Consider the following 144,179-nt stretch of genomic DNA (forward strand, 5'->3'; position numbering starts at 1 on the left):
CAAGGCCTGTAACTGCAATAAAGATTTACCAACAATGTCATGGCGACTATTAAACTGTGTGTATGAAACAGTGTGATGTGCAACTGAGTACTTTGGCTGAAGCACTTTCAGAGTATTCGCAAATGTGTTCGTAGTGTGTGGAGCGTATTACTATGGGCCGTCCTTCAATACCGTACCATGAAATTGTGGGTGCTCTGCGGGCGTAGCTTGGCGTGTAGGCGAACTGTAAATCAACGCAAAGGCGATTCACTTTAACGAACTGTAATGGAGTGACGTCCTCACTCTCTCGAAATTATGTAGGTCCAAACAGTTTATTTGTGTGGAACCCTGTCAGAGGTTTAGAAACACGGTTCACCTGCGAAAAAAGATTTACTATTATTTTTTCGTCTAGGATAGTGATTCCCTATCTGAGGTGTAAAAACTAAATGATTCGATCTATTTCAGTCACGAAACTAAATTATTTTCAAAACATCATTACTGTTAACAGAATTTTGTAAGAATGTAATACAGGTTATATTAGTTACCAAAGATTAATTTTTCTCAATTAGTAACATTAATGCTGTGGGGCAGGGTCCTCACATAGTCCACCAACTACACACATATGTTGTGCTTTTTCCCGTACACCACCGGTGACAAAAGTCAGACCTATGCGTAACACACGCTGAACATATCAAGAAAAGTTGTAGATAGTACTTGCAGTAGCCCAGAAATTTCTTCATTAGCCGCTTCGAAACAGGTAAATGAATTAATTGACAGCATGACACAGCAGTAACTACATAAGGGCCACTATTGTGCTGTAAACAGTATTATTATTATTATTATACAAATTTGGCCGTTAAAGACCGTGAAAACAGTTATTTCTTGCGCTTCTGGGAAGTCTTCTTTCTCTCAGTCCACACTTCTTTCATTCTTGCGCTGAAGGCGGCTTTTCTCTCTTCAGACCATTTAGTTCCACAAGTCTTCTTAATTTTCACACCGAAACCCGTGAATGAATTCAGTTTTTTTCTAAAAAGGTTTCTGTTAAATATTGTTTCCTGATCTATGTCCATTTCTTTTAGATCTCTTTCTGTGTTGATAAACCATAAATTTTTATTTTTTAGATTTGCGATGTACGAAAATATTTGTTTTGTAAGCCTATTCGGGTTCATCCTCATGATGTGAGGATAAAAGGAGCATCTTCTTTTTCTAATTTCGTCTGTAATTTTACTGCACTTCGTATACACTTCTTTGTTGCTTTTTAGTCTGTATACAGGCTTGCCTTGATCATCTGTTATTTTCCTGTGTCCAAGAATTGTCCTCACAATTCTTCTTTCACGATTTTCTATCTGTTCTGCGTATGTAAAATTTGCCAGTGTTTCTGATGCATATAATATCTGCGGTCTAATGACAGTCTGGTAGTGTCTGAGTTTAATGTTTTTGGATATACATTTTTTTGAATACATTTGTCTGCAGTAGTGAGTTGCTGTCTCTATAGTTTTCGTATTCTAGCCCTGCAGGCTGGATGACCTTTTGCCACAGGCTGAATTAGTTCACCAAGATATTTAAAATGTTTAGATACCTGTATTTTCCCGTATTTCGTAGTTATTTTCTTTGGTGGATTTTTGATATTTGTAATGATTTCTGTCTTTTCAAATGAAATTTGCAAGCCTGCTTTTTCAGCAGTTTCTTTAAGTAATTCTATTTGTTTTATTGTGTCTTTTTGTGTATAAGCTAAACAGGCGAGATCGTCAGCGAAGGCAAAACAGTTGGTTTCAATGGCTTTGTAGCACTTCCCTCCAATTTGGACTTTCTCAACTCCATGTTTTTGCGTGAGTTTTCTCCATTCCGCTATGACTTTATCCAGAACACAGTTGAAGAGTACCGGGGACAGCGCATCTCCTTGTCTGACGCCGGTTTTGACCTCGAAATGCCGTGAAATTTCTCCTTGGAATTTTACTTTTGATGTTGTATTTGTTAATGTTTCTTTGTGGTGATTGTTGTTTCATCTATTTCATATTCTCGAAGTGTTTTGGTGAGTGTGTCCCTATCGATTGAGTCATAAGCTTTTTTGAAATCAATGAATGTTATGAAATATTTCTTGCTCCTTGTAGATAAATAGTTCATTGTTGTTTTGAGGTTAAAAATTTGTTCGGCGCAGGATCTTCCTGGTCTGAAGCTAGCTTGATATTCTCCAAGTTTTCCGTCTATAGTTGGTGATACACGATTGAGCAGGGCTTTTGATAGAATTTTGTATGTGACTGGGAGAAGCGATATTCCACGATAGCTGTTAACATCCCTTTTGTCGCCTTTTTTAAACAAAGGGTGAATTAGGGCAGTTTTCCAGTGACTTGGGATTTTCTTGGTTTCCCATACTTGTGCAAGTTCTTTGTGTAGTGCTTCTACTGATGTTTCTCCCCCAAGCTTGAGCATTTCTGCTGTAATTGTGTCTTCTCCACATGCTTTCCTGTTTTTGAGATTTTTGATTATGTTTGTGATTTCCTCTCGTGTCGGAGGTGTTGAGTGTGTTGGTAATGTTTCTGGTTGCTTAAGACTGAGAGTCTGGATGGGTGTTTGGCAGTTTAGGAGTGTCTCAAAATATTCAGCCAGGATTTCACAGTTTTCTGTATTGTTGGTGGCGAGAGTCTTATTATTTCTCATAAGGTTTAGGCAAGGGGACTGGTATCCTCGGAGTTTGTGGTTGAATGTTTTGTACCAAGCTGCCGTGTTGCATTTCTTGAAATTCTCTTCGATTGACTACAGTTGTTGTTTTTCATATTGTCTCTTGGTGTTGCGAATAGTTTTCGAGGCATTCTTTCTGGCTTGCTTAAATTCATCAAAGTTGTTTTCAGTTTTATGTGAGTTCCACTTTTTCCAGGCTTTAAGTCTTTCATGCAGAACTTCATTACAGTTGCTGTCCCACCACGGGTGTCTCGGTTTGCTCTTTTTTGGAAAGGTTGTTTCTGTTGCCTCAATCTAGTTGTTCTGAAATTCTTGGAGGTTTTGTGAACGGGAGAATGTCTTTAGTTTTTTCTGAAAATCCTTGAGGTTAGAGTTGGGCTTAAGATTGTAATTTCTCAGGGTTGTAAGATCAAAATTTATTTTATTTCTGTTTTTATATTCACCGTTTCTGCTTTTCTGTTTGTTTTGTGGGATCAGTTTAGTTTTTATTTTCGTGAGATAGTGATCGGAGTCGAGGTTTAGAGATTGTAAACAGTATTATTATTATTACAACTATTATTATTAGTGGCTGTGATCAGACACAAAGCATGAACAGCATGAAGTCTTCCAATTTCTGCCAGTTCAGAAGTAAGGAGTGCAGTAATTGATTTACGAACAGTAAATATACTGAACACATTTTAATTTGGTTAATTTTAAATGGGGTACAGTGTGCAGGTCAAGAAAGTGCCGCAATGGAGAGGAGAAATGCTGAGGAAGTTTGTTTTGTAACAAGTGTCTACCCTCACTGTGGACAGTTAGACAGTTAGCTTCCTTATCAGAGAAGGAGTTGTGGGTAGCATTTGCGATGCAACACGAATTCCTTCGTGATTCATTCTAATACACGCACGCACACACACACACACACACACACACACACACACACACACACACAAACATACACGCACACACACACAGGATGCTAAATATCAGGCATCTTACATCATTTTGGCAACGGCTTTGCCACAATGGTAACACCGGTTCCCGTCAAATCATTGAAGTTGAGTGCTATCGGGCTTGGCCACCACTTAGATGGGTCCTCGTCCTTGTCTCTGCAGTGCTGCTGGCAAGTGAGGTGCACTCAAACCTTGTGAGACCTATTGAGGAGGTACCTAATTGGGAAGTAGCGTCACCGGTCAAGAAAACTGACAACGACTGGGAGAGCTGTGTGCTGACCACATGCCCCTCTGTATCCGCCTCCTGTCACGCCTAAGTGCTTAGGATGACACGGCGGACGGTCGGTATCACTAGGCCTACAAGGCCTGTTCGGACGGTGTTTGGTTTTTGTGTTTTCTGCATCGTTTTTTAAAAAAAAGGTGTTCCAAGAAAAGTCGTTTGTTCTACAGTTCTACAGTGCCTTGGGGGGGGGGGGGGGGGGGGGAGAAGCGCTTGTACTCAGGTGTAATGGTCTAAGAAAGGCTGAGAACCACTGGTCTAGGATAGTGTTGTCACGCGCTTGACGACCGAGACCACAGTGCTTTCCACCTACCTTCGCCGTCTAAAAACCCTGAAAACTATTTTTGCAGTCCGCCAGAAACCGGTGGAGAACACACTGACCATATTTTCTAGTCTGTAAGTCCACATTACTCTTTGTGCTCACTGAAAGAAAATGTTCCTACTTACAATTTACTCAGAGGGATGAGGAACTATGACTATAATTAAAAGTTTTGTTTTAACTCACTGATATATTCTGTAAGAATTCACACACACGAAATATTTCTTAATATTGTAACAAGAATCCCTATCGGAAACAGCACTATTAACAGTTTAGAGGCGCCTTCTATGGGAAGTTCTAGGTAAAATGGTGTACCACACTGACTTCTAATACCAAAAGCTATTTGCTCGCCTTAAAAGTGGGAAATAATCTCGCCACTAGCCACGCGGTTTTGTCAACATTTCGGGCGACACACACATACTTCAGTGAAATCGAAGCGATCCGGAACGATGTACAGTCCTCACGAGTTCACTGCTCAGATCTGACTTCATCCGAAGCACAGTGCAGGCAGCAGTTTCACTGGCGCAGACAGTTCTGTATCTCGGTGTGAAGCGTGTTTGTATAGGGGCAGAGCAGATCGTCAAACGGAACGTGTGCTATCAACCGCCCTAGGCACAGGTAGCGGTATCTTAATGGCCCCTTCTTCGGATACGTATTCATTAATAGCTCTATCGTTTGACAGTTTACAATCTTCTCAAATTTTATGTAAATATAGTTAAGTTTTCTTTAGTTACTGAAAACGTCTTAGCTCACTGCAGTGAAACATCGTCAGCTAGAATTTTTAGAGCGGAACCGACGCTAGAACATGATCCTGAATTGCCCCTTTAAGAATCCTTGTAACCATTGTTATTTACAATACAGTTTTGAAACTTGGTACAGCAGCATTATTCCATAGTTATAATCGAGTCCTGTAATTAGACCATTCTATTAAAAATTAAAATGGTAATTAATCTACTATAGATAAGGACGTTTTCGTTCCAAATTCGACTTTTAGTAAAGAACATGGAAACCCATAGAGATATTTTATTGGTGTCACATTTTTAATATATTTACATGAAATTGAGGCTACATACAAATTTTCACGCCGGCCGGGTTGGCCGAGCGGTTCTACGCGCTACAGTTTGGAACCGCGCGACCGCTACGGTCGCTGATTCGAATCCTGCCTCGGGCATGGATGTGTGTGGTGTCCTCAGATTAGTTAGGTTTGATTAGTTCTAAGTTCTAGGGGACTGATGACCTTAGAAGTTAAGTCCCATAGTGCTCAGAGCCATTTGAACCATTTGAAAAAATTTTCATCTTTCTGAGCCTAATATTTAGCGGCTCCAATTTTTCGTAAAAACGTCGATTTTATCCAAAATACAGCTCTGTTCAAGTTGAGACGTGTAACTTTTAATTGTAACATACTTTTGCGTATTCTCACCAATTTTTAGCTTTCTTGTTTTATTATTCTGTGCCACTTTTTTATGATCGTGTATTTTGCGTAAATATTCTTTTGGTCATTTTGAGACTTTATTGTGCTAACATTACTAAGCTTAAACAAACACTGACAGAGTTTGAAAAAGTTAATTTAATTTTTAATTTAACTCTAAAGCTATGGTGCAGTCGATTGTATGTTAAGCAACGGCACGTTATGATGTGGCGCTGGTGGTACGAACTGCGTACGCCCCGTCATACTCACTCGCCTCTGTGCTCCTTACAATGATATAGCACTTGTTTAGCCTCGTCACCCACTACTTATTTTTGTCAAGGAAATTTATTTTTGAATAAAATTAAATACTATGAAAAAGTGACGTTACTATAGGCAACCCCTTTCAAACAAAATTGAACTTGGCTAAGTTTTCCTTAACACTACACCCAAAAAATTATCGATGAATACGTAATATAGTAGATTTTTACAGGTCGCACACAAAAGTAACATAGAAATGTGAAGCAATATTTTCCATCATTGCAAAATTAATATTGTGATTTTGAATTTTCAGTCCTTATCTGAAAGGGAAACACACGAAAACATTGCACTCTTTTTCTTTGCTTTTCAGTACTCATTCATTTAATTGCAACTGTAAGCACTGTGGAGTGTGTCCTTACGAATCACTTTCACTAAAACATTTAAGGTAGAGGGTGGGAAGTCACTGTAGTGGGTCTCCTTGTCGACACAATTACAAAAAGGGGAACTGGAGGAGTCACTGTGGTTGGGTTCCTTCTCATTTCTTTCCCATACAGCTTGTAGGTTGCCTTTCATTAAGCATCCATATCCCGTGAAACACATAACATAGCCTAAGCTTCTGTCCTCAACATATAAGAGTAGACAAAACACATTCTGTACTCTACTTTCCTTCTATAACTTAAGCGTATAATTGAGAAACTATCTGAAAGAACTTATCTTTTTAAAAATTTATTATTTGGAAAACTATTACTAACTTTTTCAAAATGATTATGGGCAATACGCCACTTCACAAAATCTTGACGTTAATCTTACTAACTTTTACTAGCTACTCCATTACTAAGCCAGACTCACGAACTTTGCATTTTTTTAGTAAATCATAGCTATTATGCTCTGGAATTCCACATGGGCTTTTAAAATAGTCACATTTTGGGCTAGTTTGCAATTTACTTCATTAGTTTAGATTATCGAGTAACCGTTGTAGGCCCTATCTTCATATGGCTCTATTATAGTACGTATTATCATGCTAAAGAAGTTATAAGTTCGACAGCAGTTTGCTCTGTAACGCACATAACTGAAAATCTGTTTTTACTATAACATGCCAATATTCTACAATCTGCATTTCTTACCACATTCCTTTATCTGTATTGTTGTCTGTATGTGTCAATATTTATCTGTTAAATGAGCATCTGCCTTAAACAAGATTACACGTTTCTTAGCCGTTTTTATGAGACGTGAGGGAACTGCCCACCGGTTTTCCATGATTTTACCTTATATGTCAGCCTAATGACTTCATTAGCCCTGTTCCTTCCTATTTTAATTTATCCATATGTTTCACTTTCCTACGTATTTCGTCGCTTATTTCTGACTTTTAACTTTGTCAGCCTGCTGACCTCATTATTTACACATATTTTTGGGGTGATCCTCAACCACTTACACACATCTCCTTTGATTAAAATCTGAACGCTTTGGTCGATCTTAACTATCGACATTTCATATAGAAGCGCATTATTAAAATGGCAAATGTTGTAAACATGAACTCTGTAACTTCATTTATTTAAGAGCTATAGTAAATTTAAATTATCAGTATTTTCAGTTAAGCATTACATCATCATTTCCTCCACACAAGACGCATTGAAAAATGATAGCATGACACCTTGTTGAATCATTAGGTAGCAGAATATTTGTTTTGAAGTTTAGCGCATAACAGTTACTCTTGTTCTTTATTTATTTATCAGAAAGCACATTGGTACAAGGATACTGGCCGTGACATTCAAAGCTAAGAAGGAAATTGTATTGGTTTTATGTAAAAGAATTTAACGTTTATTAGTAGTGGATATTATTTTTACTTTATTTAGAATGTGAAGGTTGTCAAGCTTTGATTATTTAAATATGTTAAAATGTAAAATAATGTAGAATAAGCTGCAGCCAATCAGATAGAAGTCTTCAGGAAAGGGAACTGCTGTAGTCAGTTGAGCGAGGAGGTTCGGCGTGCGGGAAACGCGACCGGGGACGGGCAGAGGGACATTGCTGGTGGAGACACGAAAGCGAACGGTCTGTCTGTAGGTAGCTAGGAAGTGAAACGACTTAGAAAATTTCGCGTTGAGTGGTGTTGCGGGACTCTGAGCGGTGAATAGCCACGCACCTGGTGTGAACTCGTTTCGAGTAAATAACGAGGTGGAGTTCGAATGTTCGAATGTATGTGAATTTCTAAAGGACCAAACTGCTTAGGTCATCGGTCCCTAGACTTACACACTACTTAAACTAACTTATGTTAAGAAAAACACACACACCCACGCCCGAGAGAGGACTCGAACCTCCGGCAGAAGGGGCCGCGCAGTCAGTGACATGACGCCTCTATCTGCGCGGCCACTTCGCGCGGTCAGGTGGTGTATTGGACCTATATTTCGCGATGAGATTGTTAATGATCGAATTGTGTCAAATGGATATGCGTTCGAATGTAACAGTGTCTCTAAATAGGACCACTTTCGTTATTAGTTTGCTTTCTGAATAAACATTATTCTAACCAAATCGCAACTGTGTGGCCTACATCATTTTGAGTCCTTAATTTAGTTCCCTATATTATTATTACTGTTATTATATGTTATATTAACTTTGTATGTTTCATGCACTGTCGCAAACTTGCCATCAGCCAGATAATTTAACAAAAGGGTCACAAATGTCCAATTTAGGGCGTGTAATGCGACACATGCGGTTCAACCCCTAGACGAGTGTGAGCGAAGACATTTCGACGAAGAGGAACCGCATGTGAGCCCTAACATCTTTGGGATGTTAGCTCGCAACGTCCTCTACTTTCATTTGCTGCACATGAGGTGAACTACTCTCTGCCTCTGAGCAACTGCGTTCCTGCGTAACTTTCCTAACTATAATAATCTCATCTGCTTTTACAGTTTGTGGCAAGTCAGTAGAGCTAATACGTTCCCTGGTCTCGTTATTATTATTGCCCCCTTCATCTAAGGACTCCTCGTCCTCAAAACATTGAAAAATTGTCTCTACTGCCTAAATCGAAACTTAAGCCTTCAAATTGCAATCATGTCAATTTTCACGTCATCCTTACTGTGCAAGCTTTCAAATTAATAAAATGAAATGGTGTGATGACCCTCAACTATGTATCCTCTGACTCAGAGTTGAAATAATGAAAGTTTTGGCTGGTTTTGTTGTTTGGGGGCTGGGATACGTAGCTGTCGCACTAGGAACCAAATACTGCTAAGTCTACAGTATACAGTATGAATATACACAAGAATCGAATGGTCGAAGGTTCCTGTCACTTGGCAATTCCGAATTTTGAACGTAACATAAACATTTCTATATGAAAGATTACAATTAAATAAATTCTGAAGGTACTATTTTAACGACTTTTAATGACGAGTACGACAGCAGAAGTAGCTTTAAGAATGCCCTTTATTACTGTAAAATACTTATTGGTGTCGATGGTCCAGCAATTAAATAAAAGTTGAATAACAGGGAAACGATAGGTTCCTACTTCACGTAATTAGTTATGAACAACAACATAGCTCGTGAGATATTCAATTATAAACGCATACTACGTCTTCACTGCAGAAGCAAGGGAAATCTCACAAGTGCACGAGTCGGCACTACGAAATATTTCTATCTCCCGCGACCATGTGTCCAACGAGCTGTACTGTCCAGGACTCTCTCGTGTCCTCTCCCGTACTGCCCACAATTCTCTGTGTCCTGTGCGACTGTTCCTCCATTCACTTTGGTAGTCGCCTCCTTTAGTAACGAGCACTGTGATTGGTGATAGCGCTCCCGTCATGCCTCCAAGCCAACACACGCTCACAAACATTTTGAAACACATTCAAAATACTGGAATTACATTTAAATAACTTGAAATTAAATAAATATTCCTATGGCTTGACCATAAACACGCTGTAACACTATTAAATACATAAACAAATAAAATAAAAATATATTAGAGGAATAGAAACAAAAGGTAGGCCACCAGCCTAATCTCTCTGTGCTTTCTGAAACGCAGTAAATAATTGACCAATTTCTTCATGAATAGTATATATTGGATATAAACAAAGGCATAGATGAATAAATATATTTATAAGCGTGCTGCTACCGATTTTTCGTGTAACTCTTGAGTACTTATGACCCGACGCGATCGATAGTAATCGGCCAGTTTGACCTCCAATAACTCATGTACTATTCAGTTTACAAGCATGTAATTCATACCAATTTAGGCTTACACTAATAGCCGATAAAACTGGATGAACCGTTTAGATTTTGGGAATTCGTTGCTGGGTGTTACTTCTATAACAGTCAGATACTAAACGTTAAACTAATAAAGATATTGAAAATCTGATTAGACCATCAGAATCGTCGTGCAAATAATGCTAACGTACATGTTTCTTTTTGAGGTAGCCTATCTTGATTCCTCTGGCTACTATTAATTTCTATACGAATTGTGAAATGTCTGCCATTAAGGTTTCACAAAGTCCGCCATCTTTGGCACTGTCAGCATACAAATCTCTTTCATCGACACAGCGTCACCATGGAATTCCCAGTCACAGGGCCAATGGACCACGCGCTGGGGCTACCCCTTATGCTCAGGTAACATTCAGCACCACGTGGTTGCTGCCGGGCCGCGGCCTGCCGAGAGGCCCCCGTGCGGCCACGCCAACTCCGAACTTAGGATATTCCAGGGTGCCACAACTCGCCAGTTATCTCACAACTGGCAGATTCGATTGTTAATAGCCTGTTAGAAGCAACTAACAAATACTTTAAATATTATTGACTTAACTTAATTGATTGACCTTTCCGAGCTTTGCTGGTGCTTTGTACCAGCGAACATGATGCGACGCATTGCAACATAATGCAGGCAGCGGCAATAGCAGCTATAGCGATGAGGATAGCGGCGGATATTGCCTACTCAGGTAGCTCCAGGGGGTCGTGGACACCGGTAGGCGCGCGAACTAGCTTGCAGGAAACAAGCAGGTGCAGGCAGCTTCGCGATAAGGCATCATCTAGTTCTAACTTCAGCGCAGGTTGCAACGGCGATATAGTGTCGTCTTCTTACCTCCTTCCTTCACGTTTAAGGTTACCATGGCTAACATTCACAATTAAGTAACTATACTCACAAGCAAGAGTCTTAAATCGTCTATGCGTACTTTCAACCGACTTCCATCGTCTACAAAGCTTGATTACTATTTTTGTTGTAAGCCAGAAAGCGATGAAGAACATACTGACCATGACTACCGGACTGTAAGTCCACATTACTCTTTGTGTTCACTGAAAAAAATGTTACTACTTCCTATTTACTCAGCGTGGTCAGAACTATGACTATAAACAAAAGTTTTGTCTTAACTCATTGATCTATTCTATAAGAATTCAGATGCTCAAAAAGCCTTAGTATTGCAACTAATATCCATAACAGAAACAGCACTACTAACAGTTTAGAGGCGACCTTTATGGGAAGTTCCAAGTAAAATGGTCTATCGCCCTGACTTATAATATCAAAAGTTAATTTCTCGCCATTTGCCACGCAGTTTTGTCAACATTACCGGCAGCACATAACTACTTCCGTGAGATCTAAGGTATCCTGGACGGTGTACAGGCCTTGCGAGTTCACTTCCTGCTTTTACCGAAAACGCAATCAAGTCTGCTATGCTCTGACGTCAGCCGAGGCACAATACAGGCGGGCGTTTCACGGACGCGGACTGTTTGTTACCTCAGCGTAAAGTGTGTTTGTGTAGGGGCTCAGCGAACAGTCAAACGGAACATCTGCTATCAACTGTCCTAGCCACAGGTGTAACACCCCACCCGTCACTTATCTAGTTTTGGCGTGTGTTAACCCCAGCTAATTGACTAACAGATCAACAGAGAGTGCAAAACTGCAGCAATATCGGATAACGCAAAGAAAGTAATAAGGCTCTGTGACTCCTGATTGAACTACTGTGGCAGTGTTGACATTAAGTGATACTTTTAATTAAAAAGGGGTGCACACTAATGTTATATTCAGCTATTGAAGACCAGATGCAAATGTTTAAATTAATTAAAAAAGTGACTTGGGATTTCAACTACTTGAGTGAAAACAGATGCAGTCGATTAGTACAAATTTATTTAACTCACGACCTTCAATCATCACATTACATGACTCTCCTAACAGGCAGTGGGAATAAATTGCGTTTACGTGAAGTAAAGCATGATAAATCAAAATTAATTCCTATAGAGTGACCCAGGCATAATGCAAAGTGCGAGAAGAATTCTACAATACACAGCCCATGAAACCCTCGTGGAAACTTTGCCGGCGTGATCCAACAAATTAATCAGTGGCCTAACTCAAGCCGGAGCGGGCGCAATATCACCGAATTCAGCGTGGCGGGGCGGCGTCGTTGTGCTGTCGTCGGCCGACCTCATGGTGCTGTAAGGCTGCGCTCGTCTATTCACTCCTAGCTATCTTGCTCAGTACATAGCTGAACGGAAACTTTCTATCTCCAATCTCAATCGTTCCGTTTGCTACGTCCTAAACTGCAGAGATGTTCACTCTCTCTCAGGCAACCTGAGTAAAGAACACCACGTCCGCACTGTAGGCAAGCTGGAAACGGAAGAAAACCTCTATGGAGACTTCTGCCAGTCCGCTCTTTGCCTTGGTTTCCCCTCCAGCAAATTCACTTACGCCAATTGCAGCGCAAGTCGCGTTAATTATGCATCGCTTCCCAACGCCGACCAAGGCCTGCTCTGGGAAGTGAACAAATTATCACAAAATTTCCCTTCACCTCAACTTCTGTTATTTAGCTCATCCCAGGACACCCATCAAGATTATCATCTCATAAAATACCAGTTTTTCCGAAATTCTGACTCCCAAAAGATTACTTCAAATTCCTTGGTCCGATGTTCCCATCAGAGGTTGGCATATTTCACTCTGTCGCTCGTCACCTGATTTACTTCAGACTCCACAGACCGTGAATTCAGCGTGAAGTTGCTATCATCACGAACACACATATTTCGACCTCTGTTGACCGCTCCACCGTAGCTTTGCACGGCTTTCTCACAAGTTTCACTGAAAACGAGATGACGGACATTTATCAACAGGCATACAAGTTCTCCGTCTGCTTCCCAGTACACCAGCATGGGGTCAACCACACCCTCTCTGTCACTCATCTTAAGGCAGCTGGAGGCCATACCCCGTTACCGCTTTCTCAGAGTTTGAGCCGCCTTAAGCTGCCTATTGTCGCTTCTCTTCGCCGCTCCCCAGCCGCGCTCCGCCACCCGGCTCCTTTTTTTGGTCATCAGTCTACTGACTGATGCGGCCCGCCACCAATTCCTTTCCTGTGCTAAACTCTTCATCTCAGAGTAGCACTTGCTATCTACGTCCTCAATAATTTGCTTGACGTATTCCAATCTCTGTCTTCCTCTACAGTTTTTGCCCTCTACAGCTCCCTCTAATACCATGGAAGACATTCCCTCATGTCTTAGTAGATGTCCTATCATCCTGTTCCTTCTCCTTATCAGTGTTTTCCACGTATTCCTTTCCTCGCCGATTCTGCGTAGAACCTCCTCATTCCTTACCTTATCAGTGCACCTAATTTTCAACATTCGTCTATAACACCACATCTCAAATGCTTCGATTCTCTTCTGTTCCGGTTTTCCCACAGTCCATGTTTCTCTACCATACAATGCTGTACTCCAGACGTACATCCTCAGAAATTTCTTCCTCAAATTAAGGCCAGTATTTGATATTAGTAGACTTCTCTTGGCCAGAAATGCCTTTTTCTCCATAGCGAGTCTGCTTTTGATGTCCTCCTTGCTCCATCCGTCATTGGTTATTTTACTGCCTAAGTATCAGAGTTCCTTAACTTCATTGACTTCGTGACCATCAATCCTGAAGTTATGTTTCTCGCTGTTCTCATTTCTACTACTTCTCATTACCTTCGTCTTTCTCCGATTTACTCTCAAACCATACTGTGTACTCATTAGACTGTTCATTCCTTCAACAGATCATTTAATTCTTCTTCACTTTCACTCAGGATAGCAATGTCATCAGCGAATCGTATCATTGATATCCTTTCACCTTGTATTTTAATTCCACTCCTGAACCTTTATTTTATTCCCATCATTGCTTTCTCGATGTACAGATTGAAGAGTAGGGGCGAAAGGCTACAGCCTTGTCTTACACCCTTCTTAATACGAGCACTTCGTTCTTGATCGTCCACTCTTATTATTCCCTCTTGGTTGTTGTACATATTGTATATGACCCGTCTCTCACTATAGCTTACCCCTACTTTTTTCAGAATCTCGAACAGCTTGCACCATTTTATATTGTCGAACGCTTTTTCCAGGTCGACAAATCCTATGAAAGTGTCTTGATTTTTCTTTAGCCTTGCTTCCATTATTAGCCGTAACGTCAGAATTGCCTCTCTCGTCCCTTCACTTTTCCTAAAGCCAAACTGATCGTCACCTAGCGCATGTTCAATTTTCTTTTCCATTCTTCTGTATATTATTCTTGTAAGCAGCTTCGATGCATGAGCTGCTAAGCTGATTGTGCGATAATTCTCGCACTTGTCAGCTCTTGCCGTCTTCGGAATTGTGTGGATGATGCTTTTCCCAAAGTCAGATGGTATATCGCCAGACTCATATATTCTACACACCAACGTGAATAGTCGTTTTGCTGCCACTTCCCCCAATGATTGTAGAAATTCTGATGGAATGTTATCTATCCCTTCTGCCTTATTTGACCGTAAGTCCTCCAAAGCTCTTTTAAATTCCGATTCTAATACTGGATCCCCTATCTCTTCTAAATCGACTCCTGTTTCTTCTATCACATCAGACAAATCTTCACCCTCATAGAGGCTTTCAATGTATTCTTTCCACGTATCTGCTCTCTCCTCTGCATTTAACAGTGAAATTCCCGTTGCTTTTAATGTCACCAAAGGTTGTTTTGATTTCCTGTATGCTGAGTCTGTCCTTGCGACAATCGTATCTGTTTCGATGTCTTTACATTTTTCCTGCAGCCATTTCGTCTTAGCTTCCCTGCACTTCCTATTTATTTCATTCCTCGGCGACTTGTATTTCTGTATTCCTGATTTTCCCGGAATATGTTTCTACTTCCTCCTTTCATCAATCAACTGAAGTACTTCTTCTGTTACCCATGGTTTCTTCGCAACTACCTTCTTTGTACTTATGTTTTCCTTCCGAACTTCTGTGATGGCCCTTTTTAGAGATGTCAATTCCTCTTCAACTTTACTGCCTACTGCGCTATTCCTTATTGCTGTATCTATAGCGTTAGAGAACTTCAAACGTATCTCGTCATTTCTTAGTACTTCCGTATCCCACTTCTTTGCGAATTGATTCGCCCTGACTAATGTCTTGAACTTCAGTCTACTCTTCATCACTACTATATTGTGATCTGAGTCTATATCTGCTCCTGGGTACGCCTTACAATCCAGTATCTGATTTCGGAATCTCTGTCTGACCATGATGTAATCTAATTGAAATCTTCCCGTATCTCCCGGCCATTTCCAAGTATACCTCCTACTCTCGTGCATCTTGAACAGGGTATTCGCTATTACTAGCTGAAACTTCTTACAGAACTCAATTAGTCTTTCTCCTCTTTCATTCCTTGTCCCAAGTCCATATTCTCCTGTAACCTTTTCTTCTACTCCTTCCCCTACAACCGCATTCCAGTCGCCCATGACTATTAGATTTTCGTCCCCCTTTACATACTGCATTACCCTTTCAATATCCTCATACACTTTCTCTATCTGTTCATCTTCAGCTTGTGACGTCGGCATGTATACCTGAACTATCCTTGTCGGTGTTGGTCTGTTGTCGATTCTGATTAGAACAACCTGGTCACTGAACTGTTCCCAGTAACACACCCTCTGCCCTACCTTCTTATTCATAACGAATCCTACACCTGTTATACCATTTTCTGCTGCTGTTGATATTACCCGATACTCATCTGACCAGAAATCCTTGTCTTCCTTCCACTTCACTTCACTGACCCCTACTATATCTAGATTGAGCCTTTGCATTTCCCTTTTCAGATTTTCTAGTTTCCCTACCACGTTCAAGCTTCTGACATTCCACGCCCCGACTCGTAGAACGTTATTCTTTCGTTGATTATTCAATCTTTTTCTCATGGTAACCTCCCCCTTGGCAGTCCCCTCCCGGAGATCCGATTGGGGGACTATTCCGGAACCTTTGGCCAATGGAGAGATCATCATGACACTTCTTCGAATACAGGCCACATGTCCTGTGGATACACGTTACGTGTCTTTAATGCAGTGGTTTCCATTGCCTTCTGCATCCTCATGTCGTTGATCATTACTGATTCTTCCGCCTTTAGGGGCAATTTCCCACCCCTAGGACAAGAGAGTGCCCTGAACCTCTATCCGCTCCTCCGCTCTCTTTGACAAGGCCGTTGGCAGAATGAGGCTGACTTCTTATGCCGGAAGTCTTCGGCCGCCAATGCTGATTATTTATCATAATTTGGGCAGTGGCGGGGATCGAACCCGGGACCGAAGACGTTTTTGATTATGAATCAAAGACGGTACACCTAGACCTCCAGTAAATCGATGCGTTTCTGCAAAGCTTTCATGTTGCGTGAATTACTTTAAAACCATCACCAAACATTAATTATTCCAATATGTCCATACTATACCTTCTACAAGATGCATCGTGCCTTGTCAGTCATTTTTGTTCAGCCCTACTGTTCGCTCAACGTGAGTTCGGTGATCTTCAATGACTTCATGTAAGGGGCATAGTTCTTGCCATCTTACACAGGTAGCAGTATGTAAATGGTACCTTTTTCGTACACATATTTATAAATAGCACTGTAGTTTAACAGTGTACAGTATTGTTAAATTTTATGTAAATACAGAACAAACAATGTATTTACCTTAATAATGTTCAAAAGTCATCATATATATATCAGTTCATGACATCCAGTCTTACAAATTTCCTTTTTCTGGCCGACACACGTCCAGATCGTCCTCTCAAAATTCTGCCATCTCTCTCCCCACATCCACTACTGCTGGCGGCTCACCTCCAACTGCACAGTGCTATCCGCTGTTCACATCCAGTTGCCCAACACTACAATAGCAAATATTCCAACAATGCAAACCAGCCACAGACTGCACACAGCACAGTCAGTGATTTTCATACAGAGCGCTACGTGGCGTTACCAATATAAAAACCTAAACAGCCTACTTGCACCTAGTAACCACTGTTATTTACGGTACCGTTTTCAAACTTCGTAAAGCTTCGTAAGTCTTCTAATTAGAACTTTCTATTACAAATACAAACTATTCCGAATTTCTAGAGGTATCTTATTGATGTCACATTTTTAACGTTTTTACGTTACGCCTCCAAATACAAACTATTCCAAATTTCTAGAGGTATCTTATTGATGTCACATTTTTAACGTTTTTACGTGCAAGTTCTGCTCGAGTTGAGAAATGAAACTTTTAATTGTGAAGTACATTTGCATATACTAACCAATTTTTAGCTTTCTATTTTTATTATTCAGCGCCTTTTTTTTCTTAAGATCGTTTATTTTGCCTAAGATATTCATTTGATCATTCCGAGACTTTACAGCGTTAACATTAATATATGTAAACATACACTGACGAAGTGTGGAAAAGTAATTTTAAATTTTAAATTCACTTTTAAATTATGGTGCAATCCTTTGTACGTGGAGCACAGACGCATTATGATGATTTGGCTCTGGTGGCAGTGAACTGAGGTAAGCCCTGGCAAACTCGCTAACCTCTGTACCTCTTACAGCTATACAACGTTGGTTTCTTCTCAAGACAGAGAGAGAGAGAGAGAGAGAGAGAAATAAAGAGGGACGGATGACAATAGTAAATGAATAGGGAAGTAAACTGAAGTGAGTGTAAAACAACAATGTGAACATCTCAGTAAGATCTTAGTAATTAAGTACTCATTTCAAGCAGACAACTATGCAACAATTCTGTCCCTTCAACAATCTCGAAAACAATGTTGCTGTATCCTGCTATCTTAGGGAAAGGGCTACCATTGTTATACACAAGGTACCCGTAAGCGCAGTATCTTGTGGACGCATCTGTTTGTGTTGGTAGCCAGAGTCAGGTAGAGAGAAAAGCATTCGGTATTAGACTTAGAACATCGAAAGGATAACGTCTTTTACGGACGATTGTTCAAAGTCAGTCAGTCAGCTAGCCACACACATTCGGAACGTTTTTTCGCTGTTTTGGTCGGCAGGAGTCGTCCGGGCCGAGTCGTGAGGTGCTAGTAAGTATGCAGCTTTCATTACCATCTCATGGGGACACGCACAATGCATCTTCCAGTGGAAAAAGGTCGAACAGCAGTGACATGCGAACTGCTTCTCCAAGTAAAAATAAGCGCGACTCGTTATTATTTTCCACCTGCACAAATACTGCACCCACTAAGCAGCCCTCCTTCGAGAGAGAGTAGCAGAGGGCCAGTTGTTCTGGAGCATTGCCTCCATTGCTACTTTGATGTTTGCGTTACCGCTATTCAATTAACCAAGTCAAAGTGTAATCTTGTAATAATAACAAATGCAAGGAATCTTCCTGTCTCACTCACTCATTCGTCCGTAGCTCGTGGTCGTGCGGTAGCGTTCTCGCTTCCCACGCCAGGTTTTCCGGGTTCGATTCCCGGCGGGGTCAGGGATTTTCTCTGCCTCGTGATAACTGGGTGTTGTGTGATGTCCTTAGGTTAGTTTGGTTTAAGTAGTTCTAAGTTCTAGGGGACTGATGACCATAGATGTTAAGTCCCATAGTACTCAGAGCCATTTGAACCATCACTCATTCCTTTACGTATTTCTCCCTCCAGAAATTTTACACACTATTATATGTTATTTCTTTGCTGGACATGTATGATAAACCTGTTCAATTTTGAGGGGGTAGAGTTGATATTTGGTGTATGGCCTACTGTGACTTTAGTTCAGCCTGAAAATAAAGAACCGTCTTATATGCTTCTGAATTGGGTTTGATCAAGGTCTACGATACTGCTTAAGGACTTGTGACTTTTTCAGAGTGGGAGGAGTTTTCCAGCAGCCATTCAAATTCTTAGCAAGAAACAGCACTTTACAGAATATTACAACTAGTGGACAGAGCAAATGGGTGAAGAAAATGCGTAAATCCTCTTCTTAAGGCTGACTGTCTGAAAGCGCTAAATGTTAGCTGGTTTCGTGGAGCTGTTAGGGGCCTGATGTATTGAAGAATCAGCCGAAACCGATTTTGAGGTCAGGCGCAAAACTTGTGCTCCAAAATGATGGACTAATGTTTTAAAGTGGCTAAACTGTGACTTTTTGAAGTTGGAAGTCGGTGATCTTTTATTAATAGCAATTATTTACCAAATAAAGAAATAATACACGTATTGGGAGTGCTTTCCGTGTTCGGGTAGTCGGGCATGAAATTTCTTTTATTCTTTTATAGGGTTCTGTTGGGGAGTGGGGATGGGCGGGGGAAGGGGGCTTTGCAAAGTCGTAACGTCCCGTGGATAATTTTAACAGGATATCAGCACAAAGTTTTTATTTAACTAAATCACAAATATACAATACATCGGCAAACATATTTTTACATATCATCATGAAAACATTTACGAAATCAGCGGCAAAAATTAATATCTGCGATTTTAACATCATAGTACAACTTTCAGACAGCTGAGTTGATTGAAGACCTAAACCTGAAATATCAGTTAGATTATTAAACAATAAAACTGTAACTAGCTTTATCAATTAATCGCCCTTATTTCAGAACAATGGATGAAGTATAATTCTGGTTCACCAGCGTTGGTATAACTATCCGAATGTAGCTTTGGAGTGGTAATAACAAATGATAACAAATAATGAACTGCAATAAAAGACACAAAGATACAGAATTAAAACCAGCATTTAGACTATTAAAACCATCAATTTAGATACAAATAGAATTTGTACACTAAAATTACTGATAATGCATAAAGTCATTTGACTAAAACTTTAAAAGTGGCATAGCAACAAAGGCAGGTACGGTTGAATAGTGTTAACTATGTTCTGCTTTGGCATTTCCAAAATCAGCATAGCTTATGAACAACAAGCAACTGTTATATTAAGAAATTCCACAGCTGAGGTAGTAATAACTACAACAACAATAACAATAAAGAAATCCAATATTGAATTGTTATCATGCGACTCAGTGGAATGTTAATACGTGCAATCGCTCAAAATAAATTATACAAGTGGACAAAAATACAAATGACCACCATGGCTGACAGTGGTAAGTAAAAGTTCAATGCCACTCTCCAGCGAGATCTGAAAGGACAATGTTTAACATTAGGTTCTCACCAAAATAATTTTTCTCTGTGACCGTGTTGGAATAACGATTTCATAGCTGTCGGTGTCGTGTGCCAATATTAATACGCTCAGAATCACTTCCTCCTTAAAAAGCTTGTCGAAGTTAACAGCCAGGCTTGGAATGCAGGAAACACACCAGAAACAAAGGCCCCAAGCAGAAGCCTCCCGCTCAAACAAAGGCCCCAAGCAGAAGCCTCCCGCTCTTCCACAACATGGAGCGATACAGCCTAGTAGCACGCCTAATCCGTGAGTGGAGACATTGCCTGCATCTCCTCCATCAAACGGTTGTCTCCGTGTGCACGACAGTTCTGCTTAAGTTGACATTTCTGCTTCTGGGAATGAAATGTAAACACACACTCGTGAGGCTAGCAATATACAGTTCCGCCCGCTCTCACAGGTCACATCTCAACCCCTAAATGTAAAACATACGGAGGGGGAGGTGAATACTGGCTGGACCAAAGATCCCTTACCTGGCTCCAGTCTTCACCTCAGCATATTATACTTCGGCATGATCCATAGATGTATTTATACTGTGATTTTGACAGTTCACCATATTGACATTCAGATTTTGTTGAGGTTGTTCTTCAGCAAGGGCTGTTTTGGGGTGACATTATGTGGGGCCGACGTACACCGCTGGTGGTCATGGAAGACGCCGTAGCGGCTGTACTATATGTGAATCCCATCCTCCGATCGGAGGCTAGAGTTGATGCTTCCGAAGGCCCTATTCCGTACAAGATGCACGGAAATGGAGGAAGTAACTGTAGTAACAAATAATACTCTAATACCTCATGCACATACCACACAGAGCTAGTAGTACCGTAGTAGAAAAGTATATCGGCAGCATATTGGCGAGGCATTCGTCTTCATGGAAGACAATTCATGCCCCCATCTAGCACTTCTTGTGAACGACTTCCTTCAGGATAACGACATCGCTCGACTAGAGTGGCCAGCATGAACCCTATCGAATATGCCTGGAATAGGTTGGAAAGGGCTGTTTATGAGCGACGTGACCCACCAACCACTCCGTGGGATCTACCCCGAATAGCCGTTGAGGAATGGTATAAGACGTAGGGTGTGTGTCTGGACGTGGTCTTGCTACTTATATGTATCATGTGAAAATCGTGATGTTTCATCAGTGACGCTAGCTAAATTTATTGGGTCTCTTAAAACTTGCCCTATATCTTTGATTTCTGTCATCAGTCTTACGTGTGTTGAACGCCGCATTGTAATGTTACGTGTGCGGGTGTTTCATGTTCCCCAATATCACATATATCAGTCTGGCTAAGGCCGAAGCCATGCAGTTGTATACGGTAAGGGCTGTGGACCCTCAGAATGTGTCATACCCCGTCGTGGCTCAGGATGTCTAAGCCTCAACCATTACCGAATGTCCCGGAAGAAGGGGTGACTTGATGGCCCTTGCCAGATGTTTCCAACTTTTTTTGCCATGTCTCATCTTTCCAAAGGTTTCATTGAGGTTTTTCTGTAATATGCTCCCAAGTTACCTAATTTCCTTGTCCACTCTTCCCGTTTTGGGCAGTATGCTGGTGCTCTGTGTCTAACGGTTTCGTCAATGTGGTATGTTGCAAGTATACCGAATAATGCGTCCATGAACATGATGCCGAATGCCCCTCACCTTGTGAGCAATACACCTCTTTGTCCACACCTTACAATGGTTTCAAGTGTCTTAAGAGACTGTTGACATACCCGGACACTTTTTTCAAAGCACGTAATAGACTCAGAGAGGGCTGCATAATACACTCGTAGTGTCTAGGCTGTAAAAAGTTTGTCCAGTGCCGTCTGTTCCTTACTGGACGGCAAAAGGCCTCGGTAGGTATTGGAATTATGTTTAACTGGCTCACACTGCTGGCACTGTCCAACCAGTTGTCTGAAGTTAAAATTTAATCAGGGCCAACTAAAATGTTGCTTAATCTTCACAATAATTTTAAAGAAATGTAAGTGGCTGCGTACCACAAGAGGAAGACAACAAACAATAACAAACTGCAAGGGTTTTGGGGCAGACAGATCTTAAGGTCCCCATCACATTTATCGACTTGAGTTTATATTTTGGCCATCAGCCTGTTCGCCGTCTCCAGAAGACGCGTTGCTGAAGCCGTGTTGAAACATATAGAGGCAGTGTCTCTCCTGCCTCCTGAAGCTGGCGGCCGAGTTGATTCCCGAAATACAGACGCCTGTTGATAAACGCGATATGGAGCTTAAGATTTGTCTCCCAAAGGACCTGATCCGTGCAGTTTTCCGTTGTTTCTGTTCTTACCCTTTGTGGTGCCCATTTAGGGATCTTAAGACATTTGTGATAATTAAGTAACATTTCAGTTGGCAGTGTTTCAATTCTAACGTCAGGAAACTCGCTGGACAGTGTCAGCAGTGTAAGGCCACTAAATTCCCAATTCCGGTACCATCGAGTATTTTACAGTGCACTAGGGACGAGAGGCCAATGGTCAAACTCTTAACAGATTATGAGTTGATCGCCGAAATATCCAGTCATCCACATCTAAATCTACATCCATACTCGGCAAGTGTGGCGGAGGGTACTTTGATTGCCTCTATCGGTTCTTCCTTCTATTCCAGTCTCGTATTGTTCGTGGAAAGAAAGATCGTCGGTATGCCTCTGTGTGGGCTCTAATCTCTCTGATTTTATCCTCATGGTCTCTTCGCGAGATATACGAAGGAGGGAGCAATATACTGCTTGACTCCTCGGTGAAGGTATGTTCTCGAAACTTCAACAAAAGCCCGTACCGAGCTACTGAGCGTCCCTCTTGCAGATTCTTCCACTGGAGTTTATCATATCCGTAAAGCTTTCGCGTTTACTAAATGGTCCTGTAACGAAGCGCGCTGCTCTCCGTTGAATCTTCTTGATCTCTTCTATCAAACCTATCTGGTACTGATCCCACACTGCTAAGCAGTATTCAAGCAGTGGTCGAACAAGTGTACTTTAACCTACTTCCTTTGTTTTCGGATTGTATTTTACATTGTATTTATTGACACACAGTCAGCATGGATTCAGAAAATATCGTTCTTTCGAAACACAACTAGCTCTTTATACTCATGAAGTAGTGAGTGCTACCGACAGGGATGTCAGATTGATTTCTTATTTTTAGATCTCCAGAAGGCTTTCGACACCGTTCCTCATAAGCGTCTTCTAGTCAAACTGCGTGCCTATGGAATATCGCCTCAATTGTGCGACTGCATTCGTGATTTCCTGTCAGAAAGGTCACAGTTCGTAGTAATAGACGGAGAGTCATCGAGTGAAACAGAAGTAATGTCTGGCGTTCCCCTATAGGACTTCTATTGTTGTATACATGGAAGAATCCTGTAGATACTAGTAGGTATCAGATAGATTATATAATGGTAAGACAGAGATTTAGGAACCAGATTTTAAATTGTAAGACATTTAGAGGGGAGATGTGGACTCTAACCACAATCTATTGGTTGTGAACTGTAGATTATAACTGAAGCAACTGAAAAAAGGTGGGAATTTAAGGAGATGGGACCTGGATAAACTGAAAGAACCAGAGGTTGTAGAGAGTTTCAGGGAGAGCGTAAGGAAACAATTGACAGGAATGAGAGAAAGAAATACAGTAGAAGAAGAATGGGTAGCTTTGAGGGATGAAATAGTGAAGGCAGCAGAGGATCAGGTAGGTAAAAAGACGAGGGCTAGTAGAAATCCTTGGGTAACAGAAGAGATACTGAATTTTATTGATGAAAGGAGAAAATACAAAAATGCAGTAAATGAAGCAGGCAAAAAGGAATATAAACGTTTCAAAAATGAGATCGACAGAAGTGCAAAATGGCTAAGCAGGGATAGCTAGAGGACAAATGTTAGGAGGTAGAGGCTTATCTCACGAGGGGTAAGATAGATACTGCCTATAGGAAAGAGAACCACTTGCACGAATATCAAGAGCTCAGGTGGAAACCCAGTTCTAAGCAAAGAAGGGAAAGCAGAAAGGTGGAATGAGTATATTGAGGGTCTATACAAGGGCGATGTACTTGAGGACAATATAATGGCAATGGAAGAGGATGTAGATGAAGATGAAATGGGAGATATGATACTGCGTGAAGAGTTTGACAGAGCACTGAAAGAAATGAGTCGAAACAAGGCCCCAGGAGTAGACAACATTCCATCAGAACTACTGATGGCCTTGGGAGAGCCATTCCTGACAACAATCTGGTGAGCAAGATGTATAAGACAGGCGAAATTCCCTCAGACTTCAAGAAGAATATAATAATTCCAATCCCAAAGAAAGCAGGTGTTGACAGATGTGAAAATTACCGAACTATCAGTTTAATAAGTCACAGCTGCAAAATACTAACGCGAATTCTTTACAGACGAATGGAAAAACTGGTAGAAAGCGACCTCGGGGAAGATCAGTTTGGATTCCGCAGAAATGTTGGAACACGTGAGGCAATACTGACCCTACGACTTATCTTAGAAGAAAGATTAAGGAAAGGCAAACCAACGTTTCTAGAATTTGTAGACTTAGAGAAAGCCTTTGACAATGTTGAGTGGAATACTCTCTTTCAAATTCTGAAGGTGGCAGGGGTAAAATACAGGGAGCGAAAGGCTATTTACAGTTTCTATAGAAAGCAGATAGCAGCTATAAGAGTCGAGGGACATGAAAGGGAAGCAGTGGTTGGGAAGGGAGTGAGACAGGGTTGTAGCCTCTCCCCGATGCTATTCAATCTGTATATTGAGCAAGCAGTAAAGGAAACAAAAGAAAAGTTCGGGGTAGGCATTAATATCCATGGAGAAGAAATAAAAACTTTGAGGTTCGCCGATGACATTGTAATTCTGTCAGAGACAGCAAAGGACTTGGAAGAGCAGTTGAACGGAATGGACAGTGTCTTGAAAGGAGGATACAAGATGAACATCAACAAAAGCAAAACGAGGGCAATGGAATGTAGTCGAATTAAGTCAGGTGATGCTGAGGGAATTAGATTAGGAAATGAGACACTTAAAGTAGTAAAGGAGTTTGCTATTTGGGGAGCAAAATAACTGATGATGGTCGAAGTAGAGAGGATATAAAATGTAGACTTGTAATGGCAAGGAAAGCGTTTCTGAAGAAAAGAAATTTGTTAAAATCGAGTATTGATTGAAGTGTCAGGAAGTCGTTTCTGAAAGTGTTTGTATGGAGTGTAGCCATGTATGGAAGTGAAACATGGACGATAAACAGTTTAGACAAGAAGAGAATAGAAGATTTCGAAATGTGGTGCTTCAGAAGAATGCTGAAGATTAGATGGGTAGATCACATAACTAATGAGGAGGTACTGCATAGAATTGGGGAGAAGAGGTTTTTGTGGCACAACTTGACTAGAAGAAGGGATCGGTTGGTAGGACATGTTCTGAGGCATCACCAATTTAGTACTGGAGGGCAGCGTGGAGGGTAAAAATCGTAGAGGGAGACCGAGAGATGAATACACTAAGCAGATTCAGAAGGATGTAGACTGCATTACGTACTGGGAGATGAGGAAGCTTGCACAGGATAGAGTAGCATGGAGAGCTGCATCAAACCAGTCTCAGGACTAAAGACCAGAACAACAACAAATGAATATCCGTCTGGCATCTTCTTTACCGACGATTAATTTTATGTGGTCATTCCATTTTAAATCACTCCTAATGCCGTCTCCCAGGTATTTTATGGAATTAACTGCTTCCAGTTGCTGACCTCCTATATTGTAGCTAAATGATTAATGACCTTTCTGTTTGTGTATTCGCAGCACATTACACTTGTCTACATTGAGATTCAATTGCCATTCCCTGCACCATGCGTCAATTCGTTGCAGATCCTCCTGCATCTGAGTACAACTTTCCATTGTTACAACCTATCGATATACTGCAGCATGTTGAAGTTCAGTAGCCAGCAGCAAAACCTAGGCACTTCAGTCTGGAACCGCGCAACCGCTACGGTCGCAGGTTCGAATCCTGCCTCGGGCATGGATGTGTGTGATGTCCTTAGGTTAGTTAGGTTTAATTAGTTCTAAGTTCTAGGCGACTGATGACATCAGAAGTTAAGTCGCCTAGTGCTCAGAGCCATTTGTTAAGTCCTATGGTACTCAGAGCCATTTGAACCATTTTTTGAGCTAAACCTTGGAGGAAACCACGCTTCTTTTGCTTGCCAATGTGAGTTTAATTTCAGTAGATGGTTCCAGGAGAATCGAGGCAGTAAACAACTGCCGGCCGAAGTGACCGTGCGGTTCTAGGCGCTGCAGTCTGGAACCGCGAGACCGTTACTGTCGCAGGTTCGAACCCTGCCTCGGGCATGGATGTGTGTGATGTCCTTAGGTTAGTTAGGTTTAAGTAGTTCTACGTTCTAGGGGACTAATGACTTCAGAAGTTGAGTCCCATAGTGCCCAGAGCCATCTGAACCATTTTGAGTAAACAACTCAGTTCACCAGAAGCGTTGTCCACTGTTAAAGACAGTTCTTCCTTCTATAGGAAGGTCAGAGTCGTTGGCAATAGATTGCTCTATATTAGGCATTATATGTGGTGTTTGGTGCTCTACGGATCTTGATCGTCCTGCGTTTCTTTCGTCCGTTATGACTGCCAGTGTGTATTGGCCTCTTCGTCGGAACAAAGAACGCACAGAGTCGTCTGATGAACGACGAAACAACAATGACGGGTGAGAAACTGAGAGCGTGATCGCAAGGGAGAAACGAACGACAAAGAAAGTATGCGAATAAGCCGGGCAAGGGGGGCGGAGGGTGCGATAGGGAGAGCAGACAGCGGCCGGACAGCAGGTAACGAATGGCGAAGTAAATTGGAGCGAGCGTACCTCGCAGAGAGACCGTGGGGAAGGCGAGACGACGCGAGGAGCCGGCACCCTTAATTGCGTCCGCAGGGCCCGGGCACGGCGCCGGCCGGTGGGCAGCAGCAGGCCGGGGGCGACTTTCACGCGCCGCCGCGCCGCCCCCAGGGCCCCGGCGGCGGCGGCGGCGGCGGCAGAGGCGGAGCCACGGTGCTGGTGGCGTCGGGGGCGGGTGGGGGCAGACGCCGCCGGACCGCTGCCTCGGCGCCGCCACGGCTCCGCGCTGCCGCTGCATATTTTGACGTTTTTAATAAACACGGCCTGGAGCTCGCTCAAGCTGATTCAAAGTTCCAATTTCGAAAACTCAAAGGCGTCGGCGCCGATGGCGGGGCCGGCCAGGCAGCGCGGCGAGCGCGAGAGCGCGCCGAGATTTCCGAGTCCCGTGCTCCGGCTTTATACCCTTCAGCCATACAGAACGAATCTCGTTATTCGAATTATTGACGCGGAAATGATTCAAATAAATTCATCAGAAACGCTACAACAAAGTGAGTCCAAAGGCTGTGTGCCGTGAAGAGGCAGCCGGCAGATGGGCCGCGCCGCCCCTCTCCGCCTCCTCGTTCTTCAGCAGTTCCGCCTCTCCCTCCCACCACTCCAGCGCTTCGCAGTTGCCGCCCTCTGTCGGCCGACCAATTTACAACAGCCACCGATTCTCAGAAAGTTCTTAAGAGCAGCAGCAGCGGCAACGGCGGCGAAGAGGCGCCGCCGGAAGGAGCTGAGAGCCGGGCGGAAGCGAGGCGGACGAAGGAGGAACGAGAAGGAAATCAGGGGAAAAAAAAAGTTATTTAACAAGTCGTGAGCGTTCATTTGGGATCGGAAGTCAGTCGGAAAGCTAGCGCGCGAGCGTCTGCCGCCCGCGACTACTCCTCGCAGGTGGGAGGGCAAACAGCTAACAAGTGATTTCCCAGTCTCAAAGGCTAATAAACGCTGCCGTCTGCTAATGATGGCGTGCGGGTCTGCCGTATGTCCCCCCGCCCGCTCTCACCCCTCCCTTTGCGGAATTTCTTTCCACTGCTCTGCCCACAAGCTAGCCGGGCGTGCCGATCCGTTCTCGTGGAAGTCTTTCATGGCAGAGCAATACGCTGTCTGCATCAGCAGTATGTGATCAGCGTGGTGATATCTGTCCTTGAGGAAATACTTTTCACAGACATTTCATAACAGTCTAATCATAGCATGAAAACTGCGCTAAGATAAAAGATGAGCAGAAACATAACATAGATAATCGTGAAGCCATCAGTATTGTCGCTACTTGTCTTCATCAGAGCTGAGTGGTTTGAAAACTACTAGACTAGCACGTCCTCTGCGGAAATGAAAACTCGTGTTGGCAGCTTGTCCTTCTAGAACTGCCCCAGTTCTCAGTCTGAGTCCACTATTATTGTCCTTGTACGAGGGGGCGTTCAATAAATAAGGCAGTACTTTTTTTTCTGAAGGCAGGTTGGTTCTTTCCAGGATTCCAATACATCATATTGTAAGACGGCAAGAACTTTTCCCCTTACATGAAGTCATTAAAGATCACCTAACTCACGTTGAGCGAACAGTAGGGCTGAATAAAAAAGACTGACAAGGCACGATGCATCTTGTAGAGGGTATAGTGTGGACGTATTGGAATAATTAATGTCGGGTAATGTAAAGTAATTCACATGACAAGAAAACTTTGTGGAAACGTGTCGATTTACTGGAGCCTAGTTTATCCCAGGGAAGTATGCAGAGCTGAATGTGGCCGGCTGGGGAGTGGTGAAGAGAAGCGACAATAGGCAGATTAGGGCGGCTCAAGCTCTGGGAAAGCGGTATTGGGGTATGGCCTCCAGCTGCCTTAAAATGAGTGACAGTGAGTGGGTGGTTGACCCCATGCTGGTGTACCGAGAAGCAGACGGAGAACTTGTACGCCTGTTGATAAATGTCCATCGTCCCGTTTTCAGTGAAATATGCGAGAAAGCCGCGCAAAGCTACAGTGGAGCGGTCAACAGAGGCCAAAATATATGTGTTCATGACTATAGCCACTTCACGCCAAATTCACAGTCCGCAGAGTCTGAAGTAAATCAGGTGAAGAGCGACAGAATGATATACGCCAGCCTCCGATTGGAATGTAGGACCAAGGAATTTGAAGTACTCTCCTGGGAGTCAGAATACCGGAAAAATTTGTGTTTTGTGTAGACACTAACCTTGATAGGTGGCCTGGTAGGAGCTAAACAGCAGAAGTTCAGAGAAAGGGTAATTTTGTGGGAATTTGTTCACTTCTCAGAGGAGGCATTGGTCGGCGCTGGGAAGCGACACATAATTAACGCGACTTGCGCTGCAATTGGCGTAAGTGATTTTGCTGGAGGGGAAACCGAGGCAAAGAGCGGACTGGGAGAAGTCTCTGTAGTGGTCTTCTGTTCCCAGCTTACCTAGAGTGCGGACGTGGCGTTCTTTACTCAGCTTGCCTGAGAAAGAGTGAGCATCTCTGCAGTTGAGGACGTAGCAAATGGAACTATTGAGCTTGGAGACAGAAGGTTTTGGTTCAGCTATGTACTATGCAAGATAGCTAGGAGTGAATAGACGAGCGCAGCCTTGCAGCACCACGAGGCCGGCCGACGTTCTCACAATGACCCCGCTCTGCCACGCTGAATTCGGTGATATTCCACCCGCTCCGGCTGATTAATTTGTTGGATCACGCCGGCAAAGTTTCCACGAGGCTTTCATGGGCCGTGTATTGGGGAATTCTTCTCGCACTTTGCATTACATCTGGGTTAGTCGATAGGAATTAATTTTGATTTATCGCGCTTTACTCCACATAAACGCAATTTATTACCATTGCCTGATAGGAGAGTCTTGTAATATGATGATTGAAGGTCGGGTGTTAAAATAAATTTGTGCTAATCGACTGCATCTGTTTTCAATCAAGTAGTTGAAATCCCAAGTCACTTTCTTAATTAATTTTATGTTCAACATTTACATCTGGTGTTCAATAGCTGAATATAATATATAATATATAATATATAATTTTTAATTAATAGGGATCAATTCTGAATCAATTAATGTCACCACTGCCACTGCAGTTCAATCAGGAGTCACAGGGCCTTATTACTTCTTTCTGTTATCCGATATTGCGGCAGTTTTGCACTCTGAGTTGATGTGGTAGTCAATTAGCTGTGGTGAACACACGTTAAAACCAGATAAGTGAAGGATGGGGTGTTGCAATATTATTGCCCGCTATTTTGGCTACAAAACCCTAGTTCTCTACATAATTTTGATTCACAACAACGGCTTTACGCTACCTTACTGTGAGGACCTGTACACCACACACTGCCATCCTACTAGTCGACGTCGTTACCAATGTCTTACTGCGTCAATAACGTCTCCAGCATCCACGTACTGCTTCTCGTCGTCTGTATCCTTCACTCAGCCAAACTCATGGAAGTCGGAAGGTGCGAGATATGGGCTTTAGGATGGATGAGGAAGAGCTGAGAAATGAACACGATGAGATCGTTTCTTTAATTTCCAGAAAGTATTACAATACATTTCAGAGTTTATCGTTGCAGCATGAGCGAGAACATCAAACAGAATAACCCGTTCATAGTCCCAGAAGACTGTCGTTATAATTTTACCAGCTGAGGATGCGGCTTTGAACTTTTGTTCGCATGAGAGATGGTGTGGTGCCACTCCATGGATTTCCGTTTCGTTTCCGATTAGAAGTGATGATCTCAAATTTCATCACCTGTGGCGATATACGACAAAAACTTGTGTGATCAGTCTCGTACCGTGCAAGCAATTCTACGCAGACGGTCTTCGGTTAGGCAGCGAGGAACCCAGGAGGCAGACACTTTTGAGTACCCCAACAGGTGGACGAATTTGTCAGCACCACGAATAGAGATGGCCAGTTGACCAGCAAGGTGTTCGATCGTGATGTGTCTATCACCTCGAACGAGAGTGTCCGCACGTTTAAACATTCCAGGAGTCGTAGCGGCCTGTGGCCGGCTGGCACACGGCAGATCGAACATGTCTGCGAGACCTTGTTGCAATAACGGCAGACGCCTCGCCCAGCGACTCACCGAATTTTTGTTCACTGACAGGTTTCCATAGACATTTTCTTAACGCCTAATCTGCGATGTTATGGCTTTGTGCAAAAAGAAACACAATGACAGCTGGTTGGAACGCACCTCTATTCCAGACGCCATTTTGAAGGTTCAAATGGTTCAAATGGCTCTGAGCACTATGGGACTCAACTGCTGAGGTCATTAGTCCCCTAGAACTTAGAACTAGTTAAACCTAACTAACCTAAGGACATCACAAACATCCATGACCGAGGCAGGATTCGAACCTGCGACCGTAGCGGTCTTGCGGTTCCAGACTGCAGCGCCTTTAACCGCACGGCCACTTCGGCCGGTCATTTTGAAGGCTACGTATGGTGTACCCACCTACTTTAACTCGATGAAACTGTAGGAACTGAAGCGGGAATATTTCACGATGTCTCCCAACAAATTCCACATTTTTTCGACTGAAACTGAGCGAGAAAAAGGAAGAGTTGCTTTGTTACTGAACGCCCGTCGTATATCAACGACATCTCGTCGATACCGTCCTGTAAATATCACTTCTATCTTGTTGACTTGTACCTTTACTGTCACCATCCAGACGAACGTCGATTTGTCTTCAGTGGTCACGTGACTCCAAATCGAGGACTTAAAGTACGTACGAAGAAGTCGTAAATAATTTTAGTGGCCCAAATGAAATTAACTAGGTCTTAATGCCGCGAAAGTTTGATTTCTACACCAATACCATATCAGAAAATGATGAAAAATTTGTGTCAGTTTCTCAGTTGGATATAAAACGCTGCCGCCACGTGCAGGAAGACTTGTGCTCTCCCCTACGTCTTCAAAAACTTTCGGAACATACAGGATGGTTATAATTTTAACTTTCTCTACTTTTTAGAGGACTCCCACGTGTGACAATGAAACATTGTAGAGACATTTTTAAGAACATGCGGAAGAGAAATAACGAACAAACCATTGAAAGAAAACATTTTCATTTCAACGTGAAAGGTTAAAATCTGTTGATATTGATGGTTACGTGGCTTGGAACGATCTGCCTATGAATTGCTTTGCTCCTGGGAGAGACCGACAGAAAATGGCGCCTTAGATTTTTAAGGAAGTTAGTGTTGCCATGGCTGAGAATACTGCACGCAGTGTGCGATCTTCAAGCTGTGCACGAGCTGTGTCACGCCAGCTGAACATTCCATGCTCCACCGTTCGAAAAGTGCTACGAAGAATTCTGAAATGTTACCCGTAGAAACCTCACATTACTCACCAACGTTAACCACGTAACGTAGACATACGAGTAAACATTGCTCTTACGTTTCTTGCAAGGTTTGAAGATAACTGCATGCGACCTTCGAACATTTTGTGGAGTGATGAAGCCATTTTACACTCACAGGGGCAGAGAATACTCACAATTGCCGCATCTGGTGATCCTCACTGGCAACGAACGTTCTTAATGGTCCCCTCCATACTGAACGCGTGTGTGGTGTGGATTCACAGCACAGTTCATGATTGGATCATTTTTCTTTCAGGAACACTAACCCCAAGGAGGGAGGACATGTAGTGTTAACGGCGAACTAACGTTACTGTGATCTTGTAGAATGTGAGATCCGCCAGTTATGCAAAACACCGTTTTTTCTCAGTACCCAAACATGTTTCAGCACCACTGTGCCATCATCAGTGGGTTTCCGTTTTATTTATTCTTTACACTTGGTGTGCATGAATTTTCCGGATCACTTGTTTATTATTTACTGCAGGTAGGTTGTCATGTTTTCGTGTGGAAAGCCCTTTTGTCTCCACATCATGGTGAGGTGTCGTGATGCACACGTAAATATAACACGTATTTTCTACAAATAAGGTAGTAAAATACTTTTCACTTCACCAAAACACAGTGTGATTGTGGTTTATTGTAAGTCGCAGCCCAGTCAGTGTTCACATCCACCTTCCAATAACCTTATCGATTTTGTCCAAATGTCCACGTTTCCATTCCAAGTTACAGGTAAACACTTGATTTTAAATTTTTAACAAGTAGTTCAGTGCAATATTTTACGTGCATATCGCCAGTTAAACAACACCCACAATGCAACAAGTACGTGCTAAGTCTTGTCCCTATGTTAGTAATCTGTGACGTAACAGTTGTGGCAGCTAAGGAGGTGGGGGGTTGTTGTAACATCATTACATTACTGTAAGCATACTGCAAATCAATATAGGCAAGAAATTATATCTGGTATCTTATGAATGGTTTGTGCGTTGACAGAATCAGTTATTTTTCCATGCAGATGACCCTGACACAGCACTGAGTCGCTGTTAGCTTAGTGAAGTGCTATCACCGTATCAAAAGTACTTGTTACCAAATGATACAGCCCCGAATGTTTTACCAATAGTACTCTACGGAAAATAAGATGACATCATTTTTAACCCTGCAGATCAGCTAGGTCGACAAACAATGGTATTGTGTGTCAGTTCTAACCTTTAGCTATAAAATAAAGATACTTTAACGCTAACAAGTTTTTTGAAGGATGTGATAAGACTCCAATGAACCACAATACGAGTTAACCTATCTAGTACCTTAGCAGCTGCGCTAAAACTCCCTCACATATATTTAGAACCCATGTGGATACGATTCCTCCACAGGTGGGTAGTGACCTACAAGAAAAGCGACTTCAGTGCAGTTATCTTTTATAATTTCGATATTTTTCCAGGGGCCTTTTGTGCAAAATACAGCGAGCGTAGCTTTAAAAATAAAAGTATGTTTTTTGGCATTTAATACAATGAGACCCACTTCTGATATTAATGTACAGTAGTAGGTGCCTAGATACTGACACTGACACTGTAAGGTGTTACAATCGAGGAATGACTGTATGGAGGGGAAGCGGAGTGCTGTAAAGAAGGATCGACTTTGAAGCTTACATGAATTTTGTGTTACGCGTAAAATACGGAAGGTGAATAATTCCAACAGATTGGACTTGTACAATCGTCTCAGAAATGGCCGGAACAAGGATTTATGGATGTTTACCGACAGTCATTCTTTCCATGTAAATGACTTGATATCGTACTGTCCGCCACACACTATGGATGTATGTGGGTTTTAGTCATGTTATTTCTCGTTACGTTTCCTACTTGTATAGGCGCTGGTATCGTCTCAGAAAGCTGTTGTATCTCGAAACAAAGATAATACATGTATCACAGAGGGGGACAACTTTACGCTGCCCCCATACAGGATGTGTTTGTGTGTACTCTACTCTAGTCGAAGTTTGATACCATTCACAACTCTATACTAAGCGCTGTATGATTAAAAATTACAGGTTTCTTTGATCATTGCTCTAGAGAACTACAAATCTACTTCCGCCACATTTCCTCCATTACGAACTTTTTTCATCGAGGTATGCTGCAGACACACACCGTCACACCTGAACTCCGACCATGAATCTCATATATGGAAAAATCTTGAGTACAACTGGACGATGTTTAAGAATATTGAACAACATACCTTGCATAAAAATTGTGAGACATGGGAAAGCACCATCGTGGTTCGACAATTGTGTTAGAATGCTGCTCCGAAACCGAAGAATCCTACACTTAAAAGTAGCCAAAATCTTGTAGACAAATGTAATGTGTGGAATCCAAATTATCCTAAGGAGAGACATGGTTGAAGCAAGCAGTGACTTATAAAGTAAAATTTTGTCTGGCAGTCTGGCAGAAAATCCTAAAAATTGTTGATCTTACCATAAAACAGGAAAAGGATGAATGCCAGTTGTCCAAACTCTATAGCATCGAAACGGATATTCACAAAGAGCAGGCAATTTTTTTTTCTTCTTTACTTTATTTTTTACGCAAATAACATTTTACAATACTCCATCTTTTATCTGGCCTTCCTACATTCCTTCTTCCAGTGCATTTATAACTGAGAGCATTCACTGTTAGTGTCTCTCAACCCATATGGTCAACGTGTTACTCGCACTTTTTCCTGTTGTCTCCTGTTTATTAGTTTCATGCCCTAATTTCTTATGGTCTTCTCTCGTACATCCACTCTTCCTAGAAACGTCATTCCTTGATCCTGTATTCACTTTCCTTAGTATTCTGTTCTCACTCATGCGTTATTTCCACCAACAGCAGCAAAAAATAGTGTAACGGGAGTAGGATTCGTTACGAATAGGAATGTACGGCAGAGAGTAAGTTACTGTGAACGGATCAGTCATGAGCTCTGTCTCATCAGAATCGACAGCAAACCAACACCGACAACGATAGTTCAGGTATACATGTCGACGTCGCAAGTACAGGATGAAGACATAGTGAAAGTGTTTAAAGATACTGAGCAGGTACTTCAGTACCTAAAGGCAGTTGAAAATCTAATAGTAATTGAGGATTGGAATGTGATTGTAGGGGAAGGGGTAGAAGAAAGGGTTACTGGAGAGCATGTGCTTCGTACTAGGAATGAGAGACGAAAAAGACTAATTGAGTTTTGTAATAAAGCCAGCCGCTGTGACCGAGCGGTTCTAGGGACTTCAGTCCGAAACCGCGCTACTGCTACGGTCGCTGGTTCGAATCCTGCCTCGGGCATGGATGTGTGTGATGTCCTTAGGTTAGTTAGGTTTAAGTAGTTCTAAGTCTAGGGAACTGATGACCTCAGAAGTTAAGTCTCATAGTGCTCAGAGCTATTTTTTTAATAAATTTAAGCGAGCAATAGAGAACACTGTACTCAAAAATCCCAAGGAACGAGGTATACTTGCGAAAGTCCGGGAGATACGGGAAGATATGTAGCAGATGTAAACTCAGATCACATTTTAGTAGTGATGATGATTAGGCTGAAATATAACAGATTAATTATGAAGAATCGATGCACAAGAAAGTGGGTTACAGAACTACTAAGGAATGAAAAGATACTCTTTAGGCTTTTCAGGGCTATAAATCTCGCGATGAGAAATAGCTCAGTAGGCAGTTCAATTAAAGAGGAATAGACATTTCTTTAAAGGGCAGTCATAGAAGATGGAAAGAAAAAACCTTGGAAAGAAAAACGTAGGTACAAAGAAGATAATAGTGAAGAAATCTTGGGCAACAGAAGAAATACTTCAGTTGATCGATGAAGAAAGGATGTACAAAGACGTTCAGGGAAATTAAGGACTATAGAAAAACAAATCACTTAGGGCTGAAATTAATAGGAAGTGCAGGTAATATAAGGCGAAATGGCTACATGAAAAATGTGAAGAAATCGAAAATGATATGATTGTTGGAAGGATGGATTAAGCATGTAGGAAGTTAACACAACCTTCTGTGAAATTAAAAGCAAGGGTGGTAAGATTAAGACTGCAACGGAAATTCCACTGAAAATGCGGGGGAGAGAGCGGAGAGGTGGAAAGAGTACGTTGTAGACCTCTGCGAGGGGAAGACGTAATAAAAGAAGGAATTGGCAGGGAAGAGAGAGGGAATCCACTATTAGAATAAAAATTTAAAAGTGCTTTGGAAGGCTTAAGATCAAATGAGTCAGAAGTGATAGATAAAATTCCATCGGAATTTCTAAAATCGTTGGAGGAAGTGGCAACAAAACGACTATTCACGTTGGACTGTAGAATTTGTGAGACTGGCGATATACCATCAGACTTCCGGAAAAACATCATCCACACAATTCCGAAGATAGCAAGATCTGACAAGTGCGAGAATTATCGCACAATCAGCTTAACAGCTCTTGCATCCAAGTTGCTGGCAAGTATCATATACAGAAGAGTGGAATAGAAAATTGAATCTGTTAGATGATGTCTGTTAGGTTTTAGAAAAGAGAGGCGGTTCTGACGTTGCGGTTGATAATGGAAGCAAGACTGAAGAAAAATCGAGACACGTCCATGGGAGTTGCCGACCTGCAAAAATGGTTCGACAGTGTAAAAAGATACAAGATGTTCGAAATTCAGAGAACAATAGGGGTAAGCTATAAGGAAATTTGGGTAATATACAATATTTACAAGCGTCAAGAGGGAATAATAAGAGTGAAAGACCAAGAATAAAGTGCTCGGATTAAGAAGGGTTTGAGACAGGGATGTAGTCTTTCGCCTGTACTATTCAACCCGTACATTGAAGAAGCAATGATGGAAATAAAAGAGAGCAATTAAAGTTCCAGGGGAAAGGGAGTCATTGATAAGATTCGGTGATGACATTGCTATACTCAGTGAAAGTGAAGAATAATTGCAATAAGTGTTGAATGGAATAAACAATCTAACGGGTACATAATATGGATTGAAAGTAAACCAAAGAAAGAGTACTGAGAAGCAACAGAAATGAGAACAGCGAGAAACTTAACAATTGGGGGTAACGAAGTAGACGAAGTTAAGTAATTTTGCCAGCTATACAATAAAATAACCTATGACGGACGGAGCAAGGACGACATAAAAAGCACAAAAAAGCATTCATGACCAAGAGAAGCCTGCTGGTATGAAACATAGGTCTTAACTCGAGGAACAAATTTCTGAGGATGTTCGTGTGGAGCACAGTATTTTATAGTGGTGAGACATGGACTGTAGTAAAACTAGAACAGAAAAGAATTGAACCCTTTGGGATGTGGTGCTACAGAAGAATGTTGAAAACTAAGTGGACTGATGAGGTAAGGAATGAGGACCTTCTCTGCAGAATCGGCGAAGAAAGGAACATACGGAAAATATTGACAAGAAGGCGAGACGGGGTGACAGGACATCTGCTAATGCATCAGGTACTAGAGGGAGCTGTAGAGGGTACAAATTGCAAAGGAAGACAGAGTGTGGAATACCTCTAGCAAATAATTGAGGAGATAGGGTAGAAGGGTGCAATTGCTACTCTGAGATGACAACATTGGCACAGGAGAGGAATTTTGGTTGGGCCATATCAAACCAGTCAGATGACTGGTGAAAAAAAAATGAAATAAAATAAAAAGGTAGGAAGACACTCCATATTTGCACAGATCTATATTAATACCATCTAAACCAGTAGTTTTCTTAGTCTTTGTAGCTGTTAGAGGTTTCGTCACGATCTCTAAGTCATACATCGTCCAAGTCTTTTGTGACTGAATTACCATAATGTTCCATAATGGTCTGTCCGTTCCTTCTCTCGTACACCATTGACCCTTGTACTAAATCTCTCGAGCCACTATGTTACAGAGTACCGTTACATGTCGAAAGACAGGGCCACGCTTCGGTTACCGTCGATTTCATGGTGCCTCGTAACTTCTGAGCCGAGTCGTGAAATAGCGCCAGAGGCCCAGATGTCACTGTCAAGTGGTAGCGAAAGGCCCCAAACCGTCACGGGAAGGAGCGGCGAGCGCTGAGAAAGGAGGCAGTTGAGTCGAGTCGAGGGCCTTTAAGAAGTGGCGACGCAGGCGAACGACTGGGTAAACAGCGGCGAGCCGGGCCGGCGAGGCGCAGCACGCTGTCCATATTCATGAGGCCATCAGCTCGGCGCCTAAGACGGTAAACAACGCGACGAGCCCAGCGCAGACTCAGCCACCATCTGGTCGGCTAGGCGCCGACACGGCGGGCGGACTGGCGCACCGGTTGCGACAGCCAGCGGCTGACTCACGCTACTACTGTGTGCTCCAGCCGGAGGGAGGGTGTAGAGAGCGTTGGAGAAGTGAGGAAGAAACTGGTATTGTCTTCAGTTATGCACTGACCACCTGCTAACACAAACGGAAAAAAAGATCGAAACACCAAAATATAATTAATGTGGAGTAATGAATTTTAGGGAATATATCTGTCTAGGTAACATACTTACATTTAAGTGATTAACATTGCAGTATCACGGGTTAACGCAAGCACAAGTTAACGTATTTCAAATGTGAAAGCCGGCCGGAGTGGCCGAGCGGTTATAGGCGCTTCAGTCTGGAACCACGTGACCGCTGCGGTCGCAGGTACGAATCCTGCCTCGGGCATGGATGTGTCTAATGTCCTTAGGTTAGTTAGGTTTAAGTAATTCTAAGTTCTAGGGGACTGATGACTTCAGATGTTATGTCCCATAGTGCTCAGAGCCATTTGAACCATTTTGAACCAAATGTGAAATGCTGGTACATTAATAACAGATGTAAACAGCAGAACGTTGAACGTAAGTTTGCAGACGTGCCTGTACTGTGTTTACATGTGCAAGATGTCAGTTTGTGTGATGTTGTTCCATGCCTGTTGCACTTCGGTCAATACAGGGACTGTTAATGGTGATTGTGAATGACGCTGGAGTTGTCGTTCGGTGATGTCCGATATGTGTTTGATTGGAGGCAGATCTTGTGATCGAACAGGTTAAAGCGACACACCAAGAAGCATGTTGTGTTACAACAGTGGTATGTAGGCGAGAGTTATCATGTTGGAAATCACATATTCTGTCGGAAAACTTTCCCTGTTATACTGTTTATATGTGCCAGCAGAACAGGTCGAATCACAAGACGTAGAAATTTGCAGACAGGGTGCATGGGATAACCACGAGAGCGATCCTGCTGTCATACGAAATCGCATCACGGACCATAACTCGAGGCATAGGGCCAGTATGTCTAGGACGGAGATAGTTTGGATGCAGTGTAATGTTGTTGCCTTAATTTGTTATGAAAGCTGTGCTGATATTCAAGATAAAAGCGGGTTAAAAGCTGAGAGCTGTCTGGGGGAGTTAACCTTGCATTACTGAGCAACTGTTTCACCAGGTATCCAGTCTAGCTTACCAAATTCCCAACCAGACTAACATTAATTGTAATCTTGTAATCGTCATACGACAACCGGTGATATATATATATATATATATATATATATATATATATATATATATATATATATATATATATATATGGCATAATATATATAAAAGAGAATTTAAATAAAAAGAAATAAATCAGTTTATATTTGGAAACTTATTTTAACATTGATCATTGAAATTTCAGCATACTAAACTTCATTCATAACTAAACTGGTGCCTTATTTAGAACTGTGAAAATGTGAGTTTGTAACCTTACGGAACACATCAAATATGGAGCCAAGATTGGGAGACTGGATACAACACTGCATTCATAAAATAACACACGAAGAACGTTGAAACATATGCAAGAGGAAATTAACCACAACCAACCGATTCAATTTTCACCCAAAGAAGATACGCTTGTAGCGCAATTCTGTCCATCATGTAATTACCACACACTGGTATACTAAATTCATACTAACTCTCTGTGAAATCTTCCCGAAAAGAATAGCTGAGGGCTACTTTGATGATTACACCACATGCTTCACGTGGTCAACTTGGTTTACACAAAAAGTATAACTCCACAATAATTTTGATAATTAAAATAAATTAGATCGAAAAGCAATTTACAAAAGGAAACCCTCGAACTGGTTACTATCGTCTTACTATTAACCTGATGGGTCAAACAATTGTATAAGCACGTGGTACTGGTCTCACAAAGTACACCCCACATGGGTTGAACATAAAGAAAAGTTGCTGTATTGAAAAATTTTGTCAAGACGAGACGTTATAATATCACGCACATTCGCATTTAAGGTTGATGATCTTGGTTAGAGTTACTGATCAATACGTGGTTCCACTTTACTCACAAAGTAGTGACAAAGCAACTACTGGAAGATATTCTGTACTTCACACTCGAAATACACTGCGCTGCAATTTAAGATAACATTAGATATTTTAGAGCTAAACCTGAAATAAAGGTGATTAAATTTTCAGTTAGGCTGAACTTAAGAAATCCATTGTCCTACGGACTCAGCAGAGACGCGCTTAGCCGGAGATCTTACCACTTCAGACGCTCGCCACAGACAGACTGCTGTGGTCCCTTACCGAGCGTGCTTAGCAGATACAAACGGAAGTGACCAGAGAGGCAGCTTCCTATACCAACATGACAAGGGACAGACAGGACCATACTAAGAATAGAAAGCTCTTTGCTTCTAGAAAGCGTAGCTACCTGTTCCGACGTTGGTCCTACTGTTCTGTTGCAGACAGGCTTGTCTGCTACCATCAAGCATGCAACTAGAAATACATTTGCTCATTCATTCTTTCACACAGAAGGGAAAGGGGGATGACAGTATCTTATCATATACAGTATATAAAAGAAAGCGGATGTAGGTTCCGTATGAGACTGTGTGACATGAATTACATATAAACTGTGTTTTAAAGTGTAGTAGTGTGACAGATCGTTCTTGTTTATGTGTAAAAGTAACACGTTTCACTGCTCAGTCTCCTCCCAAATAGTCAGAAACACCACGGTAAATTTAGAAGAGGAGTTTATGCCGTAAATGACGACAGATTTAAGAAATTAACAAGAAAGGAATCCAACAGCGACCTTTCAGCATGCCACCAATTGGTCTCCTTGTGACCAACACACGGCCATTACTGACACCGAGGAAGAAACAGTTTTTATCAGAAAACTCTACAGACCTTCACGTTGCCCTCCAATGAGCTCTCGCTTGACACCACTGAAGTCACAGAAGGCGATGGTTTGGGCTCAGCGGAATTCACGCTACAGGGAATTTGCCTCGGAGCTGCCTTTTAAGTAGCCGATTTGTAACAGTTCGTTGTGTCACTGTGGTGTCAGTTACCGTGTCAATTACCGTTCAAATTGCAAATTTCAGATGCAGTACGATGAGCCAGAGCCATACGCCGAACGTGATGGTCTTCTGTCTCGGTAGCCGTTCAAAGGCCAGTCTTCTTGCGACCGTACATTCTCGATATCACCGCTGCTGACAACTCACCTATAGTGGCTGCATTCCTGCCAAGTCTTTCCGCAGTATCACAGAACGAACATCCAACCCTTCGTAGCCCTATTACAAGACCTCTTCTAAACTCAGTGAAGTGTTGGTAGTGGCGTCTTTGTCATCTTAAAGGTATTCTTGACTATCATCAAGTCGACGTCATCTTTCAGATGTAGAAACACGCCTACCAGCTTACGTTTACGTCACACCAGTCCTTGATTTTGCGATTTCTTTGTTTTGCGATTGTTTTTTCCCGTTAGTGTATTTACAATAACTGCTTCACACAGAACACACAGGGAATGAAAATGTACTGAAAATTTCGGTGTCATCAGCGTATGAGTTTCCGACTCTACATGAAATGGGTAAAATGGGTCAAGTGAAACGGTTTTTGTCTCGTAGGCGGCGGACGCACACTTTGTGGCCGTCATTTATCAGTTCGTGCGACAGTCCCTCTGTTCCTCTGCGTCCTATGCTTACAACTGCACAAACGTCGATCCCCTTTTTTTATTTTTTAAATTCTTTTTAACTACGTAAAGCCGTTCGACGGTTTCCGGCATTGGTGGCCTCCTGTTGTAACAACACATTTCCCGTCAATGACGTCCGCATTATACGCGTGCAGTGTCTATAGCTGCTCCTTGTTACGGCTTATAGTACAATAACTGAACTTGGAATCTCTCTCTGTCCATGACGTAATAAAGCTGTAATCGTACCATATCTCGAGACTGTTCACAAGTATAGCTCATCCTCTTATGGTGTCTGAACAGTGTACCCACTGTTTCTAGTTGAAATTTGTTGTAAAACTGTGTTAACGTTCCTCCTCCCTCCAGATAACAAGCCATTACCTCCTATAACTCTATCTTTTGGTCCTTCCTCTAATATCATTCCCCTTTGCATACTGAATTAGCCGTTCAGTTCCTCGTTTACTGTCTCTACCATTGCATATTTTGTTCGTGACGTCGACATGCATATCTGAGCAACCATTGTTGGCGTTGGTTTGCTGTCTATCATAGCGAAAACAACTTCATCACCGTACTGTTCACATAGCTCTCTCTCTGCCCTGTCTTGCTATACATAACGAATCCGACTCCCGTTATATAATTTTTGGTGTTATTTCGATTAATCAGAAACCCTTTTCGTATTTCCATTACTCTTCACTGACCCTTGCTTTATCTTTACTGAGCGTTTCAGCTATTCTACTTTCTCTATCGCGCCGGCCGCATTGGCCGAGCGGTTCTAGGCGATTCAGTCTGGAACCGCGCGACTGCTACGGTCGCAGGTTCGAATCCTGCCTCGGGCATGGATGTGTGTGATGTCCTTAGGTTAGTTAGGTTTAATTAGTTCTAAGTTCTAGGGGACTGATGACCTCAGATTTTGAGTCCCATAATGCACAGAGCCATTTGAACCATTTTTGTGAATTTTACGAACTATTTCGTGGAAATGTAGGAAACACACGACTCAGTGCTGGCTCTACGATCTTTTTTAGAAAAGAGATCGAATAAAGGAAAATCCTACAGTTGTAGCTTTCGAGGACTGTTTCTGACAGTGTTGACTGGAATATATTCTTTGATATTCTGATGGTATCGGTGAGCAAAAGGTGATCTACAACTGGTACAGGACGTGGACTGCAGTTTTGAGTCGAAGAACAGGAAAAAGAAGCCAACAGTTGAGAAGAGGGTGAGAAAGGATTGCAGCCTGTCCAAAATGCAGAGGTTAGGACATCAACTCACCTATGGAAAGTCATTTGGACAGATGACAAATGGTGGTGGAGTACCACTCCCCGGCGTGGATGCTGTGGTATTGGTGAGCTGGAATTGAACGGCGAACCGTCACTGAATCTTTTCTGATTAAGACAGTGCTTTAATGCTTTACAATATTGACATATTTTGTCCATCACACCAATTGTAATTTTAGGATGTGCAGAGTTATCAATGTCTGGTGCATATTCGAACGCAAGGCGAACGAATGATCCACATGTTAATGCACGGCCGGTCTGCTACCTCTCTCTTTCGCGTTCTCTGAATGTGGCTGTGTGCCATTCTCCTGCTGTTCTTGTTCTCGATATATTTAGTCGCAGACGTTCATCTCGCTCATCTCGATGTTCTTTTCTACGAATTTCTGCTGCTCTGATTCGGTGAGCTGCGTTTCTTGTCGAGATTTGTTCTTCAGATTCATGAGCTCTCTCTCAAAAGGCTTGCGTCGTGCCTCTCTGCCACACGCATTGTTAAGGTTAGATTTTTCCGCGGGATTATACTGAAAATTATAAAAAAGATAATATTTATTATTTTAATAAATAAATTATATCAAAATTAATGAATAAATTAACAATTAACAGATTAAAAAATAAAAATAAAATAAAAATTGTAAAATAGAAATCAAGGAATAAATACTTACACATTTTCGAAAAAAAAGATCGTTTTTATTATTTTAATAAATACATTAGCTCAAAATTAATGAATGAATTAACAAATAAAGGATTTAAAAATCAAAAAGAAATACTAATAATAATATAGAAAACAAGCAAGAAATATTTACACATTTTCGAGATGGTATGAAGATCAACGGAAAAAATACCTATAAAGTTTTATGTTATTACTATTTTTCTGTTAAAAATGATAATAATATCCAAAAGATACAAACCACAATTGTAACGCAATACGCAATACAGTTATAAAAATGATACATGAAAAATTAAAATAGCACGATTACGTCGTAAACATGAACAAATATCACATGGAATAGATTGCGGGATGTAGAAATCGAAACACAACGCCGTTTACTGGATGTCTACCCCACCTAGATTTCAGAAGATGTTAGAGTAGAAATAATTCAAAAGGAAAGATCGCTTAAATACTGTTTAATGGATAACTGGTTTCAACACACTACAGGTGCCATCATCGGATGGGTCATCCAGTAAACAGTATTTAAGCGATCTTGGCTCTTGAAATATTTCTACAACAGAGTGATCGCCCCACTACGCACTATGTGTTCACTGAAAGATGTTAGAGTGTTGTGTCGATGAATTAACTGACATCGGTATCTGTTAGGTATCATAGAACTTACAAATAAATACACACTATTCTCGTATAATAATCATTTAAATTTCAATAACAAATGTTGAGGTGAATAAACGAACATTTATATATTTATTTAAACAGATTGACAAGTAAAGTGCGAGGATGGGGAACAGATATCCATAAATTATCCTTATAGTTTATTTTGTCCAGTGAATACTTTCAAAGTATGTGTGGATGGGGAAATAATTTAGGTGGACCTGAAGACGGTAAAGAGATTTCAGGATGTTAGACAAAGGGATTTGTCACCAAAAGCATCGGAATTAGGAGGTGAAGGAAGTTGAAGAGTTCATGCTGAGGGAAGTGATACGCAGGATACGCACCCCTCCAGGACTACAAGAGATTTATAACATTCGAGAGGAGCAGCGACTGCCGTAACGCTTTGTGGAAGGTAACGGGATATAGCGCCCGGAGTGCTGAACGGATCAGCAGGTAGCGCGCACTTAATTACTGAGCCAGCTGAGCGCGTCAGAAACAGTTGCAGCAGGGGGGGAAGCGGCGGCGGCGGCGACGGCGGCAGGGATAGTCTTTAGCGGCGCCGCACCGCCCAGACAATGGCCGACGCCGCCGTCGCCGACAACGACGCCGCCGAAAGAATCCAATATTTCGACGCGCGCGGCTGCGGCGTCAACAGCGCGTGCGCCCCGTGGCGAAAAGCGCAGCAATCTTCTTAACCTTTTGTTCCACGGGCAGCGGCTGGAGACACGGAATTACTCATTTCATTTTAATCACGGAAGGAGGGTAGCTCGCGAAGAGTGACTGCCGCGATTTTCGTCCTGTGCGCTTCCTTCCCCAACGTCTTTTCTTTCCTTTTTTTTTATCTTCCTCCCTGCCCCTGCACTGTCGCGGAGTTCTTCCCCTCTTTTCAGTGCTGATGTCTTTGACTGTTTTCGTTGTATACCAGAAGCAAAAGTCACCCCTTTGAGTCGAGCAGTCTGTCAATGTGCAAGTCATTGTTTCTCTGTGAGAAAGTAATTTATGGGGCAAGGACAATACACCGCGGATGGTGACAATCGTTTCGGGAGGCTGGCGTGAAGGCGAAAGGGATCTGAACGTGGGAGTTAAGAAAGCAACAACCGGGGAAGATGAAGTTTCGCTGCAGTTTTTTCGTCCAGATACTTAACTCAAAGTGGCGACGGTTTCTGCAGCCTTTTTAATAAATTATTTTTAAAGTAGCAGAGCTGAAACGAAATTACTTCTGTGTGTAGCAACTGGTGATAAACAAGGGAGGAAGAAATATGAACGTTGTGATTGAAATCATCTGAGGCAAGGTAACCAAGGCAGGTGCGATGAAAGCTACGTACGTTTATTTACTCGGTATAATAGCCGAGTTCCCATCAGTAGATTTCCTGATTCACAATTTCCGTGGGCATCGATTTGTCCACGGATGCAAGACTACGGCATCACATGTTGTTTGAGGTTGTCTTTACAAAACAAGTAATTAGGTTTTTTGCGCATAAATTCAAACTCTTATGCTCAACTCATGTATTCACAGATATATAAACGGCGATAACGGTAGGTTTTTTAAACGTACCACAGTGGTATAGAGAAAGCCGAGACGACCGAGACGTACAGGACACTTGTTGTCTATCAGTTCGGGAAAGTACCTCAAACTGGACTACAAAACCCACCTAACCTACAGCTCATACGCGTCGCGCGAGATTTTCGTATTCTTTCTCTCTCTCTCTCTCTACGCAGAAACTATTGGTTCTAGAGAAAAAAATGAATAGGACCTTTTTGTAGAAGCTATGAACTAATTTACTTGGTACCGGAATACGTTTCCGGTATAGGCTGCGGTTTTCGAGTCATTCAAGAAAAGTGTGCAGAAGTGATATTCAAACGCACCATCATGTCCACACTGATTCCCCAACGATCATGATTTTTAGTATGCTGTTCATGACTCTCTCTCCTACCGCTGAAAAAAGTTGCGGCTATACGAATTGTTTTGTCATATTCGACCTTTTATGGTCTTCGTCAACTGAGCTTTATAATTCCGTTGGCGTAGTCGTGCACTTACAAAATGTAAAACTCACTTTTGTATCAATTTTCCCAACAATCTGGTGAATTTTAACAGGTAAAACTATCAGTTAAAAAGGTTTTGTTTGTCTGGCCTTGTGACTACGATACTGTTGTGCTTGTAAGCCTTAAGTTTAGATCTAATTGTCAGTATGAGTAGTTTTTGCGTAACATTTATAAAAGTAGTTTTCCTTCTTTATCCTCAAGGTCACGTTTAAATCAGTAATGTAAACGAAAAAAGTTGACTAAGCCGGCGGCGTAATAGCCTCTTTAATGACGAACAAAAGAAAATATGGGAAAAAAAATTCGTACAGTCGCAAATTTTTGTACGGTGCCAGCAGGAACTGACGTGAACAATACACTAGAAGTCATGACAGGTGAGGGCTGAGTGTGGGAGTAAGGGTGCGTTTGAAGATTACTGAGATTCTCTCAGCCTCTAGCAGAAACTTCTTCCAGTACAAAATTAAAATATATTACATTTCCTACAACAAGATACCATTCATTTTTCCTCTAGGACGAATATTTTTTGTGTACAGGGCACGATAATATGAAAAGCTCGATCGTGGCGCATGCGCTGTCGCTTAGATGGTTTTTGTAGCTCAACTTGAGGTTCTTCTTCGACTCGATAGACGACAGGTCCCCTATATAAAATTGTTCGTCTCCACTTCATCTGCGCAACCGTGGTACGTTGTAACAAGTTATCATTTACAATCTATATATTTTGCCGTGATGTACTGGATAGTTCTCTCGTTCCTTGTGAGCAATGTTCACGTTGATCTTCAGGTTCCCAGTCCGCCTTGTGATGACTCGTCCCTCAGAGCCTGAAGTTGACGGAGCCGATGACAACGGTTTGATTTCTTCTCAGTAGTTTCGATTCTTTCTCTTTCTCTTGAAGCTGACCGACAGACTCCCTGTTTCGCTTGAGGCATTTTGACACTATTAACTGACTGTCGTTTCGAAGAAAAGGACCGTCACTGAACTGGCTGACGCTACACTATTTTACACCGTATGACTCGTGATGTGGTATATTTTATAGTTTTGCCATCGGGATGAAACTAATTAATTTTATTTTGAATGTAGTTTATGTCACAGTGACTTAAGGTTCTGTAATAATACTACGAAGGGGCTTCAAAAACTAAGTTTCACATTGGCAAAGTATCTTTTATTAAATGATGCACTACACTTGAAACTTACACAGATACATGACACTATTTTGGAAAAACGACATTCCGTTTGCAGAGACGATGACTGACTTATTAGAATGTAGTCCTTTTTTTATTTTTGGCACAGTTATTTTTTTTATACAATCATACCCAGTTTCGGCCTTCAAAGGCCATTTTCAGATGCTTGGGTGGCATTTAATGAACAAGTGTTCGTGCCTGGTCATCAACAACTGAGACCCATCAAACACCATGTTCATCAAAGGTCACCCATCGCATCCGAAGATGGCCTTGTAAGCCCTAAACCTATTACGATTGTGTCATAAAAAAGAGATTGTGTCAAAAATAAATAAGTAATACCTAACGAGATACTATTTTCCAACGGTCGTCATCTCTGTAAACAAAGGTCGTGAAGTTCTACGAATCGTTCAATCCTCCAACGACAGATATCAACTTCTTGGTGACGGAGATATTCGAGAATCACAGTCTGAACTTTCTTATCGTTGTTATTTCTCTCACCCTCCCCCCCCCCCCCCCTCAGTCCCACGAGGATGTTCTTTGAGCTTGCCGAAGAGATGGAAATCGCATGGTGCAAGAAATGGATTTTCTGAGCAGCAACAGCCACACCTGTGCGGCAATGGACAAACAGGTAGCACCACTTACTAAGGCAGGACGCGAAACTGCACTTAGTACACTACTTGCCATTGAAATTCCTAAACCAATAAGAAATGCAGATAATAAACGGGTATACATTGGACAAATATATTATACTAGAACTGACATGTGATTACATTTTCACCCAATTTGGTTGCATAGAACTGAGAAATCAGTACCCAGAACAACCACCTCTGGCCATAATAACGGCCTTGATACGTCTGGGCATTGAGTCAAAGAGAGCTTGGATGGCGTGTACAATGCAGCTTCAACACGATACCACAGTTCATCAAGAGTAGTGACTGGCCTATTGTGAAGAGCCAGTTGCTCGGCCAATTGATGAGAGATCTGGAGAGTGTGCTGGCCAGGGCAGCAGTCGAACATTTTCTGTATCCAGAAAAGCCCGTACAGGACCTGCAACATGCGGTCGTGCATGTCGTGCAATATCGTGCTGAAATGTAGGGTTTCGCAGGGATCTAATGAAGGATAGAGCCACGGGTCGTAACACATCTGAAAAGTAACGTCCACTGTTCAAAGTGCCGTCAATGCGAACAAGAGGTGACCGAGACGTGTAACCCATAGCACCCTATACCATCACGCCGGGTGAAACGCCAGTATGGCGATGACGTTTACACGCTTCCAATGTGCGCTCATCGCTATCTCGCGAAACACGGATGCGACTATCATGATGCTGCAACCGGAACCTGGATTCATCCGAAAAAATGAGGTTTTGCCATTCGTGCACCCAGGTTCGTCGTTGAGTACACCATCGCAGGCGCTCCTGTCTGTGATGCAGCGTCAAGAGTAACCGCAGCGCCGGCCGGTGTGGCCGTGCGGTTATAGGCGCTTCAGTCTGGAACCGCGTGACTGCTACGGTCGCAGGTTCGAATACTGCCTCGGGCATGGATGTGTGCGATGTCCTTAGGTTAGTTAGGTTTAAGTAGTTCTAAGTTCTAGGGGACTGATGACCACAGATGTTAAGTCCCATAGTGCTCAGAGCCATTTGAACCAAGCCAAGTAACCGCAGCCATGGTCTCCGAGCTGATAGTCCATGCTGCTGCAAACGTCGTCGAACTGTTCGTGCAGATGGTTGTTGTCTTGCAAACGTCCCCATCTGTTGACTCAGGGATCGGGACGTGGCTGTACGATCCGTTACAGCCATGCGGATAAGATTCACGTCATCTCGACTGCCGTTGGGATCCAGCACGGCGTTCCGTATTACCCTCCTGAACCCACCGATTCCATATTCTGCTAACAGTCTTTGGATCTCGACCAACGCGAGCAGCAATGTCGCGATACGATAAACCGCAATCGCGATAGCGTACAATCTGACTTTTATCAAAGTCAGAAACGTGATGCCTTACTTGAGGCATCACAACAACGTTTCATCAGGCAACGCCGGTCAACTGCTGTTTGTGTATGAGAAATCGGTTGGAAACTTTCCTCATGTCAGCACGTTGTAGTGTAACCACCGGCGCCAACCTTGTGTGAATGCTCTGAAGAGCTAATCATTTGCATATCACAGCATCTTCTTCCTGTCGGTTAAATTTAGCGTCTGTAGCACGTCATCTTCGTGGTGTAGCAATTTTAATGGCCAGTAGTGTATAGCGCTAGGATTTCATGGTGAATCTGTGTGCCATTTTTTCGTTTTGACCACAAGAATTGTTTGGTCCCGTGTACACTACTTTGGAGTACCATTCCAGCTGCTGAGTCATTTCACTCCCATACTATGAAGCAACTGTATCCACAGCAGGACTATGTCTGCAGTATAGCCTGAACATGTGCTGTCTTCTGAGAATGTGCTACTCTTGTTGCGAAACGCTCTTACCGTGAGACGACATGTGTAAATTACTTTCCATTCGAAAGATAAAATGGAACACTGTATGGCTGACAAATGGATAACAATCATGGTAGTTACCATTTTACAGCTGTACTGTGGTACAACACAGATAGGGTTGTGTGACGGAAAACTAAACTAAGGTTCCGAGGAAGTTTGATGATCCACACCTACAGTCAAGCGCAGGATTAACTACTGTTATTCTGGTATACGTTGATGTCGGTTCCAGAGGTTTCCTATTACGATTTCCAAAAATATCAACGTAGTTTATATTTCTAGCCGGGATGCAATACACCAACAACTGAACACTCAGATTTGAGCCGTAGTTAGCGCCACGATAGTAGGAGTAGGTCGGTGGAACAGGCCACAATACTCAGGCGTCTTCCAGGCATCAGTTAATGGACTGACAACGATGAAGTGTATTCGGTAGACAATCAGGTATTGCTTCTACATCTACATGTTCAATTCATAAATGGCGGAGGGTTCATCGAACCACACTTAAGCTACTTCTTTACGTTCCGCTCTCGAGCAGGGCGAGGAGAAAACGAACGTTCAGATCTTTCCGTGCCAGCTCTGATTTCTCGTATTTTGTTATGACGATCGTTTCACCCAATGTGGATGGGCGCCAACAAAACATTTTCCGACTCTGAGGAGAAACTTGGTGATTCAAATTTCATGAGAAGTTCCTGCCGCCATGAGAAACGCCTTTGCTTCAGTGACTGCCACTCCAATTCTTGCATCATATCCGCGGCACTCTCTCCACTGTTTTACTGTAATTCAGAACGAGGTGCCCTTCTTTGAACTTTTTCGATGTTCTCTGTCAATTCTATCTGATGCAGGTCCCACACTGCACGGAAATACTCCAGAAGAGAATGGGCAAGCGTAATGTACGCAGTCTCTTTAATAACCCTGTTACACTTTCTAAGTGTTCTGTTAATAAATTGCAGTCTTTGGTTCGCTATTCACATAACATTATCTGCGTGATCGTTCCAATTTAAGTTATTCGTAACTGTAAGTATATATTGAGATTTGTGTGTTTTATCGTGTAACTGAAATTCCGCGGCTCCTTTTTAGTGCTCATGTTGATGACTTTAGACTTTTCTTGATTTAGTGTCATCTGTCACTTCTTGCTTTTTGCACCACGCTGATATCTTATATAAAACATTTTCATTTCGTTTTGATCATTTGATGACATTAAATGACGCTAAATGACGGCATCATCTGCAAACAATCTAAGAGTGCTGAGTTGTCTCCTAAACCGTTTATGTAGATCAGGAACAACAGAGGCCCCATAACACTTACTTGAGGAACGCCAGATATTGCTTCGGTTTTACTCGATGACTTCCGTTAGTTACTATCAACTGCGACCGCTCTGACGGGAAATCACTATCCAGTCACACATCTGAGACAATACTCCATAGGCAAGCAATTTAATTGGAAATCGCTTGTGAGCTTTCAGCTTTCAGGAAATCTAAAATTATGGAATCATAAATGAATTCATTTTTCTGTTGTTGTTAACATGTTTATATATCTTGTCTAATTCTGAATGTTTTATTTATTTGTATATGCAGATGGGAATTGATTGTTTACCCAAAATAATTATGTAACCAGTGCACATGTGTAATGGAACCAGGTGAAAGGGGCCATCGAAGTTCTTTCTCAAAAGGAAGCTGCCGTTCTTAAATATTTGAATTTGTAGACTGTGTTACCTAATTTTCAGTATTCTTAAGAATTCTGAAATTACGTTTAAAATAGTGGTTTTATTAACATTGTGCTGTATTTTTAGACATTTTCTGATTGTTAAGCTTGGTGTTTTAACAGTTGTTAAACTGCTTTTAAATTCTTAGGAGGCTGAGTAATATTGCCTGTGATATTTGTTTGTTACACCTGTTATGAGTTTGACCTTGTGTCTAGGCTGTTAGCTACCTGAGCTTACCAAAACTTTGAAAATGAAACTATGATTTGTTTTATATTGTAAAGCTCGTCATTTAAATAAAACTACTACTTATTTTAATTTGTAACGCAACTCTGTTGCTCCCCGCCCTCCATCCTACTTACCAGTACTGTACATTACTGAATGCGTTAACTTACACAGTGAACTGCATATAAGTGGAGGTCGATTTCAGCATTGAAAAGTTCTTACTTAGCTTGCCAAGTGACAGCACAATGTTATGACTTCGTGAGAAGCCTAAACCTGCCTGCTGCCATCGATGGAACATCCACGAAAGGTAAGTCTTCGGAAGAGAATCATCCTAGACATATGCATCGATAGCGCAAGTTCGCAGGTGATGATCAACAGTTATAATAAATATTCTTATTCTGAAGATGCGCGATCAATCGGGAGACAACCGATCAGATTGTTGGAACACTATCAAGGCTAGCGAGGGCAGATCAGAGCAAGAGATATCACACAGTAGATTTAATGTCTCAAGCATCCATGCTGTTCACAAAAATGACATGTTGAAGAGTGGAAAAGAAAACTGAGGACCCGGTAGGCTACGATGAGTTTGGTTCTGGGACATGTAAACACTAGAGAGACAGTTCTGATACTGCGCTTGATAAGGTCTTCAACAAGGTAAAATGGTGCAAGACATTCAGAATATATTCAGAATGTTCAGGGTGTAAGGACAATGACAAAATTTGCTGATGACTTGCTGTTCTCTGTGAAAGTGAGGAAGAACTGCGGGACCTGTTAAGTCGAAAGAAGAATCTGATGAACAGGCGCTATGGATGGAGAAGAAACCGGAAAAAGACGAAAATAATGTGGGGTAGCACAGATGAGATTAGTGATAAATTTCACATCGAAACAGGGGATCCCAAGGTAGAAGAACTGTAGGAAGACTGCTACTTTGGATACAAAATAGCGAATTACCGCCAATGCGAAGAGGATCTAAAGAGTAGAATAGCACTTGGACAAAAAAGTCTTCTAGTATCACATATCGTCGTTAGTAGGCTCTACATGGAAAAAATTTCTGAGAATGTAAATCTGGAGTACAGCATTGAATGGAAACAGAAAATGGTCTTGAAACGTTGTAAACAGCAGGTCATCCGTACAATGCATCAAAAGCAGCGGATTTGGTTCAGCACAATGTTGCTGGCAGTTTGCCGTGAAGCATATGGAGTCAGGTAGTCAGGTACGTAATGCGAACACTGGGCAGTGCCTCGAGTCGATGCAACAAGCCACCAGAGGGGGTGGGCGTTGGTGTCCAGCAGGCAGGTGGGTGGACGCAACTTGGGATTCCGACAAAGGTCTGTAAATTGTACCACTGCGTATTCCTGAATACCGAACCATATGGTAAGGGTCTCAATGCGCTATAACTAAAGGCTTCCAATAGTGACTGTTGTAGATGTGGTTTTCAGTTCAAAGACTCGTTTGATGCAGCACTCCATGCTACTCGATCCTGTGCAAGCCTCTTTATCTCGGAGTAACCTACATCCTTCTGAATCTGCTTAGTGTATTCATGTCTTGATCTCCATCTACGATTTAAATTGGTGATCCCTTGATGCTTCAGAACGTGTCCTATCAGCTTATCCGTTCTTCTGGTGAAGTGTTGTCACAAATTCCTTTTCTCCCGAATTCCATTCAGTACCTCCTCATTAGTTACATGATCTACCCATCTAACCTTCAGCACTCTTTTGTAGCACCACATTTCAAAAGCTTCTATTCTCTTCTTGTCTAAACTGTTTATCGTCCATGTCTCACTTCCACACATGGCTGCACTCCATACAAATACTTTCAGAAAAGATTTCCTGACACTTAAATCTATGGAAATGAAATGAAGTCCCATGCTTCTTTACAGAGCGTAGGGGAACGATGCGGGAGAACCGCACCGCCTTACTAGGCAAGCTCCTAATGGAGGTGGTTTGCCATTGCCTTCCTCCGACCGTAATGGGGATGAATGATGATGATGAAGACGACACAACAACACACAGTCATCTCGAGGCAGGAAAAATCCCTGACCCCGCCGGGAATCGAACCCGGGACCCCGTGCTCGGGAAGCGAGATACTCCATGTTAAAAAAAATTTCTCCTCTTCTGGAATGCTTTTCTGTCCATCGTCAGTCTACGTTTTTTATCCTCTCTACTTCGAACATCATCAGTTATTTTGGTGCCGAGATAGCAGAACTCATTTACTACTTTATGTGTCTCATTTCCTAATCTGATTGTGTCAGCATTTAATTAGACTGTATTCTATTATCCTTGTTTTGCTTTTGTTGATGTCCATCTTATAACCTCCTTTCAAGACACTGTCCATTCCGTTCAACTGCTCTTCCATGTTCCTTGCTGTCTCTGGCAGAATTACAATGTCATCGGCAAACCTCAATTTTTTATTTCTTCCCCCTGAGTTTTAATTCCTACTCCAAATTTTTCTTTTGTTTCTTTACTGCTTGCTCAATATACAGATTGAGTAACATCGGGGATAGGCTACAACCCTGTCTCACTCCCTTCCCAACCACTGCTTCCCTTTCATACCCCTCGACTCGAATGATTGCCATCTGCTTTCTGTACAAATTGTAAATAGACATTCACTCCCTGTATTTTATCCCTGCCACCATTAGAATTTGAAAGACAGTTTTACAATCAACATTTCCAAAAGCTTTCTCTAAGTCTACATATGCTATAAATGTAGGTTTGTCTGTCCTTAACATCTCTTCTAAGACAAGTTGTAGGGTCAGTATTGCCTCGCGTGTCCCTACAGTTCTTCGGAATCAAAATTGATCTTCCCCGAGGTCGGTTTCTACTAGTTTTTCCATTCGTCTGTACTGAATTCTTGTTAGTATTTTGGAGCGGCGACTTATGAAACTGATAGTTCGGTAATTATCACACCTGTCAGCACCTGCCTTCTTTGGAACTGGAACCATACACGCAAATGCCTCTGCCAAACATACAGCAGAAAATCAATAGAAAATCAAAATCAATAGAAATAGCCGAAAGAGATTAATTCAATACACTTATTACCATGTTTATACAATAAATATTAACAAATTTATCCAAATTTGTGTATAGCATTTTTATAATAACAGTAATAAAATTACAGACACACTACATATGCGTAAACACACCATTACACAGTCTTTAACTTAGCTTTAAGTTGACCATATTTATTTTATTGGTGAACAGATATACTAATTGTTGTAGTTAATTTTATATCTACAAAAATAGTGCAAAACAAAAATTTCTTCACAAATACATTTTCATCGTCGGCATGAATGATTTGTCCTATCTTTCAGTTTGTTAATGCTTGTTTGGTAAGAATTTTAATAGATTAATGTTTGTAAGATGGTTGTTTGGCGACCGCTGTAGACAGCGGCAAACTGTAGTAAAGATAGGAGTTTGACCAGCTCTCGCCTTTCTGCTTTACCGCGTACGAAAAATGTAAATCATAGTTGATTATTCTGCGATGTTTAACCTTTAATAAAACAATATCTGCCTGCAAATTATTTAAACATGTTTATTAAATATGTATGAAATATACAAAGCGTGTCGAATTGTACTCATCAGAACGATGGTCTACCTCCGAGACGCTCACTTGACAGTAAATATTGGTCACGTTACAGAGCTCTTCAATAAGTGACCACAACATGGTTCATGATACTTTTACATTCATGTCTCTGCAGGTAGCGTTCTTTGGCAAGGCGAGTTTCAGTTTCAATCGAATCACAGTATTACTTCTATGAGCACCTATTTGGAGCTTAAGAGTTTTTCAGTGTAATAGTTTCGATAGCGAATGCTCTGCTTGCTTCGCTTGGTCAGTTATTTTAACTGTTATTGCTTCACTGTGTTTAAATGTTTGCCGGTGCAATGCTACGATTCGAAGTCACTTTGTGGCAGATCTGAATAAATTGGTAGTGATTTATAGTGAGGGATCATTCCTTCTTATATACTTTAATTAATTCGTATTTACCTATATTCTTTGAAAAAATTTTCAATGATTCTCTACTAAGTACGTCGTATGAATAATCTATGCCTCTCAAAAGCTCTTGAAGTAACAGTGCATCACCGAACCCCTATTTCGCACGCGAGTCTTGTACGTATTAAGGTCGTGTTCTGGCCCTTAGGTAGTTACAAATTGATCACGACTGGCGATTAATTTCGAAAACTGTATCAGTTATCAAAACCCCCAGTGAAATTGCAGACAGTGCGAAAAACCGGAAAAGAAGAGAATCGAAGCGTTTGAGATATGGTGCAGTAGAAGTGTGTTGAAAATTAAGTAGACAGATAAGATAAGGAATAAAGACGTTCAACATCTACACCTACTTCTACATGGATACTCTGAAAATCACATTCAAGTGCCTGGCAGAGGGTTCATCGAACCACCTTCACAGTTCTCTATTATTCCAGCCTCAAGTAGCGTGCGGAAGGAATGAACACCAATATCTTTCCGTAGGAGCTCTGATTTCCCTTATTTTATCGTGGTGGTCGTTCCTCCCTATGTAGGTCAGTGTCAACAAAATATTTTCACATTCGGAGGTGAAAGTTTGTGATTGGAATTTTGCGAGAAGATTCCGTCGCAACGAAAAACGTCTTTCTTTTAATGATTTCCAGCCCACATCCTGTATCATTTCTGTGACATTCTCTCCCATATTTCGCGATAATACGTGCTGCATTTCTTTGAACTTTTTCGATGTACTCCGTCAGTCCTGTTTGGTAAGGATCCCACACCCCGCAGCAGTATTCTAAAAGAGGACGGACAAGCGCAGTGTGGGCAGTCTCCTTAGGTCTGTTACATTTTCTAAGTGTCCTGCCAATAAAACGCAGTCTTTCGTTAGCCTTCCCCACAACATTCTCTATGTGTTCCTTCCAATTTAAGTTGTTCGTAATTGTAATACCTAGGTATTTAGTTGACTTTACGACTTTTAGATTAGATTGATTTATCGTGTAACCGAAATTTAACGAGTTCCTTTTAGCACTCACGTGGATGACCTCACACGTCTCGTTATTTAGGGTCAACTGCCACTTTTCTCACCTTTCAGATATCTTTTCTAAATCGTTTATCAGTTTTTTTGATCTTCTGATGACGTTCTCCGAGGAATCAACGAGGAGCTGCCCATATTGAAAACATAGCCAAGATCAATGGACAGGATGATAGGACATGTATTACGACAACAGGGAGTAACTTCAGTGGTACTAGAGGGAGCTGTGCGGGGTAAAAATCGCAGAGGAAGACAGAGAATGGAATACATCCAGAATATATTGAGGACGTAGGATGCAAGTGCTACTCTGGAATAAAAAGGTTAGCGCAAGAGACAAATTCGTGGCAGGCAGCATCAAACCAATGAAAAAGTTGAGAGCAATGTAAATATTCATTCAACTGTAACGCAAGCCTTTGTATTATACGCTCCTGGAAATTGAAATAAAAACACCGTGAATTCATTGTCCCAGGAAGGGGAAACTTTATTGACACATTCCTGGGGACAGATACATCACATGATCACACTGACAGAACCACAGGCACATAGACACAGGCAACAGAGCATGCACAATGTCGGCACTAGTACAGTGTATATCCACCTTTCGCAGCAATGCAGGCTGCTATTCTCCCATGGAGACGATCGTAGAGATGCTGGATGTAGTCCTGTGGAACGGCTTGCCATGCCATTTCCACCTGGCGCCTCAGTTGGACCAGCGTTCGTGCTGGACGTGCAGACCGCATGAGACGACGCTTCATCCAGTCCCAAACATGCTCAATGGGGGACAGATCCGGAGATCTTGCTGGCCAGGGTAGTTGACTTACACCTTCTAGAGCACGTTGGGTGGCACGGGATACATGCGGACGTGCATTGTCCTGTTGGAACAGCAAGTTCCCTTGCCGGTCTAGGAATGGTAGAACGGTGGGTTCGATGACGGTTTGGATGTACCGTGCACTATTCAGTGTCCCCTCGACGATCACCAGTGGTGTACGGCCAGTGTAGGAGATCGCTCCCCACACCATGATGCCGGGTGTTGGCCCTGTGTGCCTCGGTCGTATGCAGTCCTGATTGTGGCGCTCACCTGCACGGCGCCAAACACGCATACGACCATCATTGGCACCAAGGCAGAAGCGACTCTCATCGCTGAAGACGACACGTCTCCATTCGTCCCTCCATTCACGCCTGTCGCGACACCACTGGAGGCGGGCTGCACGATGTTGGGGCGTGAGCGGAAGACGGCCTAACGGTGTGCGGGACCGTAGCCCAGCTTCATGGAGGCGGTTGCGAATGGTCATCGCCGATACCCCAGGAGCAACAGTGTCCCTAATTTGCTGGGAAGTGGCGGTGCGGTACCCTACGGCACTGCGTAGGATCCTACGGTCTTGGCGTGCATCCGTGCGTCGCTGCGGTCCGGTCCCATGTCGACGGGCACGTGCACCTTCCGCCGACCACTGGCGACAACATCGATGTACTGTGGAGACCTCACGCCCCACGTGTTGAGCAATTCGGCGGTACGTCCACCCGGCCTCCCGCATGCCCACTATACGCCCTCGCTCAAAGTCCGTCAACTGCACATACGGTTCACGTCCACGCTGTCGCGGCATGCTACCAGTGTTAAAGACTGCGATGGAGCTCCGTATGCCACGGCAAACTGGCTGACACTGACGGCGGCGGTGCACAAATGCTGCGCAGCTAGCGCCATTCGACGGCCAACACCGCGGTTCCTGGTGTGTCCGCTGTGCCGTGCGTGTGATCATTGCTTGTACAGCCCTCTCGCAGTGTCCGGAGCAAGTATGGTGGGTCTGACACACCGGTGTCAATGTGTTCTTTTTTCCATTTCCAGGAGTGTATTACAACGGTTTACTGTGTTACTCGATTATCTTTTGATTTCTGTGCACACATAAGTTCTATATGGGTATATGAAAACGATCTGGACCAACTTTGATGAGTTGTTGGGTACATTGTGGTACATATTATGGACCGAAATTCATGGCAGTAAACGTAATCTAAGAACACCACAGAGGGCTAATGCCGGCTGCTAGGCCACTCCTCCAGCAGTAAAAATGCGTTGTACGCTGACATTCCGGAAGCGCATCTTATCGTAGTGAAGCTGACAGCATTCAGGACCTTCCATGGTATCGAATGCGTCCACTCGTGTCGAAACAATACAGCAGAGACCGTTTACCGCAATAGCGGCAGAGACCTCAATCTCCACTGTAATGTCCTGGATGACGCTTCTCGACAGCAGTTCCTGTTCTCAATTCATTCCTCAACACGCCTTTCACAAGAGTCCGAAATTTGTCCGTGTCGTTTCGTCACACTTTGTACACTTACACTGTACATGCCCTCAACTATCAATATTTCTAATATTTACACAGATCTCGGATATTGCTCAAGTTACAGGTCTGAAATGCAAGTGAGTTATTTTTTATCACAAAATGCAAAACATTTCCGTCGCTTTGTGTGGCTTTCTTTAGTTTTGTTTTTGTTACTGAAATATAGTATTCACCGCTACTCTGACACGAAAAGTTTGGAACAAGAAAGAAATTCGTGGCGACCCACAGGCCACATCGAACTGTTCAGAGCCGGCCGCTGTGGCCGAACGGTTCTAGGCCCTTCAATCCAGAACCGCGCTGCTGCTACCGTCGCAGGTTCGAATCCTGCCTCGGTCATGGATGTGTGTGATGTCCTTAGGTTAGTTAGGTTTAAGTAGTTCTAAGTCTAGGGGACTGATGACCTCAGATGTTAAGTCCCATAGTGCTTAGAGCCATTTGAACCATTTTTTGAACGGTTCAGATTGCTGACGAAGTTAAAGGGAAGAAAAATCACGCTAGGCGTGTAACTCTTTGTGTAATTTTGTTTATGCAATAAAGGAAAACGCTAATGGAAATGATGCAGACACACAAATTATGCCATCCCTTAAAGAATAATATCCAGTATACAAAGAGGGTGTACTACACATTAAAATTTAATTTCACTCCTATTTTAACGACGAAAGTTATGCTCTTCATTTACAGATACCTCAAAATTACGTTGCTTCAAGATGATGATGCCACTAGGCTGGTAACTCGAGTAAATTTTGTCACTATTTTTATATTATTTGCCTATTGACTATCACAAGGAATAAATAGTCTTTGTCAACAATACCACAGCTTTAAGCATCCTTACTTTGTTTTGTTCCTTATGCTTGTTTTACCCCGTTATTTCTCTTAAACTTCAGGCGTGGTTACTTCCGTACTGCTCCCATGCCTTTCTGATAATACACTGCCGACCATGAAAATGGCAACACCATGAAGCGGCATGCAATGAGCAGATGTTGGCAAGAAGTGTACTAGATGCTTGGATACGCAAATGATAAGCACTTCATCGCAACCAAACGAAGTAGGGTGGAGTAGCATAATGTACATTCTGTATACGTATAAGGAAAAATTACGCAGCGAGTTCCTCATTCGGAAATCGCTTTTTGTGAGATTGTTTTACACCTCATAAAGACGATTTCAGTGCGGCACCCGTAGTGACATAAGCCGCATGACATTATCTATGTGCCCGTCCAGTGGCGCCCATTTAATACGTTAAAAACTGCTATCTATCCTCCACAACTGGGTTGGTGAACTGGCGATGTTTTAGCAAATTTGAAGAATGCTTATACAATAGTCAAGTTTGTAAGACATACACATTTAGCATTATTTCAAACCGTATACTTTATAGATCAGTAAATACAATTGCTTTGACGTATGTTCGCAGCAGTACTGGTGTTAGTGTTTCCAAAAACAAGAAGCCCCCTATTCCGATAAAATTTTTATATTTCCACACAAAGACTTCAAGTACTAACAAAAATAACTTCACAAGTGCATATTTATTACATATTCTATGACAAAAAAGGTTGCATGTAATTTATTCATTATTTACTTATAGGTGATAGTCTTGGATACATTATGGTACACAAAGTGCAACACTGCAGTCCTTGCACCACCATCCATTATCCGTTTGCCAGCCTCTTCCCGTCCTCCGTTAGGGCCAACTTTACAGTAACACTTGTCTTTACTTTGTTGGCAGTGGGTGCTACGTTTTCTGGAAAACTGCGACCGAAACTTCTGTCTAGGCTACTGGATGATGTTCATTCCAATGATAGAATGTCTGCTCTGACAGCTACCATCCTCATGGTAACGTTTTTTTAATAATTTTCAACGAGAGATACCTTTTGCTTGGTGACATCCTTGTCCAAAATAAGACCATCAGCTGCAGACACTAGGAGAACGTGCAAGAAAAGTTTTTCCCCACCACTTCACTGTTATGGTTGTGAATGGGTAGCAGCTGTAAACCTGATCGAAATGTTCTACACCAGTCTTGTTCTTGTTATAATCTATGAAAATGTTTGGCTTTATTGTTCTTGTTAAACCTCCTTTGACACACACAGGAACCTCTTTTGTGGTTGCGTCATAATATGTGGAGACGCAGTACATGTCATGTTTACTTTTTTATTTGATAAAAAAAATCATTTCGCTTCAGCGTCCTTGTTGGTAGGCCCTTTCTGTTCTTCGTGACAATTCTGACAGCTAGTGTGTGATGTTCCTGTGGTATCTCGAATCGACAGCACACCACAGCACACCGAGTTTGGCAATGGAACTGCAACGCCAACAGTGATCGTGCAGGGTCCTGCAGACCCAATGGAGCAAACCTGCTGAGCCACGCCTCCAGCAGCTCTGGATTACGAGCACCCTCTGCCAATATGATATACTATATGATGCTTCGGTACAGAGAGACTGTTCCCTGCTGACATTCGGATAGTTGCACTCTGTTTCTTGCTGCAGTATTTGTAATTAGTTTTCGATCGCCTGAAGAAGTAAAAGTACAGTAAATCTTTTGTTTTCTGTGTTAAATTGTTCGCTTGTCATTTCTGATCCTGTCCAGCTATTCTACGACGACAGTTGCCGCTCCTCTCCGAAGCACACCTCTTCTTACCGTTGGGTATGAAGGCGTACACAACAGTTCGTACATGTTGAGTTAATACACACTTGAAAATAGACAGCTGCTGCATCTAATGGACACAATATGAACTGGTATGGCTATTCTAACGCTGATAGTTGTGTAGTATGCGCGGAAATACATTTCGGCAAATGCAAAATCTGCACCCGCTCACGATAACAAGGATCGTCCACACCGCCGATACATGCGCACCCGTATTGCTTAATGGCATCGTGCCGAATCTGTTAACATAACAAAATGTTACATGGCTTTCCAATGGTGTGTCTGTAGTCGCACGGCACCTTGTTATCTATTGCCACAAGACTACAGAAGCGCCATTGGAAAGGCACATAAGAGTAAAGTTACACGACAGGCACATGGATAATGCCATGTGCCATATGTCATTACAGCCATAAGTCATTACAGCTTCAGGATCACACTACAATGAGAAAACAGCAAGAGTTAAAATTGACAGCGATACAGTAGAACCTTCTTGAGACTGGGGTTTTTAGTTTCGCGATATTCCTGCTTGCGTTCGTCGACACCATAGAAATATCATGCGAATATGGAATGGATGAATTCAGGAGGGCAGTATTCAACGTTCTGGAGGATTTGAAGGGTCGCATGCGACCAGCGTCCTATGTGTCGGACATACTGTTGCCTTGACAGTGGAGGATTGTACAGTCACGTCACACATCTAGAGTTGGAAAATGGATTTGTTTGCAGTGAGACACGAGGACGATGGACAAAAATACGAAAACACCAAAAACACAACACATTACCATGTCTACTTTGGTGTAGGAAAACTGTTGGTTTTCAAAAAAGCTTCCAGCCGTTTCAGAACAAATAAATAGGGGTCCTGTATGGTTTTCAAGGGAATCTTATACCATTATTTCTGCAAAATAGTGGCACTTTTAGACCAGAGTAGACCAGTAATGCACAATAACATTGGTAATTGAGGTGGCCAGGGGATATGTGATAGTTCGTACTTGTACTCACAAAGCCAGTCATGGACGATGCGAGCTGTATGACCAGTGGCCCTGTCTTCTTGGAACACAGCATCGCCATTACGGGGCGAAGATTCCACGAAGAGGTGGAGAGGATCAGGCAAAATGGTCACGTAATCGTTGGCAATAATGCGATCTTGCAGAGTAACCATGGGACCCATGAAATACTGTGATGTGGTTGCCTATATCATCACCGAACCTTCGCCATGTTTCCCCCTTTCCGGGACGTAAACTCGGCCAGAAGCTGGAAATAGTATGAAACGAGACTCATCTGCCGTTGTTTCATAGCCCAGGTGTTATGTCTTAGGCACAACCTGTTTTATTTTTACTAGCTTATGTATCCCTCATGGGTGGTTTTGTAATACTACCCTGACGTGCAATTCCCTGCTTGTGGAGCCCCCTTCGTGTTGTTTTGATACTGACAGGGATCAAGAGTGTGACATTCAGTTTTGCATTGACTTTCGTAGCAGTTGAAATCCCCAGCTATACCCTTAGGACAGGACAGATAGTTTAATTTGCGGAAAGGGGCCAAAATGAGTGGCTGTCAGTTGCGCTCGAACATACTACTTTATTCATTTGATAAACATTACAAGAGTAAAGGAAACATTAAAAACAGAGCAAGCCAAACATTAATTTTAGAAGTTAATTCCCGGCTAAATGCGCCATTCAATCTCACGCCTCAAGGGCAAAAACACTTTACTTTAAAACCGGCTGAAGGGCAGTCACTTAAGACTACAAAACAAGAATTTAAATTTTAAAAAGCAGAAGGCCTTATCTTAAAGCATTTCTCTAAATTAGGCTGAAGGCCCAAACAGTCTCACGCCCTAAGGGCAAAACTAACTTAACATCGGCTGAGGGCGAGTAACTAAAGGCTCAAAACTGGAATTCGAATTTTAAAAGGCAGAAGGCCTTATCCTAAAATTTCTTTAAATCAGGCTGAAGGCCCAAACAATCTTACGCCTTAAGGGCAAAACAACTTTAATTTAAAATCAGCTAGAAGCCATGCATAAACAAACAACAAGGACAAATAAGAAAAGGCAGCACATCAAACGGCCCTCAGAAGTTTCCAAGGGCCGTCTGGAATTCAAACACTATCACTCGCTTAGGTGAGACAGGCAGATGGCCCAACAATTCTCAATCAGACGGCAACCAAACCGACCGACAGTCAACGGACCAAGCGACAGGATAACTTCCGCTCCACCCGACCAGCACACAACAGGAAGTTCAATGGAACAATGGAGAAGGTATCGGCGCCCACAACTAATTACACATTCGGCTGTCAAACTACACGCCGTGCTGGACAGCCAAAACACGACGAGCAAAATACACTGCCGGAATTCACGTGAACAGCCAAAGCAGGTAACCGGACGTTAATGGCCACAAGGCAGATGATTCCGCTGGGTCACTTCAATTAAAAAATAATCAAGTTAAACTCCACAGGAGGGCTGCTAGAATTTCGCCAACTTGAAAACACACGTTGTTGCTCGCGGGAATGCCCCATCAGCCAACAACGAAATTCAAAAGACACAATGTGAACACTTGGGGCTGGCTGGTAGAATAAGTAAAGACTCAACTTTCGTGTCCGGTGCCGGCCAGGGTGGCCGAGCGGTTCTAGGAGCTACAGTCTGGAACCGCGCGACCGCTACGGTCGCAGGTTCAAATCCTGCCTCTGGCATGGCTGTGTGTGACGTCCTTAGGTTACTTAGATTTAAGTACTTGTAAGTTCTAGGGGACTGATAACCTCAGAAAGTTAAGTCCCATAGTGCTCAGAGCCACTTGAAAAAAAATTCGTGTCCGGGATCGGTGAGCCACGGACCTCGTAGCAATGGGAACAGCCCCTCACACTCCGACCGCGCGTGGACGCTGACAGCAGGCCCCGGCCAGACATGCGCCACGGAGACTTCCTCGCTACTCCACGCCAACCGACCACATGCCCAGGTCCGGAAACGGTGAAAGGACCAAATAAGCGTCGGCCGATGAGACGACCAACCGAACGACCAACCAACGGACGTCTCGCTCCAACCTCCCTCCATCAGACAGTTCATGCCAGCGGTTGGCGAGCACTGGCTGTCCGCGCCTCACCAGCGCTCCGCCCCCGACTTCACAGCTGCTACGTACCGACTGCACCACTGGTCCGTCTCCAGCTGACTGCCAGACACACGACGACCCGGAAATGCTATCGGTCGCTCCAGAGATGGTACGACAGTGCACTTATCGATACTCGCTGCTGCTGCTGCTCACGGGAAAGTAAGGCAGGAAGTTAGTGACGCCAGTAAATGGAATAAGAAAACGAGGCGGAAGTAGCCTAATTGAAGACGACAAACAATAAGTGGCCTGAACACGAGCCGTGCACGGCTCAGATATCGTCCTCTTATTTTCGTCACAACGCTCGTCAGTAGCCGTTTGCCGCCCTCATTCAACACACACATTCATCCGCATTGTGACACAGCTGATGATGTTTTTCCCTCTTTCCCTGCAGCTATATAAATCTTCGATTTGGTGCCTCTTGAAACAGCTAACACTTCAGCACCAACCATACGACCGCTAACATTTTTCCAAAGTTCGAATTCGCTTAGGTACGACACAATGCACTCAAAACTAGGCAGAACACTGTCCTAACCATGAATGACAACTGCAAGGCATTTAGGACATTGCACAGGTACTGTTCGTTGTCAAATACAACAGCGCAGCTTGCAGAGTTGGCTACCATCAACTACAAATTAAACATTGTACTGTTTTACTGTAGCTTACAGCGTGTATAAAAGGCATGTGTCAGACTCCTTAGGGATTTATTTTTGACATCAAAACATTGAGAAAGTTCATATGTACATGGGCCCAAAAATTATTCATCAGGGAAATGTGAAAGGAATCGTCTATAGCGACTTCTTGTTGTGTAATCTGTTCTACATATTTAAACCCTCCTCTGAAACCCCTCACTCGATTTCAACCAAATTTGTCACAGTAGTACCAGGCCCCACAAATATCAACACTGTAAGGTTTATAACGTCCTAGCTCCAATAAGAGCGGAAATAAGGGAAAGAAGTGTTTTCTCCAGCTCCTATCATATACGCTGCCCTGCGTGTTGTGAAGGAATAGTATGGGCCTGCTTTATGGAACTGTATTGCAGGGCTACATGTGATCATGAGATGGGTGCAGATAGGTTGAGATGGATAGAAGAGGGATAGACCGAGCTAGTGAGAAGAAGAAATGGACAAAGGACACTAGGGGAAGGTGTATGAAGCAGGTGAGAGGTGTAGATAGCTAGCGGACGGGTGTAAAACAAAGTGGGAAGGTGGACATGGAATTAGAGAGGTGAAGGAGGGTATATTCAGAGGAAGGGTGAGGGAAGATACGGTCAGAGAGAGAGAGGGTGGAGGAAATCCACAAGGGCAGAGAGCAGGAGATGAAAAGACAGAGTGGAGGTACAGGTGGGAGGGATGGACAGATGAGGGAGGAGGAGATGAACGCAGAGAGGCGGAGGAGGAGGTGTCGTCAATACATGTGTCTAAAGCATACGTGGAGAAGCTGCAGGGGATAGGCTAGTTTACCTCAAATGCGCAGTTTTACTCACTTTCTTGTTTACTGTTGGGCAAGGCATTTGTTCTGTCTGATTGTCGGTTTGTTCTGTTCAGATTAACTTCTATTACAACAAATCATAGGAATGTATTCGGCGTGTGAAACGATGTGTATGCATTACATGTACTGCCAGCAGGTGGGAATTAGGATGCAGCATGTTAACAATACGATGAACATTACCCCTAGGAGTCAGTTACCTTATGCACGAGCATTTGTGTGACTGCACCACCGCTTTCTCATTTCTCATGGAAGACCACATGATCTAACGCCTGGACTTTAAGGACGGGTTCTTCATATTGTGGATGTAACTCCATCGACTAGTACAAGGAGGACTGCGAGAAGGGAAGGCGGTAATCACATGACAGTCTGGAACATTCCTTAGCGGCTCGCCATCTCACAAGTGTTCATGACGTCGCCTTTCCGGCTTAGATCTTTTTTAATATGTGACTTGTAAGTACTGCATCTTTTCGAGCCAGTACAAACTTTAATTTTATTAATGTACTATGTACCTAATGTTTTAGTACAGTTAGTCTAATTCTGAAGACGACGCTCATAGTAGCGTTCAAACCAGATCAATTTTGACTTAATATTTGTGACCAAGGGCTTATTTGTTACAATATGATTTTCGAAACCATGTTCGTATGAACTTTTGTAATTTTTTGATGTCCACAAGTCACAGTTTATGAGTCATTTTTATACACCCGGCATATGCGCAACAATTAAATTTCGCTACAAACCATTTTTCCTGGTGTTGCAATTTTAATGGCCAAGTCACATCAGTAGAAATATCCTTAAGATTGTGTTAATAAGACTCGTATCAGTTTATTATCAATGTTCAGCACTGCATTTAATACGTGAAGCTAATGTAATTTGCCCATTGCAATATGAACGGAATGCAACGCCTCTAAAGATACATTGTTGGTTTTCAGAGAGAGATTCAGAGTCTTAATCTAACAAGGTAACACAAACGTATAAATAAATAAAATTGTTTGCACCTCTGGCGAAATAAAGGGTGTAACTTTTTACAGGAAACCATTCACATTTAAACTGCCAGATCTTGAATATGTTATAGTCGTTTGGTGAGACGGACGATCGTGACAGCTCAACACAAAGTCAGTGTCATATTCCAGCGACCTCCGAATTAGCTGAGTTTCTAGAGTGAGGGAGAAGACAGGACTGATGTTAAAGGGATGGCACGGGGTGTCGGGGGAATCGCACTGTGAGGACTGTCAGTGCTCATCAGTGGAAGCTCCTCCATTACCGGGATTAAATGCCGAGGCTGGGTGCCACCGGAACACAGTGCTGTTACGAGAACACAGAGAAGAGATGGGCGGCGGGAACCGTCGCTTACAGATACGTCAGCCGGTAGGAAGCAACGCAGCTGTGTTCAGATGTGTTGTTAAATACGTGAACCACATCAGTGAGATCGGATTATTTTTTAATTTCATGGCATCTGAGCGGAAACACAGCTCATTTTATGCATTTACTATGAGAAACTGCACTCGAGGGAAAAAATGAGAGACGCACCACATAGGAATTGTTCGAATGGGACGGAAATCGGTAGATTTATTGCGCATGTAAAGAAAAATAAATTATTACAATTACAGAAAAATTGAATGATTTATTCAAGAGGAAGAGTTTCTTAAATTGAGCTAGTCAACCACACGTTGGTCGAGCTCTGCCCCTTATGCATGCAGTTACTCAACTTGATACTTATTAACAGAGCTGTTGGATGTACTTCCGAGGGGTATCGTGCCAAATTCTATCCACCTAGCGCATTATTTCATCAAAACCCCCAGCTGCTTCGATGGCCTTTTCCAAAATGCTCCAAATGTACTCAATTGGTGAGAGATTCGGTGACCTTGCTGGCTTAGAAGAAGCAACAAATCTACTGAAGCGACTGCACAAAAAACGCTTCTCTGACTTTGTTCATCCAATACATAGCATCAGTTGTCACACACCATATACAATAGTGAGATCGTCTCTACACAAATATCAAGATAAATTATTTCCATGTCTAGATTAGATACACCAAGATTTTGTTATAATGATAGCCATAGATTAATAACTATAAAAGTAAAATAAAAGTGTCAGAAATGACAGACCATCAATGTGTCGTTATGTAAATTTACTATAACATAGAAGGTCATGGGAAAAAGTTAGGGATAAGATTTTTGTCAGAATTGTGCAGATGACGGGTATCATGGCAATTCAGAGGCCAGCCGGAGCAAAAACAAGAGGTCTTCGGCTACCTGCAAGAAGGGGAGCGTCAGTGCACCACCTAACGGTCCTGCAGGCTGACAGTCACCGGGCCGTATACCTGAGGGATTAGGCGGGATCCTCGCCGGGCCACAAACGAAAGTGAGGCTGGCCGTTGACACTGACACATGACCCACATGCGACAGCCATCTAGCTCTCCGGATGCGGCAGCCATTTGGAGGGATTCCCTGCGGCAGACCACGTTGTCGTGAGTACACGAAGATCACATATGGTGTCAGAACCTGCGCCTCATGTGCCTCAGGACAGAAAGGGACGCTATATACTCACCTGTTTGGGTTTTTACAACTCACCAGCATTGGCCGATCTGCATACACAAAGCAGTATCGTGCCACAAACTCTAACAAATGAATTGTCTCATTTCTAACTTCTCCCCTCTATTAGACAGCAGTTGTAGCAATCGTCACTCCTAGTTCGATCCTATCTGGATGACCTCACACACTTGTGGAGTCACTCCATGTGCCATCATCCCTCGTCGAACTTCAATATTGGGAAACGTAAAGTACTGTCCAGGGAGAGAAGAGATCTGGACTAGTGATGCATCCCAACTAGTAGACCTCAGAGACATTTAATCGACATGAGGAGTGCCTATCAGTATGTCTTCCTACCGTACTGCCGTTATCATATGCGTGGGTCTTGCTGCAATCTCAACAGAGTACTTCAGATGCACCAGCACACCCTATTGCTGTTGCAACAACGTAGCAACAACACCCAACGTTTAGCCCTATGTGATGTCAGTACTGTGGCCCCATCCCAAAAGCCCCCCTCCGATGCTCAAGACATGGAACCACGTGCGTCAATGCATATGACTAAACATACCAACCCCCTCAGAGAAACTAAGGAATTTGTGAAGTGCTTCGAATATTTCTAACAATGTGATTTAGTGCTTCATTCTCAGCACAGCCGTGAACATTGTGCAATGTGCAAGCACAACTTGACACCCCATGAACCTTGTTTTTTTCCTTAAATTTTTTCTCTAGTGTTGTTTTTGTAATGTATGTTATACCTTGTATGTATTTGTGAATTTGCACTGTAATTCTTATGTAAGTGATAGAGTAGGGCGCACAAATTACAAATTACTGTATTGTTTTCAACACCATGTTTTTTTTATTTTGTATTTATTGTTGTGTGTATGCAAACAGTGTGCCTGAAGTCCCCATAAACTGGAGCAGATACCACCACTGTCACTGTGAATGGACCATCAGTTCAGGGAACATTTTGTAAAGCTTATTCTTGCTGCAGGGAGACAGAATGAATCGGAGGTTGTAATTAGATTCTGCAAGCTCACAAAGAGATTGTTAACTTAAATAGTATCATGTGTGAGTGAGTTCAGGTTAGTTTAATGATTCAAATTGTTTTAACATCTTGGGCATTTAATTGCGGAGCACTCCAACTCTGATTGTAAAGAATAAACTGCTCCATATTTGGCTCACATGCCCAGGCCATATTTAGAGCGTGAATGTCTGTGTGAATCGGTGTTTGGAAGGGGCTCCCTGGGTATGGATGTGTAATGTGAGTGTTAGAGTTCCATATTACGAAGGTGAAGTTGGCTACATTATAAATAATCCTCCCTCTATGAGCTGCATTTTTCAGTTGCAGTGATTTTCTTTATAGAGTGAGGCATGTGGAGTCAGTTTGCAAGATTGTTCTTGGGCGATTGACTCACTACCTTACTCCTAAGTGAGCCAACCGCTCACCAATTACAATCTAAAATGGCGTAGGGGCTATGAGAGGTGGCATGAGCCCCCTCTCATATTTCTATCTTACGATTTTCCTCTCTAATTGCATGCGGTGAAAAGTTGCTATTCCTTCACACACGGACTTCCCACGCAGCGTCTCTCATCACCCGGGTGGTCCGGTGACAGGCGGGCTCTGCTGATCTTGAAAGGGTAAGCTGACGGGTGTGAGGGACTCGAGTGAATGCTTTCCAGACGCCGAAATTGTCAAAAGACACGCCCACAGGGGCCTGAAGTAGCGGCTGGTCTAGAGGTTCCATTACTTCGCAGAAACTTAGCGAAAACACTTTCTGCCGGGCTACCAGAGAGGCGTGGGAATGACTTGTGTACCCAGGCAGTTTTGGCGGGCAAATTCCCACGTTTTCTGCAAAATCGTAACTGTGATTGGCTTGCTCAGGGCATAGCTCCGTGACGTAGCAAAATCGGCGCAGAAATTGGCGCCAAGAATCTCCATTGGTGGAATGGTAGTGCTCCGGCAAAAGAGTGGAATTTTCCACCGGTTTTGGAGTTGCTGATTGGAACAGTTAACCACAGCCACTGTCGTGGGGGTGGGAATGTTCTGTGTTCGGTTTAGTACGGGTGCTCTTGTGAGGTAGTTAGCACTCGCCTTTCAGTCAGAGTAGGTTACAACACTGAGCTCTCGCTGCTCTGGAAGCCTGCCTTCCATTGGCTGTCTAATATACTTTTATTTGATTGTAACTTTTTAATGAAGTTTCTAAAGTTTGGACTTCAACGTAACTTTCCAAGTACAGTTGGCAATTGAGCGTTCTGTGTACAAGCGGCCTATGTTGTCTGTCTTGGGCAGTTTTGGCTAAAGTTGACTGTATCGGAGTTACTGTGTGAATTCGCTTGTGAAAATCAATCACTGTACCGTCAGTGATTGTGTGGCGAGCCTTCTTCGTCTCCCTCAGAGGCGCATTTGTATTGCTAGGAAGTCTTTAGTCTGGAACAACCAGACCAGGACAATTTGTTTTGGGCTATACTCGCGACATTATCATCACCACAATGGGACGTCGAAGCAACCAGCCATCGCTTCCAGTACGCCAGATCGTGTCCTTGCAGCTAAGAAGACAGCTTGGTAATGTAGGTCCGCAGCACCGGCAAAGCAGGCATTTTTGCTAGGCGATAATCAGAGCTCAGCAGAGCGCGCCTGTTCGTCTTTTCTAACTTTGTTCTATCTTGGGTGTTCATTGTCTGGGTTCTCACTAATGTAGCAGCAATTAATGTTGGGTTAGCTGTGTGTCTCTCTTAAGATTTGAGTTGCAAGGAATTGGCTCCACATACCACTTCGTCATAAACGTCACAATCTAGTTTAGGGACAACTTCACCTTCACAGCGTTTATTTGAGCATCCAATTTGAGCCAATGTGATGTATTGTAAATGTTTCATGTGTTTTTGTTCATTATTTTGTGTTTAGTCTTAATGAATCATATTGTTATTTTGGACAGAACTTTCATTCTGTTAATCGGTAGAGCAACCCTATCATTTCTCACTACGTTAATGAAACCTTCCTTTATTTAACTTATTTATCAAATTAAATTATTGCAGGTGCCAAACTCTTTTCTACTCCACTTGGGGGTTGATTACAGTCAGTTCGCGTATCTTTTTAATCCATGTGCAACAGCAAAAGTCGGAGTTAGAATAGGGGGGGCCTTAGAGCATCATTTACATATGTAGATTATAAAAGAATTTAGCGTTAAATACACTGCTAGCCCCGGCACCTCGCAAGTATTTCTGCGCGGTATGGATCTTTACCAGATAAATTTTACATGTAACATCCAACATGTCCAAACAAGTGCAGCTCGTTTTACATTATCGTGAAATAGGCGAGAGAAAGCCATCAATGTGAGACCCTAGCTGATGTGTTAATCATTACACTGATGTGACAAAGGTCATGGGATACCTCCTAATACTACGTTGGACATCATTTTGGTCGGTGTAATGGAGGAAATCGACATGGCGTGGGCTCAACAAGTAATGGGATGCCCACTGCAGAAATATTGGGCCGTGTTGCCTCTTTAGCCGTCCACAATTGCGCAAGTGTTGCTGGTGCAGAATACTGTGTACGAACTGACCTCTCGATTATGTTCTAGAAATATTTGGTGGGAGTCATGTGTGGTCCCGGCGGAGGTTCGAGTCCTCCCTCGGGCATGGGTGCGTGTCTTGGTCCTTAGGATAATTTAGGTAAGTAGTGTGTAAGCTTAGGGACTGATGACCTTAGCAGTCAAGTCCCATAAGATGTCACATACATTTGAACATTTTTGGGATTCATGTAGGGCGATCTGTGTGGCCAAATCATTCGCTAGAATTTTCCAGAATGTTCTTTAAACCAATCCGAACAATTGTGGCATGGTGACATACTGCATTGCGATCCATGAGAATGCCATCGTTGTTTGGGAGGATGAAGTCCACTACAGCCTACAAATAGTCTCCAAGCAGCCCAACGTAACCATTTCCAGACAATGAACGATTCTATTGCACCAGTGGACCCAGTCCATTCCGTGTAAACACAGCCCACACCATTACGGGTCACCACCAGCTTGCACAGTGCCTTAACCTGCGTCCATGGCTGCCTGGCATCTGCATCACACATGCACCCTATGATCAGCTCTTTCCAACTGAAATCGGGGCTCATCTCACCAGGGCACGGTTTTCCAGTCGTCTAGAACCAACAGAAACTGTCACGAGCCCAGGAGAGGCGCTGCTGACAATATCCTGCTGTTAGCAAAGGCACTCGCGTCCGTCATCTGATGCCATAGCACATTAAAGTCAAATGTCGACGCACCGTCCTAACAGGTACGTAAGTCTTACGTCTCATATTGATTTATGCGGTTATTTCACGTAGTCTTGCTTGCCTGTTAGCACCGAAAACTCTACGAAAAAGTTGCTGCTCTCAGTCGTTAAGTGAAGGCCGTCGGCCACTGCGTTGTTTGTGGAGAGACGTAATGCCCGAAATTCTCGCAACACTACTGACACTTTGGAGCTCAGAATATGGAATTCTCAAAGCACCTCTGTAATGTAATTTGCCAGTTGTGAATCTCCGACTTCCATTCGACGTTCAAAGTCTGTTAATTTCCGTAGTGGGGCCATAATCACGTCGGAAACCTTGTCACATAAATCATCCCAGTGCAAATGCAGCTACGCCAATACACTGTCCCTTTTATACTTTGTGTACGCGATACTACCGCCATCTGTACACGCGCATATCGATATTCCATGACTTCTGTTACCTCAGTATAAAACAAAGGTGGTTAGCGTTGCGGCGAGGTCTTTTTACAAAATTTCAATAATGAACTTCCTCCTCCGAACGCTAAAATATTGTAGGGAGAAATAACCATAGTAATAAAAGAAAAATAACAGTCCGAAATTGGTTCTGTGAGCCCTCTGCCAAACACCTGGACGTGAACTGCACGTTACTCATGTAGATGTCTATGGTGAGGCATGGCCGCCCAACACCTTGTCGTCTACTCGTGGTTTCACCGTCCTTCAACCACTTACCATAAATGCCCACAACAGCAGCACGCCAACAGCCGACCACCTTCACCATTTCTGAGATGCGTTACCAGGTGCTGGGTACCAACAACCACCCCTTTTTTTAAAGTTACATATGTCAGTGGATTTCTCAATATGAGGCCCCTATCATCGCTAGAATGATTCCTCATTCGTCTCTACTGTACTCATATACGAGGGTCACTCCAAAAGAAATGCACACTATTTTTTTAAAAATCCATCTTTTATTTTACATGTTTGAAAGATTTACAGTGTGTAGATATATACTTTAGGAACAATGTTTTCATTTCTCCACATCCCTCTCAACTGCCTTACGCCATCTTGGAACCAGCGCCTGTATACACGCACGGTAAATTTCTGGACCAACCTCTTGGAGCCACTGTTTGGCAGCGTGCACAAGGGAGTCATCATCATCAAACCTTGTTCCAAGAAGAGAGTCTTTCAGTTTCCCGAAGAGGTGATAGTCACATGGAGCCAGGCCAGGACTGTAAGGCGGTGTTTCAGTGTTGTCCATCCGAGTTTTGTGATCGCTTCCATGGTTTTCTGACTGACATGTGGCCGTGCAATGTCGTGCAACAGCTAAACATCCCGCTTTTGCCGATGTGGTCGAACACGACTCAGTCGAGCTTGCAGTTTCTTCAGTGTCGTCACATATGCATCAGAATTGATGGTGGTTCCACTTGGCATGATGTCCACAAGCAAGAGTCCTTCGGAATCGAAAAACACCGTAGCCATAACTTTTCCAGCAGAAGGTGCGGGTTTGAATTTTTTGTCTTGGGTGAATTTGCATGATACCACTCCACTGATTGCCTCTTGGTCTCTGGTGAAAAATGATGGAGCCATGTTTCCTCACCTGTCACAATTCTTCCAAGAAATTCATCTCCACCATTCTCGTACTGTTCCAAAACTTCGCTGCATACCGTTTTTCTTGTTTCTTTGTGAGCCACTGTCAACATCCTGGGAACTCACCAGGCACAAACCTTTTTTAACACCAATACTTCCAGTATTCTGCAGACACTTCCTTCCACTATCCCAACGTAGCGTGACAACTCGTTCACTGTGATGCGTCTGTCAGCAGCCACCAATTCGTCAACTCTCTGCACATTGTCTGGAGTGTGTGCAGCACGAGGCCTGCCGCCGCGAGGATAATCCTCAATATTGCCGTGCTCGCTTTCATCACGTAACCTGCTTGCCCACCGACTAACTGCACTGCGATCGACAGCAGCATCTCCATACACCTTTTTCAACCTCTTGTGAATGTTTCCCACTGTCTCGTTTTCACAACACAGGAATTCTATGACAGCACGTTACTTCTGACGAACGTCTAGTGTAGCAGCTATCTTGAAGACCTGGTGTGACGGCGCCACTCAGGGAACAGGTTGAACTAAGTTTGAAAACAAGTGGGAAGGATGTATCTACAAACTGTAAAACTTTCACACATGCAGAAAGAAAGTGATTCTCGTACTTCCCGTACCACGTCACGTGCGTGCATCGGTACCAGGTGCCATTCATTCTCGCAGTGGTCTGTAGTCGTAATGTTGTAGGTCATGAAAGTATAAAAAACGAGGTGGACACCTTAGATGGGGGCTGGAGAGGCCGACGGAATTAGATGTCGAGCACGGGAGATCCACGAAGCTGCTCAACATTATTAACGACTCCTGCAGATGTTCGGAAATTTGTTCGCAACCTGTGTATACACTCCCACACAGTACCATGTTGAGTTGCCAGTGAACACAGAGCAAATCAAGCACATATCACGAAAGTCCTCCGTCCTTCTTACACGGAATTTATCTGCTGCCACGAATATTTAACAGCTGCATGTAACTTGGTTAGTTCCTGAGTGCTTGGAAGTATACCCATACCAAAGTGATACCCATACCAAAGCCAGAAAAATACTTGAGCCAAACATCTAACTACTGGCCCATTAATCTCTTATCTACAACGTCATAAATTTTTGAACGACTTATTCTCTACAGAATTCGACCACTCATCTAAGTCTGTACCAGTTTGCCTTCGAACCGAGACTCTCATAGGAATTCAAACTGTTACGAACATCGGAATTATAGCATATAACATCAATTTTTGCAACCACACACCCTCCATATTTCTGAACATAAGACGGCATATGACTGCGTCGGGCGAAACGAGTTAATTACCAAACTTCAAAAATTTAATATCCTCCCAGACAATATGATACTTGAACAATTCCTTTTTTTACTAACGAGGCGATTATTAAAAAAGAATTAACCTTAAAGATAATATATATCATTTGTAAGGTTCAATTCGTATACATACATATATACATACACACACACACACACACACACACACACACACAAAAGGAAGAAAGACAATTTACTTTTAGAATTAAAAATCTAGAGTACTAGAACCATAATCCAGGGGCCATAAAATATCCCTACTATTACAAACGAAGGTCAAGCAGTATTAATGCATATGACAAAATGAAATTCTGATGCAACTTGATTACGGGAAAACGGCAGAAACCAGCCCAAGTGAACATAATGCGAACGGCAGTCGCTCTCATGTACGTAACGTAAAATACACATTCCCAACAACAGGTTTTCTAAAACAGAGAACATAACCTACAATGACACAGCACAACAAATTTTTTCTAAGACCTTAAATAAAACCTAGTCCGGTGCTTGCTCCAGTATTGTTAATTAATATAAAATTCTCTTGTAAAAGGTAAAGGATAAAGGGTTAAACCCTTACAAGAGACCTTAAAATAATTTAACGGAATCTAACTAAAATTGTACAAGAAGGATTGCAGGAACGTTGTTTAAAGCTTTATAGGAACTGTGGTGCAATAGAAACCAACTTACACAGGATCAAAAAATCTTTGAACCTGATCTAAGTAGTGAGAATCTGTTTCACTTGCTAGATATTAAAAGAAATACAAGCATTTAATGTAAGAGTTATTACTGGAGGGAAACCTTTAAACAAAAATAATCACACTGGACTTAACACAGTTTGTTCACATTATTAAAAAATAAACAAAAAAATAAAATAAGAAAGACAATCACCAGCAGAGACGCCGCTGATACGTTCCTGGAACGGGTAAGCATCACACCTTTAGTTCTATAACATTTCAATGGCAGAAGTGTACCTTAAATGACTCCAGAAAAGTGGTTCTCTACGTCAAGAAGCCATGGTGACATCAAAAGAGAGGATCCGGCTCCCCCATGTCACATCTATCTTCAAGCTGACACCGATACACAACAGCACGACGACAAAGCTGGTGTAGCTCGACAGAATAGAACGCTTACTTCCCCACATCACCACGAGCTCAGCCATATACTCTAAACCGGCAGGCGATCACGCTTCTCACTATGAAGATCACACTGCAACACGTCAGTGCAATTTCCCTAGCAGAACAGATAACATGTTTTATCACATAGGAGTTGTCCACAGTATCTCTTGGTGGCACTAAGCAATCTGCCGGCAGAGCTCCATCAGACGCCCGTTCGAATTCCAAATGCCACGAGATGGTCAGCATCTCCTATCTTCAAGCGTGCGCGCGCTATCCCGGCCACCTAACGACGAGGCAGACCTCGCTCGCAAGCGGTAAACTCGCTGCAATCGACACTCACTGTTTCACTACTCAACTTTCTCCACGACAGAACGGTAATGGAGGAGAGTGATGGCCAACATGCAAGCATGACACATCTAAAAGAAGGCATTCCACAGGAGTCGATCGTGTCGCCATTGTTATTTTTCAAATATGAGAATGACCTCTCTTTCCTGCCGCAGGTCGTACTAGTACAACTTGCCGACGATACGGCCATGTTGTCGAACAGCATAATTATCACCACTGTCATAGGAGGCCTCCAAGTGACAATACAGTAACCGCTATCGTTATAGGGACTATGGACCACTGAGCTCAAAGCCCTACTCAAGAGCAAATAAAGACGATGGTAACGGAACGATGGGCAGCGCGTAGCGCAAAACTACATTACAGTAAACGCCGAAAATACGAGAGCAGTAATGCTCACCCGCTGGCGCCCCGATCTCCGAGACAGATTGGTTTCTCAACAGAAGACCCTTAAACTGTGCGCATCGTGTTAAATACCTCGGAGTTAATCGAGACGAAGCTACTCTTCAAACAACATGTCAGGGAGACGCGGGCGAAACTACTGCAATTGCGCCAATTATATCCAGCGCTCATCCGCACGCAACTACACATAGGAACCAAGCTACGACTGTACTCTGCAGCGGTCCTAGCCGGACCACATCATGGATGTTCAACGTGAGGCACTGTCAACACCTCAAATGCTAAACCTATCCAGAATAGGTGCTACCGCGTCATTCTCTACGCACCCAGATGCGCCAGAGACCTCTCTCAGGAAACTCAACATATTAACCATAACGGTACAGATCCAAGCGTCAAACAGAAGACTTCTCGACAAAGTTGAAACACTTCGCCCTACATCAAGGCACTTTGAATACGCTGGCTCTGTGGCACCAGCAAGGCGACACAGGATAATGGTGTGTCGAGCCATCTTGTAACACCTTGAATAACTGACAATAAAGGCAAAGTAATGTCTAACGACTACCTAGCCCAAGGCCCTACTCAAGAACAAATAAAGATATGCCTGTATCGTTCCCTTACACACCCCAGAACGGCACACAGACTGTAGAACTTTGGACATAGCATACACACCCACTACAAAATAAAGTGCAAAAAAAACCACTGATAAAATTTCTGAAATATTCCTTCAGTATCCTGGGGGAACGTAGATACTGTACTGTACTGTACTGATGTTATACAATAATATTTACCTTACATTTTGTTGTGAACCGTCTTTCCGCTCTCTAAGCCAACATCAGAGATCTAAGAGTGAATGGAGTGTCTATACAATATCAGCGAATACTTCCAACTCCCCAAAAACTGTCATATTCAAATATATTGTTGAGTGGTACTTAAGTAAATAAATTAGTGAAATCAAAGTGAAGTAGAATTAGAATATAAATGAAAAACTTAGTTTAGTTTAGAAGAATTACACACTGACAAACAGCGGGCAGAACAGCAGAGCAGAAGAGACAATGACCATGAAGTCAGCAAGTTCCACATAAGCGGACGCTGTCGATTCAGCTGTCAGGGCATCGCCCGACCTGCTCACATGTTTCTCGGTTGTTATATGTGAGCAAAGGCCCTCGCCTACATTCCAAGAGCCAATGACCGATGTTAAGAAGATTCTTCGAGAAGCTGTTCAACGTGACAGACGAGGCAATGACCGTGAAGTCGTTCACCTCCAGTGGACTGAAGTGAATAAATACGTGAGACGCAGTGGGCCTGACTGAGAGACGAATGTAACAGTTCTGATACTAAATGTAACTGGGTTTTCTCTTTTGATGCTAGTCAATTGTCAGGATGAGCATCACTGCAATGGGCATTTAATTCTAAGGCATTATGTCGGGTTGAAAATACTAAATAAATTAATTTTTCTCTCTTAACAACATGTGTGCAGGATGGGTTCTTCCTGGGCTCGGGTATGAGGTAGAATGAAACAGCACATTTACATAAGATAACTTTTATTGAAGATTTGTGCAACTGTTTCCTTACTCGACGTCCTGGCTCTGAGAGCGGCAGCTGTGTCATTTGCGTTGCCTTCTGCTGCGGCAGTGGCGGCGTCTGATTACACGTGGCAGTGTGTATATCGTGAAGCCATCCGCCCAGCTGACTGGAGACGTGCAGCGCGAGGTGGCCCGTTTAACTATTGTGAGCGAAGTCGTGCATCGGATGGTGATACCTTGGATGTGGCGTCCCAGTGTTTCTCTTCTATAAGCAGCTGCATGTGTTGTGCGTCAGCCAGCGGAACGGCGCAGCGGGGGAAGGCCAGTGTCCCGGACTCGAACAATGGACTCCCACTTGCCAGTCTTCAGCTGTCAGATCTTCATCCCAGCTCACATGTGACTGCTGATGTGACGCCGTCTCCTTCCCGTCCTCACGAGTCACCCGGCCACGTAAAACTCAGACTTCAAATACCTTTTATCTTCTGTCTTCTGGCGCCAAGGCTGCTGCTTGCTATTCCATTACAGTGGCTGACTTGGTGCGTATGTGCATGACGTAGTCTCTTCTTGGAACTGAAACTGACTGAAAACTACTGCTACTGTTCTCTTCTTCCTTCGTCTCTCTGTCGGGCCCACTGTGTCTCGCGTATTTATTCACTTCAGTCCACTGGAGGTAAACAACTTCACGGTCATTGCGTCGTCTGTCACGTTGAACAGCTTCTTGAAGAATCTTCTTAACGTTGGTCATTGGCTCTTGGAATGTAGACGAGGGCCTTTGATCACATGTGATGACTGAGAAACACGTGAGCCGGTCATAGCCTCTTCTGTCACGTTGAAAAGCTTCTCGAAGAGTCTTCTTAACGTCGGTCATTGGCTCTTGGAATGTAGGCGAGGGCCTTTGCTCACATGTAACAACTGAGAAACAGGTGAGCCGGTCGGGCTATGCCCTGACAGCTGAATTGACAGCGTCCACTTATGTGGAACTTGCTAATTTCATGGTCATTGTCTTTTTTGCTCTGCTGTTCTGCCCACTGTTTTCCAGTGTGTAATTCTTCTAAACTGAACTAAGTTTTTCATTTATATTCTAATTTCTACTTCACGTTGATTTCACTGATTTATTTACTGAAGTACCACTCAACATTCCTCCACGCTTCAGAGAAATTCGCCCTCGAGTTCACGACTCAACATTCCTCCACTCTTCACACGACAAAAGCACTAACACAAGCAATGAAAACTCCCAACTTAGAAGATTACACATGTTTCACATTAAGTATGTTGAAAATACTTTATCACTTTACTAAAGCACTATACACTCATAAATCACATAGTTCACACATAAATGGTTATAATAATTGTAACAAATCTTGATGACAATGAATAAACAAAAATAGATTTTTCACTTAGAAAATTGTATAGCAACACCTGTTTAATCTATCATATATTATGCAAGAATATCTATTCTACAGTATTGTTTATTGTAACACAAGACTGTTTAATAAGGACTGAAGTACATAAACAAAATTAATACACTAATGCTAAAAAGTAACCACTGAACTACAGCAGTTAAGAGTGTGGTATCCAGGTAACAGGGATTTGATGAAGTGGTATATTATTATTTGTCTTATTTTTTCGTCTTAAATAAAAGAAAACTGTACAAAGCAGAAACACCAACACAAAGGTTCCAGATATACCCGTTCCTAGCATTATAATTTTAGTTTTGTTTTGACTTTTTAATTTTAAGACATGTTGCATCATAACATTGGCATCAATTTTGCCTTGCTGCGAGTTTGTGAGCATATCTAATGACTTCCGAAGGGAACTGTCAAGGGAGTAATTGAGGTAGGATAGGTTTTGTGTAGGAAATGGTTTGCATGGCGTTTTCTGAAAAGAGCAAACAACATGGTTATGAACCTACCAACCTAGTAAAAACATAAACAAAGAAAAGAAGGAATACATTGTTAACTACAAGATCTACCTGTTTCTATGTTCACTTGTTTTCTTAAAAAAATAAACCATTATCATTTATTAATTGTTTACATTTCTATATTACCCACAGTCTACTAAGATTCAACTAGGACATTCGCACTCTTCGTGCTGGCGTGGCCACCCTTTTTCCTTTTCGGGTACTTCCTCCACCCTTCGGAAAAGCAGACACTATTGTTGAAGGAATTACATCTGGAGTGCCCTTAAAAGGTTTTAAACGACTTGCATGCACAATGGTAGTTCGGGTGGGCAGTTGCAATTTAACGTTGACTGGTGACGTGATCTCAATAATTTTATAAGGACCTTCGCAATGTATGGGGTTGTCAGTATCACCCACTGACCGATTTTGTAATTTGGATATTTAGCTTGGGCATTACCTAATCTTTCCTGTCGTTCCAAAGCCTTTGTATTAGATTTTTGAACCTTTTTCCATACATCCTTCATCATTCGACTGAAATCTCTTACTGTTTCTCCGATTTTTCCGTTTTTCTGCCTGATTACATCAAAAGGGGATGGCATTTTTCTCCCATAGACCACTTCATAAGGTGACATGCCAGTTGCTTCATGCATTTTGGCGTTGTATACCGACACGATTATTGGTAAATACGTATCCAAATTAGAATGTTGTTCGTTAATATAATAGCTAAGCATCTTGCCAATTGTCCGATGAACTCTTTCTGTGCACCCGTTTCACTGAGGGTGTAACGGAGTTGCGCGTAATTTACGTATTTTTAGTAAGTGGCATAGCTGTTTCATTAATTCATACATAAAATTAGATCCCTGATCTCTGATAATAGCTTCAGGTACGCCAAATTTAAGTATCCAGTTGTTAACTAAAGCTTGGGCAACTGTATTTGCTTGCTGATCTGGGCGACTCACCATAGGTAGATAGCGTGAAAAGTGATCTATAATTGTAAGAACATACTTTGTAAGTTTGCTGTTTATGTCTTTATGTAAGTTTGCTGTTTATGTTTTTTTTATTGGCAACGTTACGTAGCACTCTCTATATGAAAAGTTTGAATTGTTGTCTGCCATTGTTGTCATGAACTGCTATAGCTGGATGCGAACAGCGCGTAGCGCTGGGCAGTTGGAGGTGAGCCGCCAGCAGTGGTGGATGTGGGGAGAGAGATGGCGGAGTTTTGATAATCTGTAAGACTGAATGTCAATTATGAATATTAAGGTAAATACATTGTTTGTTCTCTATTAATATCTTTCATTTGCTAACTATCCCTATCAGTAGTTAGTGCCTTCAGTAGTTTGAATCTTTTATTTAGCTGGCAGTAGTGGCACTCGCTGTATTGCAGTAGTTCGAGCAGCGAAGATTTTTGTGAGGTAAGTGATTTGTAAAAGGTATAGGTTAAAGTTAGACAGGGCCATTGTTTTGTAGGGGTTATTGAAAGTCAGATTGCGTTGCGCTAAATAATATTGTGTGTCAGGTTAAGCACAGGCTTGTACAATTATTCTAAGTGGACATTTCATATGTCAAAATGTTCTAAGGGGACGTTTCATATGGCGTCCCTGCCAGGATACCTCACTGGAATCTTCTGATTTTTTCTTGTAGTTTGTGTATTTAGTGTAGCTTTTGTTTATTGCTAGCGCGTAATTGTAGAGAGAATCTCCTTTGTAGTTGCAGTCTTTCATTGTTGTAATGTAAAACAGTTGTGGCATGCATGTAGATTTGCAACAAGTATTTCGCAGCTGCGCTTGTAATTAACTAGATATTATTTTCAGTGCTATGTTAATGTGTTCTCTTATTTTTGCTATTCAAATTGTGCTTTTCTGTGTTATCGTGTGAAATATTGTCACAATAATGGCGTGTGAAAAACGTAACACTCGGCTCCAAAGTAAACTGAGAAACGACAGTGAAGACGAAAGCAATGTGTTAGCGCCACTGTGTAATGAGTTAACTAATGTTCAAAGTAGTAATTTGGTAACTGTGCATAGGGAAATGGAGCGGGCGTCAAACAATGGCGTAGACAGTCAAACAGGTAGTGAACAGGGAAGCATTATCGATCGATCGGTCGGCAACAGCTCGCCTCAGGAATCCGAAATGATAGGACACAATTTTGCAAATACTGTCGATTCAGGTTTTGCGTCCTCACCGTTTTCTCAAATGAGTCAAGACACAGTTTCTGCTTGTCAAAATGTGAATGCGGCCGGTGAAAACGCACTGTCAAAAAGCATAGAGAAACAGATTCCAGACACTAATACATTATTATTGCAATTAATGCAACAAATGGAACAAAATCAGAGACAGATGGGACAAAATCTTCAAAAGTTAGACACAATGGAACAAAATCTTAAAAAGTTAGACACAGTGGAACAAAATCTTCAAAAGTTAGACACAATGGAACAACACCAGAGACAAACACAGCAAAAGTTAGACACAATGGAACAAAATCTTCGGAAGTTAGACACCACACTTGAACAAACACGTGAAGATTTAACTACTGAATTACATAACATTGAATCGAAATGTCAAAAAGTCTGTAATGACGTAAAAACACAAATTTGTGAGCATTTTCAGCCTATTTTTTCGCGGCATGAAAATGCATTACAGAATCACGAAGCAGCCATAAAAGAGCTGCAAACCATTGTTCATGAAAATCATGAGACCTTGTGGGCTAAAATTGACTCAGTTGCATCTACCGATTCGGTTACGCAACTGGCAAAAACTCAGGACAACTTAAAGAACACAGTAGATTCGATTGCAACACAAATGGACACTCTGAAACTTGGTTCAGAAAAACACACTGAGGAAATGTGTTCACTATCGGAGAAAGTAGCTGAACTTTCGGATCAGGTCACTAACTTATCTACAAAGGTAGATGATGATCTGAATGACACAAGACCCGTAGCCTTCACGGACACAGAAGAGTATGAACAAATAAGAAAATTCAAACAAAATCAGAATCAAATTAATACGCAATACAAAAGAGAAATGCGGGAAGTACAAGATCAGCTGACACAGGTAATACAAGAATTACGTATTTCAGAGGACACTCGCGCCCCAATAAGGGAAGAGGGACATATAAATACGGAAAAGCCACAAAATAATAACACAGAGCATTTCGGTAATTATGAAAGGAACTGGCAAGGTGCACCGAATTTTGAGATGGAACCGCCGACACGACGTAACAATGACCGATATGCTACTCGCCGACACGATGATTTTGATTATAAGCTGTTCATTACTACACGTAAATTCAAAACATTTAAGAATTCTGGCAACGACATTCATCCACAAGCATGGCTCCATCAATTCTCTCATTGTTTTCCTCCCAACTGGTCATTAGAACACAGATTAGAATTTATGTGTGGCTATTTGGAGAATGAACCAGCTGTAAGAATGCGATCGTTCATTCACGATTGTCACAGTGAAGGAGATTTTTATCATGCCTTCCTCTCAGCATATTGGTCTCAAGCTACACAAGACCGTGTAAAACATAACATCATAATGATGAAACGTTTCGAACAATCTGAATTTTCCAGTCTTGTGAAATATTTTGAAGACATGTTGCACAAGAATCAATACCTGTCAAACCCATACAGCCCCTCAGAACTCATCCGCATTTGCTTAATCAAACTGCCTGAACATTTGAGACATATTATTTTAGCAGGACGTTGCAAAGATGACATTGAAGCTTTTCAGGGACTGTTACAAGAACTGGAAATTGACACAGACAGTCGCGGAATGCGAAAACAGGAAAACAATCACTACAGGTCACATCCGTCTCAATTCCGTGACGACAGAAACAATAAATGGCCACGACAAACCTATTCTTACAACGTAAATCGTGACCAAAACAGACACCACCCATATGATAACCACTGGCAGAGTAATAGTTACAGGGAAAGATCACCTTTCTGCGGTAATGACTATCACAGAGACAATCAGAGAAACAGACAATATGGGACCCAAAATAACTATTATCAAGGGAGACAGAATAACTTTAGACGCAACGGTCCAGCGCGTAGTTACGAATCAAGGAGAAATTCTCCACCATGTGACCGACAAGAAAGAAACTATGGAAACTACCGACATGACGACAGACGATATAATCGTAACGACAGACCTGAATTGCATCAGAACTGGCGAGATTTAAACAGAGCAGAGCACTCTCGTCACGATGAATTTGTAGAAGTTAGGTCTCCAAATCCCAATAACGACGCGCGCCAACAAAGAGACAATAGGCGATGACTCACACCACTGGCAGCCACTGGACGGTCTGTATCCAACGCCTTTGTTAAAAATTTCTTACGTGAAGTTGGACACGTTAGTAAAGTCATTTCAGATAAGGACCGCAATTCAGATCTGCTGTTTGGTCACGCATGCTTCGGAATCATAAAATCAAACCAGTTTTTATTTCATTGTATTCACCACATTGTAACCCGTCTGAACGGATTATGAAAGAAATCAATAAGCTTTGCAGACTTTATTGTCACAGAAAGCATCAGCATTGGGACAGATATTTACACTTATTTCAAAATGTGCTGAATGAAATGCCTCATGATTCCACTGCTTTACCACCTACTCTTGTACTGAAGAATGTAGAACCTCCGAACAGAATCAGAGAGCTTGTACCTTTCCCGAATACACGTAAACTGCGACACAAAGACATAATTGATTTGGCTCTTAAAAATATAAAATCTGCAGCAGAGAAAAGGAGAAAACTACACGGTAAAGCAAATGCAAAGAAATTATATATTGGTCAGAAAGTTCTCATTAAAGCTCATTCATTGTCACATAAGAAGAAACACTTGAGTCACAAATTCTTTCTAGTTTACAATGGACCTTACAGAATCCGACGTATGCCACATGATAATTGCGTTGAAGTTGAAACTCTGCGTACTAGGAAGAGTAAAGGTTTACACCACATTTCTCATGTAAAACCATTTATTGACAGATAATCTGCTTTTTAACTTAGTCTTTGCAATTTTCACTTCACGCTACTTGTACAATTTATCACACTGAGAAACTGTTAACATGCAACATTTTGGTTTGCTTACGAGTGGATTCTGGATTTGAGGTGCTTTATGTGAAATGCCACATGACACAGTGGTTAGTTTATGTGACAGCTACACGATTATATCACGATGTTACTAATGAGTGACAATTTACAATGTTGCTTTTGCGGTGTATCTGTTTTATATCTGTACAGTTTTTTCTGAATTCTTCTATAAAGTGAGACATGTTTTAGTGGTGACTTTTGTGCTATTGCTACAAGGAGACAGCCTTTTCCGTAGGACAACAATACGTTACAGCACAGTACTTTCCTCATCACGGCAATAAGCGTAATAACTAAGAAATCTATACGCAAAGCATTTCACTTTTGTGTATTATGAGGTAAGTACATTGACTTCTGCAGAACTTAGCTTTCGGAGGACAATAACTACGACACTTCCCAGAGATTATCTTACAGCAAGACGCATATTTAGCGCTACAGGACACGTATTTGAGTGATTAATTTTGTACTTAAAACATTTATTTTTAAAGAGTTTTGAATTACAAAGAAAGTTTTTCGTGATACATTTCATTCCATTGCTGTAATCTGTAACACCTGAGGGTATAATTACAATAAACCTCAGGGGGGTACACGCCTACTTTGTGTACCATGTGTTTGGCAAGCACAAGGAGCCCTAGCTAATATGGTATTTGCTTATACAACTTTACACATCGGTACCGTATTTCTCTAACACATAAATTACACACCTATCTGATCATTTAACAGAGAAACAAACATCCTTTTACTACGTCAGTGACACATGTTTACGCAATTACAGAGTTGGATTACTTCACACTTAAGAAATTGTACTTTGTCTGTACTTTGTGCACTGTTCATATTTTTTTGGAACCATTGTGATACTATGAGAACTTTGAATGATGTATTTGGTAAGGGAGTATAATTTTTAAAGTACGTTTGAGGTAGATGACACTACTGAAATGAGCAGAGAATTTTCTTTAGGTTTTGAAATCATTGGAGGAAGCTACGACGTTTTTGAGATTTGACTGAGGTGTTATGGTGTTATTTTTACGATGACTATGTGTATTATGCTGTTGCGGTATGTTTATGATCAATAAGCTGATGCTATATGAGTTATTTGAGTATGCTATGTATCTGTTATGATGAAATATTGAAGAAGTGTCGACGAATAAGGTAAGGAATAATGAGTAGTGGTTAGGGACTCTGGTTTGTGAAAAAGGTTGTTGGAAACCAAGAATCGTACTTTAAGAGTTATGAAATGTATGTAAATGCGTGAATGTATTACAATGCCGACGAAATTTTTTTGGACTCTGTTATGTCAATTGGATTTTGTCTCTACAGATTTGTAACGCAAATTCTTGACCTGTGAAATATTTTTATATGAGACTGTCACTGTAGCGGAAACTGCTGTCGTAAATATTTCCGTAAGAAAGTTAAGTGACCACCTGCACATAATGCGACGTGGGCACCCAGGTGTGTCAGACACCTGGAGAACAAGCCTTTTCAGACGCTCAGGTAGAAAAGAAAGCCATTAGCGCGTTACTTGAAAACATATGATTTTTGTAATGCGTTGTGGGCACACAGCTGTGTCAAACACCTGGAGAATAAACCATTAGGATGTGCCTTTCATCGCTAATGCGACACCCTCGTTACTTAAAAATTTATGATATTTACTGAAGTGCCTAACAAAATGACAAGAAATATTTTTACATCTGCACACCTGATTATGACAAGTGTCTTTTTACGAGAGTTGAGAGCAATTAACTTATGAAACGAAATGCCACATGACTATTGAATGATATTTTTATGCTTTGGTTTGCGTAATTGCTTATTTCATTTGATATCTGGTTTCCAGCTGTGTTGCAGCATTGCTTTTATAAAATGAAATGCATTTGCTAATGTGAACTCTTTCTGTCAACAGATCTATTAAATAATTATTTTATGATCCACATTCTTTAAAAAAGGAGCACTTGGAAAGGAAAGAACAATAAGAAGGAACTAATAACAGTAACACAATTTTCTTTTCAAGTACATGGTAATATTTTTTTTACAATAAGTTGTTATGGTGCACCACTTTAATTACATAGACATTAAGATGTGAATATGCTTTTCCCTTGTCTGCATTGTTGTTTTTACTGTAATATTTTTTCTGCTTGAGCTATGTCATGTTTAGGTATAAGTTGCTGCTGTTTGCCAGGCATAGTGTTACTGAATTTGACTTTGTGTTACTCTTCTAAGCTAGTTTTTCTTGTTTCCTGCATTGCCTTATATTAGTTGTAATATTGCACTTGCTTTGCTAATTTATGCTGCTTGCTTTGTCATTTCTATTTTTTGTCATTGATGTTTGTGTTAATTATTTTTTTTTTGCTGCATTGCCTCGTCCCTTGGTATATATATCTGAGCTCAGTAGATTTAAGTTAGCTTAAGAGGGGGTAGACTATATAAGAAACTGACTATGGAGAATAGGTAAAGAATGCATTGCGAAGAAAGATTTGGGCCCCAATGAGTATTGTACAATCAGAAATAATTATTTTGAAAGAAATATGAATAGAATACAGGAACGAGGTATAGGTAGGATTTTCTTGTAAATAAATGATGGGGTAAGCAATATGTGAACATATAAATACAGAAAGCATGCTTAGATAGGATTTTTTTGGTGGAAGCAAAGGTTGAAATAAGACGAACGATCTATGGAATGAAGGGAGATCTCCAAGCAAAATACTGCAGTAAAACAAACCCTGTCCTTTCCTCTTTGCTGTTTTCTCCCAATATGTAATTGTGTGTTGTCCTTTCCTTTTGGTGTTATCCCACTATGTGTTTGGGTACCCGTGTGTATTTGTGTTTTTCCTGTCTTTATGTGTTTAGCTGATGAGAGCTATGTTGTAGAATTTTTCTAATACTCTGTTATTTTCTTTGTAAAGATGCTTAGACTTTATTTATTCTGCTTTGTTTTAATGCTCATGTGTGAAGTTGACGTTTCAAAAGTTATTCTGATCTTTTATGTATGTACTCATGTCATCATTCCTGTAACACTGATGTATATGTTTATTTCTATTCTTTTGTAAAGCCCCTATTACTACAAATATTATCTGTATTGTTATGTTTTTAATGATGTATTTTGTATCTTTGTAATTGTATTCTTATGTTATATAATTGTAATTGACACCAGTTCATCATATTATTAACTTGTAAGCATTCATTTCACTGCACACATTCTGTTGGTCATAGTATATGGACAATATGTGAGAAGTAGGGACTGTTAGTGTTTGCACGTGTGTTACTAATTCAGCAAGGGACTGGATAACAGCATTGCTGGTTCTAAGGACAATTCCCAAAAACTTTGTGCGTGCACAAGTGGTGGTTTATGGACTTGCTATCTTCTCTGCAAGACTCTTCGATGGTGATTGTGCACCTGCACAGTCGCAGCAGATGGCTGCTGGCCATCTCTACCAGGACTACAGTGGGTCTACACCTTTGCTGACTCACCAGTACCACAGTTTCTACAAGGACTACAGTGGGTCTACACCTTTGCTGACTCACCAGTACCACAGTTTCTACAAGGACTGCAGTGGGTCTGCACCTCTGGTGGCCCACCAATACCATACTCTCTACCAGGACTGCAGTTGGTCTGCTCTGTGATGACCTATCTACCAATATTCGTCAGAACTTCGAATGACTCTGCTGTGGGTTTGCTCCATTGTGGCCCATTACCTGTCAGCATTTCAAGAGTCAGCACTGTCTTTCCGTTGGAAGGACAACACTACTTCTTCAATACTACATGGAAATCCACTACTTCTGTGTGCAATTTCTTTTACTAATGAGAAACTGTAATTACTATTATGATGAACAATCTGGACTGTCTTTATGGACTGTGAGAAAATTTTAGCTGTTGACCAACATTGTATTAATAAGTGTGTGCATTTGATATCTTTGTGATTGTAATTATGAAAAATTTTGTGGGGAGCATGGGGGCTATGTAAGTTTGCTGTTTATGTCTTTATGTAAGTTTGCTGTTTATGTTTTTTTTATTGGCAACGTTACGTAGCACTCTCTATATGAAAAGTTTGAATTGTTGTCTGCCATTGTTGTCATGAACTGCTATAGCTGGATGCGAACAGCGCGTAGCGCTGGGCAGTTGGAGGTGAGCCGCCAGCAGTGGTGGATGTGGGGAGAGAGATGGCGGAGTTTTGATAATCTGTAAGACTGAATGTCAATTATTAATATTAAGGTAAATACATTGTTTGTTCTCTATTAATATCTTTCATTTGCTAACTATCCCTATCAGTAGTTAGTGCCTTCAGTAGTTTGAATCTTTTATTTAGCTGGCAGTAGTGGCACTCGCTGTATTGCAGTAGTTCGAGCAGCGAAGATTTTTGTGAGGTAAGTGATTTGTAAAAGGTATAGGTTAAAGTTAGACAGGGCCATTGTTTTGTAGGGGTTATTGAAAGTCAGATTGCGTTGCGCTAAATAATATTGTGTGTCAGGTTAAGCACAGGCTTGTACAATTATTCTAAGTGGACATTTCATATGTCAAAATGTTCTAAGGGGACGTTTCAACTTATTACCGGCAGGTGTTTTATGAAATGGCCCGTAGAGATCCAGTACACAGATTTGAAATGGACATGAAGCCTCGGGGAGCCTCTGTAAGGGTATTTTTGAACGAGAAAGTTCAGCTCCTTGTGCGCACGCAATGCAATTATGAACGTACTGCGCAACATCCTGCTTCCTGGTTTAGCACCAAAATCGTTCTGCTACGCGTCTTTCGTGTTGTCCGCTGTCCACCGTGTCCTGCAAGGATATGATCGTGGGCCTCTGCCATTATTTCTTGTCTATGGTGTTGGGGAACAACAATTCGCGGTCCAAGTTTTGTTTTACGGCATAATACACCATCTTCAAAGCAAAATTGTTTTTGAGTTGTGTATTTTTTGCATTCTGTATCCTCATCTTGTGCCTTTCTCCTGTCCTCAGTATCCCGGCCTGTTGCTTCCAAAAGTGCTGTTTTCCGACTTAGACAATCTGCATTCGTGTGTTTTTTGCCTGGTTTATGGATAACTTCGAAATCCATTTCGGAAAGACATAGGGCCCAACGGGTGAGACCACTAGATGGGTCCTTTAACCCAAGCAACCATTTTAAAGCTGTGTGGTCTGTAATAACCTTGAATTTCCTACCATACAAGTAGCATTTAAAGTATTTGATGCCATAAATAACACTTAACAATTCTTTCTCCGTTGTGGAATAATTTTTTTCTTCCGTTGTTAGTTGTCTCGAAGCGTAGGCTATGGGGTGTTCCGCGCCATTAATATTCTGACTCAAAACAACTCCTACTGAATGACCACTTGCGTCACAGGATAAAATAAATTCTTTATTATAATCTGGGTAGGCTAATACTGGACTGTGTGTTAACTTATCTTTAAGGGCTTGAAATGCTGATTCACAATCTTCAGACCAATGAAATTTTGCACCCCTTTTCAACAATTGGGGTAAGGGTCGGGCAATCTCAGCAAAATTTTGAACATATTTTCGGTAATACGATGCGAGACCAGTGAAACTTTGTACTTCCTTAACGCGTTGTGGTGTTGGGAAGTCCTTAACTGCCGAAATTAATCGAGGATCTGTTTTAATTCCTTTTGCACTAATGACATGCCCTAGGTATGTAACCTCTGTCAATGCAAAACTACATTTTTCCATATTTAATGTTAATTTAGCTTTTCTAAGTCTCTGAAAAACATTACGCAGACGCACAGCATGTTCATTAATGTCTTTGGAGAATACAATAATATCGTCTAGATATACACAACATTGCTGAGTTTTGAGTCCTCGCAATACTCCATCGAGTAGTCTTTGAAAAGTTGCTGGTGCATTTTTCAAACCGAAAGGCATTCTTTTAAATTGCCAGTGGCCTCCAGGGGTAGAACATGCTGTTTTATGCCTATCTTCAGGTACAAATTCCAATTGATGATATCCGCTACGTAAATCGATTGTTGAAAAGTAATTACTGTTACCCAAACTGTCAATGATATCCGTAATAGCCCGCATCTCGTGGTCGTGCGGTAGCGTTCTCGCTTCCCGCGCCCGGGTTCCCGGGTTAGATTCCCGGCGGGGTCAGGGATTTTCTCTGCCTCGTGATGGCTGGGTGTTGTGTGCTGTCCTTAGGTTAGTTAGGTTTAAGTAGTTCTAAGTTCTAGGGGACTGATGACCGTAGTAGTTAAGTCCCATAGTGCTCAGAGCCATTTGAACCATATCCGTAATATTTGGAAGAGGATAAACATCTGAGATAGTTTGTTTGTTAAGGTGTCTGCAGTCACAACAAAATATATATCGTTTCGTACCGTCAGGAGACTTCTTTGGAATAATTACAATATTTGAATTATAAGGCGAATCAGAATATTCCATAATTCCATCTTTTAGATGCTGTTCTAAAAATTCATCCAGTACTGGCTGTAAGTAATGCGGAACTCTATAAGGCTTCCTATAAACTGGGGGGCTATTTCCTGTTGGGATCCTATGCTGTGTGATATCTGTTGCTGGCAGTGGACCTTCTGCATTAAATAAATCTTGGAACTCAACTACAACTGCTTCTATCGTGTCTCTATCATTTCCTTTCAAATGCTCAATCTTCTGGCGTAATGCGGTTTTATAGGCGTCTGGTTTCTGACCATCATAAATATTTGACCAAATGAAATCTTCTTCTTCAGAAGTACTGTCTGTAGCTACCAATATTCCCTTATGCAACTCTTTGTCCTCCACTCCGAAATTGTCAATATGTACCGGTACTTTTCTTTCTCCTTCAACGTCTTGAACCCGTACAACACTTCTTCGTACAAAACAAGGTGATACATCTAATTCCTCATTTTTCTCTAGTATCTCTATTAGACATATTGTAACTGTAGGTACCTCGGGGTCAACGGTCATCCAGAAAAGTTTTACTGAGCCAAATGGTATCTTATCCCGCGCGTCAATCTTCAAGGACGTTGCACGCAGTGTAGTTGATTTCGCCTTCCGGTTAGGGAAATCTTGCGGCAGCGAGCCCTTTGCAGCGGTGTCACCTAACTGAAACACTATTCCGCTAAGTTCAACAGTTTGCTGTCTGAGGTCGATTTTAGCGTGATGTTTATTCAGGAAATCCAACCCTAGGATCGCGTCGTACCCGTCAGTTACCTTTGTTACCACTTCTACGTCTTCTTGAAATTGTACACCGTGAATATAGAAAATCAGTGATGTACATCCTAATGACATCACTGTACCTCGTCCTATTCCACTCAATCTATACCTTGGAGGGTCATATTTCTTTTCTCCCATGTATGCATTACTTACTATTGATACGTTTGCGCCTGTATCCACCAGTATCCTTGCCTCTTTATCCTGTATGGTAGCAGATAACCAGCATTCCGCCTTCACATTAGACTTAATGGCATGAAATTTTATTGGGAACACCTGGCGGCGGCTCCGACATTCCCGTTTGAGTTTAACTGATTTCCATTTCCAAAAACTTTCTTAGACCTGCATTCCTTGAATGTGTGACCTATTCTTTGACAATTAGTGCATTTAGGTTGTCTGCAATTTTTTGCTATATGTCCCTGTCGATCGCACCTAAAACATCGTACTCCTGCTGAAAATACATTTCGCTTCTCCTTGTGTCTGGTGGCAATGTCTATTTCTTCGAAGCCGTCGCCACAGATACAGCTTCTGCTAAATTTTTAGGAAACTCTGCCCTGACACGACGGGACGTTTCAGGTGGTAACCCACGTAAAAGTGTATCCAGAGCTCTATCTTCTGCCTCTTGTAAAATAACTTTATTCGCTTCATCACTAGTTGTCAACTGATAGGTGTTAATATTAACTTTTCTAATCCTATCTACAAAGATTTCTAACGACTCATTTTGCCTCTGAGTGATAGTGTTTAACTTTTCCCTATAAAATCTACAGCTGTTCTGTTTTTGAAAACGTTTAAGCAATCCTTTCTTCAATTCCTCAAATGTTGGAGCATTTCGTAATTCTTCATGGAATAATACATGTGCTTTAGCCTCTCCTAGCAATTTTAACATTGTCATTTGTAAGAGCTGTTCATCTGACTATGATCCTAACTGTGCAGCTGCTACTAAATCATCAAAAAAGGCTGTTATATCCTCGCCAGGTTTACCTGAAAAAGGAGCTACCAAGGCTGCTGCTGAGGAATCTAGGGTGGGAGGGATTGAACTTGTTTGCCTAACCTCACTCAACTGTTTAAATAATGTATTATTGTGGCTACGAAGGCTTTCCCGGCGTAATAACTGATAATATTCTTCTCGGGTATGCAGCCGGATCATAACGTCTTCATGACACAATATTTCCGCGGTCCAACTGGCCGCCATCTTCAGGTGAGAGTGCTGGTGCACGATCTCGCCGGAACTGACTTCCTAGGAAACAACCAGGCTTTGTCGCCACGTGCAGACGTCGACGTACTTTTTATTCAATGACAAATATTTTGAACAGACTGACGGAGTGGCTATGGTGAGCCCATTGTCCACAGTAGTCGCCAATCTTTTTATGGAATATTTTGAGGACATGGCGCTGAAGACGGCGTCCTTAAAACGAACCTGTTTCTGGAGGTACGTTGACGATACGTACGTTTATGGTGTGGCCTCATGGGAGAGAAGCTAGCGCAAGCGGCGGCCCCTATATAGGCCGCAGAAGACCCACAACGCGTGCGCGAGAAGGTGCCGTAACTGCCCTCCAGCGCAGTAAACATACCGTACCGCCAGTGGTGGAAATAGGCGAAATCGAGATATCGCTGTCAAAAATTAAAAAAAAAATTAATTCCGACGACCGAAACACAGACCGTTGTTTTTTTAATGTCAGATGACACCGGGTCCCAAGTCTTACTTAAAAGATAACCCTTGTCTCTATTAATAAGATTGTCAGATAAACGAATCTCTATGGATTCTTTTAAAATACAGTCCCAATAGCGAGATGCAGGGGCAACCATTTGTGTCTCGTCATAGAGCATTCTGTGTCCCTCGGTGAGACAGTGCTCCGCCACTGCAAATTTCTCAGGTTGAAGCAGCCGTGTGTGCCGCTCATGCTCAACACATCGGTCCTGAATGGTCCGGATTGTCTGACCAATATAAGCCTTCCCACAGTGGCAAGGGATCTTGTACACACCGGGCTTCCTCAAACCCAAGTCATCCTTTACAGAGCCAAGGAGCGCTCTAATCTTGGCTAGCGGACGAAAAATACTTTTGATATGGTATCTTTTCAGAATTCTTCCTATCTTCGAGGAAATGCTCCCAGCAAAAGGCAGAAAAGCCACCGATTTGCAGGTATCTTCTGGTGGTTCAGGCGAAGGTCCAAACTGGAAAGCACGACGGATCTGTTTATCTGTATAGCCATTCCGCTTGAACACAACCTTAAGATGGTGCAATTCTTGTGTGAAGCTTTCTCCATCTGAAATGGCAAAAGCTCTTCTCGCTAACGTCCGCATGACCCCCGTACGCTGGAACGATGGATAACAGCTAGAAGCAAGCAGATAACGGTCCGTGTGCGTAGGATTTCGATAAACACTGTGTCCCAGTGTCCCATCATCCTTTCTGTACACCAGAACATCCCGAAACGGAAGCTTTACATCACTTTCCACCTCCATAGTATGCTAGGATGCAGGGAATTAAAATGATCTAGGAGGCGGTCAAGAGCTTCTCTCCCATGAGACCACACCATAAACGTATCGTCAACGTACCTCCAGAAACAGGTTCGTTTTAAGGACGCCGTCTTCAGCGCCATGTCCTCAAAATCTTCCATAAAAAGATTGGCGACTATTGGGAAAAATGGGCTCCCCATAGCCACTCCGTCAGTCTGTTAAAAATGTTTGTCATTGAATAAAAAGTACGTCGACGTCTGCACGTGGCGACAAAGCCTGGTTGTTTCCTAGAAAGTCAGTTCCGGCGAGATCGTGCACCAGCACTCTCACCTGAAGATGGCGGCCAGTTGGACCGCGGAAATATTGTGTCATGAAGACGTTACGATCCGGCTGCATACCCGAGAAGAAAATTATCAACGTATGATTATCATTTTTAAGCTGTGCTATCTGATTGACTAAGCTCTGAATAGCTTCCTCAGTAGAAACCGCTTGTGGTGCTGACTGTGACTTTGTACGATTTCTTGTCATCTTTTTACAAATTTTTAGTTACACAAACTTACTACACTGAATGAAAAAGATGTTTAAATATTTTCGACAAACTCTTAAAATCATGAGAGAAAATACACTTCTAAAAAAATAAAATATTACGACTGCTATGGAAACCTCTATCCTTTCACACATTAAACAATACAAACTGTGGACCGTTAGTGACTATCATTCACACCTCATATTGAGCCAAGGGTTTTTCTCTGACACCAAATGAAACGGTTCTGATACTAAATGTAACTGGGCTTTCTCTTTTGATGCTAGTCAATTGTCAGGATGAGCATCACTGCAATGGGCATTTAATTCTAAAGCATATGTCAGGGTGAAAATACTAAATAAATTAATTTTTCCCTCTTAACAACATGTGGGCAGGGTGGGTTCTTCCTTGGCTCGGGGAACCGCGTGACTGCTACGGTCGCAGGTTCGAATCCTGCCTCGGGCATGGATGTGTGTGATGTCCTTAGGTTAGTTAGGTTTAAGTAGTTCTAAGTTCTAGGGGACTGATGACCACAGATGTTTAGTCCCATAGTGCTCAGAGCCATTTGATCCATTTGAACCTTGGCTCGGGTATGAGGTAGAATGAAACAGCATTTTTACATAAGTTAACTTTTATTGAAGATTTGTACAACTATTTCCTTACTCGATGTCCTGGATCTGAGAGCGGCAGCTGTGTCATTTACGAAGCCTTCTGCTGCGGCCGCAGCAGCGGCAGCGGCGGCGTCTGATTACACGTGGCAGTGTGTATCACGTGTCGCCGTCTCGCCCAGCTGACTGGAGACGCGCAGCGCGAGGTGGGCCGTATAATTATTGCGAGCGAAGTCGTGCATCGGATGTTGATACCTTGGATGTGGCGTCCCAGTGTTTCTCTTCTCTAAGCGGCCGCGTGTGTTGTGCGTCGGCCAGCGGAGCGGCGCGGCGGGGGAAGGCCAGTGTCCCTGACTCGAACAACGGACTCCCGCTTGCCAGTCTTCGGCTGTCAGATCTTCATCCCAGCTCACAGGTGACTGCTGATGTGAGGCCGTCTCCTTCCTGTCCTCACGAGTCACCCGAGTACGTAAAAATCAGACTTCAAATACCTTTTAACTTCTGTCTTCTGGCGCCGAGGCTGCTGCTTGCTATTCCATTACGGCGGCGGACTTGGTGCGTCTGTGCATGATGTAGTCTCTTCTTGCATGACGGTCTTCTCTTCTTGCGCCGTGCGGTTCTAGGCGCTTCAGCTTGAAACCGCGTGGCCGCTACGGTCGCGGTTCGAATCCTGCCTCGGGCATGGATGTGTGTGACGTCCTTAGGTTAGTTAGGTTTAAGTAGTTCTAAGTTCTAGGGAGCTGATGACCTCAGATGTGGAGTCCCATAGTGCTCAGATCCATTTTTTCTTCTCTTCTTCCTTCGTCTCTCAGTCAGGACCACTGCGTCTCGTGTATTTATTCACTTCAGTCCACTGGAGGTGAACGACTTCACGGTCATTGCGTCGTCTGTCACGTTGAACATCTTCTCGAAGAATCTTCTTAACGTCGGTCATTGGCTCTTGGAATGTAGGTGAGGGCCTTTGATCACATGTGACGACTGAGAAACACGTGAGCCGGTCATAGCCTCTTCTGTCACGTTGAAAAGCTTCTCGAAGAGTCTTCTTAACGTCGGCCATTGGCTCTTGGAATGTAGGCGAGGGCCTTTGCTCACATGTAACAACTGAGAAACATGTGAGCCGGTCGGGCGATGCCCTGACGGCTGAATCGACAGCGTCCGCTTATGTGGAACTTGCTGACTTCACGGTTATTGTCTCTTCTGCTCTGCTGTTCTGCCTGCTGTTTGCCAGTGTGTAATTCTTCTAAACTAAACTAAGTTTTTCATTTATATTCTAATTTCTACTTCACTTTGATTTCACTAATTTATTTACTTAAGTACCACTCAACAATATATGACATTTAAAACTTATGCACATATGCGAAAAATACAACACTGAGGTGATTCAATTTGACATGGAACACAACAAGAATATTATGTAATCTCTGAATACTTTAGAGCTTGACGAGATGCATTAATTAAAATATCACTAAAGTAAGGAAATAGCTGACCTAAACGTATTACACTGCACAGAACTGCATACTAGTTAAAATTTATGTAGATAAACTGATACTGACATGCGAAGACGTTTTGTACCAATAAACGTTATACAGGGTGGTCCATTGATAGTGACCGGGCGAAATATCTCACGAAATAAGCACCAAAGGAAAAAATTACAAAGAACGAAACTCGTCTAGCTCGAAGGGGGCAACCAGATGGCGCTATGGTTGGCGCGCTGCATGGCTCTGCCATAGGTCAAACGGACATCAACTGTTTTTTTTTTAAATAGGGACCCTCATTTTTATTACATATTCGTGTATTACATAAAGAAATATGAATGTTTTAGTTTGACTACTTATTTCGCTTTGTGATAGATGGCGCCCTAATAGCCACAAACATATGGCTCACAATTTTAGACGAACAGCTGGTAACAGGTTGGTTCTTTAAATTAAAATACAGAACGCAGGTAAGTTTGAACATTTTATTTCGGATGTTTCAATGTGATACATATACCTTTGTGAACTTATCATTTCTGAGAACGCATGCTGTTACAGCGTCAGTACCGGTATATATACCACGTTACTGCAATAAATGCTCAAAATGATGTCCGTCAACCTCAGTGCATTTGGCATTACGTGTAACGTCATTCGCCTCAACAGCGAGCAGTTCGCCTTCCGCAATGTTCGCACATGCATTGACAATGCGCTGACGCATGTTATCATGCGTTTTCGGTGGATGACGATGGCAAATATCCTTCACCTTTCCCCACAGAAAGAAATCCGGGGACGTCAGATCCGGCGTACGTGCGGGCCATGGTATGGTGCTTTGACGACCAATCCAACTGTCATGAAATATGCTATTCAATACCGCTTCAATCGCACGCGAGCTATGTGCCGGACATCCATCATGTTGGAAGTACATCGCCATTCTGTCATGCAGTAAAACATCTTGTAGTAACATCGGAGGAACATTACGTAGGAAATCAGCATACATTGCCCCATTTAGATTGCCATCGATAAAATGGGGGCCAATTATCTTTCCTCTCATAATGTCGCACCATACATTAACTCACTCACCAAGGTCGGTGATGCTCCACTTGTCGCAGCCATCGTGGATTTTCCGTTGCCCAATAGCGCATATTATGCCGGTTTACGTTACCGCTGTTGGTGAATGACGCTCCGCCGCTAAATAGAACGCGTGCAAAAACTCTGTCATCGTCCCGTAATTTCTCTTGTGCCCAGTGGCAGAAGTGTACACAGCGTTCAAAGTCGTCGCCATGCAATTCCTGGTGCATATAAATATGGTACGGGTGCAATCGATGTTGATGTAGCATTCTCAACACCGACTTTTTTGAGATTCCCGATGTCGCGCAATTATTCTGCTACTGATGTGCGGATTAGCCGCGACAGCAGCTAAAACACCTACTTGGGCATCATCATTTGTTGCAGGTCGTGGATGACGTTTCACATGTGGCTGAACACTTCCTGTTTTCTTAAATAACGTAACTATCCGGTGAACGGTCCGGACACTTGGATAATGTCGTCCAGGATACCGAGCAGCCCGTTGGGCATTTTGATCACTATAGCCATACATCAACACGATATCGACCTTTTCCGCAATTGGTAAACGGTCCATTTTAATACTGGTAGTGTATAACGAAGAAAATACCGTCCTCATTGGCGGAATGTTACGTGATACCACGTACTTATACGTTTGTGACTATTACAGCGCCATCTGTCACAAAGCGAAAAAAGTGGTCCAACTAAAACATTCATATTTCTTTACGTACTACACGAATATGTAATAAAAAATGAGCGTTCCTATTTTAAAAAAACCCACTTGATATCCGTTTGATCTATGGAAGGGCCACCTATGTGTGGAAAAATAGCGAAGATGTTGAGACCTTTGCGTCTGTGAAGTGAGGGCGTTATGTTTCACGTATCGTGGCGATAGATGTAAAGCGTTAGTTTATATTCCTGCTGGAATTTTTGCAGACAGAGCATTGTGCACGTCGCTCAATCCCTTAGCGAGTGTGCAATAGCCATTATTTCGACTAGGGAAAATTTAACGTTCTACGGAACGCAGGAAAGTTGCGACTGGGTGATTAAGTCAAGGCCAGAGTAGGGAATTATCGTTTCAGATCCAGCATGGAGACAACGGCGCCGCAGTTCCCGATTGGTAATGTACCAATTAGGCGACATTAAATGTTGAGTTGAGCGTTTGCTCACTCTAACCAGCGTATGCTTTGAATACAGAATTTCAAGAGTTGAAAACTAACATACCCTCCATTGAGTACATGAGAGTTTGGTTAGTTTAAAAGATCAAATTTCATTCTCCACCAACTTAGTCCGTGGAACAGCTACGACAACGTAGATGTAAATTTCACTGATGAAGATTTCATTGTTTTGCTAGTTACAACATTCTCATATATAGAGATAAAGATTTAATAATCACATATTAAATGTCTAAATGTTAATTATTTTGTTGAGAGTTGAAAGTAATTGAACTTGCTTGTTATGTATCACTTGAATCCTGAAAGCAGTGATAAATGTAGAATGAAAAAGGGAGAGGTTGTGTTCTCAATTTATAAAAAAATCTCAAACTCTCATTTATATCAATTTGTGCATTCTTGTTATGTCACAGCAGAATTTCTAATTAATTTGAGATGATCCGCACCTAAGATTAGCGGTATTCCAGGGCCAAATTTAACAGCTATGTAGAATGTCTGTTTACCAACCTGGGCTTTAGAAGACATTAAGATACTTTCTCAACTTGCGTGCACTCACAAAATAGCTTTACCCACCAGCACTTCACACAAAATGACAACGCCTTGCAAGTTTTAAAAAAATGAATACATGCCACAATGAGATTTTCACTCTGCAGCGGAGTGTGCGTTGATATGAAACTTCCTGGCAGATTAAAACTATGTGCCGGACCGAGACTCGAACTCGGGACCTTTGCATTTCGCGGGCACTGGCAGAAGTAAAGCTGTGAGGACGGGTCGTCAGTCGTGCTTGGGTAGCTCAGTTGGTAGAGCACTTGCCCGCGAAAGGCAAAGGTCCCGAGATCGAGTCTCGGTCTGGCACACAGTTTTAATCTGCCAGGAAGTTTCAATGAATACATGATTTGTCTCCTTTAGAACCACAGAAACGGCTTAAATAACCAAAACATACAGCCCTTCACGTGTGCATCTTCTACCGGAACTATGATATGAGTTTAGCACTGAAATCGGTACACTGCCATAACCGTATTCACCCTTGACCTGCCTCAGCGTACAGTGCACAGTAGCATCCTGGCTAGAAGCAGACGTCCCTGACGCCCGGCTCGCTGCCGTGCACAGGCGAGTCTCTGTGGGCGGCTGGTTTCTTATTTTCTTTCCGTAGCAGCGCCGGCGGTCTCTCAGGGCCCAAGACGACCAGCCATACCAGGCCAACATAGGCGGCGCGCGGGACGCTAATTTGAAGAAGTGCTCCGCGGGGACCTACTTAAATTAATTTCCATCCTGCTGGTGCACAGCGTAGATATTTCTCGCAATATATTTTTCTCTTCAGCTGAGTGCATCCCCAAGAGTAAGTAATTAAGGGATTAGTCAGAGCAAGTCTGGAAAGCATTTTTGTTTTCCCGTGCCCCGTTTCTGCCCGTCCTTTTCCCTCGGCTCTCTACGGCACCGCAGCTGTAACGTAATTAACCCTAGTGGTAGGCCGTAATTTTTTTCTTGCGCCTTCGTTAGTAATGCTGAGGGTGATGGTTGACATGGCGACACCAGGCAAGAAGCAAGCAGCGAGAATGCGGTGACAGTTCGTGGCGGGAACATGTTCAGTGCTTGACCAAGAGACTGACATGTACTTCTGTCATCATCATGTGAGTTGGTGCAGTGGTTCATTTTCTTTACGTTTTCGCATGGCATGGAAAAAAATGAAAATAAAGTGGAAAAAGTTGCCGTAAGGATTAATTTGAAGGAAACGAAAGGTTTGACGATGAGATAGAAGACAAAAGTGGCGATCGAGAAATCATTGAGGAAGTTGATAAATAAATGTTTTTAAGATCAACAATAACGAAAATCAGATTTTGCACTGATGAAATAAAAAGAAGGGTACATGCTGCGGCCGCACGGGATTAGCCGAGCGGTCTAGGTCGCTGGAGCCATGGGCTGTGCGGCTGGTCGCGGCGGAGGTTCGAGTCCTCCCTCGGGCATGGGTGTCTGTGTTTGTCCTTAGGATAATTTAGCCTTAGCAGTTAAGTCCCATAAGATTTCGCACACACTGGAATTTTTTTACATGCTGGGGAAAGCAGTACAATAAAATTAAGCAAGTTAAGGAAACTGTCACTACTGACCAAAGTACAGATGCCTGAACGTTGATCTGTCCTTTAATTTTGAATCATTGGCAACGAAAAAAATGGATCGCAAGAAAATCAATTATTTTGGAATATGAATTTGGTGCTTAAGGATTCTGAGGATCTGATGGAAAAAAGTAAAACCTAAAACGGTGCGGGAAAATATAAAATCAAAAATATCTTTGGGCGCCAAAAGAGTGCAGATGGAATTAAGTATATTTGGACGTATGACAGCAGAAGCGGAAGACTCACTAAAAAAAATATCGGTAATACTAGGAAGAACAGGTGAAATATATAGAGGATAATCAAGGTGAAAGTGGATAGACATAAAACACTTAAGTAATTGAATGAGCCTGGATGAAGAAAAGATCGAAACAGTACCTAGAAGTGCATGAAGGCACATCGTTTAGCTTGTCACCAGGAGTCAAAGACGACTTGATACGCCATAACAATAATAGAGGCGAAAGAACAGCTACATACAAATCAAAACTTGCAAAATAATGCTTAGGCTTCGATCGTAGATCTACATCCAGTGACTGCAGGCAGCTGATTTTTTCAGCATTCGAGCATATTTCGTATGAGACCATTCACTGATAAGGTCTTCTGGGATCCGTTTACGAGCTTTGCAATCGCAGGCTCGAGAACTGTAGCGTCAACGCTTTGCTTTTGGAGAGGGTGTGCCTTGAGAAAAACACCATTTCTTATTTTTCTTTTTATTACCCACCCACGTTTAGCTGAAATTTCAGCATTATCAATGAGTTTTATGTCATTGTCTATAAAACAGGAAGAAATAATGTTTTCCTCAAGGCGGACTCTCTCTAAAATCAAATCTATTTGTAAGCAAACACGGACAGAAGAGCTTCAACCTCAAGATTATGCAGTTTCATCATGTGTACATTACGGCATTGCATGTGACGTAACCTGTCCTTAATCAGTTGATTAACGTACACGCACTTTTAATGATTTCGATCCCTGTACTTTGAGGGGATTGCGAGATTTTAATTACTAATTGTGGATCCACTTCTCATCTACAATTAGTTGCTCTCCTGTTGAGGCTGTAGTTCGTGTCTTACCATTCCGCCACCAGACCAATCATATTCTCTTTTTTCTTCAACTATAAAATTAGCAAAACAGTCAATACTGAACAATAGAGGTCCCTATGTCTTTATGCAACATGGAAGAATCAAGATTATGTGAACTTGTATGGTTGTGCATTTTTCAGTGTTCCTGTGATAAATCTTACGGATTTATTGAGGCGGATTTTTTCTTAGTGTGACAGATGCATTGTCCTACTGAGGGATAATATTGGCCTTGGATACACATCTCCTCATGAGGCAATCGCTATTTTTTTTCATAATAGTTTTGTGTGTCGCTAGTTTCTCACTTGTGTATTACAAATAATTTTTCCTGAATTAGTGAGCGATCGATAGCTATACCAATGTATTTTACTACCAAAAAACTGTCTCGTTATGTGTATAAATTTTAATACCTGGCACATTTTTCTTTATACGATTAGTAAATTGTGTACTCGTGGGAGTGTATTACCACTTAGAATGAATATATGAAACCTTTGCCTGTTTTACTGAGTTCAGACCACCTATATTTTGAAAATAAGATCTAAAGGAGCCTGAAATGAAGTACCAGAAGTTTCGTCCAATTCTTCTGCCCAACCTGCGTGCATAATGTGCAGGAACCATGAAGAAAAATATTACTCTCTTACGTTAGAAGCCTGCAGAGCAATACAGTTTGAAACTGAATTTAATGGGGAGATTAAGCTACAAATGAGCTACCACAATGATAAGTAGAATATGTATATACCATCTAAAACATAAAACAACTAAATACATAATACATATTAGGTGAAAAGTTCTAAAACTGCTTGACTACATACAAATAAAACAGGTCTCGTAAATATACACAGCAAACAAATCCACGAATTAGAAACCGCATGCATATTACTAAGTTAAAGACCACCGCTGTGTTTTGCTGTCTGTATGTGAAAGCTAAACTCAGGAACTCCGATAGCAGTTTTGGTACGATTTTCACTAATAAACTGATTAGAGGAATGTTTATTACCGTTAATTAAAGAAGTTTATGGTATATAATTTTATATCTGTCGCATATGTAATTTGTTTCTGGAGTGACATCTCTGCTAGAGACAATTTTCATACAGTTTATTTATACTTCTATCAATAAGCACTTGCATGTCTCAGACAACACGTAGTCTTTCTTCCGTAGCTTTATCTTTGGTTGGCAACCACAATACTTAAACTTCGAGATTAGCGAGGCCCTGCATGCGTGGTGGACAAAGGGCACCCTTCATTTCTGTTTGCTGCCGAGAACACGCTCTGCTTTCCCGCCTGAACGTGCCGAACAGTTTAATACTTGTCTCTAGATATTGAAATCAGCACAATGAAATAATATCATCTTGGACCATAGTGAAATATTAGCTTACTTGGGCGGCCTTTGGGTAACTATAAGTTACATTGTTGTTCACATTAATTCGCGTGAGGTACTCTGCAGTCAGATTTCATGTGAGCAATGGTCGTTAGCTTGTTTAATTTTATAGGTTGAGTAGAACACGTGGGAGTGAATATTCATTTTTTGTTCGTTCATCCGGGTCTTCAAGTTGCCTATCCCCTTGCTTTTCCACTCATTAAATAATACACTGTTAGAAAGAATTGGGGGAACGACTAGAGATTTTTTCTTTCAATGTAGGCAACAAGTAAATAGTCCACCATCTATTGGCTGTGCTAAGATTTACTGTCAGGTGACTATTAAGAAAGTTGTGAGTACCGGTGTCCCAGTGTTTTCTAGTGAGATACGCAGGTGGTAGTTGTCATTTGCGAACGTTATATCCAACCAAGAACATTCAGTGCGACATGTTAATGCAGTGCAAGTTGCAAGGACGGTCTTTTTGATCCACAGAGGATGCACTTCCGGTCGTGTTGCTGTAGATTCCAATGCTTCTTCTTGTGTCATCCACAGGTTGTAGACACGCTACATGGAGACAAGTCAGTACACAAGGCGAGCTGGGAAACGTAGCCGACGCATTACAAACCCATGTGAAGACTGATAACTGATCATGTCTGCGTTGCAACGTGGTACGAAAACCTCAAGGGCACTGCAAGACGATCTCAGAAGGGTGAATGCAGCCACTGTGTACGAACAGACTGTGATGAACAGGTTACGAAGAATGACCTTACGACTCAGATGGTCCTGTTACAATACCCCACTTGAAGCGACAACATCTTGCAGCTCGCCTTCAGTTCATCCGTTCGTAGGTTAGCTAGCAACTTCGCCATTGGCGAAACGTGTTGTTAGCAGACGAGTCGAGATATTCCCTGGCCGTGTTCGTGAGCGGAGACTCATATTGAACGGTACCTGCCAAATATTGTCCAGGCTAGCGACGTATTTCCAAGGTCCTGTAATATTGTGACAAGGCATCAGTGTCGGCAGTCATAAGGATCTTGTCGTTGTCCATGATTGCCTTACCGCCAGGCAGTACATCGAACAGATCCTGTTGGACCATGAGGTGGCTGCTGAATTCCTTCTAATGCTATGGGCTATGTAGCGGGCGTCAAGTCTTACGGAAGCCTGGACATTGAAGTAATGGTGTGGCTGGCGGCGAGTCCCGACCTAAACCTCATCGTGAGATATGCTTCACAGATGAGTTCGTGCTCATCCAGACCAACCACAGTCTCTCCAAAAACTCTCATGGGCTCTCATTGAAGAATGGGAACAGGTAACACAGGGTGAGCTCCGCAAACTTATACCGAGCGTGCCACGTAGATGTCAGGCAGCTATGAAAGCTCACGGAGAAAACATACAACTTACTGAAGCTCCCATGTCCAATGAAAAGCACCCAGGGTGAAGGGATGAATGATTGTTTCCACTTTGTTTTCGACACTTGTTGGACATTTCAGTTCTTTTTATGTTCACCATCAAGGATGTAATGATGTTTTGTTGTGTACTTAATTTTTGAGAGATAAAGGTATAATTTGGTAACATACCCAGTCCTCAAATATTGCTCAGTCATGTTCCCCTAATTATTTTGTGCAATGTACTATGGGTGTTAATATGAATGAGCCATGGTGCGCATTTTCTGGCACACCAGCTCTTTGGCACGTCACTATCGATTACCTGGCTGTACTATGATCTTTGCCCCTGTTGTGATCTTGGGGCGGACGAAGGAGGAAAACACGCGGCCTGGGCCAGCAGCGGCGCGGCCGGTCTACCTTGCAAGACGGTTGCGAGTTTGTGGTGGACCTGCCTGATCTCAACTCCGGACACTATTCGTCGCGCGTGACTGCTACGGTCGCAGGTTCGAATCCTGCCTCGGGCATGGATGTGTGTGATGTCCTTAGGTTAGTTAGGTTTAAGTAGTTCTCAGTTCTAGGGGACTGATGACCACAGCTGTTAAGTACGATAGTGCTCAGAGCCATTTGAACCATTTGAACCACTATTCGTCGCATTGCTTTGATGCCTGTTTTCTTGGAGAGACCCATCTTTCGAGACCATCTCGAACAATGCTCTCCATCGAAGGTGTAAATGATTTTCTTGCCTGCGTTTCGTTGAACGATTTGCGTTGCAGCGAGTGCACTTGTTGGTTGGTTGCCCTAATGCACGTGTTGCTGAAGTAAGAGCAGCCGGCAAGGTGTGTGACTGCGTCGAGACTAGCAGACACTACTTCCTTTAAAAAATCAGTCCTCCCAAATGATGTAGTAACTGTGAAGTATTGAAGATATTAGGTCACAGTCTAGTTGTAATTTTCTGCATACCAAGCTTACACAATTGGCAGTTACATTGCAGACCTATGCAACGAAATTAAAGGGCACAAAACCTGGTATCGTTGTGAAGTTGTGCATTTAAATAACGTGATATTATCTTGAAATTTTTTCCATTTCTTCTTTTTACACATTATTGGCCTTAATCATATGTGGAAATATTGCTTAGCAAACTATGATGGTGTAAAAGTTTGATACTGTATTTTCAGCAATGGATTTGTGTACGGTTCTTAGTTTAAACGTTTTACGGCATTGATATTGCTGTACAACTTGAGTCACTTCTATTGAATGCATTTATTGGTTCTTCATTTATATTGTTGTTTATTGATCTCTTAACTTATATTAATTGATATTTGCTTGGTGTTTGCCGTGTCTTCTGCTGTCTGTTTGTGTTCCAGGTTTCTGCGGGTTGAGGTGTGTGGGAGCGGCGCTACGATCCGCTTCGGTGCAAAGAAACTGTGACGTGTCGTCTAATGGGAAATGACTCCTGGTTTGGGCCCCGGCGTTTAGGTGTTGTTTTAGACCGCTGATCTGCTGCTTGCGGCATTTTAAGGCATTTAGGTGTTGTTTTAGACCGCTGATCTGCTGCTTGCGGCATTTTAAGTTAAGTCACCTTTTGCCCAGGGCAGCCTGGCGTCACTGCCCGTCTGGTATATATTTAACCTGTTTCATGTATATGTAAAAGAAGGGGTTTTAATTTTGTGTTCCTTGTGTTATTTGGGTTCGTAACGAACTGGTGTGCTTTGTAAATCACTTTAATATTGCAGATTATATCCTTAAAAAAACTATCTGTGCCACCTTTTAAAATCACCTTCAGATTGTAATTTATGTTTCTCAAGTATGAAATCTCCGTGACTCATCTTTTAAGTCAGTTGTTGTGATTTTATATTTTGATATTGTCTTAAACACGGCCACGTGTTGATTGCCTCTTATCTGTTTTATAAAAGCTTGTTTTGCATAAATTGTTAATTATCGATTTTGCTAGTTGTTGTGTTAAGGAGTGACATAGTAGGGCCCTTGACCTTCCATGCTAAGTGTACCCCTCATCCCGAGTTCCTAAGTCACAATGAATACATGATTATTTTTTGCCTTTTATAAACATGTGGTCATGTAGTCATGTGGTCCTTTTGAAGGGAACTGGTGTGTAAATTATGAGGCTTTGTATTCATTTTGAGCGAAACATACATGATGTGCAGATCTATTGATGACTAGGGACAGTGTATTGAACAACATTACGTCAGTGTTTGCTCGATTTGCACGCTAATGTTCAAATGTTCAGATATGTGTGAAATCATATGGGACTTAACTGCTAAGGTCATCAGTCCCTAAACTTATACACTACTTAACCTAAATTATCCTAAGGACAAACACACACACCCATGCCCGAGGGAGGACTCGAACCTCAGCCGAGACCAGCCGCACAGTCTATGACTGCAGCGCCCCTAAACCACTCGGCTAATCCCGTGCACGCTAATAATTATAGCTATTACGACTAGCATGTTTTTAGGTCCGGTAGTACCTCCAGGTACGCGTGGTACAAGCTAGTCATTAACGTCGATTATACCCTGGGCAGCAGGTCACGTGTAGAGGCGTGGATGCAGACCAGATAGTGTGTACTATAGCGCATAGTCCACTTCTTGGCACAGTTACGACCATTTACGAAACATCAGGTACTAAATTAAGTGATGTGCTTGAGGGAAGATTGTTAGATGTAGAGAAAAAACGACTAAACCAATGAAGTGGTTACATGTTTGCCGGGTGTTAGTGGTGTAGGTACAGATTTCGTGTGCACTGGCGCATTACCATGTACCTACTTCAGTGTGTAAGTCGTTTGTCCTCTATGTCTAACAGTCTTCCAACAATATACGCAACTCTGAAGAGAAACTTTCCACTCATCTAATCTTTATTGAAATCTTCACTTAAGATCACTTCAGAAGGTATTCACGAGAAAATTACATTCACTTTCATTATATTAAAAAGAGAGAGAGAGTGAACGAACTGCTTTCAGCTGAGAGGATGATTTTATTATTATACGCTATTTTCAATTTTCAGCTGAAAAGTTCAGTGCGTGATACACTGGGACGCGAAGTCACATGTTTGCATCCGAGTATTTAGCAATCATATTTCAGTTTATTAGATGCTGTCGCCTAATGTAAAAGTCCATTTGCACTGCACGCATTACTCCGACAAAGAGTGACTCTCTTAACAGATAGTTGTGTTATTTGTCGCAAAGCTAGTGGTTTGAAGTTGGCTTATCATATGTTAAATCCCCTTGCGTTATTCCGTTCCACTATCTGAACGTTGCCGGTCACGGCAGCATACAAGGCAAAAGTTGGTTAGATCGTGTTGTTGTTCACATATGGACCAGTTTTCATTTAAACAGGAATGTTTCATGACATTAAATCCAGCGTCACAGTATCTTGTGAGCTCACAGTATACATCTACATCTGGACGATTATTCTGCAATTCCCAGATAAGTGCCTGGCAGAGGGTTCATCGAACCACCTTCATGCCGTTTCTCTACCATTCCACTCACGAACGACGCCTGAGGGAAAAACGAGCACGTATATCTTTCTGTACCAGCTGTGATTTCTCTTATTTTATTATGATGACAATTTCTCCCTATGTAAGTGGGTGCCAACAAAATATTTTCACAATCGAAATTGAAAATCCGTGATGGCAGTTTCAAGAGAAAATCCTACCGCATTGAAAAACGCGTTTGGTTTAATGAGTGCCAACCCAATTCACGTATTCTGTGCGAAGGACTCTCTCTCCTGTTCGTGATAATGCAAAAAACTGCCTTTCTTTGAACTTTTTCGTTGATCTCGTTCAGTCTCATCTGATGTGGATCCCACACCGTATAGCAATACTCCATGAGAGGGCACCAAGCGTGGGGTAAGCAATATCTTAATAAGACTTGTAGCACTTCCTAAGTATGCACTTTCTATGTTTCAGGTAGTTAACAGTTTCAACCACAGACCGGATTTTAAATAATGTGATTGAGATGCTATTGAAAAGTGAACGTCTTTACCTGCTTCACGTTAATTTTTTTATTTATATTGGACACCCAGACACTTCTCGCCTTACTTACAAGACATTTTCAGTGGGTGTCCTGAAATATTACAAGACTGTTTCGTTTACACACTTTATCGCTCTCTCTCTCTCTCTCCCTCTCTCTCTCTCTCTCTCTCTCTCTCTCACACACACACACACACACACACACACACACAATTTTAAGACACGCACTGAAGATGCCTTGTAACGAAGGCGAAACGCCTGTGAGTGTACAAGATACATAAAAGAACTTAATGTGCAGCATGCAAAAGAAGTCTTTCTTTTGAATTGCAGTGATTTATGTAGTGCTACTGGGAAGATGACCAGCACAAGAAATTTGCTTTTCATTAATATTTGGTAAAATGATTCGACCACACATGAGTTGCCCTAGACAGGGTCTGATTGTATGAGCTAGAGAGGGTCTGATAATAGAAAAGTTTAGATGGATTAATAAGATTACAGTGGTTGTATGCGCTGATTTTATTACTTTTTTATAACATTCTTTAATTAAATCTGGTATTGGCGCATTCAAATGCTTTCTGGGTGAACCCGGGAACACAGAAGCGCTTCACAAGTGTGGCACGCTAAAACCGCCCCCTGTGGGGTGAGAGAATTCGACCTTCGCAGAAGTTTTAGAAAAGGGATGGACAGATAGAAGCTGCCCTAGTATTGTCGTGGGGAAAGTCGTCTCAGGCACCTAGCCTATTGTGAAGTTTATCGCACGTATCCTCTTATAAGGGTGAGCTGAAAACATTTGTTCTGGATGACGCAATTCTGCTTTCAGCTGGCAGGCATATGGGCGATGCCAGTGCATTCAACTGAGAAACATCTCCCGGCTGTCCAAAAAACATGGAAAAACAGCTTCGACTTATTACATTCTCAGAAGAAACCGAAGAGTCGGCAGCTAGCCTCGAGCACTATTTACAGCTTTTCCTGTGGGCTGTGGTGCGCGGGAAGTTGCTGCTTGAGATGGCATCGACTGTTGGAATTGATGTGACGTCAGGAGGATGTAACATGTAGCGTGACGCACTTTTTTTTTTTTTAGAAAAGTGGGGAGGAAATCGAGATTATTGTTTTTTTTTTTAAATTTCACATCTGCTGCAGAGAGGTTTTTTAATTAAAGAAACAACTACTCCATTGGCGGACGAGAATAAGTTACAGAGGATTGGTTATCAAGAAGGGTGCAGTCAGTTTCTTACTGACTACAAATTAGGACTTCGTGCTTGAACTTGGCGCTGAACGCACTGGTACTCTGCAGACTTCACTTTAAACTTCAGCAGCAGACGGTTTTTGACTATCAGAATAGGTGCAATGTTCGAGTCCTCGGCAGAGCGTTTCTAGTGATCTACGTAATGGCGGCCAAACATCTCACTGATCTGCTCATATTGCACCGTCGATAATGGTGAGCATAACGAGCAGCTTCGGTATATTAGGACGTTCGTGAACTACGAATTCTGAGTCGTGTTCGGATTCACTTCGCCAGGTTCGGCATCGAATTCTTGGTTGGATCTTCGTTTCTCAAGTCAGAAAAACAATCACTGTTAACTGATGTGTAAGTCGAATCAAATTTCAAAAACTGTCATATAAGACTATGAGCTAGTTCCGAACCCCAACGAGTAACTTTGCCTACCAGTAGTTCACTGATCAACTTCTCATAGTTAATAATTTAAGTTCGTATTTCTCGTGATTTCACGACTTATTTAGATGCTTATGCATTTTCACGCCTATTTGTTAAAAACTAAAGAGTTCACTTAAATCATACCTTTGATTCAAGTAGATTTTGTCTCCCTGAGTTTTCAATAATCTCAGTCCTAAAATCACTCAAAAATACACTTTACTCATTTCTGAAACGATTCTGTTCCGAGAACTGGATCATTTCCAGAATTTTATCTTGGTCGCAAACTGACTTACACAAAAATGCCCTTAAGTCTCCTTTCCTGATCTCTGTTCTGTATCATTTTTGACACTGCTTTATATTAGGAAATCAAGGCTGTCGTCAAGATTCTTCAACCGACCACAATCCAGATTGGCTATACGATGTGATGTTCAACTCTTGTTTTTCTAGGTTGAAAAAAAAAAGTTCCTGTCAGACTCGATGTGCATTCCTGATAAAGCCAACCTAAATTTTAGGTAATATCGGATGAAGTCGAGTTCCGTCTCTTTCGGTTATTGAAGTGCAGCAGAGCGAAAGAATCTCAGAGAAATTTTCGCCTACAAGTTAGTACTGACAGAAACGGTGGAAAGACGAGTTGGCCTATTTCTACAGAGGAAACAGGTCACCAGTTCTTCAGTGAATCCTAGACAAATTCTCACGAAATGAAATACCCACACACAACTAATTTTGTATTCCAAAATCATCCCTTCACTAAACAGTGAGAAAACACCGGTGGCGTAAGGGCTGCAAGTGAATAATTACAGAACATACAAGGTACACGACAGATCGACATCTGTGTCGTTGTCACACAAGTGCGTGTAAGGTAGCTGCCTATGTACACTCCTGGAAATTGAAATAAGAACACCGTGAATTCATTGTCCCAGGAAGGGGAAACTTTATTGACACATTCCTGGGGTCAGATACATCACATGATCACACTGACAGAACCACAGGCACATAGACACAGGCAACAGAGCATGCACAATGTCGGCACTAGTACAGTGTATATCCACCTTTCGCAGCAATGCAGGCTGCTATTCTCCCATGGAGACGATCGTAGAGATGCTGGATGTAGTCCTGTGGAACGGCTTGCCATGCCATTTCCACCTGGCGCCTCAGTTGGACCAGCGTACGTGCTGGACGTGCAGACCGCGAGACGACGCTTCATCCAGTCCCAAACATGCTCAATGGGGGACAGATCCGGAGATCTTGCTGGCCAGGGTAGTTGACTTACACCTTCTAGAGCACGTTGGGTGGCACGGGATACATGCGGACGTGCATTGTCCTGTTGGAACAGCAAGTTCCCTTGCCGGTCTAGGAATGGTAGAACGATGGGTTCGATGACGGTTTGGATGTACCGTGCACTATTCAGTGTCCCCTCGACGATCACCAGTGGTGTACGGCCAGTGTAGGAGATCGCTCCCCACACCATGATGCTGGGTGTTGGCCCTGTGTGCCTCGGTCGTATGCAGTCCTGATTGTGGCGCTCACCTGCACGGCGCCAAACACGCATACGACCATCATTGGCACCAAGGCAGAAGTGACTCTCATCGCTGAAGACGACACGTCTCCACTCGTCCCTCCATTCACGCCTGTCGCGACACCACTGGAGGCGGGCTGCACGATGTTGGGGCGTGAGCGGAAGACGGTCTAACGGTGTGCGGGACCGTAGCCCAGCTTCATGGAGACGGTTGCGAATGGTCCTCGCCGATACCCCAGGAGCAACAGTGTCCCTAATTTGCTGGGAAGTGGCGGTGCGGTCCCCTACGGCACTGCGTAGGATCCTACGGTCTTGGCGTGCATCCGTGCGTCGCTGCGGTCCGGTCCCAGGTCGACGGGCACGTGCACCTTCCGCCGACCACTGGCGACAACATCGATGTACTGTGGAGACCTCACGCCCCACGTGTTGAGCAATTCAGCGGTACGTCCACCCGGCCTCCCGCATGCCCACTATATGCCCTCACTCGAAGTCCGTCAACTGCACATACGGTTCACGTCCATGCTGTCGCGGCATGCTACCAGTGTTAAAGACTGCGATGGAGCTCCCTATGCCACGGCAAACTGGCTGACACTGACGGCGGCGGTGCACAAATGCTGCGCAGCTAGCGCCATTCGACGGCCAACACCGCGGTTCCTGGTGTGTCCGCTGTGCCGTGCGTGTGATCATTGCTTGTACAGCCCTCTCGCAGTGTCCGGAGCAAGTATGGTGGGTCTGACACACCGGTGTCAATGTGTTCTTTTTTCCATTTCCAGGAGTGTATTATATTCCGCAGACCCTGACTGTTGCCAGCAGAAGAACCCCTTTAGCTCTTAACGCAACACTTGACATACGTAATCATACGCTGAACATGTACTACAAAATGTCGTAAAATAAATCTGTGTTACTGGGTAGTAATTAGTGCCATTCCCGTCAGGTATAAGTGAAATATTTATAACCAGAAAGCAATGTAACCAGAATCACAGTAATGATCCCAGGGCAAGAAGGAAACTTTTACCTAAAATTGAGCTTAGTCTTTCTTTCCCTTCAGAAACGATGTCGATTGATAAGATAGACGAGATTACAGGGAATTAGTCAGAATACAACCGTACGTTAGCCTCATTGATTAAATGTCTAAGAACAACGAAACGACTTGCAGCGATAAGAAATATGTGCAAACAACAAAGGAATAAGAGAACGGATTTAACGTATACACTGAAGGAAAATTGAGGAGAAAAAATCAGAGTTATCTGCAGTGAGGTGATACAAAAGAAAATATGAAGGTAAATGGGCAGATAACGCGTGAAATTAGAAGCACTAAGATTTGGAGAACGGTTATTGGGAAAAATACTTATTAAAATGGAGTACTAGTTTCCAGGTTATACGCTTACTTGTCTCTGAAATTAGCAGGAGGCTGCAAAATTGTAGTGTCAGGAATTATGATATGTACAAAATTCTCAGTACGTATTGTGTAATGTATGCAGGAATGAAACTTTTGTGATGATACGTGAAAATGGGTGGGGATCATGGCACGAAACCAGTCACTTGAATGATGCTTTTAAGAGAGTGATACGATGGTTTATGAACTGGAACGTATATTGAACACCGAGTCAACAGCGTGAGTAGAAAACGTTGATATACTAAGGCGCATAAAGAATGCAAAATACGTTAGGAAAACTTATCAAGTGGGCCTTTTGGAAGAGACCTAACAAATTAAGAGGATTACTATTGATTAAAGGTTCGGTTTATTATGTACGACAGTATTAGGAAGACAAGAAGTTCAAACAGGAGTCGGCAGAAAAGTTGTTATGGTCATCTAACGAGGTCTTTGAGAAGGAAGGAAGGGAAAAACGGAATTCTAGAGCTTCGCAACCCACTAACATGGAAAAGTAATCGAAGTCCCATGCTTCTTGACAGCGGAGGGGAACGATGCGGGAGACCCGCACCGCTGTACTAGACAAGATCCTAATGGAATTGGTTTGCCGTTGCCTTCCTCCGCCGGCCGGGGTGGCCGAGCGGTTCTAGGCGCTACAATCTGTAACCGCGCTACCGCTGCGGTCGCAGGTTCGAATCCTGCCTCGAGCATGGATGTGTGTGATGTCCTTAGGTTAGTTAGGTTTAAGTAGTTCTAAGTTCTAGGGGACTGATGACATTAGAAGGTAAGTCCCATAGTGGTCAGAGCCATTTGCCTTCCTCCGACCGTAATGGGGATGAATGATCGTAATGAAGACGACACAACAACACCCAGTCATCTCGGGGCAGGTGAAAATCCCTGACCCCGCCGGGAATCGAACTTGGTACCCGGTGCTTGGGAAGCCAGAACGCTATTGTAAGACCATGAGCTGCGGACTTAAATTTTTGTAAAGGAAGCACTAGACCGGACTGCGGAAATATGGGTAAAGCAATAGGCATTGGTCCTACTGAAGTATCCTGTCATGTACCTTCGGTAACACACAGACAGGGAGGGTTATGCGATTAGTTTAGACGCTGTACGGTCCCCATTGTCTGTAAAAGAATTAAACTCGTGTGGACACTAAGAAAGAAAAAGAAATACATTTTCGTACAAAGAACATTTTCATAGAAATGCCTGTTTATTTTGATAATACAGGGCAAGAAACATGGTAAATTACTGTTTTCTTACATTCACGAAAGTGCCTTAAGCTTTTTAATTTTCAAGAAAATGCTTTTTTTTAATGTACGGTACCTAAAAAAATATGTCCCCTTTCCGAGGAAATTTCCATGGTTATCAGCAGTTTTCAGATTACTATCACTTGGTTTGGACAGATAAATGCAGAATGCACAAAACTGACATAGATTAATAATTGTTAGGTGACATTGAATACCACATACTTATAATGAACACTGCTATTTTCCTTTGAAAATAACATTCAGCACAATAAGTAAATACGGCAATTAATAAGTCTAAAGTAAATAAACTTTTTCCCTTTATCTCCTCACTTTCCTGTTAATACTGTTAATACACATGAACCACAATAATTGACAAGCGCACAGTCTTTTTTTTATTATTGTTTTAGCAGTACTGGACGATAACTTCAAAGACCGAATATAGGCACCTTATCACCTTATGCTGCTAAGTGTACGGAAGCAACGACAGAATAAAATGTGGGACTCACTCACACAGTAGCATAAAATCGTATTCGGCTTCAGCGAACGGTGTGAATCTCATAATAATCCTTCTGTGTGTACAGTGGCTTTACAAAATAATAAAGTGTCCGACGTTTCAACTTGTTGTTGCAGTCTCTTTCAAGACGTAGAGTAAGGATTAATCTACGCCCTGACGGAGGACAACAACCCCGAAACGTCGGAGATTATAGTATTTCGGCATTTTCGTATTTTATAAGATGCGGCGATACACCCAGAATGATTTTGCTGAGGTTGTATTCGGAGACATACAAACACTCGTAGCTTGACAGGTAAATGGAAGAGGGACAGAGTGAGAACTAAACTAGACTCTCTCTGCCACGCACTATATTTCGGATCAAACTGCTGCGTGGACAAGGGTTGTGCTCTTGATATGAGTGAAATGGTCTTATTGCTACGCAAGCGGAAGCGCCATTCGTACGTGTCGCGCCTGAGGGCATCTGCCACAGGATGGCAGAACGCGGGCAGACAGGCGGGCGCACACATCGATGACTGAAGACGGCGCCGCGGGAGCAGCAGGGAAGCCCCCGACTGTTTGCAGGCACGTCAAGCTGTCAGCGGGCGCCGCTGACGTACGCGCCGCAACACGACGCGGACAAATAGGAGCCCGGGGACTCCCTCCGGCTTGCTCCGGGGCATGATATGGGCGGTAGGGGGCTCTGCCGTAGCCGGTATCAGGTACAGCTAAGCAGAACACTCAGTGTTAGCAAGAAGCTAACGTCCCACTAGTCCTAATGTATAACAGTTCCCTGTCTGCTTACTTCACCTCAGAAAGGGGAGACGTAACCGTGAAACTTCCCTTCAGTGCAGTAAAACTTCCAAAAGAAAGATGGCGGCGGAGACTTCGGTTGTAAAAGTCTGTATTTTGACATTTCAGAAAACACTCCACCTCGAAAATCACCTGTTTGTCGTTTTGGAAACGCTAGCAACCGATGTTTCCTGTTCTCATACTAGGAATGGGGAAAACGTCATTTGGTACTGTCACGATAATACCGTCTGGGAAAGTGGTGAGGAGGGGGGGGGGGCGGGTTGGGAAGCGGGTAATTTCATAGTCCAACAGCTTCCCGCAACGATTCGTCTTGACAGTAACCTTGAGGAGACTTTGGCAGTATACTCCTGTGACTGTTGGCTCTTACGAGCAGAATCAGTTAGTACTAAGAGCTGCGCTCTAATGGAACAATTGTTTGGTAGTTTTGATACACTACATAAATGACGTAGTAAATGGTAGAATATCCGGTAGAATTGGCAGCATTGCTAGGGAAAGATCTTACATGAATGTGTAAGAGAAAATCTGTGAGGCAACGATTTCTGTTGTTTGTTTGTTTGGCGTATAATTAGAGCCGCACATCATTCAGTCATGGTCTAGTCTCTATTATGTATCCTTACAGAACATAAATTGCATTCTATAAGCAACAAAAATTAGTTGATCACGTAACTTCTTCGCTTTTATGCAACCAAAGCAATTATTTTTGATGCAAGTACATTTTACATGCACTCACACATTATATATATAAGAGAAAGTCGTTGTTTTCTGCTCAACAGAACGCTCTTAAAAAATGGTTCAAAAGGCTCTGAGTACTATGGGACTTAACTTCTAAGGTCACCAGTCCCCTATAACTTCGAACTACTTAAACCTAACTAACCTAAGGACATCACACGTATCCATGCCCAAGGCGGGATTCGAACCTACGACTGCAGCGGTCGAGCGGTTACAGACTGTAGCGCCTAGAACCGCTCGGCCTCGCAGGCCGGCAGAACACTCTTCATCAGAATCAAAGACAAGAGTAACCTGTTATCGTTGATAAAAGCGAATGTGGTCTGTGAATAATAGAAACATGTTTCATGTAAACCCGAAGAAGAACTGAAGCGACATTTTATATGTTTTTGTTTTGCAATTTCTTTTTATTTCAGCACTTTGTTGAGGAAATTGCATTTTCTAGCTCTATATGATAAATCTATATTGTTTTCTTTATTTTTACTACAACATCCCTCTGGTTTACTTGCCAAACAACAATTTTCGAATAAAAGTTTAATTAAACATTCACAAGTTCAATTTTTGCTATAAATGCTGTTTATTTTTAAGTAACAGACAGAAGGATAACTACGTAGAACGAAAATATTCCGTAGATTATGCGACCCTTTCTTCTGGACGGTTCACCGCTTCCGGATTTCAGGGGAATTCAGCAAGACGTTGACCGCATGCGTAAAGAAAGTGATCGTTATGTGCAACACAACTAACATACACGTAATGTGAGTGCGATATTAACTGACCAAAGATACTAGGAATACTACCGTAGTCTATGCATACTTACGGTAGTCTACGGTACCTGTAGGAGTCCTTTTTTGTTTGTCGGTATATTTTCAGATGCTAGGATCATTCGCTCAGTGTGATCTGTCGTCGGGTAACATATATTGTCTCCATCTTCATGATTTAATCTCGTTATTAGTCTAAGTGCTACCTGGAATATTTCTCTATATTCTAGTCTACTAAGTTGCTCGTCAGTTTCTATTTTACTGTAATATATTGTTTTTTAGGTTGTCCGTTAAATTTTTGTCCGTTCCTTTTAGTTTTCTGTGTTTTTGTTTTTGTTTTGTGTTGTCTTATTTTCTGTGGTGATTTGTTTTGATGAGGCGAGTTGTGAATTTTCTGCTGGTATTGTCATTGTTTTGTGTTCTAGGATTGTATTTGTGTCTGCAAGCGCTCGTTCTTTATCATTTACATGTTCATTGTCTTCATTGTCAGTAAAATTCCATCCCTGTTTTTCTTTTTGGTTCTGTTAACAATGCTAGATGTGTTCTCTCCATACGTGAAACGTATAGGTTTCATATATTTTTCACATTTGGCTGTGTTGTATTCCTGTTTAGTTGTGGTCGTTATCTTGACACAATTTGCTTTGTTATCTTCAGTTGATGGATTTTGTTTATGCTGTTCTACGTTCTTTGAGTACTGTGTCGTTTCTTGTGTATTCGTTTTATGAGTGCTTTGATGACTATGTTTGTGACCAGTGTTCTCTGTGGTGTATTGTATGTTTTTCATTTCTTGCTCGTATCAAATTACTTCCTCTTCTAGTTCTTCTACTCTCATAAACACGGCTGTTTGAAACGTTGCTTATTTAAAAATTCCATGTTTTAGGTGCCTTGCTATAGCATAATCCATGACACCTTGCAGACATGCATCATTTATGAAATCAGTAATATTTAATTATTTACTCTTAATAAACTCACATGTAAGAAGGCGTGGTAATTTCGTGTCGTTTTCTAGTAGCCCTAGCTGTTTTCTCCACGCCACTGCTCGCCGCCAGACTCTTGTTCGCGTGGATGGAGATGTGTGCTTGTGTGTTGTTCTTACTTCCGGATTGTACTCTAGGTAATTGCAGTTGATACTAAGATGGTATCTGTTCTTTCGGACATGTCCGAAAGAACAGATACCATCGGTGACCATGCTGCTCGCTAGAATGGAATTACAATGAAATGCACACCCTTAGCTGCTTACAGGAGTTGACATACGTCAACGGGGACATATGAAAATGTGTGCCCCGACCGGGACTCGAATGGGGATGGATAGAGGGTCTTCCATGTAAACAGGAGATCCCGGGTTCGAGTCCCGGTCGGGGCACACATTTTCATCTGTCTCCGTTGACGTATGTCAACGCCTGTAAGTAGCTAAGGGTGTACATTTCATTGTAATTGCAGTTGATGTTTGTAGGGGATGAGGGTGTTTCCTGTCGTTGCTGTACCGCTTGGCAGACATTATTGGAGACATCATATTCAGTACGTTCTATCTGACTTTTATGTAGTTCTTTATAGGTCGGACGCTCTGGACTCGCAACATGTTGTAACACCTTCACATCTTCACCTAACATGGGAAACATACTATATCATCCCTCAACGTAAGTCGGAACTAGCAGCAGCCGAGCTATGGAATTGCCACATCATACATCGGCTGCTATTAACATAACAAAGAAGTAGTTGCGTTTGGAGTTGTGATGTGACCAGGAAGCATGGACTGTTGATGTATGGCATAGAATTGTGTTCAGCGATGCGTTCCGCACTACCCTGAATGACTGTCGTCGGTGAGTATGGCGACGACCTGGGGTGAGGTCTCATTCTTCCAGTGTTTTGGAGAGGCACAGCAGTTACTTCAGACCTTATGGCGTGGGAAATCATCGGGTATGACTTCAGGTCACAACTGGTAGTGATTGAGGGAATTCTGACGGCACAACGGTATGTCACAGGCATCCTGCGTCCTCATGTGTTACCTGTCGTACGACAATATTGCGATCCCATTTTTCACCAGCAAGATACCCAAATATGTCCCCAGTAAGAAAATGAGTAGAATCAGGTAGGGCCGTCAGCTGTTGCCAGTGACAACACTCAATATCAAGGAAATGTTGCAACAGTTGTGGGCCAACCGAATCAGTGCATACATCCAGGCCAGAGGAGGTGCAACGATATACTGGTAGGTAGTCTCACTATGCCAAGCTTTCTTTTTTTTTTTTAATTTGAGTCGATTTTGTAATCACTGCAGTGACACTACGTACCCTCTGAATCCGTGAAGTTTTATTTCCTCAAACCATTCCGGGTGCTTCACTTTCTTGTGAGACAATGTATTGCTAAATAGGTTTTCTAGTTATACTGTTCACCTGCTGTTCATCGTTTTTAGGAATCACTAGACAAGGAATATGTCGTTGTGCCCTTTGGCTGTTACGCTGCGTAATGCTACAGCTGTAGATTAATGCTCGCCTGACGTTCAACCCAATGGAGAGAAGGTCAGTGCAACGCTGCAGCACAAACTTGTCGTAATTATCGTGCCCTGTACGTTCGCGACTGTACTAGATATTGCGTAATTTACCTTATCCGGAAAGGAGAGTGCAGTGAGGTAGCTACAGACGCGGAGGAATAAATAGCGCAGTGTTTACTTCCGTGTTAAACATACGATGAACAGGGTATGGTTGCCGCACTCTGCAGATTGGCGCGTCGGAGAAATGTTTCACAGCTTCTCGCCGCCATAAAACTTTCGTGTTTCTTTGAAGACAGCATCCAGAACACATCTTTGAAAGAAGTTCGTACTACCAAGTTCTGTGAATACTTAGCTCGATTTTAGTAATCTCTGACAGAACGTCACATACCTTTTCAACACGTAAAATTTCATTTCGTTTCTTTCTCTCCATCTGAGATCTTCGATTATTTTGTCAAGTAGTGTGTGTGTGTGTGTGTGTGTGTGTGTGTGTGTGTGTGTGTTTGGGGGGGGTGGAAACGTAGAAATATATAGAGAGTAAGAGAGTGTACATACACAATTATTATTTATTTTATACACCACTGACGAATAGGTGAAGCATGTTTCGTTGGAAAGATTATATATATATATATATATATATATATATATATATATATATATATATATATATATATATATATATTTTTTTTTTTTGACGACACAGCTTTACCCACCCCATAGATTTGATGGACCGTCTCAAAATACTCTCCTTTCGATGCGATACACATTCCTGCCAGTCTGCAAAGATATGCTGCAAATTAATTTTTCAAATATCCGTCAGAATCGCTTCCGCAGTCTTCACTACTGCTTCGAAATGGTGGAGAATGGCTGCCACGAGGGTGCATATTGAGGTTAGGTTAGGAGACAGAATAAGTCACACGGTGCTAAATCCGCGCTGTAGGAAGGATTAGGGATGCACTTCACATTGATTTTTGAGTGATATTGAGTAACAGCATCTGCAGTATGCGGCCATGCATTATCGTGTTGAAGTCTCCAGCCTGTTTCATGGATGGTCGGCTTTTTGCGCCTGATATCGGCTCACAAGGATTTCAGGAGATCCCTGTGATATTGTCCAGTTGTTGATATTTGTGCAGATACAACCTCCCAATAAAATGGTTTGTTAATATCAGAAAATGATGGTTCAAATGGTACAAATGGCTCTGAGTACTATGCGACTTAACATCTGAGGTCATCAGTCCCCTAGAACTTAGAACTACTTAAACCTAACTAACCTAAGGACATCACACACATCCATGCCCGAAGCAGGATTCGAACCTGCGACCGTAGCGCTCGCGTGGTTCCAGACTATAGCGCCTAGAACCGCTCGGCCACTACGGCCGGCTCAGAAGATGAGATCAAAATCAACTTTTTCCAGCAGACGCAAAAACTTTCGCTTTTTAGGGTGCTGGCGATGAAGGATATTTCCAAACTGAGCCTTTTTGTTTGCTCTCAGGATCTAAACGATGCAGGCAAGTTTCATCAGCAGTGATTACCTTTGAAAGAAGCTCGAGGTCTTCTTGTAACATCAACTACAGCTGCATGCAGACCTGCACCCGAACGTCTCTTTCTCCGGGAATCATTAGTCATGCAACCCACCGCGCACAAATACATGTCATGTGTAAATTTTCTGTCATCATACATTCGGGTAGCACCAAGTGAAATTTTCAATACTTTAGAAAATGCTCTTGAGGTACTTCGCCGAGCCTCTCTCACAATGGCAGCAGCGGTGTCCATGTTATCATACGTAAGATCAGTAACTGGTGCGCCGGGTCCACATTACTTTGAAATTTAATGACCACCACTTTAAATGATTTAAATCATTTTCGAGTTGTGCTGTTGCGAAGAACACACTCTCCGCAGGCATTTCGTAACACTGCGTAAGCCGCAGGTGAAGATTTGTTGAGACGAAAGCAGGATTTCAAAACAGTAGGGTGTCCATCGCGCGGTAGACGTTGCTGAACATGTCGCAGCTTTCTCGCCGATCACAGGCAGGACTCAGTAGTACCAACAATGAAACTGGCACGGAATATTTTTGTTACACATTAAGCTAACAGAATACCCTTAGTTTAAATTGTAGCGTGAGAAATTGTGACTGAAAAAAAAATTACGATCATTCTTTATACATCCCTCGTACTTGGTCTTATCTGTTAGGCTGGTGCATAATTTCGTTGTGTTTTTCTATAGCTTTAATTAAGACAACAGGTACACGTAACAGATCTTGGGTATTAATAACCGTTCCAGCTGAAGTGAGTCCTTTATTACTGGATCGCTACCGGTTTCGTGGCACTAACAGCCACATCTTCGGGTGAACACATGATTAAAATATTAGAGCGGAAAAGCTCAGAATCTTTTTATGCAACACTCGTTGTCCGTCAAAACAAAACACCACCAAAAGACGGTATGTCATAGGTTAAAAACTGCTAGATTCTAATATAGTGGATGGGTCCGAAACAAATCGAGCCACAGTGATCACTTCTCCGATCTATACGGAACTGCTACATGGGACGCGGCAGCGTGTTCTCTTACTGATAGCAAGAAAATAAACAGGTTCGCTTTGGACGCCTCACGCATGCGCTGATGATGCGCGGGCTCGACCGAATCCAGACCTAAATAGACTTTAACCATCAATCATATATTCTTCTTCACTGTTTACAAGTCTGCCAAAGCTGAGGTAACTTTTCGATTCCACTGCTGACGAAATCAAGTGGTTTTGAGGCGAAGAACTCGTCGAGCCACGTTCGGTGTGTATTTTCGTACGGAAAGGAAGTTGAGTCTTGCCGACAACTTATACGTAGAAAGGCTTACCAATTTCATCGGTCGTGAAAGCCTTCATTCATTTCCTTTGAGGTTGTTCGATAGACAGCGGAAGAGGTGAAAATCTGAGGGTGCAAGGTCAGGTGGATAAGGTGGGAGCGAAATGACTTCTCAGCTAGTGAGTAGTGTTTTTTGTCAGTCTAGCAGGATGCGGGGGGGGGGGGGGGGGGAGGGAGGGGAGCGTTGTCGTGGAGTAGCATCACTTTGCACCGTCTTCCATGTCGTTGTTCTTGGATTGTGTTTGCAAGACGTCTCAGTTGTCGACAATAAATGTCAGCAGTGACGGTTTTACTCGTTGTTCGGCCAGATTCATAACATTAACTTCTGTTAATTCCTCTAAGAAAACGATTTATTGACACATAGTCAGCATGGATTCAGACAATATCGTTCTTTCGAAACACAACTAGCTCTTTATACTCATGAAGTAGTGAGTGCTACCGACAGGGATGTCAGATTGATTTCTTATTTTTAGATCTCCAGAAGGCTTTCGACACCGTTCCTCATAAGCGTCTTCTACCCAGACTGCGTGCCTATGGAATATCGCCTCAGTTGTGCGACTGCATTCGTGATTTCCTGTCAGAAAGGTCACAGTTCGTAGTAATAGACGGAAAGTCATCGAGTGAAACAGAAATAACATCCGGCGTTCCCCAAGGAACTGTTATAGGAAGAATCCTGTAGATACTAGTAGGTATCAGATAGATTATATAATGCTAAGACAGATATTTAGGAACCAGGTTTTGAATTGTAAGACATTTCCAGGAGCAGATGTGGACTCTGACCACAGTCTATTGGTTATGAACTGTAGATTAAAACTGAAGAAACTGCAAAAAGGTGGGAATTTAAGGAGATGGGACCTGGATAAACTGACTAAACCAGAGGTTGTAGAGAGTTTCAGGGAGAGCATAAGGGAACAATTGACAGGAATGGGGGAATGAATTACAATAGAAGAAGAATGGGTAGCTCTGAGGGATGAAGTAGTGAAGGCAGCAGAGGATAAGATAGGTAAAAATACGAGGGCTAGTAGAAATCCTTGGGTAACAGAAGAAATATTGAATTTAATTGATAAAATGAGAAAATATAAAAATGCAGTAAATGGAGCAGGCAAAAAGGAATACAAAAGTCTCAAAAATGAGATCGACAGGAAGTGCAAAATGGCTAAGCAGGCATGGCTAGAGGACAAATGTTAGGATGTAGAGGCTTATCTCACTAGGGGTAAGATAGATACTGCCTACAGAAAAATTCAAGAGACATTTAGAGAAAAGAGAAGCACTTGTATGAATATCAAGAGCTCAGATGGCAACCCAGTTGTAAGCAAAGAAGGGAAAGCAGAGAGGTGGAAGGAGTATATAGAGGGGCTATACAAGGGCGATGTACTTGAGGATAATATTATGGAAATGGAAGAGGATGAAATGGGAGATACGATACTGCGTGAAGAGTTTGACAGAGCAATGAAAGACCTGCGTCGAATCAAGGCCCTGGGAGTAGACAACATTCCAATAGAACTACTGACGGCCTTGTGAGAGCCAGTCCTGACAAAACTCTACTATCTGGTGAGCAAGATGTATGAGACAGGTGAAATACCCTCAGACTTCAAGAAGAATAAAATAATTCCAATCCCAAAGAAAGCAGGTGTTGACAGATGTGAAAATTACCGAACTATCAGTTTAATAAGCCACAGCTGCAAAATACTAACACGAATTCTTTACAGACCAATGGAAAAACTGGTAGAAGCCGACCTCGGGGAAGATCAGTATGGATTCCGTAGAAATAATGGAACACGTGAGGCAATACTGACCCTACGACTTGTCTTAGAAGCTAGATTAAGGAAAGGCAAACCTACGTTTCTAGCATTTGTAGACTTAGAGAAAGCTTTTGGCAATGTTAACTGGAATACTCTCTTTCAAATTCTAAAGGTGGCAGGGATAAAATACTGGGAGCGAAAGGCTATTTACAATTTGTACAGAAAGCAGATGGCAGTTATAAGGGTCAAGGGGCATGAAAGGGAAGCAGTGGTTGGGAAGGGAGTGAGACAGGGTTGTAGCCTCTCCCCGATGTTATTCAATCAGTATATTGAGCAAGCAGTGAAGGAAACAAAAGGAAAATACGGAGTAGGTGTTAAAATCCATGGAGAACAAATAAAAACTTTGAGGTTCGCCGATGACATTGTAATTCTGTCAGAGACAGCGAACGACTTGCAAGAGCAGTTGAACGGAATGGACAGTGTCTTGAAAGTAGAATATAAGATGAACATCAACATAAGCAAAACGAGGATAATGAAATTTAGTCGGATTAAGTCGGGTGATGCTGAGGTAATTAGATTAGGAAATGAGACACTTAAAGTAGTAAAGGAATTTTGCTAGTTGGGAAGCAAAATAACTGATGGTGGTCGAAGTAGAGAGGATAGTAATTGTAGACTGGCAATGGCAAGGAAAGCGTTTCTGAAGAAGAGACATTTGTTAACATCGAGTATAGATTTAAGTGTCAGAAAGTCGTTTCTGAAAGTATTTGTATGGAGTGTAGCCATGTATGTAAGTGAAACATGGACGATAAATAGTTTGTACAAGAAGAGAATAGAAGCTTTCGAAATGTGGTGCTACAGAAGAATGCTAATGAGGAGGTATTGAATAGAATTGGGGAGAAGAGGAATTTGTGGCACAATTTGACAAGAAGAAGGAACCGGTTGGTAGGACATGTTCTGAGGCATCAAGGGATCACAAATTTAGTATTAGAGGGCAGCGTGGAGGGTAAAAATCGTAGAGGGAGACCAAGAAATGAATACACTAAGCAGATTCAGATGGATGTGGTTTGCAGTAAGTACTGGGAGATGAAGAAGCTTGCCCAGGATAGGGTAGCATGGAGAGCTGCATCAAACCAGTCTCAGGACTGAAGACCACAACAACAACATTGTTACTGATCTATATTACATAGGAGACAATCTGAGTAGTCGTCCTAGATTGTTTGCAGATTATGCTGTCATTTACCGTCCTGTAAAGTCATCAGATGACCAAAACGAATTGCAAAATGATTTAGATAAGATACCTGTATGGCGCTAAAAGTGGCAGTTGACTCTGAATAAAGAGAAGTGTGAAGTCATTCACATGACTACTAAAAGAAATCCTCTAAATTTCGATTACGCGATAAGTCACACAAATCTGAAGGCTGTAAATTCAGCTAAGTACTTGGGGATTATAATTAGAAATAACCTAAATTGGAACCATCACATAGAATATGTTGTGGGTAGAGCACACCAAAGACTGCGATTCATTGGCAGAACACTTAGAAGGTGCAACAGGTCTACTAAAGAGACTGCTTACTCCACGCTTGTCCGCCCTATTCTGAAGTATTGCTGTGCGGTGTGCGATCCACATCAGGTGGGACTGACGGATAACATCGAAAAAGTACAAAGAAGGGCAGCTCGTTTTGTATTAACGCGAAATAGGGAGATAGTGCCACAGACAAGATACGTGAATTGGAGTGGCAATCATTAAAACAAAGGCGTTTTTCTTTGCGACGGGATCTTCTCATGAAATTTCAATCACCAGTTTTCTCCTCCGATTGCGAAAACATTCTGTTGGCACCCATCTGCCTAGGGAGAAATGATCATCATGATACAATAAGAGAAATCAGGGCTCGATCAGAAAAATTTAAGTGCTCGTTTTTCCGGCGCGCCGTCCGATAGGGGAGACAGCTTGAAGGTGGTTCATTGAACATTCTGGCGGGCACTTTATTGTGAATATTAGAGTAATCGCGTAATGTAGATGTAGATGTCTGTGGATGCACGCAGGTCTTTTTACGGGACGTTGCTGATTTATTTTCTTTACTTTCTTTTTTATTTTGGCTCTACCATTCCTTTCTTTCTCTTATATTCGTGTAAAGGCAGCATTCTCGTCACTATTAGCGATAAACGGTAGGAATGGTGTTAGTTGTTCACGACCCAATTCATAACGAGCAAGCAGAGATGCGCATGTAGCCACCAGTTGATTTTTGTGATTAAGGCTTAGAGCATGGGGTACCCATGCACCGAATTTTTTAACCTTAACCATTCATGTAAAATGTTGCACGATGGTGGAGGGATAAGAAAAATATGGTTCAAATGGCTCTAAGCACTATGGGCTTAACATTCGAGCTAATCAGTCCCCTATACTTAGAACTACTTAAACCTAACTAACCTAAGGACGTCACACACATGCATGTCCGAGGCATGATTCGAACCTGAGACCTCGACCACAGAGGCCGGCGAGTAATAACAGTTCATCACATTTGCCAGTTCTCGAGTACAATGACTTTGGTTGTTGTGGATTCATGCATTTAAATAATCCTCATCAATCCCTGTAGGTCTTCCTGAATTTGGTGAGTCATAAGATCGAAATGATTCTTCTTAAAACGAGGAAACCATTTTCTTGCCGTGCTCTGTCCAGTGGCATTATCCCCACAGACAGTTCAAATGTTTCTGGCTGCTTAAGCTGCTGTCACCCATCTATTTAAATCAAATATGAGAATATGTCGGAAATGTGCCGATTTCTCCACTTAGCATTCCATTTCTTAGCGTCCGCGGCTCCACTCTCTATCTGCAAATAAGAAAATAGCAATATGTAAACTCAAGTACAAACAAATAGAAAAATGACAACCGATAAATAAAACAATCGATAAATGAACCCACAGCAACAAGAATACGAACATAAAAAACGCAAGCGTTGCGAACGTATCCACCAACCTAATTCGACATAAACATAAGTAAAGTTTCGTTTTATGATATCCTTTCTGGTGTCGTTATTTTAGTAGAAAGTTTTGTGTATTTCCTATGACCCACCAGGTTAGCCGAGAGCGCTAATGCGCTGCTTCCTGGACTCGGGTAGGCGCTCCGGCCCTGGATCGAATCCGCCCGGCGTCTTAACGACAGAGGCCAGTGTGCCGGCCAGCCAGGATGTGGTTTTTAGGCGGTTTTCCACATCCCACTAGGTGAATACCGGGCTGGTCCCCACGTCCCGCCTCAGTTACACGGCTCACAGACATCTGAACAAGTTCGCACTATTCCATGGATTATACTGGACACAGACAGTTGGGGGTACACTAATTCCATCCTGAGGGGGTACAGGGTGGCGGCAGGAAGGGCATCCGGCCACCCCTTAATTTAACCTTGCCAAATCCGATTAACCATGCCGACGCTGCGTCATTGCGGTACAAAGGCACAAGCGAAAGATTTTGTGTATTTCCTATCAGTGACGCAGAGAAAAACTCACAAATGACTCGAAATTTTAGTGTACAATTTCGTGTGTGCGAGTGCGTACTCGAATCCTTGTTCCAGCTTTTCTCGCGAAGCAGTGGCAAAAAAAACAACGGAAGGGGCCACGCACCTCTGGGCCCTGGCGTCCGCAGAGCCGTCTTTGCAGAGGCCGGTCGCCAGCCGTGGAATCCGTCCGGGCTGCCGAGGCGGCGCGCGCGCAGGGCCTGATTGAAATCTGCGGTCTGCGCGCCGTCGGGCCGCTGACACTTGACAAACGATTCACAAGGATGCTCACTTTTCCCGGCCGCCCCGCCCCCGCCCCCCCATAGGCATCTCCTCCCCCGCGGCCCATCTTTCGCGCGCCCTCCCCAGACCGCCTGCATGTTTCATTGTGTGCCCCGTGATGAAAGCCTCTGCCATTCTTCGCTTCTCATTGTTCTTGGGCGCTCCCTCCGCGGCCGACATGCAAAGCACATGCCTTAACATCCGAGGCGAACCCTCCGCTCCCTCGACCGGAACTCGCCAACCTCACAGACGCACAGACACAACGCGCGGAAGCGCGGCATTCGTACAATAGTACTGTTCCCTTCCCACTTCTCCGACAGGCTGGGGTTTACAAAAAAAAAAAAAAAAGAAAGGAAACGAGAAGTAACGGGGCAGGCGGAGGGGGGAAGGATGAGGGGGGGCAACGGGAACTTTGGCGTAGAACAAAGAACATCAAAAAGTCTCCTTTTACGAGTTGTTTCTTTATGTTAAGACGCGCGGGAAATGTAATAGGGCCGGGGTTCACCGCCACGCCGCGCGGAAACAAATGAAAGGCGCAACGGCCTGCTTGCGGCGGTAATGCCGTTTACGTGCTGCCGATTCGGGCCGGCCGCCGGTTCGCTGGCATTGCTTCACGACGCTTCCTGCGTCTCGCTCATGCCTGGCGTTGTTTGTTTATGTTGTCAGCTTATAGATATCTTTTATCACAGACGAATGAGGGCGTACAGTAGACTGTTCAACTCGCGGATAAACGTGAGTTTCTTTCCTTTAGCACACTGGACTCGCATTCGGGAGGACGACGGTTCAAACCGCGTCCGGCCATCCTGATTTAGGTTTTCCGTGATTTCCCTCAGTCGCTCCAGCCAAATGCCGGGATGGTTCCTTTGAAAGGGCACGGCCGACTTCCTTCCACATCCTTCCCTAATCCGATGGGACCGATGACCTCGCAGTTTGGTCTCTTCCCCCACAACAACCCAACCCCAACCCTTTCCTTTAGCAGTTAAATTTTGCTGAGTTAAGAGGTATTTTATTTTCCCTCTGGAAGACTGCTGCTCTGGAGGAACGTTAAATGGGATTTAGGTTCCCCAGATCGCTTAATACGATGACTGCGATGGTTCCTTTGAAAGGGCATTGTCGATTTCTTCCTCCACCCTTCTACAGTCAAAGATCCTGCCCCGCCTGCAATGACCTCCTTGAAAGGTGGCAGTATGTCACTCTTCCATAGTAACTGTGTGCAATTTGTGCTATTACTTCTCGTTTTCATATTTTTTTCCCTTTTCTTGGTAACGTTATTCGCCCAGCCTCGGGTAAGGAAGGATGAGATCGTATGTACTAGTTAAATTCTCTATACCTTTTCTCACCAATGTGTTTTTGCATACGTGCGCGTGCTTATGTGCGTGTGTATGTGTGTGTCAGTGTGTGTGTGTGTGTGTGTGTGTGTGTGTGTGTGTGTAACTGGGAGGGTAGAAATGTTTCAAACTCGCTCCTTTGTAGTGAAAGACTGTCCTGGTATTTTTGGGGTGTAGTACCACCTTCGCTAGAGTTGCGCTGTACCAAACTTACGGTTCGGTAGTATTGGTACATTACATAAATGACGTAGTAAATCGTAGGATTACCCGCAGTATTAATAGAATTGGTATGGAAAGAAATATCAATGATTGTGTAAGAGAGAAACTGGGAGAAACTGACTGTTCTTTCCTTTTTTGCTCGTTTGGTTGTTCGTTTTGCACATTATTAGATCCGAACATCGGTCAGTGTTAGTCCATTGTGTATATTGTACCCTTACAGAACATAAATTGCATTTTATAAGTATTAAAAATTAGTTGACCGCTTAACTTCTGCGCTTTTATGTAACCGAAACTATTACTTTTGGTTTAAGTGCAATTTACAGCACAAACGTAAAAAATATGTATAATTATTGTTGTTATTTTATACTTATTACAATTTGCTTCAGTTTCCTGTTGTTTTATATAAGTTCGATGAAGTACTATTGTTCGATATAATTTTGTTTTGCATTTCTTTTATTTTACCTTATTGTTGTTGACATGGCGTTTACTAGCGTTATATGATAAATCTGTACTGTTTGATTTATCCTCATTACAAAATCCCTTCATTGCAAGTCAACAATTTTTGAACAAAACCAGATCCAAACATTGATAATTTCGGTTTTATTCCAAGTACTGTTTATTCTTAAAGTAACACACAGGACGATAACTCTGCAGAGCGAAAATATTCTTTAGGTTACATGACCTTTTACACATCCTCATTCAGTTTCTAGGCATTTCACCACTTCCGGTATTTAGGGGAATCTAATAAGAGACTGATCGCGTACGTAAAGGAAGCGATCGTTATGAAGTAGAGCCTGATAGGTCAGCAACACACCTAGTGTACAGGTAACGCGTGTGTGACCTGAACTGACCAAAGCTACTAAGGAAACTATAGCAGTTTATGCTTACTTGTAGTATCTACGGCACGCTACTGTAGCTGTGCAGCTATAAACGTCCCTACTTCAATTCCTTGTGAGGATGCAGAGACTTATCTGAACAGGAAATCCATGTTCCATAGCAGTGCTGATTGCAGGAATTGGCAACAAGTCTAAGTTCCAGGCCCCTTCTCGCCCATTAGGAGGTATGACATAGAGATAGAGCGTGGTTGGTAAGTAGTAGTGGGGTTTGTCTTGCTCCGTGCTTATATTGCTTACAGAGTGTTCAGTAGTATGGTACTTTTCATTTAAAATCCGATACGTACAACGCGATGATGCCTAACAATGATGAATCGAGATCACCCCATAATTTTGGGTAAATTTCAGGTGATGTAAGGCATTTTGTATACCATCCTTTCTTAACAGGAAAATCCGTTAGGCTTAGACTCTGCCAAGTATATGCAGGTCTATTTTAACTATACTATACCATGGACCTTGCCGCTGGTGGGGAGGCTTGCGTGCCTCAGCGATACAGATAGCCGTACCGTAGGTGCAACCACAACGGAGGGGTATCTGTTGAGAGGCCAGACAAACATGTGGTTCCTGAAGAGGGGCAGCAGCCTTTTCAGTAGTTGCAGGGGCAACAGTCTGGATGATTGACTGATCTGGCCTTGTAACATTAACCAAAACGGCCTTGCTGTGCTGGTACTGCGAACGGCTGAAAGCAAGGGGAAACTACAGCCGTAATTTTTCCCGAGGACATGCAGCTCTACTGTATGATTAAATGATGATGGCGTCCTCTTGGGTAAAATATTCCGGAGGTAAAATAGTCCCCCATTCGGATCTCCGGGCGGGGACTACTCAGGAGGACGTCGTTATCAGTGGAAAGAAAACTGGCGTTCTACGGATCGGAGCGTGGAATGTCAGATCCCTTAATCGGGCAGGTAGGTTAGAAAATTTAAAAAGGGAAATGGGTAGGTTAAAGTTAGATATAGTGGGAATTAATGAAGTTCGGTGGCAGGAGGAACAAGGCTTTTGGTCAGGTGATTACAGGGTTATAAATACAAAATCAAATAGGGGTAACGCAGGAGTAGGTTTAATAATGAATAAAAAAATAGGAGTGCGGGTTAGCTACTACAAACAGCATAGTGAACGCATTATTGTGGCCAAGATAGACACAAATCCCATGCCTACTACAGTAGTACAAGTTTTATGCCAACTAGCTTTGCAGATGATGAAGAAATAGATGAAATGTATGACGAGATAAAAGAAATTATTCAGGTAGTGAAGGGAGACGAAAATTTAATAGTCATGGGTGACTGGAATTCGTCAGTAGGAAAAGGGAGAGAAGGAAACATAGTAGGTGAATATGGATTGGGGGGAAGGAATGAAAGAGGAAGCCGCCTTGTAGAATTTTGCACAGAGTATAACTTAATCATAGCCAACACCTGGTTCAAGAATCATAAAAGAAGGTTGTATACCTGGAAGAATCCTGGAGATACTAAAAGGTATCAGATAGATTATATAATGGTAAGACAGAGATTTAGGAACCAGGTTTTAAATTGTAAGACATTTCCAGGGGCAGATGTGGATTCTGACCACAATCTACGGGTTATGAATTGCAGATTGAAGCTGAAGAAATTGCAAAAAGGTGGGAATTTAAGGAGATGGGACCTGGATAAACTGAAAGAACCAGAGGTTGTAGAGAGTTTCAGGGAGAGCATAAGAGAACAATTGACAGGAATGGGGGAAAGAAATACAGTAGAAGAAGAATGGGTAGCTCTGAGGGATGAAGTAGTGAAGGCAGCAGAGGATCAAGTAGGTAAAAAGACGAGGGCTAATAGAAATCCTTGGGTAACAGAAGAAATATTGAATTTAATTGATGAAAGGAGAAAATATAAAAATGCAGTAAATGAAGCAGGCAAAAAGGAATACATACGTCTCAAAAATGATATCGACAGGAAGTGCAAAATGGCTAAGCAGGGATGGCTAGAGGACAAATGTAAGGATGTAGAGGCTTGTCTCACTAGGGGTAAGATAGATACTGCCCACAGGAAAATTAAAGAGACATTTGGAGAGAAGAGAACCACTTGTATGAAGAGCTCAGATGGCAACCCAGTTCTAAGCAAAGAAGGGAAAGCAGAAAGGTGGAAGGAGTATATAGAGGGTTTATACAAGGGCGATGTACTTGAGGACAATATTATGGAAATGGAAGAGGATGTAGATAAAGATGAAATGGGAGATAAGATACTGCGTGAAGAGTTTGACAGAGCACTGAAAGACCTGAGTCGAAACAAGGCCCCGGGAGTAGACAACATTCCCTTTGAACTACTGATGGCCTCGGGAGAGCCAGTCATGACAAAACTCTACCATCTGGTGAGCACGATGTATGAGACAGGCGAAATACCCTCAGACTTCAAGAAGAATATAATAATTCCAATCCCAAAGAAAGCAGGTGTTGACAGATGTGAAAATTACCGAACTATCAGTTTAATAAGTCACAGGTGCAAAATACTAACGCGAATTCTTTACAGACGAATGGAAAAACTGGTAGAAGCCGACCTCGGGGAAGATCAGTTTGGATTCCGTAGAAATGTTGGAACACGTGAGGCAATACTGACCTTACGACTTATCTTAGAAGAAAGATTAAGAAAAGGCAAACCTACGTTTCTAGCATTTGTAGACTTAGAGAAAGCTTTTGACAATGTTAACTGGAATACCGTCTTTCAAATTCTGAAGGTGGCAGGGGTAAAATACAGGGAGCGAAAGGCTATTTACAGTTTGTACAGAAACCAGATGGCAGTTATAAGAGTCGAGGGGCATGAAAGGGAAGCAGTGGTTGGGAAAGGAGTAAGACAGGGTTGTAGCCTCTCCCCGATGTTATTCAATCTGTATATTGAGCAAGCAGTAAAGGAAACAAAAGAAAAATTCGGAGTAGGTATTAAAATTCATGGAGAAGAAATAAAAACTTTGAGGTTCGCCGATGACATTGTAATTCTGTCAGAGACAGCAAAGGACTTGGAAGAGCAGTTGAACGGAATGGACAGTGTCTTGAAAGGAGGATATAAGATGAACATCAACAAAAGCAAAACGAGGATAATGGAATGTAGTCAAATTAAGTCGGGTGATGCTGAGGGAATTAGATTAGGAAATGAGACACTTAAAGTAGTAAAGGAGTTTTGCTATTTACGGAGTAAAATAACCGATGATGGTCGAATTAGAGAGGATATAAAATGTAGACTGGCAATGGCAAGGAAAGCGTTTCTGAAGAAAAGAATTTTGTTAAAATCGAGTATTGATTTAAGTGAAGCATGGACGATAAACAGCTTAGACAAGAAGAGAATAGAAGATTTCGAAATGTGGTGCTTCAGAAGAATGCTGAAGATTAGATGGGTAGATCACATAACTAATGAGGAGGTATTGAATAGGATTGGGGAGAAGAGAAGTTTGTGGCACAACTTGACTAGAAGAAGGGATCGGTTGGTAGGACATGTTTTGAGGCATCAAGGGATCACAAATTTAGCATTGGAGGGCAGTGTGGAGGGTAAAAATCGTAGAGGGAGACCAAGAGATGAATACACTAAGCAGATTCAGAAGGATGTAGGTTGCAGTAGGTACTGGGAGATGAAGAAGCTTGCACAGGATAGAGTAGCATGGAAGGCTGCATCAAACCAGTCTCAGGACTGAAGACCACAACAACAACAACATACTGAGGTATGAGCTTTCTGTAATGGATAACCTATCATTTCTTAATTTGAAATGAACCTACCGTGTATCTTTTGAAGTTGTTATGGAATGAAATGAGCTTGGCTTACGTTTCTTGTGATTTGCGTGGCCATCAGCCACCACGTGTTACTAAGACAAAATGCTGGGTCATTTAGATCATGGTGAGTAAACACATCCTGCATTCCTACTTCAGATGAATCCACCTGTGTTAATAAAAATTTTCTTTTGGAGGAACTATAACTGATCTAGGGAACTGACACTTAGCTTTGTTAGCCACCACTGCCCGTTAGCTTGTGGATGAGTCTGCACATATGCTTGCTACGAGGCCATCAATGAGGTTTACGAGGGCTATTCGGAAAGTAACATCCTATCGATCGAGAAATGGAAACCACAGTGAAAATTAAAAATTATCTGTAACAGTTTGCTGCACCTTCCAGCCACATAGTCGCCGCTCCGAGTTAGAGATTTGTCGTGGAGCTGTACCAACTTTCTAATACCCTCGACAGATGGCAGACACCTGTGATTTCCGTCAGTTCCCTACGTTGGCCTGCAGTTCGATGTCTCTGCTGAAACATTCTCTTCATAGACAGTGGTTCATATGGGCAAAGATGAACTTCAGAGGGAGCCACGTCCGAGCTGTATGATTCTTGAAACTTCCTGGCAGATTAAAACTGTGTGCCGGACCGAGACTCGAACTCGGGACCTTTGCCTTTCGCGAGAAAATGCCCTACCAACTGAGCTACCCAAGCACGACTCACGCCCCGTCCTCACAGCTTTACATCTGCCAGTACCTCGTCTCCTACCTTTCAAACTTAACAGAAGCTCTCCTGCGAAACCTTGCAGAACTATCACTCCTGAAAGAAAGGATATTGCGGAGACATGGCTTAGTCACAGCCTGGGGGATGCTTCCAGAATGAGATTTTCAATCTGCAGCGGAGTGTACGCTGATATGAAACTTCCTGGCAGATTAAAACTGTGTGCCGGACCGAGACTCGAACTCGGGAATCTATCAGGAAGTTTCATATCAGCGTACACTCCGCTACAGAGTGAATATCTCAGTCTGGAAACATCCCCCAGGCTGTGGCTAAGCGATGTCTCCGCAATATCCTTTCTTTCAGGAGTGCTAGTTCTGCAAGGATAGCTCAGTTGGTAGAGCACTTGCCCGCGAAAGGCAATGGTCCCGAGTTCGAGTATCGGTCTGGCACACAGTTTTAATCTGCCAGGAAGTTTCATATCAGCGTACACTCTGCTGCAGAGTGAATATCTCATTCTGTATGATTCTTGGTCAGACACGTCCTATCGAAAATGCTTCAGGGGCGTTCTATTGCCCCTGTAGTGTGCGACTGAGAATTAACATAAAAAGAAAGAATGACAGGTATGTTACTTGGCGATGCACTAAATTAGGCGAAAACTCTCATGGGCATCCATATTTAGCGGGAGACACTATTGTTCTAGGCATCTTAACGTGCTCGCTATGGCTCAGAACTGAGAAGGGTGGCAAGACGAAATCGACAGGCATTCTAGAGACACTGCCCAACACATTAGTCGAGAGGTTCGTCGAATTTTCACTGCTGTTTCCATTTCATGATCTATCTGACCATCCCTTGCCAATAGCCCTCTTACATTTATGTTCCATTGTTTCGTAACGTGGTCTATATAGGTTCCGCCGAACGCTTCTATATCGTTTCTTGAGCACTGTATTGATTGTTGTATGTTTCCTCAAACCAATCTCTGTGTGTGATTATGATATTTCGTATCCACATAATAACCATATCCCACCAAATGGGACAGCATCTTGTTAAACACGGTCCTCGTTGTCATTTTTAAATGTGTATTTCAGTTAGTTAAATGTCACACCACATGGCACGTGTATTACGTCACACGGCTTCCTAATAGTAGGGGATCGTAATCATGTATTACACAAACAATATAATCGAACTTACTTTAAATTGAATTACGTTATCGAACCCTTCACGGCATTCCCTTATACCCTAGAACTATAGTACTCTTAAGAAAGAACAGTACTGATTTTGGGCTCTAAATAAACGAAGGAGTAACCGTTCACGTTAGGAATACTTTTCGGTACTCCCGAAGTTATCTTCCCAGTGCTTCCTTTGTTGTGTTTTTGGTCAGATTTAAAGTCGTTATTTGTTTGCGCCAGAGAGATTCCGATTTAAACCTTTCTTGCCTTATTCTGGCCTAGAAATGCAGCCACATTTTCTGTAAGATGGCATACAAGCTACTGAAGTGCGCTTTCGTGTGTTACATCAGGGTAAAGTAACAGGTATGCATTTTAGAACCCAAATTTCCTATATTTTGGTCTATACTACCATCTCGGGAAATTTGTCGGTAGAGTTCTGGTTCACGCTGTATAAAATTTGGGGAAAGATTGTAAAGATAGTAAGGACAGTACTGTCCCTCATGTTTGTCTATGTATTTGAAAAGCATGAAGAGAAAATTTAATAATGTCATGTCGATTGACGATCGTTAATGGAAATACTGTTTAGGTACCAAGTGAGGTTTGAGACATTTGGATGACTGCTCAGATAATGTCTGAATTGTAGTCTGCTCTCCAGAAAAAACTTGAAAACCATATTGATCAACAGATTGACAGGAAGCCAGCTGGCTGCAAGTGGTGTTCTAATCTAGTCACTAGTCACTGTTCCGCCTAGGGAGAGGGTGAGAAGGTTAAGACAACCCACCCCAAAGAACATTTTACTACAGGCGTTTGTTTCTACGTATATCAATTACCAGGTTTCTCAGCTAACTTTTGGAGAATACAGTAGCACAGAAAGTAACGGACTCAACAACAGCAAGTAATTCTAGAAAATTGCAGCTATGTATAACACATTCAAAGGGTGACGATATCTGCTACCCCCTCTGTCGATAAATTCGGTAGAATTTCAGTTTTTGAATGAATTTACGTCATGACAGCTGCTATCTGAATCTATCAACCGTATGACCTCAGATGTAGCATTGCTACCTTCGGCCGATTTAAAAAAAAAAAATTAAGGATAAATAGTAGCCTTTCTTCACCTTTAGTTCAGAAAACTGTAATTTTCGACCACTATTTACAAATTCATTGATAGATCCCTCTGTCAATATAAGCTATATAAGATTTAATCCAGCAATCTTTTTTTTTTTTTTTTTTTTTTTTTTTTTGAGTCGTCAGTATTCTGACTGGTTTATTGCGGTCCGAGTACCTCTTCATTCCTTATCAGTCCACAAGAACTATTACTCAGACGCTTCAGTTTTCTTCTGTTGCCGTTTTCCCACAGTCCATGCCCCACTATCATATAGTGCTGTGCTCCAAAAGTATATTCTCACAAATTTCTTGCTCAAGTTAAGACCCCTCTTTGATATCAGTACACATTTTTTTTTTTGAAGCAATAGTCTCTTTGCTTGTGATAGCTTGCCGTTACGTCCTTCTTGCTTCGGACATCAACGTTGCTTCCAAGATAACGGAATTCCTTAATTTGTTTGTTTGTCGCTTATCTCACTTCTGCTACTCCTCATTACGTTCATCTTTCTTCGGTTCACTGTCAGTCCTTATTCTACGCTTAGTACACTATGCCATGCTATATATTCCTGACATTGTCAGTCGAGGCCATCTGAAGTGTATGATAACTGAAGAAAACTTCGGAAACCAAGATCGCTGAAAAAGAATTTTTTGGACGATCAGTTCAGACAGGGCTATGCTGTTGTCATCGGATCTTATGCTTTAAAATATTTACATCTTGTCTATCAGCGCTGGAAACGTATATTCTCAGAAATTTCTTGCTCAAATTAAGACCGATGTTTAAAGACAACGTAGCTCTGTCGAAGCCAGTCATCCAATAACATGGTTTTTTAGTGAGTGGATTGATAAGCAATTTGTTGTAAAAATTTTAAAGTATCAGATCTTATGAAAACTGCATAGTCCTTTGGAAACTAATCATCCAATAGAATGATTCTTTTAGTGATTTTGGCTTGTGAAGTCTTCTTCAGTTATCACTGTTCACTGGATTCAGCAAGTCCTGTAAATCTTCCCCGCTTTCACCCAGGTTAGCAATGTCATCTATATATAGCCTGGAGAGTAGGGGCGAAAGATTGTTTCCATATCTTACACCCATTTTAATAGAAGCACTTCGTTCTTGGCCTGACATTCTTATTGTTCTTCTTAGGTTCTAAGACATATTGTGAGTTTGTGTAGCCATAAAACGTATTTTAACAAGTGTGGGAGTTATTCTGTAAACCTTATGGCCTTGAGAGTTTATTATACTTTAGGATACTGCAGAATGGAAGTCAGCGTTTCACATTAAACGAGTATGTAGCAGGTTTATGTGTGTTTCAATTAAATATCAACCAGAAAGAAGGGGAGAAAATGTTTCGTGGTGAATCTGAATATTTCTGTGGAGACGCCGTACAAAAACTTCAGTACGGAACAAGCAAAGGAAGAACACAAACGCCGCAACAGTTCCTACCAATAAGCTACTTTACCAAGAAACACTTCCTCTCACTTGTAGTAACTTGAGGGTGTACTTTAATAGATGCGAAGTTTATCCAGGAGAGCGTTCTCAAGTTCTGCGCCGATTTTCGCGGAACAGTTTCGGCGAAAACTTTGGTAACAAGATTGGTGACGCTGTTGAGTGAGTTAGTCCTCGTTCTCTTAAAGATAAGCAGTTATGAAGGGTTATCGCACAAAATATCAACAGAAGCCTTCCTCTGACGATAACTAAACGCCAGATTTCGTAGGTTTCAAGCAAATTAACCGACATGTACAATGCAGCCCCGTAACCTCCATCATAACGATGCAGGAAATAGAGGGAATTCTGCAAATTTCAGGAAATTTTACATCTCGGGATGATTGCTTTAATCATTCTCGTAGCGGGACAGAACTACATATACGTACACATACGTACACATACGTACAAACTCCGCAATCCACCGTACGGTGTGTGAGGGTAGGCTGCATCACTGCTAGTCATTTCCTTTCCAGTTCCACTCGCAAACAGAGCTGGCGAAAAGCGACTGTCTACATGCCTCCGTAAGAATTCTAATTTCTCTTGTCTTATGTTCGTGGTCCTTAAGCGAAATCTTATAGCTACATCAAATGAAGTCCACTCGAGACCTAATGAGCAAAGGACAGTCATTCTAGACATCGAGAAAATGTATTAGTGTAGACTAACAATATCAGATGGCGTACCTGAGGAAATGTTGGTCTGAAACGTTTGAATTGTTTTTGATTGCAATTGAATTCACATATCTTCCACAACTGCATGTATAAATAGTTTTCTTGGTTTTATCTTTGTTCTTATTCTTGTCGCCATGACTATAACTTTCGTAAAAAAGAAAACAGACCGCATTCAGTCACTAATCGCGATTTTTATTTCAATACACGATGAATTAAGAACTCTAGGGGCTCATTTTCAGGTGCTTGATCAGTTTACATCATTCTTCTTGGAAACAGGTTACTTCTGCTGTATTATCAGTATTGGTTATATTACTTTTCGGCATAGCGTATGCAAACATATTTACATGCGTGTAAACACTTTAAGTTTCACAAGCTGTGACATTCATCGTCGAAGGACTTATTATTGTGATTAAAGACTGGAATAATAAACGCTTGACGCTTTTAGCTTCACAGTACATTTGCTCTGCAAAAGAGACAGGGTATCTCACTCCAAATGCCCTCTTACTGAGAACTTATTAAAACGCAATGAACGTTACCTCATTATAAAATGGGAACACAGAATCAATCGGCAAACCTATAACTAAGTAATATACAAATGTAAAGAAGAAGAGTAAAAAAGATTGCTACGTCCTGGGTCAGGAATACTATTTCTAAACTAAAGTAACAAATACATAGAAATCCCACAAAGCATAAATTACGTCTGTTTTCAAATTTTAACACAGCGACAATAATTAATCATGAAAGGCAAAGGTCGCGAGTTCGAGTCTCGGTCCAGCACACAGTTTTAATCTGCCAGGAAATTTCATATCAGCGCACACTCCGCTGCAGAGTAAAAATCTCATTCTGGAAACATCCCCTAGGCTGTGGCTAAGCCATGTCTCCGCTATATCCTTTCTTTCAGCAGTGCTAGTTCTGTAAGGTTCGCAGGAGAACTTCTGTGACGTTTGGAAGGTAGGAGACGAGGTACTGGCAGAAGTAGAGGTGTGAGGAGGGGACGTGAGTCGTGCTTGGGTAGCTCAGTTAGTAGGGCACTTGCCGGCGAAAGGCAAAGGTCCCGAGTTCGAGTCTCGATCCGACACACAGTTTTAATCTGCCAGGAAGTTTCATATCAGCACACACTCCGCTGCAGAGAGAAAATCTTGTTCTGGATAATTAATCATATGTTTGCAGAGATGGGTCGCAGGTTGTTTGACAACAAAAAGAATTCAACAGCTTCAGAAACGCAAGATTACAGACTAATAATTAGATATCAAACCACCCAACACAAACTTAACAATAATGTAGCGTCCGGCAAAAATACCTCTCGTGTTTCCAAAGGTACTTACAAATAAACAAACAAATAAAAATACGGAGAAAATACTTTTATTTGTGGTATTTCGCCATTATACACTAGTTGGTTTTAAATATTTTGTCCAGAAAACGGATCCTCCTTTCTTGACAGACCAATGAAGTGTTTCAAACAATTTCTCTGTATGTCTTGGTGTCTTTTCCGCTTGAATGGCAGCCACTTCATGGGCAATTGCCTCCTTACGTGCTTATAGATTTATAGGAGATCTTTGTACACTTGGGCCTTTAAATGTCCGTAAAGAAAAAATCACAATGTGATATATCAGGTGACCTCAGGGACCAGGCGAAGTCTCTTCGCGAAAAGAGAACACTTTGAAACAACTCTCACTAAATTTCTATACAACGTCAAGAAGTGTGTGCTGTGACGCGATCTTGTTGGCATCGGACTTCTTCATCTTCGTGGTCCCCAAATTGGTTTAACGTACGTCTCTATCGTTTGTCGTAGCTGTTTGAATTAATCGTTACCGTTTCGCCATCTTCTTCGAAAAAATATGCCAAATTCAACAACTGGGCACAAAACTGTCTCATAGTGGCTGTGAAATGGTCGTTGGTGAAGTTTCTGAGGGTTTTATCCTGCCCAGTTGCGGAAACTTTGTTAGTTAACTGTACCTGACAAGTGGAAACGGGCCTCATGAGAAGAAACTAAAAGAGCGCCAGGGAGAATGGCCTCAACAACATTCCCATATGCAGCTCTGCGAGTTTCAAACTCTCTCTCATTCGATTCTTGGGTATCCATCGTTTTGTAGGAGGGCATGTTAAGGTTTCTGTGTGTTGGAAATCCCAGGGAAGCTGCATGTTTAAGTGCTGAGCGCTTTGGAGATTGCTGGAA

The sequence above is a fragment of the Schistocerca cancellata genome, chromosome 2, assembly GCF_023864275.1.
Source record: "Schistocerca cancellata isolate TAMUIC-IGC-003103 chromosome 2, iqSchCanc2.1, whole genome shotgun sequence".
NCBI lineage: Eukaryota > Metazoa > Arthropoda > Insecta > Orthoptera > Acrididae > Schistocerca > Schistocerca cancellata.